At 39.1% G+C, this 144179-nt stretch overlaps 1 protein-coding gene across 2 annotated transcripts; it reads right to left on the bottom strand.

Moving 5' to 3' along the window:
- Positions 1-42802: 42802 nt before the first annotated feature.
- On the bottom strand, positions 42803-109752 carry Plod2 (procollagen-lysine,2-oxoglutarate 5-dioxygenase 2). Of its 2 annotated transcripts, XM_048452506.3 has the most exons (20): positions 109418-109752; positions 79561-79652; positions 79076-79212; positions 72249-72412; positions 69152-69264; positions 67136-67199; positions 65473-65570; positions 62133-62234; positions 59498-59623; positions 57899-58020; positions 55933-56037; positions 53323-53448; positions 51532-51673; positions 50378-50440; positions 49315-49428; positions 47370-47435; positions 45881-45985; positions 44559-44705; positions 44335-44460; positions 42803-44172 (listed from the first exon to the last, which is right to left on the bottom strand). In XM_048452506.3, the coding sequence occupies exons 1-20, from the start codon at positions 109524-109526 to the stop codon at positions 44017-44019; spliced, it is 2277 nt and encodes a 758-aa protein (XP_048308463.1). In that variant the 5' UTR covers positions 109527-109752; the 3' UTR covers positions 42803-44016. The 2 variants fall into 2 exon arrangements, with proteins under 2 accessions (XP_048308463.1, XP_048308464.1); XM_048452507.3 differs by lacking the exon at positions 50378-50440.
- Positions 109753-144179: the final 34427 nt, after the last annotated feature.

Genomic DNA, 144179 nt, shown 5'->3' with positions numbered 1-144179 from the left:
AGTGGATAGCATTAGTCTTGCTCTGAATGCTTCATTCATTTTATTTTTACCAGTGTCCCTCTTCTGTGTAATACAGTGAAGGAGATGAGGAGAGAGAAGAAATGGGCATTGTATCCACTTATTTACATGTAACTAATGCATGTTCCTGGAAACATTCAAAAGTAAGATTTAAGTTCTAATTTTATATCCAGGGTGCTTACTGATGCTTGGACGGTCTGTATATTCCAGATGCCCATGCAATTATGCATACGTGTAAGATATTTTTAAGCAAAGAAAAGACAATAAATTCTAAAATATGTTTTGTTTAGTACCAGCATCTGTAAATCTAGCGATATACTTTCTATCCAAATTTGAAGTTCGGTAATTGAGGTAAATATAATCCTGGCCAAGTCAATTTCAGGAATCACTGAAGTTTTGAGTGTAAGATAGCTTCCCAAATTAACAAGCAAAACACTATCTAAATGACTTTAGTTAAAACAGCACCTTTAGCAGTTACACGTTTTAGCTGAACCAACTGCCAGGGAATGCGGGAGTCACTGAACCAGCACAGGAACGTTAGCAATTAGCACTTTCACAATCTGTGAGCAATTTGGAAGCAAGTTTCCAAATGCAGAAGGAGCACTAAGAAGGCTTAAGAAAATGCTGTTTAGCAAACCCCAGAGTGTATACTCCTCAGGTGTGGTTTATCACTGATGCTCAATGACTCTAGACCACGTAGTCCATAGAAGGTTGACCTTGCCTGTCAAAGTCCTCACATTTTACTTTTGTTAGTGAACATTTGATTTGTTTATATTAAAGAATATTGGTTGAGTAAGAATAAATGTAAAATTATTAACTTAATAGATGTACCACAGTCACAAATTGTTTCCTTCCATCGTGTAAGTTAATTACGGTTGGCCCACTGCACCTTAGTGGGCCAGCATCTATCCAAGTCTCCACAGAAGCATGTGTAGAAAGACGAACACAATCTAGCTTGAAGTTGGGAGGTTCATGTCAGTTCCAAGTTTCCTAAGATAAATGTATTTGGTCTTGGAAAAAAGCAGGAGGAATAGATAGAATGGGACTCATGAGCTCACAGCCAAAAGCCACTGTTAGCGTCCTTGAAGTAGATTTGAAAGGAAGTTTTGTTGCACTAAATTCATAGATGAGGTTTTTTGTGTTTTGTTCTACAGTGTTAGTTTACCAGTTCACATATAGGACATGTTGCAATCCAGATGGCATTAATATAATTAAACATTTAAAAGACTATTTGAACCTGTACAAAAGTTATGGAGCTTTCACTGTGTAAGGCTCTCTCTCACTGTTAGGATGCTGCCCAGTAGAATTTCTCAAGCTGATAGCGAGAGAAAAAAAATCTTACTTTTATTTTGCCAAGTATTCCATGAATTTCAAGGCTGAGGTACTGTGTACAATAGTCATATTTTCCAATCAGTAACAATCTGGGATGGGGGGGTAAGTTTTCATGGAACTATGCCCACTTTAATTGCTCTATTTTTTCCTACAATTTGAAGGATCTTTTCTTCCTTTAAAATAAAAGGGCTGTTCTTTGACTGGAAATGCTAAACTATAAACCAGAAGGCCAGAAAATGTTGTGGTTCAGAAGAAAAAGTGTGGACGAACAGCCTAAATGGACACTGTGTATTTTCTTTGCATGCAAAAATGGAAATGTCATGTTGACCCACAGAGTCTCAAATCCCAGACAAATACAGCCTTGAAACTTCTGGGGTTTTTAGCATCTTGTCCTGGGTTGCCCTCAAAGTGATTAAAGAAATCTCACAAAGTTATAACTGGAGATGTTACATGTAATGTACTTAACTAGGCACCATCCCCAGTACAATTTATAAACGTCACTCCTCAAGCTGTCCAGCGATGTAGCAAATTTAATACTTGAAAACCATCCAAAATTTGCAATAGTTAGTCTTAATTCAAGAAAAATTTCCATGTGTTTTGATCAGGCAGAAGCTGAAGCTGAAGCTCACTAGAAAGGAGAGGCATCAGGGTTTCCTTCCAAAAACTAGAGAAATTTCCAAGCTTTCAATATTTGGAATTCAACAATTAATCAAGATTCAATTGGGTGTCTCAGTTCTCTAAAGCTGTGTGAGCAAATCAAAATTATTGCAAAGGAATAACACAAAGTATTTCCTAGAGTTCAAACTCTGCCCTCCAGATATGACTAACAATGGTATTTGTTAAAATAGTATTAAATCAAGTCATTAACAACACTAATTTATAAGTTCTAAATATTTTCCACGTCTGTAGTTGTTATGTGAAAACAGCATAACCTAAAAACACTGTGTTTACAAAATACAGCGTATTTAGATAGGTCATAATATAATAAATTCTATTTTGATTTCCACTGTCAAAATAAGCCATTATCTCAGGTCACAAAGAAAGTATATGGTTAACTTCATAGTTGCAGGTGATAGCATTTGTTTTTATAAATATTTTAAATAAGTTATCAGATTTAGCATATCATCATGCAAAAAATGAAGACAGATTCTAAATATACCCATAGTGTCTTATTCCTAAAAGGTCTTACTTGTTGGTTTATAAATAACAGATGCAATATTTCTTATAATACTCAATGAACCTCCCAGCTGTAGTGGCACATGCCTTTAAACCCAGAACTCAGAAGGCAAATGTAGGTGGATCTCTCTGAGTTCAAGACAACCCTGTTCTACATAGTGAGTTCTATGTCAGGCAAGGCTACCTGGTGAGACTCTTTGTAGGTTTTAGATAAAACAGTCTAAATTTTTCTGTATAATACTTGTTATCTTACAATCTTGAGGTTCAGAGACTGAGAGAAGTGTAACAAAAGTTAAGTCTCCCTCTTAATCCCTTTCATAAAACATCCTTCTACATTTCTATATCTGTTTTTGACATGGTAATCTCAGAGAATCGTGTTAGGGTCCCTCTGGAAATTATTTTCCCTTAAAAGTGGTTTTGCAATAAAATTTTGTTTATCCTAAAAAATATAAAAAACTCAATGAACTTCATTTGTGGGCCCATGCCAGTGGACATGTCAGAGGAGCAGAAGGTGGTAACTGAATTCCGCACATGTCAGTCCACCAGGAGTAGGAGTAAAATCCCTGATGCATGAATCTCAGATAGTAAGGTCCCCAAGACTACAGACTCCAGAATGCCTTTTGTGTCTGCTGTGCCCTTACATGTTTGCCACTGCCATCTTTCTATGGTATGTGGCATGGTGTGAATGGGTATGGAAAGATCCCCACTGCCATAATGTGGTGTATTTTAAGCTACAATGTCTAATTGATAATAATATTAATTTAAGTAGAGTTTTGATGATTAAAAATAAAGAAAGGAAGTGTCACACAGCTAGAACACATGAGTTTCTACAGAAAAGCCTTATAAACTGGCTGAGGTTAATGATTAAAAAAATTTAGTCCCAAGAGCCAAGCTAACTCAAATTCTAATCCTGATGTTGAAAGGTGCATTCATAGGTCTCGGTGTGCATCAGAGCTGAAACAAACCCTTAGGATAACTTCTGGTTAGACCAGATGTTTTGATCATAACTTTGAAAAGAAAAATACTAGAACACAATTTAAAGTTCACATGGACACAAGTTGAGTTATAGATTCATTAGGTTAGGGTCAAAAATACAAAACTGCCCTCATTGTTACTACCAGAAGTACTTTCCTTGCTGTTCTTGGTTGGTAATCAAAGATAGTGATCAATTCCTTGTACCCATTTTGCCCTCAATCTCCTGATATAAAAAAAATATTGATAAGAGGGTATAAACCCTACAGATTTAAAGTAGAGTTGACTGTTGTTTTTCGTGTATAAAAAAGTTTACGTTTGTGACTCCTTTAAGATTTATTATAAGATTACCTTTTAAGATAAATAATAAAGTGATTGATTCTTTCTTTGTAACTGCAAAACGCAATCTGTAATCAAAGTGACTGGGAAAACTGCCCTGCTTTCTCAGACTCTGCTAATCTGTAACAAGTTTCTTAGATGTAACTGTATGTGGCTTCTTGAGATGACTTTGTTTTACTCATGTAAGGGAGATGAAAAACAAGTTTTTACCTGTATTCATTATAATCATTCACTTGAAAAATAAAGTGTTACCATATTGTAATTCCTATATTGCCTGAAAGAGTTTGTTGGGGTATATAAGCAGTAGAGAGAGAATACAGAATCAGAAGAATAAAGAAGGAAACTATCAAGAGAGCATATGATTGTCTTTTCTTTTAGTGCCCTCAAATAAAATAATCATAGGATTCCGACGCATGGATTCATTTTGAGTCCTGCACTGCTAGAGGTTGCTCCCCGTCCCAGGCAGTGGAAGACCCATCTTACACTGAGTCATTTCATATATTGTGTATCCCTGGAACACATATACATACCTCATTACTATTGTTCTGAAAGTTGCAAGGATCCTATATTCACTAAACAGAGATTAAAAGAAGACTACAGGGCTGGAGAGACAGTTTAGAGGTTAAGAACAATGACTGCTCTTGCAGAGATCCTGAGTTCAATTCCCAGCAACCACATGGTTGCTCACCATCTTTAATGAGATCTGGTGCCCTCTTCTGGTATGTAGCCATATATGCAGGCAGGACACAGTATAAATAATAAATAAATCTTTAGAAAAAGAAAAAAGAAAGAAGACTATAGAATGTGCTGTGGTTGGCACTAAAAAGCATAAGTTTCCTTTTTGTTTTTTTGTTTGTCTTTCCCTCTGAGAACAGTTAGCACCCTCCTACTCCTGGGGGGAAATATTCGAATGGTTGCAGCAAGTTCCAGCAAATAAAGCAAACTGAAACAGCATCCTGTATTCTACTTGACAACAATGGAATAAAACTAGATATCAACAGCAATAGAAACCCCTGAAAGTGCACAAACTCATGGGAAGAAAACAACACACTGTTGAATAATAATCAGGTTAAGGAAGAAATCAAGAGGGAAATTTAAAAACTCCTTGAACTGAACGTGAATAAAAATACAACATATAGAAAACTAAAGCACGCAATGAAAGTTGACCCATGAGTTAAATGTTTAGACTAAGTGCCTACCTCAAAAATACTAAGATCTCAAAATAATTATTTAAGGGTGCACCTGAAGATCTTTGAAAAATAAGAACAAACAAATCCCCAAACAACTGATAAAAAAAGATAAACAAAATCAGGGCTGAAATGAAGAAAACCAAAAAAAATAAAACGAAACAAATAAGCAGCAACAACAAAGGAAACCCACAAAGAATCACTGAAATGAAGAGGTGATTTTTTTGAAATGATTAACCATATTGATCTATGTGTGTAGCAATAAGCCATTAGAAGCCACTTTAATATGATGTCCATTTATCAGAGAAACAGTATTGAGTTCTCCCCTACCTAGATAGAGCCTATTACCTATGTAGCCGTAGGTTCTTGGCCCTACTAACTGCACCAGGTATGGAACCTGTCATATATTCAGACCTTAGATCCAATTAGAAAATGGTTGGTTACTCCTATAGCTTTCATGTCACTATTGCAGTAGTATGTATATTTTATCAGGCCAGTTTTTAGTATAGTTTGCAAGGTTCACATCTGGATGAGACTAGTGATTAATTTTCTTCTTTGGTAACATACATAGCACCTTCCAACACAATGAATTCTAACCAATATGTTTGAAGCTTCCAGGTGAGTACCATCTTGATTTCTCTATGACTCAAGTTTGTGGCTTCCTTCAGCAACTGTCTCTCTCAAGTTCTGGACTGTAGTCCGTTTCACTGCAATAGCCTTTAATGTGGGGTCTGTGGTGCTTATTAGGTAACAAATCCATTCCTAACATTATCTGGCATGGGTATTATTTTCCTGCTACAGGTTATCTTCATTAATTTTTGCTCCTTTTATGTATTTGCATACATGTTTGTAAATGTATATATAATTTATACTACTGTAGCTTTGCACATGACTTTTAAAAATTTTTAATATTAGTTGCCACGACTAAATACCCTTCTACTCTGCCTTCTTATCCACCATGACAATTTAACTGTCTGTTACATTATTCTCTGTTAACCTTTTTTAGCACTGTGTTGTATCAGTCCCTTGTATGTCCTTCACCCTACATCCCTTTACCAATTACCTGACCTCTGTAACTATTCTGAATGAAACACACATATATATCTAAGGACTGAAAAATAATATCCACAAATGATAGAAAATATAAGACATTTGTCTTTCTGGGTCTAGGCAATTTCACTCAGAAAGATTGGTTCTAGCTTCATTTATTCATTTGAAGATTTTATCATTTTGTTTTTAAAAGTTGAATAATATTCCACTGTGTAAATATCCAGGCTTTCATTATCCATTCATCAGTTGATGGACATCTGAGCTCTTCCATTTTCTGACTATTGTAAATAGGAGCATCAGTGAACATTAATAAGCAGGTATCTCTGTAGCAAAATATTGAGTCTGTTTCATATATACGACAGATAGACTCTGTGATTGATTTTGTTCAGTCATATACCCAGAAATATTAGTGTTGGGCATAAATGTCTATTTAGTTTTAGTATGCCATCAACTTTCTGAAGAAGTCTTATCTGTTAATATTTCTTACCAGCAGTGTATAAAATATTCTAAATATTTGTGATGTTCACCAGTAGAAATGTTATTAAACTTTTCAATAGGAACAATTCCATTGGGTGCATGGTGGTACTGTATTGTGGATAAATTTGCATTTCTCTGAAGACTAAATGTGGTGAGAATATTTCTTTTAGGTTTTTCTAGTACTTTGATATTTTCCTGTTACCTGTTTATTCAAACATTTGAATTTTAATCTTAAATTCTGAAAAAAGCTTTCTTCCTTAGCATGTGTGAAACCCTGTGTTCAATCCATAGCACAAAAAAGGTAAAAGTTACTTATACATATGGCGTAAACTACTTTGTAAGATTTGTGTTCTGTAAATAAATGTCATTTTACCTAGCTCCTTCAGCTACTGTCAGTGTTGGTTATTGATAAACAGAATAGCATCACTTTTAAGGAAAAAATTCAATTCATATACCCCCACTTAGTGCTTTTTGGAACAGTGTGGTGGTGTACAAGGTCCTTCTGTCTATGTGTTGCTTTCATTGGTTAATAAAGGAACTGTTTTGGACCTATAGCAGAGCTGTAGGGGAACAGAGCTAGGTGGGTAAAACTAAACCAAATTCTGGGAGGAAGAAGACAGAGTCAGAGAGAGAAGTCATGGAGTCTCCATCAGAGATGGATACTGGAACCTTAGCCAATAAGCCACTGCCATGTGGCAATACACAGATTAATGGAGATGGGTTAAATTAAGATATAAGAGTTGGCCAATAAGAAGCTAGAGCTAGTGAACCAAGTTTCTTCGTGATTATTTCAGTTCTGGTTGGCTAGGATGAACAAAAGGCTCCTTGCAACAAAGTGGGGATTTTTTTGTCTATCTCAAGAACACATTCTCATATGTTTTGTTTTGATGTCATTTCAGCTTTCAGATTTATATAAAAAAATCAGTTGCAAAACAATTGCATGTACATAGTAATTAAGATTTATTTTATCTAATATCAATTGCTATAGAAAAATGTACTAGAGAATCTATTATTTCACTTATACCATGTACTTACAATGTTATTTAATGCAGTCTCTGTGTTAGTATATGTTTGTCTCCAAGAATCTATGCTGCTTCATTGGATAGTTTGTTTACACTTGCCCAGCAGAGCTCTGGCTTCATCATTCTAGCTGAAATGACCTCAGTGCCTACTCATTTTTGCACTATTACTATTGGAAAGTCTTTCTCATTTAATTAATATATTTTGATTATGGCTTCTTCTCCCCTAACTCCTCCCATGTCTGCTCTATTTCCCCTCCTACCCAAACCGACACCCTTCCTTTTCCTCTCTCATGAGAAAACAGGCTTCTAAAATAAACCAACAAACAATTCAAAATAGAACAAAATAAAGTCAGGGGGGAAAGGAACTAAAGAAAAAGCACATGCAAATGTAAAGACACACACTCATATACATAGAAATCCTATAAAAGCACAAAATTGGAAACCATAATTATATAAACAAAAGACCTGGTGTTGTGGGAGGTCCTTCTGCCTATGTGTTGCTTTTATTGGTTAATGAATAAAGAACTGCTTTGAGCCTATGGCAGGGAAGAACAGAACTAGGCAGGGAAAGTTAGGCTGTATGCTGGAAGAAAGGAGGCGGAGTCAGAGAGAAGCCATGGAGCCACTGAAGACAGACTCCTGTTGGAATTTTGCTGGTAAGCCACAGCCACATGGCGATTCACAGATTAATAAAAATTGGTTAAATTTATATGTAAGAGATAACCAACAAGAAGCTAGAGCTAATGGGCCAAGCAGTAATTTAATTAATACAGTTTCTATGTGATCATTTTGTGGCTAGGCAGCCGAGACGAACAAGCGACCTCCTTCAACAACCTGGGAAGTAAAAGCTGCCCAAACAAAGCACCATGGGATGAAATCTCCCAGAATATCACTGAGCTCACTTTCAGTGCCTCCCATTTTTAAAGTGTTCTTGATAAATTTTAGGTCTTTTACATGTCTAGAATCAACTCTGTGCCAGTGAGATGACTCAACCTGGCACTAACCAATTCAGCTAGACTAGTGATGTGGGAGTCCTCTCTGTGTGTTGCTTGTATTGGTTGATGAATAAAGAAACTACTTTGGTCTAATAGAGCAGAACTTAGGTAGATGGAGAAGACAGAACTGAATTCTGGGAGGAAGAAGCAGAGTCAGAGAGACGCCATAGAGTGGACAGAAACAGAGATGCTGCATCTTTCCCAGTAAGCCACTGCCACATAACAATATACAGATTAATAAAAATGGGTTAAATCAAGATGTGAGAGTTAGTCAATAAGATGCTAGAGACAATGGGCCAAGCAATGATTTCATTAATACAATTTCTGTATGATTATTTGGGTGATTAGCTAGTCAGGCGGCCAGGACGAACAAGCAGCCCACTCCCTGCAACAGACTAGTTGGCCAATGAGCTCCAGAGGTGTCCGCCACAGCACTAGCCTGATAGCTGTGCCACTACACACAGTTCTACGTATGGGTGCTTGGGCTTTAAATTCAGGTTCTCATCCCTGAGCAGCAAGCATTTACTGACTGAGCCATCTCTTGGTCCCTGGATTTCTCCAAAAGTCCTATGTAAATTGTGTTTTTCAAGAAAGTATTTAATTGGTTTTCAAACATCTTAGCATAAATGTATTCCTAATTTCCTGTCTTTGAATATAGTTCACATTCGATAAAATTCATAGTTTTAAAATGTACAAGTCAGTAGATTTTAGAACATTTACAGATTGTGCAACTATCATGACTATGAACTCGAGAACAGCTTCACAAATCCCCAGAGGGATCACACACCTGTTAGCAGGCACTCATTCTTCCTCCCAACTTCTGCAACCACATACCTGCCTTCTGTCCCTGAAAACTGGCCTTTTGGAGGATATCTTGCACAAATAGAATTTTACACTGTGTAGCATTTTGTCTCTGGTTTCTTTCACCCAGTGATGTTTATAAGGTTCACTTATGCAATAGCACCCAAGAGCAGCCTGTTCCTTTCTGGGACTCACTAGTGTTCCTATGAAAATGACACAACATCTTTTTTCTTTCATCAGTTGATAGAAATTTGGGTTGTTTCCTCCGTGGGCTGTTATGAATGCTGTTACCACGGTTACATGCAAACTGCTTGTCTGAGCATTTGCTTTTAATCATTTAGGTATATAAATTCAAGAGTGGGAACTTCTGGGTCACAAGCTAATCCGTCTTCAATGTGTTGAGATGTGCCAAAAAGAGCAGATGCACCACTTTACATGCTTAACTGAGGAGTATATGGATGGCCCTGCTTCTCTTCATCCCATAAGTCCTTATTTCCTTTTCTGATTTATTCGTTTGGTTCATTTGTTAGTAGGTTTTTTAAAATGCCATTGCAGAGAGTATAAAGTAGTTTTGATTTGCAGGTTCCCAGTAACTACTGATGCCGAGCATCAAAGTATATTTGTACTCTATTTACTTTGCTTTTTTGTTTGACTAATTGATAGGGTCTCACTATGTGGCACAAGCGCAATGTTTCCCAAGATGCAAAAACTTTCTACTTATATTTTCAATTTCTATGTAATCTTCAGTGGAGTTATCTTTTTCCTATTTTAGATGAGCACTGTGTGTCTACTATTAGAACCTTTGGTAGACTTTTCACTTAATTTCAGTCTCAGAATATGCCTGCAGTAGCATCATTATTCTTTGTTGTATATATTCTCTCTCTCTCTCTCTCCCTCTCTCTCTCTCTTTCTTTCTCTCTCTCTCTCTCTCTCTCTCTCTCTCTCTCTCTCTCTCTCTCTCTCTCTTTCTGCTTTGTTTTTGTTTTTTGAGATAGGGTCTCTCTGTAGCTTTGGAGCCTGTCCCGGAACTAGCTCTTGTAGATCAGGCTGGGCTCTAACTCACAAAGATCTGCCTGCCTCTGCCTCCCAAGTACTGGGATTGAAGGCATATGCCACCACCACCTGGAATTTTTCTCTTTTATTATTATCTCTTCTTTTTAATTAGGGTTATGGTCATAGCTCAGTGGTAGAACACTTGCTTGGCAAAATTCAATGACTTGGGTTTTATTCCAAAAAACATTCCATCATTCAATATAATGTTTAGATAACTGTGTAATATAAAGTTTAGTTGACTTTCTGTCTTTCTTGTATTTGAATGTGTACATTAAAGTTATAATTGGCCTCCAAATGTCATAGGTTGCATTTCCACTATCATTCAGCCAAAACCCAGTTTTAATTTATGTTTTTATTTCTTATTGATCCACTGTTTATTAGGAAGTTTACTGCTTAATTCAAATATTTACAGATTATCCTCTTAATTTTTTATTGTTTATTTCTAGATTGTTTTCATAATGTTTTCACACTATATTTGATTTAATTCCTTAAAGTTTGCTGAGGTTTTAAATAAATGCAAAATATAAAGGCATTTACAAAAGGTCATAGAAACAAATAGTTGTATATTTTCATATTAAAAGTTAAACTTAACGAAATGCCTTTTAATTTTGTTCTTTTCCAGTTTCTTATATACTTAAATAAAGTGACTGCTTAGAAATATAACTACAATGAAAATGATAATGACATCTGTGTGTTGATGTGAATAAAACCATGCTATACTAGGTTCAATAAGTATGGTCTTCAGATAGTTTACAAAGACAAGACCATTTCAAGAAACAAAGCTGAATTTAGCATCAAAGATGATGGAAGTCAGCCAGGAAGGAGCAGAGGTTATGTTTCCAGCTTATGAAAATGTCCTGTATAGAGTGGATTTGTATATGTTTGACAAACCCAATGGAATCATTTATTCAGCTTTTGAGTATTAAGTTCATCCTCAGTTAAGTAGCAGTTGGCTATAATTAACTGCTAAGATTTGGAGAGCGATTTTTTTTTTTTTAGAGTAAGGTCCGTTTGTTGACTGCCTTGCATTTAGATGTTTGCATTCAAGAGTATATGGACATAGCAAGATATACTAGATTGATTGATAAAGAAGAGAACATAAAGTTGGGTGGGTAGGAAGGCAAACTGGGGAGGAGGGGTGAATATGATCAAAATACATTATAAGTTAATAAAAGTGAGAAAAAAATAATAAGTAAAAATAATTTGAAAGAAAATGAGTATTTTATCCTATTAATAATACCACACCTTTAAAAAAAACTGAAAAGCAGGGGCCCAGTCTGCTGCCCCTCCACTATGGTGAGGAAATACGTGTTGGAGAGATGGGAAGGAAAGAGAAGTGGAGCAGTCTCTGCACTATGAAGAGAGGCAGAACTGGAGATGTGATGGGGATGAGGAACAGCCTGATGCGAGAGGCCTGCACCGCCACCTGTAGCCATGGTGATGTCTAAGCCCATGCTGTCTCCAAGAGCCATGTCTGGGTCTGTGGCCCTACCACAGCAAGGGTCTGTATTGATGCCCTGTGAGTCATGTTACCACCAAAGGCCATAGGGATATTTACAGAGATGGTCTGGGCTGCCCCTTTGAGAGGTGTTGATGACCAAGTGCATGTTGAGTTGACTTCACAACTCACCAGCCTCCACTCGGCCACACCAGTGGTGATGTGGAGAACTGGCTCTGGTGGCATGGGTGTGGAGGAGCTGTCACCACCCTTCCCCTTGGCAATATTCTCTCCAGCTTAAAACATTTCTTGCCACAGGATTGTAGTTTGAGGGAGTCATCACCCATACTAGGGTGGGATTTCTGGTGATTTAAGTAATGTTGACTTATCATTGCTCCTTGTAAGTTACCCCTTACTCCTTTCCCATACTCTTGTTAGTAAGCTTCATAAAAGTTCATTGGGTCATCAAATGGGACACTGGAGAAATCATTACTTTGTTCTGTGGTGGACTCTGAGATAAGCCAATGTGGTCTCACTCCAGAAAATACTGTCACACAACTGAGAAGATGGGGCAATAGTTAAAAGTTTTAACTAAGACCAAAGTTCAGCTCCCTATAAATGTTAATTAGGCATGGTGACCTCCTTCCAGGTGGAGAAAGAGTCTTTAGAAAAAGATAGCTAATGCCAATGCAAAAAACACAGCTCCCATCTTTAAAAAACAAAAAAAACAAAAAACAAAAAACAAAACAACAACAACAACAAAAAAAAAACAAGAGACAGTTTACTCTGGAGCCATTTGAAGGACCATAGCCCAGAAACAGAGATTTAGGTTACCCCCAATCCCACATTCCAATGTGAAAGCAGTTTCAGTAAGTTTTTGCAGTTTTACAGAACATAAAAAGTCCTAAATCAAAGAAAATTTAAAATACATTGGTGCTACATCAGAAAGGCACGTACAATGAGCCAGTGGGAGCTTTTCTATAGGCCCGAGATGCTATCTGATGACATGCTTAGTTTATTGGATTGGTAGAAGCCAATTGCCTGCTAAGTCAATAGGTTCTAAAGCATTTTTATCTATTGTCACAAGATGTTAGTTCCATCACAGAAGGGCAAGGGATGGCCCTTCGTACTTTCAGGAGGGCCAGAACTTATCCCAAGATAAGGTAATTAGTCTCTGGACTTACAATATTCCAGTTATTTCTCTGAAAATATGAAAAATGACTGAAATCAGCCAGTCACTGTAGACAGATTTCTTCCAGGGATTTTTTTTTCACAGCTAAACACTGTGAAAAAGCTTCTTTTCAGAAGTTTTCATTGACACATGCAAGACTAGCCATAACAGTGAGCTCTGGATGTGACAGAGAAACTCTGCCTCTGTGAATAGTAGAAGAACATTTGATAGAAGGTGATCCCTAATATTAGCCCCAGACTCCACATGCACACACACACACACACACACACACACACACACACACACACAAGCAAATATTTAAACACACACATACTATATACACATGCACACCACACATATCATAGAAGGACAAAAGAGAAGACCAGTTCTTCAAAAAAAATTTAAGAAGAATAAATACTATATGATATGCATGCTCATTGTTATTGGAATGATGTTGTTTTCTCATGAGCACCCATAACTACAAATCCACACCAAGAGCTGCCAGTTTGTATGGGCAAAATCCAACATCGCAGGTTCATACGGGACCTGCCATTTACACATTTTTATCTTCTGTCTCCAACAGGGTGAAACATGGCTCCAATTATCTTTAAGCTGCCTTTGATTCAGTTCCTGTAGTGTACAATGAGTCTCCCATTGTTACATCTTTCTTCCCTTGTTCCCTTTACTGACTTTGAGCTGCTGCAGCCTTCCAATACTACTATGAAATATTCTTCTGGTCCAGTTCAGGCTCCAAAGCTTTGCACCAGTCAATTCTACAAGCACCCTGCAGGGTTCCCCTTCACATTGCCTCATCTCCCTGCAGTGCCACGAAAATATGTTCATTCAAAAGTCAAAGTGCCAAGTGATCCAAGTCACTGTATTACTCCTAGACCCTCCAAGAACCAAGCCCGAAAAATAGATTCTTTTGTAAATGTTTCATTTAAATAGATGATGGTTTGTGGTAGGAAAACAGGGTAGGAGCCAGCTGAAGAACTAACTGTCTGAGTGCCAGCAATCTCTATTTCAAGAGGAAAACGATGAACAAGGTACATGGAGTCAGGGAGAGAAATTTGGCCAAGCATTCAGGGGTCCACCAACTTCTAGAAGAGCTCCGTGACTCCCAGAAACCTTCCAGCCTCCAAATTCATTCCTGCTATGCTCAATCATTTGAGCAACCTGTGTAAAGTGTGTGATGACTGCGAAACTGCACAGCAGCTGAGGGCCCATGAAGCTCCAGCCCGGCTGCTGGACAAGCATGAGCTGGGTTCTCATCCTTACCCCACATCCAGCTCTTTTTCTCAGGTTACAGTTGTTTACAATTACAGTTCAAAGTAAGCTCAGCATCTTGTTAAAATAACCCTTACACAAAGAAGACGTTAGGTGTACACTGAAGAAGAAGATATTAGCTAAGCAATAGACACAGTGGCATTTTAACCAACACCAAAACAAAGACATATTACAGTGACCAATTCTGAGAAGTTTTCAGTGGTACTTTAACCAAAACCTCAAAACAAAGACGCATTACAATGACCAATTCTGAGAAGGTTTTCCTTGTGAGATTCCTGAGGAAGGGTAGCCATTGCACTGACAGACACTTGTCTAGTGTAAGCAACCAGTTTGGGGCATAGCAAATCAACGGGTCTTTCTGAAATAGTGATATCTGTCTTCAGAGCAATTATTTATATCCCTTACATTTGACCTGTATCATTTTAGAACCTCACATTTTCATTTAAAGAGTGGGTGCCTTTTTTGACCAGTGTTCCAGGCTTTTTCAAATAAACAAAACATATCAGGTATATTGTACTGATTCTGAAAAATGTCAGATAAAAAGAGGAGGTTATGGCAATGGAGAGATAGTACACTTCACACAGTTATTGAGCATGTAAGCACAACCTCAGGTCTCCAAGCTAAAATACACTATTTGTAGTCTATATATTAAATTCAACCTTTGAATGCAATCCCTTCACTTTAATACCAGTGGTTTACACCTCATAAAAGCAGGTTAAATCACCACAATGCTGGGAAGCCCCATGGTCCCTTGATATAAAACAGTATCTTACAAAGAAAGGAACAAAAATGCTAGCTACAGATAAAATAAAGCACAAACTCAGCAAACAGACAAATGAATAAAAATTAAGACAGCCATAATAACTTTCTCATGAAAATCTTGACTTGCAACTATCAACAATCTGGTATATTTAGATTTAAGATGGCGATATACATGGGAGGAAACAAAACTAAGACAAAAGCACCAATGTTTTTACAACGGAGTAAAGCTATGAACATTTCACAGTTTATAGTCACGTAATGGCAGTTCATCACTTTGGTCTCCTCCAAATCAACTAACCTAACAAATCCATAATAACAAACTGAAAACTGTTCTACAAATGTCCATGCTAGAACAGCTCAAAACAATTAAAGTCATGCAAAGACTAAAAGGGCTGAGAAGGCATAACTGAATTGAGTGTTGTGTCGCAGTCAAGGTTTGGGAGAATTCAAAGAATGTTAGAGGATGTGCTATCTATTACGACTTCTCTTATTGTTTTATTAACGTGGCTGGAATGGGGGGCTTATTAAGAAGCCATTGATAAAGAATCTTCATCTGGCGATGGATGGGGATAGAGATAGAGACCCACATTGTAGCACTGGACTGAGCTCCCAAGTTCCAGAAGAAGAGCAGAAGGAGGGAGAACATGAGTAAGGAAGCCAGGACCTCGAAGGGTGCATCCACCCACGGAGACGGTGGGACTGATCTAATGGGAGCTCACCAAGGCCAACTGGAATGGGAATGAGCATGTGATCAAATCCGACTCTCTGATTGTGGCTGACAATGAGGGTAGACTGAGAAGCCAACGATAATGACACCGGATTTGGATTCTACTGCATGTGCTGGCTTTTGGGAGCTTAATCTGTTTGGATGCACACCTTTCTAGACCTGTATGGAGGAAGGAGGGCCTTGGACTTTTCACAGGGCAGGGCACCCTGACTTCTCTTAGGACTGGAGAGCAAAGGGAGGGGGAGTGGGGGGAGTGGGAGGGAAATGGGAGGATGGGAGGAGGTGGAAATTTTTAATAAACAAACAAACAAACAAATAAATAAATAAATAAAGCTTGGGAGTTAAATATTAGGAAATAAACCTGAGAGATCCATGGAACAAGGGAGAAATGATCACCTCACCCTCTTCTTTACCTTCCCAGATCAAAAAAAAGCACACATCTCTTTAAGACCCTTCTCATTTCCTCTGAACATCCCTCTGTCTTTCTCTGAGAGGGCCAGAAAACTCTGTAGTCTTCTCTGCCCAGCCTAATGTGGATTCTGCCCTCCAAACCAAGGTCCGACTCCATTTTCAGTCTCAGAGAAACAACACAAACAAATTTCCTTCAACAGGTATCACTTCTTTAGAACCCCACTACACCTGCAGCAAGATAGGAGGCAGAAACAAGAGACTCCCAGGAAATCTGCAGGTCGTCCAGCCTGGCTTATGCAGCAGTAGCCAAGAAACTATCTCTAAAAAAGGTGGAGGCCTGCCAGACGGTGGTGGTGCAGCCTTTAATCAGGAGGCAGAGGCAGGAGGATCTCTGTGAGTTTGAGGCCAGCCTGGCCTATAAGAGCTAGTTCCAGGATGCCCCAAAGCTGCAAAGAAACACTGTCTTGAAAAACAAAACCAACAACAACAACAACAAAACAAAGGTGGAGGTCATGTATTCCTCTGATTTCCATCCATACACACTGTGGCAAGCACAACACACACACACACCACACACACACACACACACACACACACACACACACACACATACGAGGTAAGGGTGAGGATTAAGAGACAGAGAGCTTTAAAATGATCACTAGAAAAAAACCTCAAGAATAGAGTTCAGTTAATAACAATATAGTAATACTGGTTCATAAGCTGTGTCCTATAAGGATACAGGATATTAGCAAGTAGAGAAACTGTGTACAGTATATATGGGAACTCAATGTAGTATCTTAGAAAACTTTCCATGAGTATAAAGTTATAAATTAATAAAATTAAATATTTTATTTACATGCAAAGCAAAATATTTTACTTACTTTGTAACTTTTTTAACTGCAAGCGAGCTAAGCCAAGAACTGTATCTTGGATGGAAAGCATCCTAGATGCTGAGTTGAGACACCTCAACTAATACAGAAATCAGGTTTCTGGAATAATTATACTAAACCCACAAAAAGGAAATCATTGTAAACTGTTTATATCCTCAGTACTTCTTTTGAGCTGACCTCTTCAGCTTTGAATGGTCCTGGACCTGGTCTAATTGAGATGATAGACTAGCTGATTTCTACCTATGAGTTTCAGTTCACGTTTCTGAGAATAAATCAAAGAGTGTAAGTGATCCCACTTAAAGGATATTAATGCATTTGTATAAACAGTGTGAAGAGCATGGTGGAATTATTTTATATTATGAGGTTAGGGTTTTTGCATAATTTTAATCCCTTGCCATTCTCAACATTCAAATTTCAATCTAATAATGCGACAACAATGCCCACAATCTGTTCTTCCTTTTTGTTTTCTTTATTTGCCACCTTCTTTTTTTCTCAAATAATAGTGCCTTTCTTTTCCTACCTGCTTATGTACTATGGAGAATTCTCAGATATAATTTTCCTAGCAAATTAGCATGCCGGAAGCTGGCTAAAATAGGACACTGTGTGCCAATACACCCTTATTTCCAGAAGCTACACTGGACAGACTGATGATGAACAATATCACCTCCATGGTGTGGATGTTTGCCCAGAAGCGCTGGCAGTAATCTATCAGCATGATTGCTGCATGTAATGCCATACTTGATTTTAAGAAGCTAAAGATGCCATTTCTACTCACCAGGGCATTATACTCTTGAGAGAAGAAGCACCGCTGTAAAAAGTGTTATGGCACACTAGCAGATCAGGGGTTAGATCACACCATGGTGTTCTCTCTTGATATCTTGCTCACCTCCCCTTCCTCATATCCTCCCCCTCCTCATATAGAATGAGAAGTATTCAGATAAGGCTAATGAGGAATCAGCCTAGCTTACTTTCTTTCCCTGTTCTCTGTAACAACAGCAGTATCACCTCCCCTACTCTCTGTTTCACTTCACTTTTATACTAGCAAAATCGATGAAGGTAAATCCCCTGGTACACTGGACTCTGTCTCTCAGAAAGATTTGTGGTGTTAAATTATTTACTCACTGTGAAGCTCTGTTTCCTTACTTAATAAGTTATATTAATAACAAATGTAAGCTATTGTTGTGAAGATTAAATTGAATTAGCAGCAACGTATTATATTACATTGTTTATCCTATATTAAGCAACTAATAAACACAGGCAGGCTGAGTTATTCCATTGCTGCCGGCTTCTTTATATTCAGGAACGTGGGAGAAATGATGCTGTTTCACTACCCAGATTGTGCCTTAGGGCAGTAAAAGCACAGACCTGCACCAATGTGGGAGGGACGTACAGTTCAGAAGAAAGAGATACATCTTCAAGCCAGTGAAGACTGTCACTGTTGGATCTCACCAGAAGTACAGCATTTGTTATTTTTCCACACAAACCCATAATTATATTTAAATTCTGTTAAAATTTTAATTTGACTTTTTGTAGATACAGATCAAAATTGGTGGGGTTAAATGTCAGTCTGTGGCACTTTCTATGATAATAATACTAAAATAAAGTCAACTTCACATCTTAAGATTTGGATGGAATTCAGTTTTCCCTCATACTCATGTCATCGCAGCAAGATGGCTCAGTGAGTGAGCATGCTTGCAAACAGGGAGCCCGATAACTTGAGTTCAGACCTCGGAACTGACATAAGAAAGCTAATGCACGGGCTGCATTTGTAATCCTAGCATTCCTGCAGTGAAATGGGAGGTGGAGACAAGAGGATCATCCTGAAGCTTGTAAGCAAGCTAGCCCACAGTACCTAAAACAGCTCAGATAAGAGACTGTGGTTCAACAAAGAGGAGAAAGAGAACTATTCTCTTGAAAGTTGCTCTCTCATCTCCACATGCAAACACACACACAAATGCTAATAAAACTATGAATGTATAAATTTTTTTTAAAAAAGTTATAACTCCTTTAAGACAACATTTGGTTGATTTTTGACTCTGAACGCTCTAGGACAGTATTTGGCCAATGGCAACTAAAACCTAAGCCCCCAGCAGGAGTGTCCCAGAACATGGGAATCAGAACTACTAGTGTTTTTATCTCCTTAGTTAGACATCTGCTGTAGGTCATATGCAAAAGATAAACAGTATTCTACATCTAAGGAATTCAAGTTCTTCAATTTTCCACAGTAAAGAATCTAATATTCTCCCAAGTGACAGATACGGTCTGACTTTGGGTGATGAAGATTGTTGACATCAGTCAACAGTTTCCAGCATGGCAAACCTATGGATGGAGCATCAAATTGTCCTGCATAGTGTTAAACAAGTGTTTTCCTGTAGTATGTTTAAATCAGTTAACCTGGTTCAATTCATTAAGTTTTAAATTAAGCAATTCTATATGCCCTCTTGCAAAAATCTGGAATGATTTTCCTACAGCTCAACATTGCCCTCCTATGGACTAAAAGCCATAATGTGACATTTCTGATGTTTAAAAACAAATAGGAAAATTATACTCCTGTAGCACAGCCGTTAAACGAAGCAATTAGCTTTTGGAATCCTGAATATCAAACGCACACCTGTCCCTAGCATCCCAGCATGTCACGACTCTTAGGGATCAGTACACTTGAAGACTTCCCTCTTCAGACACCCTCCATTCTGAGTGGGCAATCAGTGTACAAAAACAATCAGCAATTCAGCAAGTAAACAGCTGCTTCTCAGGACAGTCAAGGTGGCTTTAATTACTGGGCCCTTTCCGGAAACTCTGTTAAGCTTAGAAATAAGCTAAACAGTCCACAAACAGAAAATTGTAAGGACTTGTAAGATTTAGTTAAGATTTAGTCAAGAGTTTCAAAAAGAAATAAGCCACACCCTGCTAACAACCCATCTGGACTTCTAAGTGTACAGTTCAGAAATTGATGGTGAGTCCCTGGATGGCAGTGATGGAGCTAAACAGATGAAAAGGTGAAGGGATTGGAAACTGATGTTTTAAAGACCTTCAATATCATTACTGTCCTCTGGAAGGAATATTATTCAACATAAAAAGAAGTTATATATAAAACAAACCTACAGCCAACATCATCAAAAATGGAGATGAACTAGAAACTATCTCATTAAAGTAAGGAAGGGAGCAGGGCTTTCCATTATACCTACTTTTTCCAGTACAGTACTTGAAGCACTAGGTAGACCAACACAGAGATTCTCTGTGGTTTAGAGCACTTGCCCCTTTCCAGAAGACTCCAGGAGGATTCCGAGCACCCACATGGCAGCTAACAATCACCTTTAATTACAGCTCCAATGGATCCAATGTCCTTGTCTGGTATCCTCAGGAACTAGGCAGACAAATAGTTAACAAATGAACATGAAGGTGAAACACCTACAAACAGAAGATAAAATAAATAAATATAAAATAAATTGAGAAAGACACTAAAAGATAAGATATCTGATGCTCATGGGTTGATAGAATTAATGTTATAAAAATGACCATACAATCAAAAGCAAGTTATAGATCCAATACAGTCCCAAATAAAATACCCTGGGTGTTCACATGTAGAAAAATGAAATTAGACCTCTACCTATCACCTGCACAAAAACCAACACCAAATGCACCAAAAACTTCATTGTAAAACTTGAAACACTGAAAGTTGTAGAAGAAAACAGACAGAAAGCATACTTTACAGGAAAAATATCCAAGAAAGGACTTTCTGAATTCAGTTCCATTTGCTCTTGAATTAAGGCCAATAATTGAGAAATAGAACTTCATAAAATTAAAAGTTTCTGTGCAGAAAGGAAATAATCAAGTGAAGAGGAACCCTACAGTGTAGGAGAAAATCTTTGCTAGCTATGTTTCCAATAAAGGAGTAAAATCCAGAATATACAAAGGATTCAACAAAGAATTAAGAAAATGACCTAATAAAAAATGGGTTATGGATTAAAAGAGTGAGTACTTAAAAGAAGAAATAAAAATAGCTAAATATCTTTAAGAGTTTTTAACATCCTTAGCTAGCAGGGAAAGGTAAATTTCATCTTAACTCTAGTCAGAATGGTTAATGGGATTATGAAAATAACTAACAACAAATACTAGTGAGCATGTTGAGAAGGAAGAACCTTCATTCATAGCTGATGGAATTGCAAACTGGTATAGGCAATATGAAGATCAGTGTGGAGAAATTCTCAAAAGGCTAAAAATAAATCTACCATATGACTGAGAAATACCAATCCTTGACATACACTCAAAAGACAAGATATCTATAACAGAGATACTTCCTCAGCCATGTTCGTTGTCACTATTTTTGCAATAGCAAGGAAATGGAAGTAGGTTAGATGTCCTCCAACTGATGGATTAATAAACAAGTTGTATCACATATACCCAATGAAATTCTATTCAGTTATAAAGAAACATGAAATCATGACATTTAAAGGTAAGCAGAAACTGAACCTACTACCATCATTTCTCCAAACCAGTGTAATGTCTCATTTCATTCTAAATACTTATCTTTACACCCATAGATAAGTGTGACTATTGATAACCATCAAGAAGTTTCTTTACGTGATGGTCAGAAACCATAACAGGAATCACAGATGGTCAAAGTACAGAGAACAACTGAGCATATAGTAGCAAACCCCAACCGCTACACAATACCTGTCTCTATGGTCTAGGGAACATCACTGATGATGGGTGGAAGACTTGTAAAATGCAGAGGATCAGGACACAGCTTTGAGGAAGTGTCTCCTAGACATGACAAAGATGCTGTACTCATTAATCTCAACAATATGGCTAACTAAGCAAGACCTCCATAATGACCACACCAGTAGATATCCAGATGTGGATAGGGAAATTTTCGCAAGGCTCCACAATACATTATATATGTATTTGTACACCTCATAAGCATACATCATTGGAACACTTGTAGACAGACTCCCGACATGTCAAAAAAATATTTGAAATTCATTTTCAAGGAAAATGTTGAGATAATTTGCTGGTAACCATGATGTAGTTCTCTTCTCTCTAGCTCTTCTGTAGAAAGTCCCAGTGGCAGTGTTTTTCAACACTTATACACTGAAAATATTCTGTTAGGGATAAGCTTAAATTTTTTTTGACTTTAGATATAATTGCATCATACTTTACACTTCTGTTTAATATGTCTGTGCATGTTGGCCTGGTCAAAATCACTTTTGAATTTGAATAACTTATTGTAGATTCTTACATAATTTCACTATTGTAAGATAAAACGCTTTCTCTTGCCATTTACAATTTTTTCTATTTACATACTGAAAAGTTTCTTCACCCTAATAAGCTTCTCCACCAATACAATAATCCAAATCAAACCATAGAACAAGCACAGGTTTAATGGATACAGACATTCCCAGATGGTTTTCCAGCTCCACAGAGAGGAGACAGGGAAGGAAGACCAGAAAACCAGGTGTCTATTCTCTGGGGTACAGTTTAAATACTCTGTGGGCATAGTCTTGAGTATCTGTGGGGAGAGGTAATTGTTTGACTGGCTTTATCGGTGTCAGAGTCTGAACTGAGGCAGCTCCAGGGGAGGGGGCTTGGACTGGAGCCTTCACAGGAACATTCCAGACTCTTTGGATGCCAGGGACTAGGGTGTGGCTTCTACCCAAACACATACAAACAAGAACACACACACACAGAGGCTGTTTGTGTAATGAGCTCTAATATATGTGGTATATAAAAATGATATCTTTTACATGTTCCCTAAATTTAAAAGAAAGGACTCAGACTTGTTGTCATGGTATCTGTAAATATATCCAGTTGGGAGAGAGTCAATCCACTAAAACTTTATTAAAGCTACATCCTTAGCCATGAGGGCAATGCAAATTCTCTCTTACTGTGGTCAGAATTTTGAAATTTTTCAAATGCTTTTTGGATAATTAAACATTATTTTTTTCCTAATCTGTAAGTACAGCAATTCTCAATATTCCCTTTAAGGTCAAATCAACTTGGCAATCCTGGAAGAAAATCTTACCTGACCGTGTTCCCTGTTCTCTTCATGTATTGCTGCATTGATGTACTAAAATGGAGGGTCTGTGTTTGCAATACACAGGACTTTCCTTTTCCTTTAAGTCATTGTAACCCTCTGGTACATCGTGTTTACAGTGTTTCCTTGTTCTTTTCTGAAAGTTTCCTTAGGATTTCTATCACAGCCTTCTTAAACATTCTATTGCAGTCAGCAGTGGAGCCTGTTGAGCCTGTCTATGTCAATGTGTGTCTGTGTGTGAGTGTGCATGTATGCATTATGAGAGTGTGTATGTGAAAGTGTGTATGTAAGAGTGTATGGGAATGTAATGTGTGTCTATGAATGTGTGGGGTGGGATGGGTGTATATAGTAGAGAGGTATTTGTATGTGGATGTGACATGTGTCTATGAGTGTGTGTGTATGTGAGAATCTTTGTGTATGTGTGTGTGTCTGTTAAATTCAATCCTTCTTTAAAAGACAAAGATAACAGGTTTCCTGTGTAAGCACATTTGTGAAAGTTGCATTGACAAGTAGTTTCAATGTATGTTGCTGTTTTGGTGGCAGAAAATTTTTGTTGTATTTTTGTTACTGAGTTCTCAAGTTGTGTAATAATCTTTCATACCTAGAACTTGTGAGTTTTTACATTTACTTTCATGAATTTTATAGATCTTTTGAAATGATCAACTTTTTATTTCACTTATTTTTGCTATTTCTTCCTTCTGTCACATAGTTAGCTTTTTTTCACTGTTCATTATTTCTTTCCCCTGCAACTTTTGCTGGGTTATTTTATGACAATATTTATCATTGTTTTTAATCTTATTTCACTTATCATAATAAGCATTTTAAAACATAAGTACAAGTTTTGACAGCATTAAATTAGCTGTACATTTAATAGGTCTTGCTGTACTTATTTAAAATATATTTTAATTTTTCTTTATTTCAAGAGCAATTTCATCTCAGGAAATGATAGCAAATATTGAAAGCCTAAATTCCCTGTGCTGTATAGAGGATGATCTGCAGAGTCTTCCCTTCTTTCTTAGCTATTCGTGTATTATGTAGCATCTGCAGCAATTCTGGCTAGCCAGACTGGAAAACGTTACCCCAGCTTTTTTTCTGGTATCAGCATGAATCAGCAGGGGGTCCTGATTCTGAGTTACCTGTCAAGGCTGAGAGAGATGGCGGTACATTATTGCTGAGTAAAGGTTGCTCCAGGCCAAACTGTCTTCTATCACTTCTGAGACAGAAAAACAACTGTCTCTGCCTAGTCCTGGCAAGAGGAACCAATGCCAGCACCTACATAAGTATTAAATATCTAGAGTTGGAGGGTGGCACCCTCACGTTTTCCTGGGTTAGACCAGGGCAGAAACAGTGGTATGGTCATGCCTAATGCCACATTTTTCTTTGTTATACACACATGGTCCTCTTTCTAATGCATAAATCCTGCCTGCTGCTTAGGAGGACATAGGGAATTAGTCATTATCTCAGAAAGGAAAAGGATTGATTTTTCACAGCATCCCCAATCAAAAAGAGAAGTCAGCAAAGAGGAGAAGGGGTGAGGACAGAGTATAACGAGGGTTACTTAAAAACAAATGGAGAGCTAGTGAAGCCCGCGCTTCATAAACGCTTCTGTATTTCTCTTCATTCTTCCTGTCATTTGAAAAGAGGAAAAGGTGAATTAGCAGGACAGGGTCAGCCCACGGAGACCAGAGTCACGATGATGAGAAGATATCTATGGAGACACATTTCAGGACTTCCTACAGGATTGGGGTACTATAGTATGGCTCCTTAGAGCTACAGTTGGCTAAATAACATAATGTAGGGCATTGTGAGCTACATACTTGGTTTGTTCCAAAGATGATCCAGTCTGAAAGAAGGACAAGAATCTAATTTTTAAAAAATGATCGTCATCTGATTTTGAGGGTATTCCGTTTAACAGAGAGGAAGCCAGCATCTAAGATGTGGAAAGAGCATGCGGTGTAGGAAGTCTGCCACCTACAAGGAAACTCTGCAGAAGAGGAAAACTCGTTATGCTAATTTAGTCTGGTCTTGTACTAAGGTTTTCCAGCTTGTGTGCCAGGCTGCTGAAATGGCAATATAAATAAGATGTAATTACTAGTTTGCCCACTGAGAATTACAGTCCTGCTGCGATGAAAGGAGGCTAGCGAGGAAATCATAGGTCTAAAATCCCATAGATTACCAACCAAAGAGCCTGCTGAGGTCAGAGTGGATGCTGAGGGGGCTGTGGGCACTGTGGCAATAGAGTCTGAACCCCGTGTAAAGGGATGGCACCACTGTGGCTTCTATGGTTCTGTTCTTGCCCTGTGACCACCCAAACTCCACATGACAAAGCTTCTCAGTTGTCCCAAGAAACTAGAAACACAGATGATATGAAATTACTCAGGTTTTTCCTTATGATTTATTTTTATACATTTGAATTGAAACCGAGTGACATCACTTCGCCCCTCCCCTTCTCCTTCCAGCCCCTCCCCAGTACTCTCTCTCGAATCCCTACTATGCCCTCCCACTTTTAGGTTGATAGCCTCTTTCTGTTGGATTATTGTTACTACATATATAAACATTGCATATGCAAGTATGTATACGCAAAAAATGCACATATAGAGACAAGATCCTGGGTCCATTTAGGTTGTTTGTGTGCATATGGTTCCAGGGATGACAATTCTCCATGGGACAGCCAATGAGGTGGCACTTCCCTGAGAGAGGTTAAGTGCCTTTGCAGCAGTCATGATTGCCTAGAGTTCTTTGTCTAGGGGTGGAACCCTGCAAAACCTTCTTCCAAGTTCACACATCCATTGATAACAAGACTGCCATTGCAACTGTCTTGTTGATGCAGCCAATCCTTGGAGTGCCTATTTCAGAGCTGACTTCCTTATATCCTGTAGAAAAACTACTTAAGTTATGAAGTGGCCAAACCTTTTTAACTGTAAGGAACGGGGGAAGAAAGGAGAATGAGAGACTTCTGTGCAAGTGCTTCCAGAGTCCTAAACTTCTACATCTATTTCAGATGAGGCCTTTGGCCCACTGACAGGAATAGACTTTGGCCATGGTTACAGATTGGTTAATAGCATGGCTGACGTTTACGATGATGACTGTCTTGTTACCAGGCCAGAACCTGCCAGTTTCTGTAGATTCCAACCTTCCTGGAAATCCACACTGAACTCTGAAAGCTTTGGGAACTTGGCCAGAGCCTGGCTTGTGTGCCTTGTCTTTGCTGCTTAGCCGAGAGCCACCACACTTCCTGCTGCTCCACAGCCAACTTTACTGTGGTCTATCAAATACATTTTCTAGTGATTTGATGGAGAGGGTGACAAGGCCCTTGTGTGCACAGGAAAGCACCAGAAAAACTAGAAAAAGTTAAATGCACAGCAGATCTCTCAAAACAGAGAAGGTATTTGGCTGTTCTCCAGAAATGCTGGGGGAAATGTAGTTTATACCCTCGTAATCCTGTGCAGCCTGTTCAGTCAGGTTTCACCCCTACCTCCCAAAATATTACGTTTGTTTATCTGAGATCTTTCCCTCTAAAAGCACTGAGCATTGCTTTCTATGTCATAAAATTCATCCTTGTGACAGGTGCCATTTGTACTTTACAACAGCCTAATTTATTTCAAGGGCCAGGTCAAATCCCGATTCCCACAGGGATTATATTTACTTATCTTGAGCATTGTTTCTAAGTCAACAAGAGCCCCTTTAATGGAAGAAGCCATATGTACACTGTAAGGAACTTCAAGCTTGGTTATAATCACAGGGCTGAGTTGTTATCTGAAAATTTTTCTCATTGTGTTTACTTAAATATGGCAAAACTATCTGAACTCATGTTAGACTCCAAGAAGTCTTGGCTCAGCACCAGTTACCAAAATTGAGCTGAACCGAGTTTCATTCTTTCCTCACCCAGATCATTTTCCCTGCCAACTGTAAAGCTTGCAGGGACCTCCCACAATTTGGGAGACATTCTGGAAGGGAAAGTTGAATACCTACACACTTTACGGTAATCTGAGGTGTTATATGAGCAGATGCAAGTCTTTGATCTACACTGGCCTAAGGCTGTATAATCTATGCCCACTTTTTCCTCTTAAACATTTCAAAAGCACTGGTGCTGAGCATCAACCCTAACATAAAAATGTGCTAAGTACTTTAGAGTTTTCGGAGTACGCTCAATAAACTCTGGAAATTTAGAGCCCGGTGGAATAGTCACCGAAACGCTGATGTGTGTAAAGACTCTTATGAGGAAGACCACCCCATCTCTCTCCAGTTGAACTGAATACCATAGAAAATGTAAGGGTCGGATTCAGGATGAGCAAGAAGCTGCTCTGGTTCGAGAAAGGCTGATTGTGCTGGTGACAGCTGGAGGATGGGGTTACCCTGACAGACTACAGCGTTCCAAAGAAACTCACCCTTCACCTTGCGTGGAGTCCTCACGATGGTGCTGTGCAAAAGAAGTCTTACAACACTCCCAAGAAGAATAACAAAAGAGAAAGGACAAGATGGCTGCTCTGAAATGTTATAAGGTGCGTGAAGAAGATAAAATTAGTCACCGTTTTGAAGAGCATCTTTCTGTGAATGCAGTACTGGAGTTTTCAGGGTCAATGCTTTGACAGGCATTGTTGCCTCAAGTGTTGTCTGACTGCTTCAGCAAACCAGAAGACAAGTAACTGTGTTAGAGTTTAAAGAAAGATTGCTTGAAAGGAGTAATAGTCTATTAAAAGTCATCAAATATTTAACAGCAAAATAGGAAGTGAGGAGTACTGAATATCGCAGGAAAGTCTATTTAACCATTAGGTATTTCAAAGTGAAAACCCAGTTCCCTGCTTTGCAGATGTTCCAGAAGTGTTGCCGCCCAGCACTGAGTTCATTGTCTCAAGAACACTCAATCAAGAGCAGTCCTCATGATTAATTTGCATTGTAACTAGTATCTACGTGTGTTTTGTGTCAGATGTCTGCCGTTTGGACAGAGAGAGAAAAGGAGATGCCTGCTGACACTGGAGAGCTTTGAGCCTGCAGCCCCGCTCACTCTTGGCAACCACATGATTAGTTTCCAGCAGTCTCCTGCAACTGGTTAGAGTTCAGTAAGCTCGCTAAGGAGCTAAACACAAACGCAAACTTCATTTATATTGTACTAGCCACCAGAATTTATTTAGAGATGGCTCCCATGTTGTGTATTTCAAGCAAATCATTACACTTATCTGCTACTATTGACAACATTTGTTAACAAGTCCCTACTCAGAAACGAAAACAAGCAAACATGGCGGGACAAGATGTATGTGTAGCATTCACTATTTACTGCTAAAACTGAAGAGGGGAGGACAGGTCAAAGTGACAATGAAATGGAGTTTTAATCCCATCTGTCTTAAACTTCCTTCCAAGTTCTCTTTTGCAATAGTCAAATATAATTTCAGCCATTTCACTACCAAAGAGAAATTGCACAAATACCTTTCACAATCCTTCCTTCTGCAGAAAGCTGAGGTTTTGAGAAGAACGGACCTCCCAGGATAACTGATGGGTGTGGGGGCCCTCCTCCCACTCGCTGCCACATCACTGAGAGGGGAGCGTCCTCATTTCAGAACTCCCCTGCTCTGTCATTAGCACAAACCGTTACAGAAGGCTTCATTATGCTCCTTCAGTGGGTGGGGTCTTCATCCAAGTGTGTGCTGGCAAATAACCACCTTTGCATCGTAGATCCCCCACTCCTGTCTCATTACAGGCAAAACCCACTCTTGAAACTGTGGTTCGTCCTCCAACTGCCAGAATTCATCATGCCAAACAAGCTTGCCGCCTTCCCTGCTGCAAATATTCTTTCCTCACAGTAGAAGGAACTACTGATAACCCAGTGTCTCCAACAGAAACCTGGTGGTGTGTGTTGGTGACTGTCTCTCATTCTACTCTCTCCTCTTCTGGGTACATCACATCAAGCGTCCATCAGTTTCCGCAGCCGTCGCGGTTGCCTGCTTTGCCAGGTTTGCTTCAGACCCACATATCATCCTTTATCACTATATCTTCCTTACTGAACCCAGTCCATATTTTCAACTGAAATTAATTGAGATATATATATATATATATATATATATATATATATATATATATATATATGAAGTTATAAAGACATGCAATGTCGGGACTGGGTACAGCTAAAGAGATAAAATGTCTATTGTGTAAGCAGAGAGCCTGAGTTTACAGTCACAGAACCTGTAACATCTGGGCTGGGGGAGAGGGTGGCAACAGGAAGATTCCCCAGAGCTTACTCACCGAACAGTCTTGCTCAGACACTGAGTCTAGATTCACTAAGAGCCCCTGCCTGAAAAAATAATGTGAAAAGGAATAAGCAACAGAGGAAGACACCCAAAATTAAGCTCTGACCTTCAAAGTACACACAGGCTTGTGCACCAATGAATGCACACATTTATACAGCACATATAAAAGAAAAAAAGAAAATATATACATATACAGATCACATTCATTGCTCTCAAAGTAAAAACTTAGGACTTTTTCCCTACTGATACTGTTTGAAATTCTAAATTAAATTTCGAAATTAAAAAAAGTTTTTAAACTATTAAACTTTAAAACTAAGAACTATTAAACTTTTTAAAATGTATATAATGGTTAAATTTATCAATAATCAAAATTTTTGGCTCAAGAGATGGCACAGTAGTGCAGAACATGTACCACCCTTACAGGGGAGCCAGGTTCATTTCCCAGCAACATTAGAACATTCAGAACCACCTAAACTCTAGTTATCTAAACTCCAAGTTATCTGACACTCTCCTCTAACTCGAAGGACACTGTACTCAGATGCATCAACCCCAGAAAAACACATAAACGTACTTACACAAGTTTTTTTAAATTAAGATTTAAATTTTCTGCTCATTAAAAGACACTGTCTGAAAGTTAATTAGGCAAGTTCTGGACTGGGATAGAATATGAGTATATTTACTACATGTATGCTAAATGCCCCCAAGAACTTAACAGTAAGAAGGAAAAAATAGTAAAGTTGACTAAGACTTATGAATGAAAAAGCACTAAAGACTATAGATACATGGGTCTTTAAAGTCAGCGTGGGATACAATCCCATATTCACTAGAACTAAAACAAAAACTACTGATGTAGACCGCCGCCAAGGGTGTGGAACAGCTGACACCTTTGCTAATAACAGGCTTCACCTCTAGGTAAGATCTGCCTTCTCTTTTCCCCTATGAGTAAAGACAGCGATGCCGGTCAGGGACCTGGTTGGGGACCAGCCCATGGTGGCAGGTTCACCTTAAGGTAATAGATTTTATCTGGGTGGTGGTGGTGCACACCTTTAATCTCAGCACTCAGGAAGCAAAAGCAAGTGGATCTCTTGTGAGTCTGAAGCCAGTCTGGTCTACATAGTGAGTTCCTGAACAGATAGCTCTAGGAAGGAAGGAATGAAGGAAGGAGGGAGGGAGGGAGGGAGGGATGAAGGGAGGGAGGAGGGAGGGAGGGAGGGAGGGAGGGAGGGAGGGAGGGAGGGAGGGAGGGAGGGAGGGAGGGAGGGAGGAAAGAAGGGAGGGAGACAATGGACTTTTCCTTCTTAGGATTTCCAAACCCTATTGCAGCACACGGGAAGGAGCAAAGTGTGGCTGGGTCTGCCTGCCTTTGAATGCTCACTCAGAAAGGTTTAACAATGTCTTTTTTCTTCACTTCTATCCTTTTCTTCCAGATGCTGGCCAGAACCTAAGTATGCTTTTAAAGGCTCCATTGCATTCTGGTCCCTTACTCTTTTGCTAAAGCTTCTCGTCCTACCCCAGTGTTGGCTGCAGCCCAGTGGCTGATCTTGCTGGCTCCCTTTTCTCTTCCACTATCCTTTTTTCTTGCCTATGAGATTTACAGCTTTCCTACCCTCGGGATTTCATTTTAAACACTAGTAAAGTATTTTCAAGCTTCCATTGAGTCCACTCTTAAATTCTTTTAATAATAAAAACTAATGGTACTTCTTATCGCATTCCAGTTCATGATTTATATTAATAACTGTCGGTGAATTTTTTGTTAAATCATTATTTTAGTGAAGTTTCACTTGGAGTATTTCAGTTGGGTAAAAATACAAACTCCAGCAAGCCCAAGTGTTATTGGAGCCTAGAAGGCTGGATGGTCTTGATGTGAAGCAAGGGATGAAAAGTTTCTGCTAAGCACTGAAATGTTTTCTTCATGGGCACTTCTCACCCTCTCCTCCTATCCTACTCCTGAGTGGGACCAACGCATAAACATGAAGAAATGACATCCACAACAGAACCCTCTCCCATAGAGATTTCCTTGAGGTTCTGTGACTACTTCCTAAACAAAGCAAAGACCATACCAGCCTCAGATCTCCAGTCTGTTGAGAAACTTCTGAAACAATTAAATTGCAGTACCGCTTTCTTTTGCTGCCCTAGAAACGCAAGAAACAGCGTGCAATTCAACAGCTTGCTTTCTGATGCAGGCACTTTCTGAGCTAGCTGGAATTTCTCTTCCCAGAGAATGACTTTCAAGAAGAATAATCTCAGACTAAAATTGCATGTGATTTTACAAACAAAATGGAATGATTTAATATTTCAAAAAATTTCGAAAATAAAATCCTTGCCTTAATCTTGATAACCTAAAACTTTGTATCTTTCCCACAGTGCATGGGACACAGAGGTCAAGCATCCAGAGTGTTATTTAAAGTCTGTCTTCCAGCAGCACAGGCTCTTCACCTAAGGTGCTGCCCACCCACCCTGGGAAGGCTGGGAATGGAGCTTTCCACCTCCATCTTCACTACACGAGAAATTCCAGCAGACGTTTCTACAGTCTGCTATTTGGAGAGGTTGACGGTAAAACAAATAAAGAACAAGACTGTTATAGAGAAATTAAATTATCGACAGGATTTGTCTTTTATAATGTTAGTTTTCATAGCTTTGGCTCCTGCCGAAAAAATCAACTGTTTAAACTGTTTAAATAAAAGTAAACTGTGGTGTCTGCAGGATGCCTGGGAGTGCCCATTTCATGAAGTTCTCTCGAAAGTACAGTTGATCCCTTAACCATCCCCAATGATGCTGTTCTGTGCTAGATATATCCAGTCTCGACACAAATATGACCTTGCTGTTCTTGTGGGTAAGCTGAATTACTGGCCTTGGTCCTGTATTTAAACTAGGATCGTACATTTGCAAGAAATGTTACTCTGTGTTCTCAGATTTGTGGAGAGAAAACACCAGGACTGTCTGCGTGGCATGACCTGAAGTACTGGAGGCTCCTGGTGTCAGCTGAGCTACCGGTCAGAACAAGATCAGAACATGAGAAATGTATATCTTTAAACACTGACTCCTCACCAATCCATGTTCAAGCCTTTTCTTTGATACTTGTTTCTTTCCACTTACAGGATGTAAACCTGGGAAATTCGGACTAATATCCACATTTTATGAAGCTTTAGGGTCTTTCTAGCAGATTCTTTCCTTCCACCATGTGGTTCCCAATGATCCAGTTCAGGTTTTCAGACTTGGCGGTAACCACCTTTACTTGTGGAACTATCTTACCAGCCCATATTTCCTAAATGTTATAATAAATAGCGAGAGAGAGAGAGAGAGAGAGAGAGAGAGAGAGAGAGAGAGGAAGAGGAAGAAAAGGAGAAGAAGAAGAAGAAGAAGAAGAAGAAGAGGAAGAGGAAGAGGAAGAGGAAGAGGAAGAGGAAGAGGAAGAGGAAGAAGAAGAAGAAGAAGAAGAAGAAGAAGAAGAAGAAGAAGAAGAGAGAAGAGGCGAGAAGGGAAAAGAAAAGAAAAGAAAAATTAAACCACCAAATTAGAAAAAGAAAAGTCCAAGTTGTTTAAGTATTTTGCTAAAGAAAAAAGGAAAGCAGGTAAAAGAAAAAAGAAAAATGCTTTAGATAAGAAATGATTTAAAATTATAAATTAGATACACCCTAAAGAATTGTTCCAAAATAGAAAGTAAAGCAAAAAGTTAAAGCAAATCATAAAAATGCTATAAAAGCTAAAATTTAAATAAAGATGGAATAGCAAGACTAAATTGGCTATAATTAGAAGGCATTGAAATCCTCTAGGTAAAATTCAATACCTTAATACAGATTTAGTGGATGAATTTCTGTTGAGAACATAGTTTTCTAAACACATTGTTCTGCTTTTAGCATTACTGTAAGTGCTGGAGTCAGAGCCTGGGCTCCCACAGGCCTGAAAAGCTAGGCTCAGCTACACATCCTTAACAGGCCAATCAAAGAGACAAGCAATAGTCAAACAAACAAACAAACAAACAGAAAACAGAGAAATAAGATTCTTTCAGATGTGGCCACATTGGAAGAGGAAAAGAGATAAATAACCTCTTTCTCCTACCCAGAGCCAATCTCCACGGTGTGCACTTGAGGTTTGGGTTTCAGTAGGGGATGCCCTGGGCACAACTGAACAGTCCTGACCCGGGGGTGCTTTGGGTTTTCAAGCTTTCATCGCTGTCTCATCTCTATTCTTTCATGCAAGGAGTTGTCAAAACCCTGAAGTATCCTCCAGGAAGCTGGGTTTCTCCTCTGGCTGGCATGAGAACTCAGTTCTTCCTTCTCTCAGCATGCCTGTGATCTCTGAGAGAATCCAAACTGCTGGGGCCTCACTATCTTAATAATCTGATAGCTGAAGAGAGGAGAACCATGTCTCTCATAGTTTCTCTAGAATATCTTAATTTCTGCTAGAACGGTTACATTAGTAACATTTACAGAAAGAAAATTAAAAGCTTAGAGAAAAGGGATTCGAAGTCTAATTCTTTTACCGAATGGACCTTTTAAAGCCCAGTAATTAAAGTTTACTAAATGCTGCTGATACATTTTCCCATTGAAGCCTCCACATGCCAGGGATCCACTGCCTTAGGGTAAGAAAAAATTCTGTTGAAAATAATTATTTCAGGAGTTGACAAAGTGGCTCAGTGGTTAAGAGCACTTGAGTTCAGTCCCCAGCAACTGCTTGTAACTCCAGGTTCATGAGATCCCAGGACCTCTTCTGACCTCACACGTATACTCAAAAATAAAAAACAAATGAAAGAATCTTCCAAAAAACCAAAATTATACCTATTTGTGTCCCTCTTACTAAATTATATAGTAACCATGGAACGTACTTTAATGAACAACTATTTACATTAGTTTATAAAATTTGGCTTGTTGTGCAAAATTTATTCATACCTAAGATTTTCACACTTCTTACATTGGTATTAAAATGAACAAGAGACACTAATGGCTAAACTTGATTAAAGATTTTGGCTTCCTTGGTCAGAGACACTCCCATTAGATCTACATCTAAGATTTGCCCTTGGTAGGAAACATCCTTTTTCTTTATAAAGTTAACTGCTAAGCACTCTGTGAAAATATGGTCAAAAGAATGTATGAGTCATCTCTGCTGAAGGGAGCCATGGTACACTATAAGGAAACTTTAAACCTGATAACTAAAAATTCAGAATTGATTACAGAATCTTTCCACTGAGAGTTCCCAGACATTAATAATTTAAGGAACATGGGCTAAATCCAGCTGCTTTGATCTACTGGAAAACGGAGACTACAGCCAGGGCTCTCTTAGCCTAGAGAGCAAGACCACAGCGATATTTCTAACCAGCTCCTGTGCTGCAAAATATCAGGAGAGAAATTCTTGAGTCCATGCTTTTCACCTGTGCTGACTTCTTTTGAAAACACATCCTCATAGAGCTCAGACGCTCTGGGTGACTCCAACTACGCTGACGACTGCACACCCCAATTGTATTTTATTATAGACAATTGTGGTCAGATAAAATTTTGTTCTCCTAACAATCAATTCCAGTTCCATAAGTTTATAGTTACTTATTTTTTTATTTTTTTGAGCAAAGCATAGAAAGCTATTGAATTCAATTTCACTTTATGGTTTTAAATTATAGTTTTAGGTTATTGCTGTACTTGTGAAAGGTGATTTTTTTTTTCACCTAACATAATTGTCAGTTTGGCTCATGTCACATCTCTAATAAAAAGAAAGACCTGTTCAGAAAATTCAATGCAAGCTAGAATTACATTTTGTAAATCATTTTAACCAGAGTGTCAATTATGACAAATATTAAAATAATTTAAACTTTGTTGGTGTGCATGTGTATGCATAGTCTTTCATATTGTTCCCACATGTACAAACATATTCTCAGTAGAACTGACACGTCAGATTCCAACAGTTCACATAACTTGAACTGCATAGCCTTATAGACCAACAACCATATTCTCTTTTTAGATAACACAAATTAAAGTCAGTAAGGCTTCAGATGATGCTACTATTTTATTATTGGAAATTCAACAAATACTAAATCCAGAGGTTTTTTTTTTTAATAAAGCGAAGTTACATCCCAACACGCAAAATAAATTGAAAACACTTCATTTGAACGTGCACTTAGTACAAAGCTGACATACTGGTACATCAGTGCACAGAACCAGAGCCCCAAGGCCTGGATACTTGGGAAATTTAGCACACTGACACTTTGTAACAGAGACAATACTATGTACATCAATAACCTGAGAAAAGATAAAAATTCAAAATTTGAAGTAGAGTTTTACACTGCATGCACACTGCTTTTGAATCATCAAAAGTTTAATGAAAAAAAAAAAGAAAACCTAAGTTGGTTAAGTCAGTGACTCTCCATTAAGTCTTTCCTCTTTATCTTTTGCTGTGATAAAACACCGTAACTGTGGCAACTTATAGATGGAAAGGCTTATTTGAGGTTTAGGGTTCAAGAAGGTTATTACCAGTTCACCACCAACAGAGTCATGGTGAAGCACAGTAGCAGCAAGACAAGGGGGGGGGCAGGAACAGCTGAGAGATCACATCTAGAACTACAAGCAGCAAACAGAGAAAGGGAGAACTGGGGGTAATGGGAGGCTTTGGACCCTCAAAGATTGCTCCCCAGTGACACATTTCATACAGCATGGCCACACCTCCTAAGCTTCTCCAGACAGAATCAACTACTGGGGATCAATTATTGAAATGCCTGAGAATATGGAGGATCTCGTTCAAACTATCAGCTACAAGGAAATAAACTGCTTGGCAAACTGTAAAGTCTGTTACTTCATTAAAATAATCAACTTTACTGCTCATGCAGATGTGCTGGGTCTTGCATCTCTGAGATTTCCTTGTTTCTAAGAGTGATCTCTGAGATCAGGCTTCTCAGGGTACATCCCTTAAAAGGGTGTCCCAAATGGGTGCTAAGTGCTTGTCTTGGTGAGTAATCCACAGAGTCACATGACCCCACCTGTGAGAAGGCAGGGAATCTGGAAGCACGCGTGTGTTCCGTGAATACCTGTAATCAGAGAAGCCAACCAGCACGCCCATCATCCAGGGCTGCAGCATCTGAGAAGGATCACATAGACACGCACATATTTTGAAATTAGTTCTGTCTTCATTTTAGACCACAAATCGTTTAAAAGTGAACTAAACTTTTACAAACCGATTTGTTGCAGGATGAAACTGAAATGTATTGCAAACACTGTTTGCTAGGACAAATGTCCCAAATTAGAAGAGGACGGTTATTTAACTAGTGACAAGCTACCTATGAGTTAATGCCTGTTTTCCACTCTGCTTCCTAATAAAAATCAAAATATTCGGTAGGCAGGTGGTTCACGGCTTTATTCCCAGCACTCAGAAGTCAAAGGCTGGTGGATCTCTGTGAGTCCACAGATAGCCTGGTGTACAGATCGAGTTTCAGGACAGCCAGAACTACATAGAGAGACCCTATTTCAAAGGAACCAAATTTTAAAAAAAATAAAAATTAATAAATAATATTATTCCTGCTGAAACCTGCCTACCATCCTCCTTACTACTTTACCTTTGAATTCACTGCAAGTTTTTTTTTTACATATGACCAATTCACTTATAGCAATTCTGAAGTTAAAAATAACATCTTTATACCTTTACAAAACCACACTTTCCCATTTGTGCAATTCACCTTTCAGCCAAGAGTCTCTAAATTCTAGCCTTTTTTTGTCTTTAGACATTACTCTAATATTGACTTTTCTAAATAATATTTGTCCCATTTCTCACACCAGTCCAAAAAGACAATGTGTTTGGTCCAACCAGCCAGCCAAGCACACTGAGCAATGCCATCAGTAACCAGGGTAACCATGTGCTTCCAGTAAACACATCAAGGCCACTCTCTTCCCTCTCATCTGAATCCATTCTCTTTACCAGTGGCTGTTTTAGAACTATATTTAACTTCAGAGTCAGAGGAGCAAATGGGCACTTTTTAGACTGTCTATAGACACAGCACTTTTGCAGCACATATAAATACACTATTTTAAGATATGCAACACCAATTCGGTTGATTTAAAATGCCCACTGGAAGACCACCCCATGCTACCAGTGTGCAGGGTATTCATAAACTGAATAAATAATGAGAATAGCAGGGACAGTAAGTTCTTGTTAGTCTTAATGAATCACTCTTTCCAGTGATTGACTGTATGTCCTTCCAGTGAGAGACAGTATGTACTCACTCCATTTAGGGAGACTGTATACCTTTATCTCCTATATAGACAAAAATCCATACATTTTCAAAAACATTTACCTGTAAAGTTCAAAGCTTCTTTCCCCACCCAATTCCCTAGAGACTACTGATCCAAACAAAATAAAATTTCAGAAATAAAAGCACCTTCCCATAAGAGCAAAGCATTTAGTAGGTTCCACACTGGGTGGCCGGAATGCACGAGACACTCCAGAATTGGAAAGCCTGTGGAAGGAAGAGACTTCATTTCTTCCCTTAGGATTCTCATGGCCATGAGAGGGAAATGCACATAATCGGAGATGTTCAGAGGAGGCCCTGGTGGTGGGACACTGGTCTGTTTCTCACGGAAACTGAATGGCTTATGAGTAGCATCATTCTTTCTTGGAGACTGGGCTTTACCTCTTAATGTCTGACTTGGCCTGAAGTGGGTGCTCGGCTTTGCTGGCAGCGCTTTTGAAGAATGCAGCACCTGGAGTCTGGAGAGAGATCCCTGAGAGTCACTCTCCAGAGAACTAAAGTTGTAAGATCTTCTGCAGTTTCACTTGGGAGCTCTGCTGGCCACCACTCCTGGATGGATTCCTGCCCTTCTAGATTGTCCACATTGACTCAATGTGGAGGACAATGACGTCACAAGAGCTAATGTCACTGCCCATCCAAGACTAGCTCTGCATGCTCACTGCCATAAGCATCTAACATTTCTTCCCATGCCTTGTACTTGAGATAGGTCACCAAGAGTAAGCTGGACCCCATTAGTTCAGTCCAACAGCCACGGCACAAGGAAAGGGTGGCTGCAAACGTGTGAATATGCCAAGCAGGCAAACCTCTCAACGACTTAGCCCACCATTTACACCAGCAAGAACATCAATAATGTCAGAAACGCAGACCTGGTAACTTTCAGAGTCTCAATCATGTGATTTCCATTGTCCTAACCAGTCATCTTGTCCTTAATTTTATAATCATTGACCTTTTGATGATCATTCATAATCATTATTTATTTCTTTTTCATATACAGCAATTCAAAAGATGTTCCTGTGTACAGTAGAGTCCTCTGAGCCTGATCCTGCGACAGTAGATTGTTACCTGAGAGCTCCAATGGTTACAGTTGTGTCCCCGAATCTGACATTTTCTATGCACGTTTTATTAGTCCCACAGGCTAGCAGACCCTACTGAACAGAAATAGAAGCCTACAATGTAGTTAAGAATTGAGGACAAAGCATTTCATCACTGGAAGTGTGCTCATTCTTGGAGAGTAAGGTGTTGTAATTCCTCCTTTTAAAGCACCGATATAGATCACAGCAAAAATATTTGAAAAGAACTGTTAAGAACATCATCTCTGTGCTTTTCGTTTGCACTAACTTTGAAGCAACAACTAAAAGAAAATGAAAGTTTTTGCATCCTGCTTAGATTAGATGCGCATGTGTAGATTTTAACCACAAGGTGGAGCTGTGATGCCACAGTTTGGAAACATTTATAGAACATGAAAATAATTTAGTAAATCACGACCTAAGAGGCTAACTTAATTTTACAACTACATACTAGTCCCAATTATTCAATTATTCACCGCTGATGCTCACTAGGAAATACGCTTCCATTTGCTCAGTGCTGCTTGGGCTGTTCCTGAGCTTTGGCCAGAAACAACCAGCATGTGACTTGATCCCCTTTGCTCTTCTGAGAGATGCTAGTCTGTCTTGAAGTTCACTGAACATTATAAGGGACATCTTTAAAACCTTCTCCACGCCTTAATTGTAAGTGATAAAGTAGCATCTACTTCAGACTGAGGCTTCACGATGGCAACCTATCTTTATGGCACGCTATTTGAACTTAAAATTAATGAACTGTTTGATCTTTTTAACCATTACATAGGCGACATTCCTATGTTACAAAGACTATCAACATTCAAAAATAGTTCCTATTTGTCAGTGAAAATAGACCATGTTCAATAATTACTAACTGAACAAATATGAGCATCATCGGTTTGTCAGCAAGAAAACCACTCTCACAGCTGAATGCAGGGTCTCGGGAGGCCAGAGCCCTTCCCCTGGGCTCCAAGCTCAGTCCACAGCTCAGTTTGGATGAGGGGGGCATTTTGGTTTGTTTTGTTGTTTTTTTGAGACAGAGTTTCTCTGTGTAGCCTTGACTATACTGGAACTAGCTCTGTAGAATAGACTGGCCTCGAATGCAGAGATTCGCCTGCCTCTGCCTCCCCATGTGCGTCACCATGTCCAGTTTGCTTGCATTAGGAGAGCACGCTGCCATGTACTTTTCTATTCTCTTCATCACTTTTACATCTGTGTTCAAAGCTCAAGACTTCTATAGAAGTACACATCCACAAAAAGCCTTTATGGATTTTCCGCTAGTTTGTTTCCTCCAATGTCTTTCTCTTACTAGCAGTCGCAAGTTTAAACTCGTTTTCTAAAAGGCCACAGGAAAACAGTGCTGACAAGCCTGCATTCACGGTGTCTTAAATAATTTAATTTTCTAAAACATCACCTAGTGAAAGGAAGTTATTTACACAGACTGACTCTCACTGTGAACAGCAGTTTTTAATTCATCTACCAGAATTTGTCTGCAATTTAAAGAGATCCGTTGTGCAAACAGGTTCCACACTCCAAATGAACATGTCCAAACAGTGACACCTAAGATACACTCACTCTTCGTTCTTGGCAAACCGGCAAATTATCGAGTGTAGAGCCAGAGGAGAAAGCAGGAATGTGGAGCCCATTCCTAGGAGCCCCACTTCATAAATATATGAATGGTTTTCTGTATTTTTACTCCATAAAATTATCAATAAAAGATAAGAGATTTTCAAAGGTAAAGCAGAATGGAATTGAAATACTAGAGTGGAAGTATCTGTTCTGGTGGACAACATTCATACTGATTTTTCCATGCAGTTAGTAAATGAAAAGTTAGAGGTGTAAATTAATGCAAGTTCTGGTTTCAAACAGGAAGGAAGGAAGAAAAGAGGAATAAAGAAGAAAACATAAAAATGGGAACGGTACCTTGAAAACCTGACTCCTTATGAGGATATGAAAGCCGTCTAGTCACACATCCAGAAATGTATTCCCACTTCTAAATGCATTTACATAGCAAGTTTACAGCAGCAAGGCAACAGCAGAAAAGCACAAAATCCATTTATGCTTTCAGGACCTCACACCATCATGTCCTCTCCAGAATATTGTACACACATACAGGGGGGAGAGAGAGAAAGAGAGAGAGAGAGACAGAGAGAGAGAGAGAGAGAGAGAGAGAGAGAGAGAGAGAGAGAGAGAGAGAGAAACAGAGACACAGAGAGATGGATCTGTTTTTAATAGAACTGGCGTACTGGCTGATTTTACGTGTCAATTTGAAACAAGCTGGAGTCATCAGAGAGGAAGGAGCCTCAGTTGAGGAAATGTTACCACAAGATCCAGCTCTAAGACATTTTCTCAATTAATGATCAACTGGGGGACACTATTGTAAGTGGTACCTTTGGGCAGGTGGCCCTGGGTTCTATAAGAAAGCAGACTGATCAAGCCAGAGCAAGCCAGTAAGAACACCCCTCCATGACCCCTCAATCACTTCCTACCTCCAGGGTTCTAACCTGTTTGAGTCCCTGTCCTTTCTTCCTTCATTGATGAACAGCAATGTGGAACTATCAGTCAAACTTTTCCTCCCCAACTTGTTTTTCAGTCGTGGGGTTTTGACTTAGCCATAGAAACCCTAAGACATCTGGTACTATACTCTAATAGAACACTTCCCCCGATGTGCCTCTCTTCTAGAAATATCTGTCACATTTTGCTATTCCTAAAAGAGAATGCATTTATCATGCCTCAGAAGTGGCTCCAGAAACTCTTCCCACTGTGTCTCAATAGTCAGTTTTCTCCATCTACCCAACCCTACGTTTTCCCATCTTTTAGACTGCATGACCTACTTATGGGAGGTTTACTTGTTTTCTCTCACAACGTATGACTCCAAGAAACACGTTTGTATTATTCCATAAAAATGAGATTTAAAAACCAAAATTTGCTAAATTGGTTGTCTTTATTCAATTTCTGGAACCATGGCATGATGTTCATTACACTAGGTGACAGTCTATGTGCTATAACACAGAAGAGACAATGCTTGGCATCTGGCACCTCCCCTGAATAGTGTGACACTGGCTGTCAGGCTAGCTTGCAGAAAGAACTCCACTTGCTTTACAATTTGGTGCAACTGGATGGCAACAATGCCACACCAGCTCTACATATTGTGAACACTATGCCTGAAGTGTAATTGAATTCACAAATTATTACTAAAGATTCCCTCAATCTAGTTGATCCACCTTGGATATTTAGGGCCACCAACAAGTGTTGCAGAATACTTGTTTACACTGCAATCATGTGTCTCTGTCTAAGGCACCTTCTGATAGGCTCAATAAAGAGCCAAATGGCCAATAGCTAAACAGGAGAGAACAGGTGGGACTGATGAGTGGAAGAGAGAAACTGGAAGGAGGAATTTAGGTGTGCGATTTCACTAGCAGACTGAGCAAGTCAGATGTGACCCACTAAGAAGAGGTAACTTAGCTACGCAACAGAATGCCAATTAAAAACATATGAGTTAAGTTATAAGAGCTAGTTGGGGAAAAAGCCTAAGCTGAGGCCAAGCTTTCATAATTAATAAATCCAGGTGGTGGCAGCCTTTAATCCCAGCACTCGGGAGGCAGAGGCAGGCGGATCTCTTGAGTCTGAGGCCAGCCTGGTCTCCACGGCGGGCTCTACAGCTACACGGAGAAACCCTGTCTCGAGAAACAAAGCAGCAACAGCACAAGTCTTCAAGTCATAGCTTCCAGGCTGGCAGTCCAAGAACAGTCTAACAAGAGAGCTCGCTACAAGGAGCGGACAAGAAGAGGACTCAACTTCCTTCCCAAATCAGTTGTCGAGGATGACTACAGCTGACGCACTATGGACTCATTGCCTGGGACGGAGCCCGGATCATCACAGACTCGAAACTACCACCAGACCAGTGTGTATGCTGATTGAACAGTGGCTTTCATTTCCACTCCGAGAAAATGAGTAATACCAACTCCCTCATCACTGTAAGAGTAGAGATGTGCAATTGAATTTGGGTAGTAATTTTGATATAATACTAAACCATCAAGCTTAATGACTACAGCTCTCACATCCAGACATGCTCTCAGACCAGTCTACAATATATTCTCTTCTAAAGAATCATCAATAATACAAAAATCACAATGTTTATTTTAAATTATTTTATTTTTCATCATTTTCTAACACAGAGAGTCAGAAAAATGAATTTTGGCACCAGGAATAAAAACTTTCTTCAAGTCTAACCATTAAATTAAAAAAAAAAAGTAGCTACAATAAGGATATTTAAACCTTTTTCAGAGAAATATTAAAAACTGATATCAAAATTTTTGCTGTGGAGATTTTTAAAATGTGGGGTAGAAGAAAAGCAATAAAGAGACTAAGGAATGATAAAATAGATTATAGGGAAGTAAAGAAAGGCAAACCTCAGGGAAAAAAGAACAAAAAGAGCAGCTAAGGGTAAAAAGTAGGAAACAAGGATAAAAACCATTTTCCTGATATGAAATTCAAGTACTTAAGAAGTTTTTATAAACATTGTGAAATGAACTACTAATCTCAATGAAACTCTTCTTCTTACTCACTACTTTCTAGAATTAGTGGACAAAAAGAACAGAAGGAAACAAAATTCCTACTTGACATAAGGACACTTGCAGTGAAGCACTGTGCAGAGCAGAAAGGCCCCTGAGAGCTTGCCCTGAGTGCTTGCCCTGGAGGAACACCGGGGTCCACTTTCCGAAAGAAAGCAAGATCCACCTCCCACGCTAAGTCTATTTCCAATGGAGATGCTCCCGTTGGCTGCCTGCACTAGGTTTCTTGAGTAAAATCCTTGTGCAATATTTTCTTTGGGTTTTCATCCTAATTACTAAAAAACAAACTTACACAGAGGTCAACATGGCTTAATAATTACATATAAATTCAGTAATCATCAAAATTCCAGGTTTCCAGAACTGCTGATTTTCATATAAAACCATATTCTATACTTCTCCACAACGATAAATAAAATCTCAGGTTTTTCTTAAATAAGAAAACATCACTAGGCTTATTATCACCGAAGCCTTTGTACCTAACCATTTTATTAAAAACTGTCATTATTTTCAGAGACAGTCAAAGCATACAAATAAATACCGACTTTCACTTCTTTTTCCTTTCTTTTCTTCTTCGACTTGTGTTTTAAGGCTCAGAGCAGACATTGAGAAACGTCAAACAATTTTATATAAAAAGTTTTCAAATGTATGGCCCAAAGTGAAGTTGTTCTGTTGACATTATTTAATATTCCTCTCATCTTCCCAAGCACAACTTCAAAGACACGTTGATGCCAATCATCCATCTCAAAGAATGATTCAGTCCGAGTTAAGTAAATAACTTAGGGATCTATAAACGACACTGCAATGTATCTTGTTCCATTTTTAACAGGAAGACCTTCATGCAAATGTGTAAGCCTCCCAGGATGCATGAAGCTCCAGCCTTTTCGTGGGGATTCAATGGAGCAATTATATCTTAGAAATTTGCATCCACCTCCCTAAAAAGTTAAACACAAATATATCAACTTAATATTTTATGTTTTTAGTCGGTAGCAATATTCAAACCATGCCATCCAAATAGCAAGTGAAAATCAAATTTCAGCAGAGTCTTCCCCACAATGCCAGAGTTCCAGGTAATTTTCAATGTTTGCCATAATTACCTGAAAATCCTCTCCTACATTATTGAGAGCAATGTTGATGGTAAATGTTGAGGCATCATGATGCGGACGGAGTGAGCGCTGTCTTTCAGGAGAGTACTTTACCACAAAATTCAGCAGTGCAAATCCCTAGGAAAGCAAGCCAGTAGATTTGCTTAGCAATGCAATGCATGAGTATATTTAGCAGGAAATTGGTAGCGGGTAGTCAGGAGGATCAGGACAACTACCTTTGTGTAATAGCCTGCAAACACCTTCAGCGTAACTGGAGCAATGAACTCGCGAATAAAGTGAAGCCAGACATTCTCGAGATCAATTTGCTTCATGTGAATATCATCAGTTGGGACATTTTCATAACCACCAGATATACGGCTATCCTAGAAACAAACATTAATACAACAAGACAATTTATATTATCTTCCTACTTTTTTCAATCAAGAACCACAACGCACAATAAAGTGAACAGTTGTTTAATTATGGTGTGCCACCTGTTTTAGTGACAAGATCAAGACCATTTAGCCAACAGAGCTCTGCACATGATGTGCATCAGTGGTGAGGCGAGCTTCGGTTAGAAACACTTTCTACTCACTGACTGTAGATGTGAGTTTCAGTATCACTATAAAGTTGATAAAATGGACTCCCTCAGCCCTCACATGCACACACACCCTGGAACTAACATTTTATAATCACCCTCAGGGCAGATTCCACTGATGTGCTCTTTGAATCAAAGGCCCTGCAAACCTTGCTTTAATTTGGTGAAACTCAAGTCTTTCAGCAATTATTGGCCAGCACACCACCATCCCTAGACTCGGAGTTCTTCCTCGTATTTGGAAAGCACCTCTTCCTGGTCAGTTACAAAGCTGTGAGCCAAGCTGGGCAAATGCTTAAGTGTCACAATATTCCCCAAAATTCCACTGTAAGGTTAAGGAACAGGCTGTCTGTCCCTGTGGTTTCTTAAAGAGACACATAGAATCAATGCTGGAATTATTCCCTGCCAAGTTTTATAATGGAATGTAAATACAAAGCAGAATTATAGATTCCACCTTACTATTTTACTTTATTTTTTGGTTTTTCAAGACAGAGTTTCTCTGTAGTTTTGGAGCCTGTCCTGGAACTAGCTCTGGTAGACCAGGTTGTCCTTGAACTCACAGAGCTCCACCAGCCTCTGCATCCCTACACCACCACCGCCCAGCTCCACCTTATTATTTTACAAACAGATGCTAACCCTGTTGACACTGGATGTTTGTCCTAGCCTTTTCACTACAGTGCACCAGGAAAAGGAGCACAGGGGGTAATCAACTCCTTTTCCTAATCAACACCAGTCCCTCATGGCTAAACTGTAATTGCTCTCATGAGTGAGAAAGGAACCCAGGAACAGAGTGATTTAAAACAATTAGCAACCAGTAAAAAATAGACTAAAAAGTTTTCTTGATGGCCAATTCATTGAGTTCACAGTCTCAGAGACATGTAACAAGAAAGGCACAAGTCCTCTGAACTCTCTGGCTATCTGCCCCACCTCCCCATGACTCCTTCCCGTGAAATCACAACTCACGTGATGCTTTCCCCCAGACCACTTGCCATAATGCTCCATTTCTTCAACCAACTCATCACAGGCTCTTTCAGAAAGTACGGGAAACCAAAAGACATCTGGACAGGGCTGGAAGATAGTGCCACTATTAGAAGACAGGGCAACAGCAGAAATGACTGTAATATACAGACATTGTTGAAGATCTTCACTAGAAAATCATTTTATTACAGTTTAATTGGCAGTTTTTTTTTTCCTCTTGGTGCATACAACAATGGTGTCACGGACCCAATGAAACAAATCTGAGTGACAGTTCTGAACACTGAAATAGAGGTCATGTTTAACAGGTCGTTCTAAGTAAAGACTGTTTAAGAAAGAGAATCCAGTGTTTTCCAAAGATAAGCTTCCACTGTCTGTCCGTTGTCTATCAATGGTCCCCCAGCTTCTGTGGCTGGAGGGAGTACCAGTGCTCAGCTGCATGTCTGTGTGTTGTCCAAAGTTGGGAGCATGAGGGGGAGGGATGAAAGGGAGGAAGAGAAGAAGGAAGGGTAAAGGGGAGGTGGGGAGCGAATGAGGGAACTGGAGGGCGGAGATGGGGGAAGGGCAGAGGAGAGCAAGGAAAGAGACACTTTGGTTGAGGGAGCCATTATGGGGCTAGCAAGAAACCTGGCATTAGGGACACTTCCAGGAATCTACAAGGATGACCCCAGCTAAAACCCTAAGCAATACTGGAGAAAGTGCCTGAACCTGCCTTCCCCTATAATCAGATTGATGACTACCTTACTTGTCATCATAGAACCTTCATCCAGTAACTGATGGAAGCAGATGCAGAGATCCACAGCTAAGCACTGGGCCAAGCTCCCAGAGACCAGTCCAACAGACGGAGGAGCAAAATATGTGCAAAAGGGTCAAGACCATGATGGGGTACCCACAGAGACAGCTGACTTGAGCTAATGGGAGTTCAGACTCCAGGCTGACAGTGGGGGAACCTACATAGAACCAAAGTAGGCCCTCTGAACGTAGGTGACAGTTGTGTGGCTGGGGCAGTCTATGGGGCCTGGCAGTGGGACCAGGACTTATCCCTGATGCTTGAGCTGCCTTGTTGGAGCCCATGGTCTATGGAGGGATACCTTGGTCAGCCTAGATAGAGGAAAGAGGGCCTTGTTCCTGCTTCAAACTGATTAGTCAGACTTTGTTGACTTCCCCTGAGAAGTCCTCTCTGGGAGTGGGTGGTGGTAGGATGGAGGGAGCAGAAGGAGGGGAGGGAGTGGGGACTGGGATTGGTATGTAAAATGAGTAAAGATTGATTTTTGGTTGTTGTTGTTGGTGTTTTTTGTTTTTAAGAGTGAGGCTTTAAGGCTAGGCTCCATTAAAAATTTAAAAGCTGTAAGTCTCATGAATTGCTCCCAATCAACGATTCCACATTTAAAATTCCTTGTAATGTAGTATTACTTAAATCAGGTTTTGTTGAAATTACAGGAAAGTCACTCTGTATGTTACATTTATTAGTACAAACCTGCTCAACTATATTTTCAGTGAAAATCTTCGAATAATCACGGTTTATATATTTTTCCTTCCAGTCCTAAGGAAAAATAAACACACATTTAAACAAGTAACTTTTCCATAAATAAGTATATACATTAGAAAAATTATTCAAATAGCGTATAAATAACTTTGAATTAGACAAAATCGTACTTTTCAGAAGCCAGTTTTATATTTCAAACTTTGCCTGTTCTATGTATGGGTACACCATACCATGAAACGAACAAAGCCTTTTATCTATAATGTCTCAGGATATTAAAATTGAGTACTATTATGATGGATAGATTCATATGCAGTATTTAGGAATATATATATTCTTAAACATGTGGTGTTTAAAAGTAAAAAACAGAATGGGAACTGGGTGGTGGCGGCGCACACCTTTAATCCCAGCTCTCAGGAGGCAGAAGCAGGTGGATCTCTGTGAGTTCAAGGCCAACCTGGTCTACAAGAGCTAGTTCCAGGGCAGGCTTCAAAGCTACAGAGAAACCCTGTCTTGAAAAATATACAAACAAACAAAAATAGATCTGGGAAATGTAGGTCAAAGTGTTAAGGGCAAAAAGACTCCTGGCTTGGGCACAGACCTCATACTTCAGTTAGGTTGGGTCATCATTTTGTATTTATTGATGTTAAAGTTTTAGATTGGACACTAACACTAACTCTTCCTTTGAAAATGTCTTTCTAGTCATTGGGTCAATTATGATCTCACTTATTTTTCAAAAGCTCTGAAAATGGGAAATCACTAAGTATTCTGTCCCAGAAGAATGAAAGAAAGAGCAAAGCCACGGAAAGGTAAGCAGAGCCTACTCAGCTCAGCACTTTCTCCATAAGCCCTCAAGAGAGCCAAATTCCTATAGGAACATATGAACTGCAAGATATAAACTAAGAGCTCACCTGGACGCTGATAACTAAGGAATTCTACCTCTCAGAACCCTCACAAATTCAGAACCCAGCCCAAGTGTGGAGATGCTACCCTCTCCAGAAAAAGAAAACCATTTTCATTTCTCCCTCACTAATGTTGAAGATATGCAGGTAAAATGGGACAAAAGTACTTTTAAAATATCAAAATGCCAAATAAAGATTATTTTTTTCTATCTAACAGGATTCTAAATTCAAAGTTCTTTCTGGAATTCTGCTAATTCTGGAAATCAAAATTCTGCTGATTCTGGAAATCAAATTCTAACCAGGTACCCTGAGTCTTTGTAATTTAAAACTCACTGTTGGCATGGGGAAAACATTTAAAAAGGTAAACAAAATGACTATTCAAGACTATTCAAGAAAGCTTTCTCGAGGGAAAAATGTGCCAGCCCTACTGAAGAAAGAGCTCCTCCTAACAGTCCCAAGAGCGAGTACTATCTGAATCAAATTTTTCCAACTTGGCATGTTTCCTTACATGGGAGAAAGATTCATTGGGCTCTGGCTATCTTCAGTATATATTTACAAAATCGTCATAACTCTTTACAAAGTGAAAAAATAATGGGTATTTTTCCAAACTAAATTCTCAATGTATCTTGATATGTGGGAGTGGGAGAGCCGCTGGGGATGAACCTAATGCATTTTTCAAGTTATGGAAGAGTTTCATCCCCAAGTCATATCTTTAATAACTGAGGTCTTTCCCACCCCCTTTTGAAAATATGTATGTGATTCAGGTTTTTTTCTAAAACTATAGTTAAGAAATGGATGATCCTTTTGAAAACAGAGAGTAGAGATTTTAAGAGAAAACAAAGAAACTGATTTTTTTTCTTTTCTTTAAGGTAATATGTCTTAATTTTAAAAAGTTTTGGGTCAAGTTTAGAAATATTGCAGATCATAAAATACAACTATTTGCACTCATTTAAAAGCATTTATGTGTTACTACTATTACTCTATATTATTTAGAGCGACAGGAAGATAAGCAACAAGGGAGTTAAACATGAACATACCACAGGGTTTTCAAATATCTGCCAGAGGTCATTGTTGAGGTGGGAGGTATTGTAATTTGCAGTTGACAATAGCCGTCCAAATTCATGTCTGTTAGAAATGTACATAAACATACCCTATGTACCGAAAACAGCAGTATTAATCTCAAAGTGTAGGACATTTAATCATGGGAAAAATATATAGACTGCATTAAACTTTGTTAATCATTTCATTAATGAAATATTTCAATAAATTAATTCATAAACGTGCATTTTAATTTTTTCATAAAATGTGTATTATTTAAAATAAATCAAAATTGTTAGAAACTCAGAAAACACACAGAACTAACAGCACAAATGGCCAAACAGAAGAAGGAGACTTGGACTGCTTTGTCACTTTCTCAGGGATCCTAGAGACAGATAAAGGAAAAGAAATCCCTGTTGGAAAGCAGAAATATTTTTCAGATATGCACGGCAATGGCGTGCATCTTCTTTTCGGCTTCTTTTCCTTTTAAAGAAACACGCATTTTATAAGAACTCAAGATGCCAGAAGGACTTCTCCAGTGCTTCATATTCCTCTGCTGCATTGTTTCAGACCCAAGACAGTTCTCCAGGCATTTTATGAGAGTTAAGAGGGAAGTCTCCTGTTCTTCCCTAAACATGGCAAATGTGACAGATAGCACTGGGCCAAGGATGTCTCTTTGTACCTGTTTTTGTTGGTAAAAAGGTTAGTGGCAAGCATACACATGGGCAAGGGCCCAAATCTCATCTCTAATGAAGATATACTTTACACCTACTTTCATCTCCTCTCCACAGCACCCCAAAACCCAACAACATTGAGTAAAAGTATTGGAGGTTATTTCTCTCACCTGCTAATTATAAAATGTAAATTACCTCAATGACCAAAGATCTGGCCATTAAGCAACACTCCTCCAAAACCCTACAGCACACATACGGACAGATAAGGAGCCCATGAGTACCGGTATTTTACCAACCAATGCAAAGGTGGTTCTTAAAAATAATTTACTGCCACTCAACACAGCATATTTAACATAGTTACATAAATAAAAATAAATAAAAATGACACCTTTGGGGGCCTGAGCATTTGGAATGTTTCCGGAGTAGGGGAGTCTTTTTCCCTTTGTAAGGTCTAAAATGAAGAGAAGCATGGGTCAGTTGATGTGCACACCTGTTTGTCAGGCATCGTGGTACATAAATACAGCAGCTCTGATAAAAAGCTGACATTGTGACATGTCCTTCCTAGACAACATGCAAAACAAGCAAAGCTTGCAGGGCACACAAAACACTTCCAGCCTTCCCACTGTTTTATTGCAACTTTTTGGTGAAACACATATCCAAGCTCATTCCTTAGCAAAACTTCATTAGATACATAATTAAGACAAAGGGGAAAAATGAGTAACAGAGGCCATTCCGGATGCGCTGTTGAGTGAAACCAGCCAAACATAAGCACAAATACAATCAAAGGTACTGAGTGTGTTCAATGAGGATGCACACAGATACACAGGCAATACACATACTGGAACAACACATGCCTTGTTAAACTAAGAAAAATACTTGCCAATCTTTCTGATATTCCTAAGGCTATGGCTGCTTATTTAAATTGAGAAATAAAATAATATCTGAAACAGAAAATCTTATATATATGTTTTATGAATTAAAACATATTTGTGTGGTTTGAAAAAATATTTTCAATAAGCATTTATGTTTTATTATAAAAGTATATTTCTAAAACACTAATGTATGATCCGCTTTTCACATGGATTAAGTATGCTATCTCCCTAGTTTAGGAAGCCTGCTTTGTAAGAGTGTACCCTCAGTATTACAGGGTACACTTAGAAAAAACCGTAGTCACTGATTTCACGACAAAATTATAAGCTTATTAAATACGTAAAGAACATTTCAAACTAATATTAACTAAATTCAATTTTTTAGTACAGAATTTCAGATGTGAATAATGATAAATTCTTAAGGGAACAGGCTTATTCTTAATTTTGTCTTTATTAAAATCTTCTTGTGCAGTTTATGAGTCAGGCCTATGCTAACATTTAAAGACTATGCTACACATGTTCACAAATTATTCTCCAAAAATTATAGAACCAAAAAAATTGGCTAGTATTTACAAATAAGGACGAAGAAGGGCATCCAAATACAGGGACACACGGGCTGCAAAGCAGGCCATCTTGTCAGAATGGCCAAGCAAGCCACGGCTGTGCACCTTACCATTTCTCTAGCATTTCGGCAAAGAGCCATATCAGGGTCCAATTTATCACGAACAAAATAGTTCCTCTCACTCATCTCTGATCGGAGTGCCTTTCCTTGAATTAAGTACACATTAGCCATGTATGGGACATTCCAAATTCCTCTGAAAGTAAAAGACACAATCCAAAAATACCACACATACAATGTATTTCATGCTTACATTTAAAATAAATGCTTTGTATATGTTCAGGATTTGTATATATAAATTATTCGTCAGTAAAGCATATGATACTTGACAAATATGAATTTTTTGGTATACATATATCTTAATGAGTTTAGGAGAAATTATTATCTCTATCTCTAGATAGACTTTAATTTAAGTTGTATCTAGCTGTGGGGGCTCTCCCACCACCGCTGCTGCAGTTAGGTCACGGTAATCTACTGTACAGAATATTTTCTGTTTAATCAAAAACATCTGATAGCAAAGCAACGACACACTGAACCAGAGGTGTTCTGGCACAGCTGGCATGGTTCCCTGGAGCAGACGCCAGTGCCAAGACTGTATTAGAAAGTTAAATGGGCCATAGAAGAAGTGTTTATACTACAAAACTTCGTAAGCACTACAACTGAGTGTATTCTTTCGACCACAATCAACATAATAAGTATGTATATATACTGAAATTCATTGGCTTATTTTAGATGAAATACAGCTGGAAGTGTAAGGGTTGGCAGTTCTCTGTCTTCTCCTTTCCCGCCCCCATTCTGAGAGGACCCCAGATAGAATGCTATCTGGGAGGTAGCAGCCTAAGGCTTGTGTCTATCACTTTAGAAAAAAGAAAGGGAAAATCTTGACCAAGGAAATGTAGTATAATCATTTTGTATTACTTAGATGAGAAAATACAAAAAAAAAAAAAAGAAAGAAAAATCAAAGGGCTTTTAGCCCCATATAATTGTCAGGCAAATTTGAGCATTAATTACGATGGAATGCATGATGCTTCTTCCTAAGGGTACAAATGCAGGTGCATACACACGTCATCAGCCGTCACTCTCTCCTCAGGCTCACTAATGGACCAAGGTCCCTACCACCCTCTTATCCTGTGGATAGGTAAGGCAGGAAACTACTGTGTACAAAACAACAATGACTTACTACAATAAACGTGAACGCACTGGTCTGTATTTACACCCTTCATTTCCAACCAGTCCATGAATAGTATAACATATATGCCCTATGTAAGTCAATTTAGAGTCAATAAAAGTAGTTTAATAATAAAGAACTGTCTTAAAATAATTTCTTACCTACCATACTAGCAGCTAACAATAATAACTAAAGAAAAAACAAAAAAGGGGAAAAAACTTTATTATAGTTGCATCATTCAGATGTAAAGCTCCTCCTCCACCATCCACCACTTCAAGTATGTGTGCAAGTAATATTTACTTCCTAGATGATAATTGGTATTTTCTAAATTAACAGCCAATCAAATATCAAAGCGCTTTGTTAAGAAAATACTAGGCAAGAATTTTTCTCTTTTTTCAGATGGTAGGCTAGCACACTTTGTCTTAATTATCCAACACATCAGCTCACTTAAAAAGTGAAACATACTGTGGTCTCTAGAAAGAGGTGCCCTTGTATTAGTGAAATATACTGTGGTCTCCAAAAAGAGGTACTTTTATCATATAAATACCTAAGTGAGCTGCTACTTCTTAAATCCACTCTAAGCAGAAGGAAGAGAGATAAAGATTATTATCAGGTAATATCAATAGGAAGAGAATGTTACACTGCTGTATAGGAAAAGATTCTCTCGGGTAACTCACACTCTGTTCCCCTGAACGATGTCCACGTAATCTTCAGAGCGCGCATAGTACCCATCAGGACTCAATGCCCCCCAGAAGTTGGACCATAACTTTCCATGACGTGTCACAAGGGGGGCAATGATCTTTCTAAGAAAGGGAAACCCACAGCATTAATAATCTTCAAACTAGAAGAGTTATACCCTTTGCAAGACACATAACACAGGGAAGTTTATTTAATAAATTACTTGTGTATGTGCATATGTGTGTGTGTGTTAATTACACAAAATTTAAGAAAAAAATCCCAACATCTTTTCTTCAAAGGATACAATGAAATTTTTTAATTATGTTAATTAAAAGGAGCAACAAAAAGGGAAAAATATTGAAAATGCTAACAAAATATTGAGATAACATTTTAACAATACATTAGTTACATGTAGGAGAGTCAAACTAAATTATTTCATTGTATTTAAATTAAATTCAAGTAAAACGGGCAAACTGAACGCTCTCTACAGTATTAAGGGAGTCAGTGAATATTTGTTGAATGAAAAACAACCCACACAGATGGGCTGAGACATGAAGAGGCAATGTTTCTAAAATAAATCCTAATCACTTTACCATCTGTCTCCAGTATTTTATGACTTTTAAACTAGGTTGTAGTTGTAAGCTGGCCTGGTAGCAATGGATACGTCAGTCTTTACTTCAGAAACAAAACAGAGCCTCTTGTCTGGAATGGAAAGTCCCCAGGAACTAGGGTTTAAATTTACTTGCTACCCTGAGGGTGTTGAGAGACAGCACTTTGAGAGGTCCCTAACTTCGGAGAAGGTCACACAAGGGTAGGGACCCTGAAACTCGTCTCCTCCCTTGCTCCCCGCTTCCTGCTCCTGCAACCTCAGCTTGTCCCTCCTCTCATGATGTAGTTGAAAACCTTACAAGGCAGCCAGGCAGCGCGGCAGGAGCCCCTGCATGTGATGCCAAACCACTCCGTCTCCAAGTCTGTGAGTCAAATGAACTTCTACTGTTTATTATTTAGCCACTTGGTGGCTTTTTGTTACAGCCATAGCAAACACAGTAAGACACTGTGACTATATTCTCTTTTAATACCTATTTGGAAAGTGGTACCATTTAGACTAACAGAATACAAATTTGAAATACATCAGACTTCTCTTGGGAAACTATTTGTACTACCAACATTTCCCATATGAGTAAAAAGTCAAATGTTCCTCTACAATTACTTTTATATTGCAGTGGCATCATGCAATTTAAGAAAAGCTCACAATTCTTCCATAGTGATTATGGACTACACAAAGAAGTCTAATTAACATGATCAACACTTGTGAAGATGAGCTGGCATCTTTGTACATATACAAAAGATAAATATATAAGATATTATTTATCGAGACTAGAGATGCTTAGTGATTAAGAGCTCCTTATCCAGAGGACTCAGGTTCAGTTCCCAGTACTCACATGTCAGCTCACAACCTTTTATAACTTTAGTTCTAGGGCAGCCTCTTCTGTAGGCAACACACACACACACACACACACACACACACACACACACACACACAGTACCAAGATATACATGCAGGCCAAGCCCTCATACACATAAAAAATTACTATATATATATATATACACACACATATATATGTATATATTTACACATACACACACACATATATATATATATCATGTGTATATATATATATATGTGTGTATATATATATATATATATATATATATATATATATATATCATGGCCACTGAGATTTTTTTACCTTTTCTATTTACCAAACATTGGTCAGAAGTACATAGATTTATACTGTAGAATAACTATAGCACGATTAAAAAAAATGGCGAAAAATTTGCTTTATGGGTATTCAGGGAAGGATGGTTCAATGTCCATAACTGATATCAAGTTAATTAAAAGACAAAACAAAAGTCCTTCTAATTTATAATCTCAGTGTCTCCTGAAGCAGTATTACAAATTTCCTATATGATACGTAACATAAAGAAGTCATGCTAACATTTTAGCTTCTACACCTTTTCTTTATTAGGAGAAATAGTGTGTTAATGTAGACCAACAGTACATGTGAGCTGTGAGGAGCAGTGAATAGCAACACAATCAGTAGTAGCTGTAGTACAGCAAGTAGGATTAAGACCCTTACATCTAGATCTTCATCATGTCTTTATTCCATTGCATTTGAATCATTGAGAATAGCGGCCCCATGGCATTCACTACATCAGTAAATGCAACTATGGCTGTGAAGAGATCAGTATATCTGAAACGTCTGATTTTAGAACTATAACTCTATGAAATAAATGATGAGTTTTATGAAAACTTATATTTAAAATATCTATGGAGAATAAAAAATTTGAAAATTTGTTAGTATCAGAAACATTGATAATATGATTAAACATAGTTTTAAATAGAAAAAGAGACCAAATACCATGAATAGTCACTGTTTGACTGTATTATTGGACACTTTCATTTCTAAGATTGCTAATGGAATACTTAGTACTGGAACCTTAAAAGGTATAGGATAGTTGAATATAACCTACCTCAATTTATAGTGTGCCCACACATATGTGGGAAATTATCATATTACTAATGAATTCATGTTAAATCTTAGTACCTGTTTTGTTCAATCAAAATTTTTAAAGTTCTTGGGTTTGTCAAAACAACATCTGCATCCACACTAAAGTAGTAATCACACTTTTCATCCTGACGGCAGAAATCCCTGATGTTGAGAAAGAAAATAAAATAAGCATTAGGCAAATTTCCTGCTTGGAAATATTAATGTAAAACAAATGTAAATAGGAATGTTCTAATGTATTTTCAATCAAATCTGCCATGATACTGAAAATGACTAATTCATCAACCCATGTATCCATAGGTAGACATCACTACAATTTTAGATCAAGTGAGATACATATTTAATTCACTAAATATGTTAAGACATAAAAACCTTTAGGAGCCATGGGGTGGTTCAGTATATAATAGCAGTTGCTGTGCAAGCAGAATTTCTTACGGCCCAAATTCATGTAAAAAGACAGAGCACAGTCCAACACACAGGCCAACAACCCCAGCACTCAAACATAGTACTCAGATAGGGGCTCAGACAGAGGTGGGTGGTTGGGACTGGCTGGTCTCCAGTCTGGCTCCAGGGAAGTAAGAGATGTTGTCTGAAAGGAAAAGGGTAGGTACTGATAGATAAGGACATCTTGTGGCCTGCTCTGGCTTCTGCACACATACATAATAGGTGCATACACTTATGCACGCACATATACCACACATACACAACATCTGGTAACAGTGGGAATTTGTGAAACATATAAATACTTTCTGAAAGAAGAAATAACTTACTCCAATTTATTTATATTTTAAATTACCTTTTACATGTAACACCTAGATACACAAAATAAAATACTGCATCACCGATAATTCAGATTTTTAAGGGATTCAAGTTACTTTTGCTGTAGTGTGGTGGTGTGTGTGTGTGCTGATGGAGATTAATCCAGCTTTACACATGCTAAGACAAAAATGGCATTGTCTGAAAGGAATTATGGAGATAAAAGTTAAAGGCTTCTTAAGTATAAATATTTTACATTGATTGCATAGAGTGCTTTTTAAGACAGTTATGTCCTGCTGACTCACATGTTTTTCCAGGAGAGACTGCAGTGTTTTCTATAGGAAATCAAGACCAAGCCACTGACGATACCATGACGATCTGTGATGTCCTATGATCATCATGCATTTAGGATACATTTAGCTATGGCTTCTGCATTTAGGATACTCTTGCCTGCTTCACCTTTCCAGCCTCAGCCGGCCCTACTGGCCACTTTCTGCTCTTAAGTACATTTTTTCAAACTAGCAACCAAGCAGGACAGTTGACGGGAAAATTTACAGCTGTTATTCAACACCATCAGAGAGAGTTGAGTCCTGAACAAGGACTCAAGGGAATAACCAATGAATTAGTTAAGAATATGGGCATTTCTGGCTACTCTAAAGCCCTTCCCAAGAAGAAACCCTAACTGTGTGTTAGACTTGCACAGTACAAGACATGAGAGTCAGCAACAGACAAGAACATCCCCTGTTAAGAAGGCACAGTATCCTTGCCTGTTTATAAGCAGCTTCTCAAAATGCAGGCTAGAGCATCAACTTGGCACTCACTGGAGACACAACTGCTCAGTGGCAGAGTTTTACAAGTACTCTACTGGAGTACTAAAGAACCGAAGGCAGCTCTTCTGAGTACAGAGGCTTAGCAATGCCAAGCAGGAGCTTTACTACACGGTCTTTGGATGATGAATTTAAATATAAGCACTTTGTTCTTACAGTCATAATATTCATTTATCTCTTTTGTTTAAATCTTTAGCTGAAGCGAACTCATTACATGACTAAGTATTCTGATTTGGTTTAAAGGAAAATATAAGTAACTCCCACGGCCACTCCTGTGTAACTACACCCACACAGCACTGTCTCCTGCAGCTGTATCTGTGACAAACAGGTGCCTTCCAACTTTAATAAAACAAATCGGGTAAATTTTTTTCTTAAAATTTATCTACCAGAATAACAATTCAATATAAATTATTCAGACATACATTCCCATGTTTCTGGCTTCCGCTTGACTAAGATTTTCTTCCGGTCCTACTATTTTTATAGTACTGATTTCAAGCTTAGCTTTATCAAAAAACACTTTGATGTCCTTTTCATGATAAACTTCCTGTAACAAATTTTAAATATAAAAAATTAGATGGAAAACAGACAATCTGAATTGTTTATAAAGACAATGCTTCTTACTTAAAGTATTAATTATATAATTCAGTTACTGAATTACAGAAAGCATACTTAACTATCACTTGAAAAGAATCATAAGAACACAAAATAGATTTATATCAATATCCAAAAGGAGAAGCTGTTCAAAATTACTTCAGTGTCTCCTAAAAGGTCAAATCCTGCAATAATACTTAAATTTTAGTCATTGCAGAGAATTCTCACTAAAGGGGGAATATCTTGCTGCTTAAGAATCTTAGATATTTGCTATAAAAATTCAGAAATGAGGCCTATTAAATGTAATAAATATTAATATTATGTATATAAACAGCCTCATTGTGCAAAATAAAATCTAAAAATCATCTCTTAAGCCAAAGAGTACAATTAATGACCACATACAAAATTGTCTTTAGACAAAAAGAGAGTATTTAGCAAATTCACACTGACCAACAGCCAGCTAGCAGTGTAAAACCATCGATTCAGGATAATTCCTAATTCAGCTGAATTGAAATTAGGGGGACTTCCTCTCCAGCACCAGTGTGTGTGGAGTTTTCTATGCATCGCATCTTACTTTTCCTTCTCAAAAGTGCTGTCCCAGCACGATAAGGTATGTTGTCACATAAGGCTGCATGACACAGCCTTAAAAAAAAAAATGATAAAAATTGATGTTAGGAAATTTAAGGCCATTTGAAAATTGGTAAAAGGTCAACAAAAAGCACATAAACACAACTGTGTTAGTGTTTGTGTTAAGTATTGATATTATGTTAATTTTGGACAGCAAATAATGTCTGATATTTACTCTTTGAACTTACTAAGGTGGGTTTCTGAAATTTGAAAACGGTCTCTGAAAAAAATAAATGATTATAAGACATACCAAAAAAACAAAATGATAGGTAAACAAAAACCTATTACCACTAGAGCAGAAAACAAGGAGCTCTGGAGCTGACAACTTAGAAATAATAAAGCAAATATTGACAGAAACGACTTGTTTAAAGTCGTACATGTTTGGGAGGATCTGAATGTCTCAGAAGAAATAACAATTCGAGTTTTGCTGGTGAGGAGCATGCCACTTTGAGCTGGACGGAGGCAGTGCTCTAGAAGCGTGCCAGCTCTGATGCTATGGTATTATTGCTGCAAAGATCAAGGGCCAGTCTAGAGAAGAAAGCCCAAAGTCACCAAAATGCAAATGAACACAGGCTCTTTTATACATCATCATTAATTATGCTGACAAACTGTGTGGACATGGCTAATATTCAGCCATTTTGATCTATAGAAACTCTCAATTTCATGTGGCTCAGCTTAATATTAAATTAAACTTTCAATTCTTAAAGACATAATAGAAGTGTAAAACATTCTAGTTGGTTTTAAGTAGAAGAGGAGTCGCTTCAAAAATTCTCACATTCACCACTCAAGACTGAAATACTTACTTTATTATGAATAAAGAGTTTAAGTGCTTCTTTGGGATAATCCAGTGTTAACAGTAAGTCGAGGAATCGAGGTAGAAAAGGGGTTGGTTGTTCAATAAAAACACCTATTGTTACCTTTGGATGGACCTACGTTTTAGAGCAAACACAAAAGCAAATTATGATCACTTTAATTTCAAATTATATTTAAATTTTAACGGGGGGAAAACAAGCAAAGTAAACAGAACAAATAAAACAACAAGAAACACAAGACTTTCAGGTCAGGATAATCACGAAACCGGCATCAACCACTGAGTCTTCAAACACTGCAAGTCTACCTGTGTGAAGCCAATCAAGTGATTTTCTTGAATCACTCTCATAACATGGATTTATAACGTAAAGAAAGTTATTATCCTGTTCACCATATGAATGACATATTACACAGCCTGTGTAAGTAACCCACTTCCTTCAGGGCTCTTCTCAAAGAAACCAAATGCTGTTTTGAAAAATTCTATAAAAAAATACCAGAGTTCTAGGTCAGGGATGCAGCTTCTTGGAGAACAAGAAGAGGTGAGGAGAGAAAAAAAAGAAAAGAAAAGAACGGGAATGGAGGAGGGGGGAGGATGGAGAGGAAGAGGGAGGAAAGAGAGGAATGACCACATGTTATTAACAGGTTTTGCTGTTTTTACTTACTTTCAGCATATTATATTATAAGAAAAACTACTTTCTTTAGTTAACATATTATCTGAATGTGAATATTTTTATATATTTTCTTAAATCCATTTTAAGCATGTGTTAGGTATAATTTGTTTCTTTTATTTTCTTATGTGAAATATCTGTAATACACATTGGCCATGGAAGTCTTTGGGATGGGTGGGGTTTTATCAAAGGGAATGGAAGCTCCTGGTTTGAAAAGTAACGATCCAGGTGGTAAAACGATATGCAAGTGAACTATTATGCAATGAGACTAAAACCTGAGCTGCATGAAGTCTTCACGGAGCCCAAACGTGCTGAGCAAGTCCACTACCACTGAACTAGAAATTCAAACCCAGAAATAGAGATGTGTGTTAATCCCACACATGTTAAGTGTTGAATGGGCTATTTTATCCTGTCTCTGCACACATATTCCTCCATCATTTGGATATGTGGACGTCTGTTTGCAAGGAAGAGAGCCTGTCCATTGTGCTTTATCAGTTCACTGGCCAAACACCGACTACGAGCTGAGGAAATAAATGCAAAGAACTAGAAATAGTACATCTACCCTCTAAGAGGTTTCAGCTTAATGGAAGAAAAGAGTCAAGAGCAGATCATAATCTCCTCTAAAATGTTTAATTCAAATATACTAATTGCCTTAGAAGTTAACCATCCCACATTTATACACAAGCAGGATGGAATTCAGAGTAGTAATTTACATCCATTGCAAGCTTCTCTTTTAATTTTTTAAATAGCAACAAGAGTTAAATATTTATTAAAGTAATTTAACGATGAAATTTAAACTGTATCTAAAATGTGCACGTGTAGGGCCAGCAAGATGACTCGGGCAGTAAGACGTTGGCCACTTATCCTGTCGATCTAACCCACAGGGCTCACAGAGCAAAAGAAGAGAACCAAATCTTGCAAGTTGTCCCCTGATCTCCACACATGCAGACAAAATGTACTAACATGTATACAAACACATGCACACACATAGTATAAATGGAATAAAAAATGTGATAAAAATTTAACTCTACCCAGTACGAAGCTGTTATGACCCACATTTAAACATATGCTGTGTGCAGGATATTAACTCCCACAAATGCTTTATTTGTATGTCCCTGTTGCATGCTCACTATGTTTTGAGAACTACAGAATTTTATAGTTAGTTAGTTAGTTAGTTATTATAGTTAGGAATAAGTAATTTCCCCTTCCTAGAACATTTTAATAAGTTGTAAGTCAAACGCAAAAGCCAAATTATTTATATGCAAAAAACATTATTTATATGCTGAATAAAAACCTCAACACTAACATTTTATCCTTGAATCAGAAAGTTTAAATTAGAAGGGAAAATCCAAACAGAAGGAATTGATTCTCTTTCCAAAGGACAACACCATTTTCTGCAAAAAGCATCAAGACAAATGTTTAAACATCTCCATGGTGCGGATTCATTCAGAACTGCTCTGGCCCTCTTTCCAGAGAGGAAACATTTAGTTTGTTGCTTCAAAGTCTGGCCAAAAACCTTCCTTTCAAGTGACATAGAGTTCTATTCAGAAGTTACTAAATGTAGACAATTTACTTTTTATCCTCCCTTCAGACTGTGGTGACAAACCAATCACTAGTTTACGGAGTTCCAGTGCCGTGTCGTGGGACCTTGCACGCCACAACTGCTGCGGTCACACGTCTCTGGGGACTTTATTGTCACCAGTGCTGCTCTGACTTCACTGGCAACGCTGTAGCTGCTCAGTCTACTTACGGCAAATGAGGTCAACCTTCAGCTGTTTAGTCTTTCAGAATAATCGAAAGCACAGGCTTCTGGATTTTCTAAGTCACTGTACTTTTACATTAGAAACCCATCACCAAACATACGAGGGAAACTATAGAACACTTTCCTTTTTCCTGTGTCACTGCATCTCATGACAATGTAGATTTCTGATATATGTTCATACATATAAATTCCACTTACATCCACTGCAGACAAGTCAATTGTGTCAAAGTCACAAAGAGCACAGCCACTTTCCTGTGTCCATGAATTAGGAACATAGTTTCCAAAGTAATTCTGGAGAATCTAATAAATCAAAGAAAAAACAGATGAACAGAAGCAATCTGTAGGCACCAAGTTCTCATTATATAATTACATAGCTTCAGAGAATTCTTGTTTGCACCTGGCAAAATTCCCTAATCACACTAACATTTATCACTAACATATATACATTCTTCAGGTGGTAAATCATTAAGTTCTACAAACTGTGTCTAGAAATGACAAAGTTGTTATAAAAGATGAAAGTCATATTATTTGATATAACTTGATGTAGGGAATACTAGAATTTGCCATTGTAACAAAAAAATAGGACAAGTAAACTTTTAGAGGAACAATTAAGACATTTAGACAAACCACCATGGTTCATGTATGCAGTAATGAGATAAATGTGTTTAAATGTCAAGCACAGACATTTAAATTGCCCCATTACCTGCAGTAAATGGGGCAAGGGTAAGGTGACTTCTCACCAAACACATCACAAAGAACAAAGAGTGAGGCAGCTTTATCACCAAAGAACACAAAGCTTTTTCTGGAGATGTAAACACAGCCTGCTTGTTCATTTTCCAGTCGCGCAGACCCAAATAATCACACAGAAACTATACCAACTACAACACGGTTTGTCCAATAGCTTAGGTATATTCCTAGATATTTCTTGCATCTTAAATTAACCAATTTCTATTAATCTATGTATCACCAGAAGACTGTGGCCTACCAGTAAGGTTCCCGTGTCTGTCTCCTTCAGCAGTTACAAGATGTCACCTTGACTCTGCCTACTATGTCTATATATTTATGTTCAGATTTCCTACCTGGCTGTACTCTGCTAAGCCACTGACCAAAAGAGCTTTATTCATCAAATAATAAAAGCAACACATATTCAAAAGGACATCCTACATCATGGAGACGTTTTTGTCAGCCAGGCTTCGGGGTGCTGCTGAGAGGACTAACGCAACAAGGGATTAAAACAGTCATTCCACAAACCAAAGAAAAGCAGCAGTGGAGACTGCTTACCCATCTGACAGGGCACCTCCTCTCTGACTAGCCCCTCTCTTTTAATTATCTACTGGGATTTATCTCATTTTGTAAAAACTGTGACTTTATGTTTGGAAGGGTAGTCAGTAAAGGGAGGAAGTTGGCACAAGAAACAAGCAGACTACTATTCCCTTTGAGCCCTCAAAATATCCTGAACCTTTCTGAAATTGGGACATTGCAGAATCATTCTCTAGATGTATATGTAACAAAGTTACTACATGTTTTACAATCTTGATACCACACAGTGTCTGTTGTAAATTAAAACACCATTGTAAGAACACACTTCAAATCCTCATTATGTTTATATAATCATGTTTTTCATATTTGCTTGTTTGTTTCTGTTGTTGCTTTGAGACAAGGTTTCTCTGTGTAGCTATGGCTGCTCTGGAACTCCCTCTGTAGACCAGGCTGCCCCCAGAACTTGCAGAGATCTACCTGCCTCTGCCTCTCATGAGTGCTAAGATTAAAGGCTGGTGCCACCACTGCCAGCTAATCATGCTTTTCTTGTCATTGCTTTTGTTTTTTTTTAACATGGCAAAAGGAAGACATTCAAAAGAAAAAGTAAACATTTTAAAGGCAGAAGTGAGAGCACATAAATAAGCGCTTACAAGATATTTCCAGCTTCTTAAGATCCTGAAATAGAGCACAGAGGGAGGTAACTTGGCCATTTTGCCAGTGTCCTTCCCTAGGTCTATCGGAATATTTCTACTGCACAGAAATTTCAATCAGAAGGTGATAAAACCACGAAGCTGCATTAGCACAGCAAAGTCTTTGTGCTGCCTAAGTGCTACAGAGGTGGACACACCGAACCTCTGTAAACCTAAATGCTACAGAGGTGGACACACCGAACCTCTGTAAACCTAAGAAATGGGTAAGCATAGAGCTTTGGATGATATGGGACCTCAGAAGTCAGAAACCATATGTCATGACAGTCATTATGACATTTCAAGAGTCAGTATGGCTGGGCATGGATTTGGTGCACACCTTTAATCCCAGCACTCCAGAGGCAGATGCAGGTGGATTTCCTTGAGTTCAAAGTCAGCATGGTCTACAAGGTGAGGTAAATGCTAGCCGATACTACACAGTGACATCCTCTCAAAGAGGGGTAGGGAACAATGGAGCATTTCAAGTGCATAACAAAACAAAAACAAGACACAGAAAGTACTTCTGATTGACAAATAATGAAGGTGAGTAATAAAATAAGACACACATATATACATTATACATTATATATATAATGTGCTCCGTAACAGATGTTACTTTGAAAGGACATGAAAATTACAAAATACATAATCTTCATTAGAATGTCCCTGAAATTTCTGGACACATTAAAAATCCTCACAACATTTAAGGACTAACACATCAGAATTTAATATTTGTGCCATGAATTCTAGATTCCCTGTACGAATATGAAAATGGCCAACAGTCCTAAGGGGTAAAGCACAAAGAAGCAAAACTTTCAGTTTTCAGAAATAAAGTTCGATTTTGTAACTTTCCACCTTCTACCCTTTTTCCAGAGTAGTAAATGTTGGGAAACAGTACTAGTGATGGGAAATGTCCTGGTATTTGTCATCCCCGGCAGAGACTGCCCATCTCCTCCTAATACCCATCCACCAGGGCATCTGTTTCCCTCGTAACAACTGTGGACATTTCTGCTGGCCGCTGGGGAAGGTGTGGAAAGCTGCTCAACGGCGGGGCTGCCTTGGGTTCCTAGGCACCGAGCAAGAACTTTCCTGAGTTCTTTTCAAAGTACATCCAAATATGATGTCATCTGCACTCACAGAGGACCCATTCCCGCCCCTATCTAGCTATTAGTCAAGGTCACAGCAGCTAAGAACTATGATTTTGTGGCATGTATTAAGGTCATTGATTTTATTATAAATCAAATTATATCAAGAAATTATTTCTTTTCACGTGCAGCACATGTGATTGTTCTAGGATCTCTGAACAATTAGGGGAATAAGGCTTGCTCTCTGGGTCCCTGACCTTCACTGTTCCTAAAAAGGTAGACACTAAAGTGAAGTATGCACCTATAGAATAGAAGGTCATTATCTTGCTAAGAGAAAACCCTGTTTATTTTAAGTCAGATGCTACACTGCATAAAAGACAACATAAATAAACTGTCCACATTCAAGTTTTTCAAAGAACCTGTTTTAAAGAGATGATGACCCTCCCATATTGCTCCACAATCCAACTCAGAGAGACAGACAATCAGTTGATGGGCATAGGAACTTACTTTGGTGGGCCCATTTCCATTAATCGCTACTGGCAGTGTTTCATAAAATGTATTCTTCACTCTGCTTTTACCATTTTCAAATTTTAAAACCACTTCATCTGGATTAAAAAGAGAAAAGTTTTTCTTAACTTCAAACATCTGTAGGTCTATGGGTTTCCAAGACACACAATCACATTTTTCAATGCATAGAAGCTATCTTGCCCAATTCATAAGTTTTCCAAATTGAATAACGGTACATTTAGACACAGGCTGATTCCAACCAGATGCCAGAGCACTAAGCCGGGTTGTTGAGTGCTTTGCTGGTCCCTGATGAGTTTGCCAGCAGTGTGGCACCAGCTGGATCCACTATCACAACTTATCTGTAGTGCACCCAGACCGGCCTTGAAGGCTTATTCTAGAAACAGTAAGCAATGAGTGTATAGTGAAGGTGCATTGCCTGGCATAAGACTTCCACAGATGTCTGGCCATCTGATAAATGTGCAGCTCTCAACTGGCCTTCTATCCCAAGAACCTAATCACTCTATGGACAGCACCATGAACTGTATAGAACTATAACATATTCTTAACTTTTTAAATAATATGCATTAATAAATAAAAATATTTTGAATATTAGTACATAAATTAGAACATTAAGAATACTCACAAGTACGTTCATGGGCAATTTCTGTGCAGATGTACCCACATATGCTGGTGTAGACATGTTCTCTGTGTGTGTACTCACAAATATGTAACTGTGTGCACAAGTTCTGTTTGAGTAATCAAAGTGTGCAGTTGTGTGCACACATTGTATGTTTATTCATAATTATCCAGGTTTATTCACATGTTCTTGAGGCAGCACTTAAAAATGTGCATGTATATATACATGATATAAGCACATGCATGTGCAGGTTTGTGCAATGCTCTGCATATATACTCACAAATGTGCATACACACTCTGTAAATGCACTCACAAGTATGCAAACATGCTTGTTTGTGTATTTGCAAGTGTACATGTATGACTCTATGCTCTGTGAGAGTGTATTCACATATAAACTGGTGTGCACACATGTTTTTTGAGTATACTCACAGATGCAGGTGTGTGCACACATTGTGTATATATTCATAAATGTGCAGGTTGTTATGTGCATACACTATGGGAGTGTACTAACACATAGTTAGGTATGTGTGCATACTCTGTTAGAGTGTACTCCCTTATCTATCAGTGTGAACACATGTTCTGAGTATAGTCATGTAAGTTTATGTGTGTACACATATTTTGTACATATACTCACAAGTATATCACTGTGTACATGTTCTTTGTATGTACTCATAAGTTCATTCAGAATGAGCATAGTCTGTAAGAGTGTATTCATAAATGTGCAGGTATGAGCACACAGTATACTCGTGTGCAGGTTTATACACACACTATAAGTGTTCTCACAAATGTGTACACACTCAATGCAGATAGCCATAAGTGTTTGGATGCATACACACACTCTGCAGAAGCATATTAGGAATGGAATTTTCTGAACTATATGAAAATTCAAATTAAGTTCAGTGCTTGATTTTTTTTTTAACAATTTCAAGGCTGGCACCTTGGTCATAGATCCAAATGGTCTACTGCAGAAGAGAACGCTGAATACAGGCATTCACAACTATGAAAAGACAGTGTGTGTATCTATACCTGTAGCTCCATTCAAGGCCTGGAAAATTTTGCATTTGTGATCCAATGTGATGTTAAATGCTTCCTAAAAAAGGAAATAGGTGACATTGACAATTATAACAAAAACAGCCAACAACACAGTCAAACTGATGTATGCATATCTGGGAAAATTTTCAGCTTAAAATACCTGTATTAATGAAAATATTCAGATGTCTAAGACAGACAGCACGGTAGGTACATGCACACACTGACAGGCCTTGCTTCCCTGCTGACAGGGTGCAGAAGTCACAATGCAAGAAACATCACAAATTCACAGAATATGAACAAAATGTAGCTTCACATTATTTAAAATATTTTTTTTCAGATTACAATTTCCTTTTTTTTCTCTGAATTAAAGATTAAATCAATCTTATGAACTCTCTCTATAAAGTTAGTGGCAGACTTGTTTTAACAGTCCCCAGATTTTCCGTATGGCCTATGTATTGGGAAAAGCATGAAATCGCACTTACGTGTTATGTGAAGTTACACAACATGTTGTCACAGAAGGACGTGCACTTCCTGACTCTTCCTGAAAGGCTAGCTAAGGAGACCTCACGAATTTAAATGGCACTTTGTTGTTTTTTCAACCAACCTGCATTTTATCTGTCTGACTGTCATGACCGGGGCTCCGACAGCCATGCGGTCACAGAGACACTGAAAATACACACTCTACACATAGTGTGGAACAGAGAAGAGCTACGTTGCTGGAAAGCAGCACATTGTTGCAGCCAACACTATCTCAAAGGGAAAAAATAAACACATAAATATATTCCTTATTTAGCCCACAACTATGTTTAGCTATTCTATTTGTGATAATTATAATATTTTTATTAGGAAATGAGGCTCTGTCTCTGGCCCCTAGAATCTCAGGTCATAATCTCTGGAATTACATGATTTATTCATTCCATAATTTACACTCTAAAGCACTTTTTTCTGTTCCTCCTTTTTTAGCCAGTGTGTACATGAGTACGTGTGTGTGTGTTTGCCTGAGTGTGAGTCTAAATGTATTTAGAAGCCAGAAGTAGATATTGAGTATCTTTCTACCTAATGTGGAGACAAGGTCTCTCACTGGAATCTAGAGCTCATCAACTCAGCTAATCCAGCTAGCCAGCTGTCTAGGGACCTCCAGCTGTTTCTCAGAACTGAGACTACAGGTGAGCCTGTTTTGGCATGTATGCAGTACTGAGAATCTCAACTTGGCTGTCAAGCTGACAAGGGAAATGTTTTACCCACTTAGCCACCTGCTCAGTCCCTTTGCAAACATTCTTAGTCCTCCAGCCAGCTATAAAACCCAATGAGATCTGTCTACACAGGACCATGTCCCATGCTGTATCTGCAATACCAGTCACCTGGACAATGGTGAGGCACCCTCAAACTCCAATAAGTCTTACAGAGATGTTCATTCCAGTGTGACAGTGGGCTTATCCATATACCACCTCAAAGTATCAAACGAAGTATTGGCAGGCACCATGGTAGACTTTTAAAAGTATTATTGCTAGATCATTGTGTCTTAATGATAGATGTCTGTTCTACACAGACATCATTGTCTGGAACTGGTTTTGGTCTCCAGGCTCAGGAACTTTACTTATTTTTCTCATTCTGATATCAAGAGACCTGGCAGTGAGTATACAGCAGCTGAGGCTGCAGTAGTAGAGGTTAGCCCTGAATTTTCTAGTCGTTTGATCTGTTTCCACATCAAATAACAGGGTCTTAAACCTATTTTTTCCTCTTTAATGAACCTAAGTTGGACAAGATTTTTGACTCAGCCACTGAGAGAGACAAAGACAATCAGAGGCTTCTCATATCCAAAGGAGAGAGACCGAGGTCACGTACTCCCTGCTTATTCCACGGATGTGGAGGGTTTCAACTGTGATACCAACAAAAATAATTTACAATTCAGTTTCCCAAAATCTTTTTGTTTCTGACCCCTCACTGAGGAAAATATAAAAATCAAAGCAAGCAAAGCAGCAAAAAGAGGAGCTGCAAGCTCTCCCTCACCCTCTTCACTGGGTCGATGTAAATTTTTGTGTAGAAGAGCTGATCATCGTCGTTGTCCTGTAGATTCCACTGCTGGACCAGACGGCTGATGTATGGAGCGTAGCCCATGAAGCCTGCAACACATGAACAGCAGACAGCTCAGAATTCAAAGACCCATGCATATGCCATCATAAGTTCATTCCAACAGCTGACAAAGCTGGAAAGTCATGAGGTCCAATGTTTATGTAAATATGCTATAATGGAGAGACAATACTAATTATAATACAAAAAAGCTAATCAAAGATGCTTTTAAATATATGCATTCCTGAAGTTAACTGATAAATAAGAACTTACTTTGCAAGGTTACTAAGGTAAGGCTAACTGGGGACAGAGCAGGGTGAGATGGAATTCCTCTAGACCTTGTGAATGGCCCTTCTTTAACACACTGAAAAGGAACCAGTGCTTCTCAATGAAGGAAATGTCTCCCACTGTGCCAAGATTCCAGTGTAGGCAAAGAATGTGGGTTGTCATCAACTACAAAAATCCTGAAGAAATTTTCTATCCAGGGAATTTTGGGAATGTTTTCCATTACTTGAAACCAGTCTTACTGTGCCTGGTAGATCATTTTTCTGGCTAGATTTTACATGTCATTGTCTAGAAAAAGGAAATCTAAAATTGAAGTCTTCCCCTTGGCCTTCGAGCCTCTCTGATGAATCTGCCAATAGCACATATCTATAAAGACAGAGACAACGGGGTCATTTTCTAGGTCTTCCCGAGTTTCAGCCATGCAATCAGCTGCTCTGCTTCACTGACAGACAACACTCACCACACACAGACCACAGTTTTAAGAAAAGTTTATTTTATTTTGCCTGCTTGTTTATACGTGGGCCATGAGTGTGCAGGTGCTCACAGACGTCAGAAGACAATGTTAAGTCCCCTTGACTTAGAGTTACAAGACTTGTGAGCTCACCAATGTGATGGGGATGCCAGGAACTGGACAAGCAGTAAGCATTCAGCCACAGACCATCTCTCGAGCCTGACAATGTATTTTTAATTACTATGAATAATTTTCAATAATAGAAAAATTGATGTGTCTTTTTCATTGACTTATATTATTGTCTTATAAAAAATGGCTTCCTTACCCTTCTTCTAAGGCCAAATACCTCTAAATAAGTGAAATAAAATTACATTCAGATGCATTCATAATTTATTATTTTTTCGATTAGCATGTCTTAAAACTAAATGGTAGATTTTTACTAAGTCACAACTCATGCTCTTTAAATGTCTCTCACAAGCTGTCTGTAAAGTCACACACTCTGACTGCGCACGCTCTTGTTGCTGTCCTCTCCCTAATAATCCGTGGAGATAGAAGCTTGGGGCTTTATCGTGAGGACTTGCCCTGTGTTAGGTGTGACAGCAGCACTTACCTGCTAATGGCTGCCATCTCCACAGCACTAACAGTCCCTCAGAAATTCCCTCCAGTGGCTATACTGCTTGCTATCCAGAAGAATGTCTACAATAGGATATCATGTGTATGCAATTTCCAGGAAAAAATAATTGAATGAAAAATATCTTAATCCGAGGCTATACATCATCTTTAAGATTTACATTTTAAAACCTCTAATGAGGGCTAAACTGCAAAATGAGTTATTTATTGTGACTGAGGGCTTGATAGCTCAGTGGTCAGGGCAGAGAAACAGCAGGGGAAAGAGTGAGCAGGCAGCTCATAGGAAGGCAGTGAGGTCAGCAGACTAACACAGCCAATCCTAAATATTAACTTGAGTACAACAATGCCCCTCGGAGTTGGCAAACAGTCTGGTAAGATATTCCAGGGTCGAGAGGTCCCAAAGGCACAGACAATATGTGTTGGGATGGCAGAAAGGGGAGCTAAAAGTACAGACTAAAACTTGGGGTCTCAGAGGTCCATGATTCATACAGACTGAGAGGTTCTAAATTATGACTGTGGGGCGGATTGGTAAAATGGCAGAGATGGAAAGGCTGAGCTTGAGTCGCTGCTGAGAAGTGACAAGCTTGTCACCATAGATGACTAAGCTATGTCTGCCGCCCACACATGCTTACCTCAAACAGTACTTATGGAGCTGTCTGAACAAGATCCACTGTGGATCAAAGACTGCTCCAAACACCCACTTCCCAACACGGCTTGCAACTGGACCTAACTTATATCTCTGCCATATAATATACACTATACTGGTAAACTAGCATGTCTTATTTAAGCTTGCTGAACTGCTAAGAGCCCTCTCTTGTATCAGATTCAAGCATGTTTTCATCACGTGTATCCAAAACTATGTCCTGGGCCAGGATGACTCAGCTTGAACCAACACTGGTTACCATTGTTCATCCCATAATGCAACAGGAAAGCAGAAACTCACTGAGGGAGAGATTCTCAGCAACCCTGTACTGCTGCTTCTTCCCCAGTGCATTTCTGCAGGATGCTGTGAGTCTTGATTTGACAACGGTGTCTCTTGTTTGCACTCCCAGCCAGGATACTGCTGCATATTGTAAATGCCTAACTTGATGCTTGGTTTTCTATCTGCAACTTTTTCTTTTAATTTTGGTTTTATACACTAAATCAACTCGCTCATTTGAAATGGTTTTCACAGGTCATTCTTACACAAAACACGTGTCCTCCATCCTAATGTGTTTATATTAACCTCAGTTCAAGAAAAACAAATTCTGTAGCCACAATATGCCCAAAGTCAAATTTTCATTTATCATTAAGGCGTGTGTGTGATCATTGTTAATTAATCTGCGGTGACTCACTAGAGAATTCAACATTTCTATACACTCAGACACTATTTAAAATGTTGGCTACAAAGCCAAAATAAGCAATTCAATACAACATATTTTAAAGCAGATCACATTAACAAGTGGCTGTTTTTAATGATGTGCACTAAACTTAATGTCCTTGACCCCAAACCTCTCAATAAATGGCAATCAGAAGACGTGAATTCTCACGAGCACCATGGAAATCCAGACATCCCCATGGCCTACACACATGGATATGGCATGGGGATGCACACAGCTTTCAGAGCACATCATAGCACAATCACGGCTGTGAGACTGGATGCCTCCCAATCAACAGCAGCATCGCTCATACCTCCCGAGTTCAGGTAACGCTTTCCAATGTGCACTATAGGGTACTTGTCTGCCAGCCGCTTATCTGGCCACAGAATCCCGTCGGCTGCAAAGACAATTTTGTGATTTGTCTTTTGAAACTTTTTCAGGACTTCATCAGGCCCACCAGCAAATATAACATCAAAACTGTTTCCAAAAAAAAAAAACAAAAAAAAACAAATTTTAGAATGTATGGTTCAGAATTTAAATATTCCTAAAAAATGAGAATTTAGAATCCACACAGGATTAACTCATCTGTTTAGAAAACAAGTCAGACAACCTCCTCCCACCTCACATCATATAAACTACATCATATTTTGGTTTTACTCTATAGTGACAAATTAAATGCAAATATGTGATATTTTTCATTAAAATACATAATAATTTATCTCCAAAATAAAAATTGTAAGTCAGTGTGCAAGTATTACGATTCATATAAATTGTAGGCACAGACATAAACACTTATAAAAGTTTCCATCTTAAGAGTCAAATATTTCAGTGACATGTATACCAAGCCACCATTATCTCTGAAAACTGGTTTAGATAAATATCTCACACTGTCATCAGCATATACTATGTAATATGGACTCTTCATCAGACAATTCATCTTTTTAAAGCTCTATAAATTTGAATCAGGTTAAAATTAATAAAATAATTTAAAGTCTAATATTTTACCAGGTTTTTTCCTGGACTTTATTTGTTTCAAGGTAATTCACTGAATCACAACCCAACAGAAAATTAACTGCGAAAACCATTATGAGAAACATAAACTCTCCGAAGAAAGTCCCAGCTTATTACAACGTCAAATTTATCTGTATTTGTTTTTACATCAGTGTACCTGAAAGCCAAATGCCTGCAGGACACTAAGATAATGTTATCCTAGGTAGCCAAAGCGAAGGGACAAGCTCATAAACTTGAGATCTGCAAGTACTCCTTAGTAGCTACGACTGCAGATGCACTATGAGGACCAGTCAGGAAGACACAGCTACTCCATCTATGCTCTGCAGCTCTATTTACTGGATATGCACATGTAAGACTTAGTAATTTATAGTTCAATGTACTTATATTTTTATCCAAATATAACACATTGTTGCTTATCTCTATGACATTTTTTAAAGCCAAAAAATATTTGAGGTAACTTTTAGCAAAAATACTGTAAGTTCTGTTCTCCATTAGGCTCTCAGCAGATACAATACCTGTCCCTTTAATAGTGGCACCGTTTATGTAAGCTGAACTATGGCAATCCCTAGTAGAAAGTACTGCGAAGGAAGACACGCCACATGACTCACTCTGTCCAGCAGTGTGACAGAACTAGGACGCATCACCAGCAGGTCCTGTCCTTTAAAAAGGACACTGTCAGCACTGCTCTGCTCATTCCTCTGCACTGGGTGCTTACTAGGGAAAGCACATGCTTTACAATGTAGACCAGCGGACTCAAAGATGAGGAAAACTGCACAACTAAATTCTGTAATTCTGTTCAACAAAATTGACATCTACTAATTTATTTTGAGACGAGTCTCATTATATATCCCAGAATGCCCCAAACTTGAAATCCTCTTAACTCGACCCCAAGGGCTAAAATTACTCATACAATTCATGACTCTTGACATCTCCCCTTTTTTAACAATAATAGCTAAAAGCAATGTTGACAACAGGTAATTTCTTACTTGTGATTGTTCTAGAAAATTTAAATTTTATCAGTTACTTTTATTTCTACTATGAATTACTGCATGCCAAAATTAAGTTTCTGCTCATGAAAATCCAGATGGGCAGACTGACACAGAAAGATTACAGACATAAGGTACATAGTAGAATAAGTTTTTGTCTTTTCACAATCAATGTTGCTAGCAGTACTAAGAGCATAGTCAAAAGGTCTATCATAGCATGTGGTTGAAGTCTGATCCAAGCTTTGCTGTCAGCTATCAGAGCACCAAGCCAGTTGTTTAACCATGTTTAATTCCTTAGTCATAAATCAGGGTAAGAGACTAGAAATGTTGCTGATTACCAGCTCCTACCACACTGTACACTTGTAAGCAAACATGACAGTTGCTGGTCATTAACTGGAGGAGGAATTGCTTAGAAAAGTCAGAGCAAGAATGAGTGTGCATGCGTGCGTGTGTGTGTGTGTGTGTGTGTGTGTGTGTGTGTGTGTGTGTATGAGCTTAAAATAAACTTTAAAGATATGTGATTGTTTTGTTTTGTTTTTTGAGACAGGGTTTGTATGTGTAGCTTCGAAGCCTGTCCTGGAAGTTAGCTCTTGTAGACCAGACTGGCCTCAAACTCACAGAGATTTGCCTGCTTCTGCCTCCCTGGGGCTGGGATTCATCACTCCTACCTTTAACATACTTGTTTTACTCCAAAGCACTAGTTGTTGTTTTGTGTGTGTGTGTGTGTGTGTGTGTGTGTGTGTGTGTGTGTTAGAGAGAAAAAATAAGATGACGCCAAAATTCAAACTCTGAGTCAGGTATACAGTGAGCCCCAGGAGGCCAACACAGTTTCTGAAAACAGTAAAGAAATGTAGCTTGGTAGGTCAAAGAACCACGATTTCTAATCTAACCTTAGAAAATGTGAAAGCAGCACCATATACTCAATGAGGTTGGAAGTTTAACTCCAGGTTCACCACTGGCCTCCAGTGAGGGAAGTCTGGGTATCATCCCCAGTACTGCCCCCCAAAAGTTACCGTTTGGGAAGCAAATGTTTTTTATCTTTGAAACTCTAGTGAAGAACTAAGATAGAACTGTATTTCAGACTATTAATGAGGTCAATAGCTTACACAAGGAGTATGAGGTTTAATTTGATAAGTTAGCACTTTATAAACATTACTTTTAAAATACAATTCTTTAAAGGTCCATGAAAAAAATTATTTTCATACAGTTAAGAATATTACTTTGACTAAAAATGTAAAATACTTCTTTCTCCGAGAAAGGGTCTTATGTAGCCGAGGCAAGGCAAGAACACACTAGGAAGCCCAGGTTGGCCCTGAACTCAAGGTCCCTCTGCCTTCACCTCCCAAGTACTGGCAGTGCCGGCAGGTGCCACCACACGTAGCTAAAAAGGTAAGGATGGTGAAAAATTCCCCATTTCATTCTAGCAGGTGTCTGTTTAAATTCCTCAGAAAATGTCTTTGTGCCTATTTAAAACTTCTCAAAGAAAGTTTTTCTACTTAAAATTATTTGAACCACAAAAATGTAAAAAAAATATTTTTTTTCAAAAAACGAATGCACAGAGGTCATAAAATAATTCTCACAGGCACTCAGTCCATTTAAATATGAAGAATAAAATAAAACTTTCCACATTTAAGCGTGGTAAATAGCCCCAAGTCCTGCAAAACCCATAATATTGAACCCAGGCATGTCACAGTTCTATCTCCAACAGGTCGTTGAGACTTTTATGAGTGTTTGTGCTTCTGTATTATTTCTGTGGTACCTTCAAGCACAGTTACCCAGACTGGGTGGAATTCCGTCATCCATCCTGAACTTGCCTCTTTTCATGGCAGCTTCCATCAGAATTGTTTTGCCGTGTCCTACTGATTCTGTCTTACCTCTACTATCCAGTTCCTCTCCCTGAGGACAGTGACCCAGATTGATTTACAGACCCCACAGGCTACACATGCACCTTCCCTGAGCTCTGTCATCCCTGTCATACGCACTCCTTGTTCAAGTAGTCTAACACTCTCTTGAAGTCACCAATCCCCAGAGTCAATTGCTATGGCCTAAAATATGAGTCACCAAATATTTACAGTGGCCTGCAGAAGACAGTTTGGACTCTGAAGGCCATATAGACTCTATAAAAATTTTATTTCTGCCAGGCTGATACAAAAGCAGTCACAAATGAGCTAAGCAAGGTCTCTGAGTTACAGAACAATAATTGGTCACAAAAGACCCATTCATGGATCCCTATCTTATAAAATAAAATCCACGTGGATCAGGCACACACAAATAATCTCCACGTACTATCCTATTCGGAACTTAATCTCAGTTCTTGCATGTGGATTAAAGTGTATCTACATAATGAGCATCTACTTAACATGTATTTTCTACCTAGGTCCAAGGCCCATTTCCAACGTCAGCTCCTCCAGATACCAACATGACAGGAAAATATCATTTATTTCCAGTTATCTCTCACTATCCTTTCCTTGTCCTTACCCACCCAAACATCCATTCTATTCTATGAACCTCGTTAAAAAAGCCTCCCTTAAACCAGTCTTCATCTTCTCCTTTATAAGCTGAACTCAGGACTTTATCATCTGTACAGACCCATAGGAGCTTGAAGATAAACAACTAAGTGACTCAACCAATAAATGAATTACATCGTATCTAAACAGGAAGTAAAGGCTACTGGGTAGCCTAGGAGAAAAGCCACAGAAGTCTCCTGTAACTTACACATTCCTCCCTAATCCACCACATGCATAGAATTAAACAGAAATTACAGTCATTGCAACCATTAACTGTAAGTTATCGGCTGAAATAAAAACTAACAAAATGAAACAGATGCAGGCCCACACCTGAAAACTATTGTCTTAGGTCTCCACCCTCAGAGACATCTTGGTATTTCCAGAGACAGACCCCAATACAACACTATGAAACCTTAAGTACCTGCAGCACAAAAGATAAAGACACAGACACAGACACACACACACACACACACACACAGTCACACACACACAGACACACACACACACACAGACACACACACACACACAGACACACACACACACACAGACACACACACACACACAGACACACACACAGACACACACACACACACACAGACACACACACACACACACACACACACACACACACACCAGTCACAGCTATCGTACATAGCAAACATCTGCAATCACACGCTGACAAAGCCTCTGGGGATCATGTTCTTCTGTGAGTCCATGACTACCTCACTAAAGCCAGTGAATATCAAAAAGAACACACAGACAGTGTGAAAACCGAAAACACACCCATTTCCTATTTAACTTCTTTTAGCACATTTGCACCAATGAACTGACCACAGTGAACTAAATTTAAAGAGACAGCTAACAATTTCAGTCTTTCTTGGAAAAAATAAAGAGTTAAGACAGTACAGAAACAAGGATCCACAGTGGTGTGTTTCGATTCCTTCTTACTAATAAAATGAAACCTGACCATCACTAATAACAAGCCCTTCGTGTTTGCACACTTAAGCTGTCACTACTGCCAGGGAGGAGGCATCATCAAATAAACCTTAACTACAGGTATTGCTTTTAAAGCTTTGCTCTCAGGAATATCTAGCCAGTCCGCTGACACATGACTGACCCTGACTGTACCTAGAGACACCGCACCTTCCTTACTCTTGTCTTTTCTACCAAGCTGAGTAGAAAACACAATGGAACTGAACCACACTGACCTGTCCCAGGACACAGATGTCTCATAACGCCCCCCTTCTGTCTGTCAGGAACAAATGACTCCCATACTGCCAACTTTCTAAGACTAAATCTTATGAGTAGGGAAGAAAGGAGGCTGGGAAGGGAAGCATAGGGAAAACCAGGTTCCTCAAATTCAGGGGCTCAGGAACGTAAAAATCAATTACTTTCAATGAGGTTGCTTATTTACAGAGTATCTACTGCAAATCAAAATACAAATTTGCTTCTGGTCAGGTTCAAGCTTGGTGATGTGAGTACAAGAAATATGTGTTCAGCATTTAATCTAGATATTCTATAATGTGTATATATGTATACACACACATATGACAATACTAGATGATATAGAAAACTTCACAGGGCACAAGCCATAACATACCTCCCATATCACAATTCATCTTACGATAAAAGGTACAAACAAGAAAGCAAAGCTCCTGCTTGGAAGACATCAAAATCTAAGCATGGAAGTTTTAAGTGTGGCACTGGAATGTCATTATTTCTACAAAGCTTATGCCATCCTCACATATAGTTTTTCTAGCGAACCACCACCTTTATTTTTATCTGTAAATAATATTTACTGAAAAAGAAAAGACTTAAGATGACTTTCCTATACCTATAGGTAAAGTCAACAGGACTTAAAATGAATGATCAGTACCAACACTGTAACAATAGGAAGACACAAAGAGGTTACGTAAATGGCACAACTTAGTGTTTTTAAGATACATAAGAAGTTCAGGAAAGAGTATAGGTATTTCAAACTAATTAGGACAATATGGCACTATTCAAATGGCATTTGGGGACTGTGGGATGGCTCAATGGCAAAATGCATGCTTAGGATGTGTATTCCTTTGGATTTCAGTTCAAGATCAAAAGTAAATAAATGCAAAGAAATTAATGCCTGAAAGGTTCTTTGTTTTTGACAGTACAGGGTCTCTTATCTATCTTGTATTTTTAATTTTACAAGATACTTCTGTTCACAGTTAAACAGAATCCATTTTGTTGCCTCCCTCAATTGTATACTTAAGTATGCTCTCTATCACACTTTTAACTCAAGATTAAAATGAATTTTACAAAAACGTTAAACTACGCCTTTTTTCTCATTAGTTCTTATTATAACTCACTGCCTTTTATATAAGATTGGCCCAGCTTGTGATTTTTCATGCATAATAAATTTATTTTACATAGAAAAAAGTTCCTGTTAATGAAAAAAATTGAGCATAAAACAATCTTACTTTTAAGTTGAAGCTTAGAAACAGAGGTTGCTTTTTAGAGAATTTTTAACTGAGAAAAAATATACTTATTACAATAATGATTCTTTGTCAGTAAAATAATTCAACATTTAAACTTCAGTTACAAATTTCATCTTTCAAAGTAATACAATACAGATTGAAAACCCCATAGGATAATTCTCTTACCATTCAGTAAACAAGATAACCAGATCCTCCTGACTGGCATACTGTGCCATGGCTTCTTTCATTAATCTCACCTTCTGGCCCCCTCCAATACTATTAATCCCATCGCCACCTCTCCACTCTTGCCCTTGACCAAGAACCTATGAATAAAATAAAAAATTCATCCTGAGGAAAATGCCAATGGTAACAATAGCATAAAAATGTCAAAAGAAAGTTGGATAGTAACCAACTATTTATTTATAAAAAAAGTACAATGCTATTTATATTATAAATTTATATTATATATATTATAAAGAAAATTAATACATAAGCAGGTCATACTTCTTCAGTGCCACCCACGACTAATACACCATACCACACATTTCAAAAGCTGACTCTAGTCCACAGAAGTGGAATCTGAAAGCATTTCTCATTTTCTCCTATTCTTGTTTTCAAACTGAAATGAAGAAACCTTCTAGCAAGTCCCAATATTGAAAGATAAATCATACCTTCACAGTATAATTGAAATACTTGGCTGAATTCATAAATCGGTGGAATCCATCATTTTCTTTTGTTGCTACAGTTATGACTAGTAGTTTATCTGCAAAAAATAAAAAAGGAAGATTCAACAAGAAATTAAATGCTATCACCACTCCATGCTACACTATAGTGATTACAAACTTTATCATTTTATGGGGATGCTTTTGATTAGTTAATTTAGGTAAGACTAAACAAAGAATTACCGAAATAAAGGCATTTCAGGTGAGTTATCCAATAAGGAAGCCATGTAGTAAGAAATTATTTTAATAGCAAATAAAGTTCATTAGTGGCTCAGCGAAAACGGCTTCTGAAGTGAGATTTCAAACATAAGAGAAAAGCTTTCATAAAATGCCTATTTTATCCGTAAGGGTTAAACTTTTGTGGCTATCACTTCATCAGCCAGCTTTACCTGTAAACCATGCCAGATTTGAGGCATATTATGACCTGACCTCCTAACGGGCTCTATCTACTCAGCAGCAGCAATCATTGGCCTAACTGCAAGTTTACTTCTTAGCCTCTAAAATAAACATAACAAATTGAAAGCAGATTTCAGAAAAAGTCTTACTTCTCCTACTCATAAAATCTTGAACTAGAAATCTTAAAAGACATCACATTTGTATCACTTATGTGTTGCTTAGTTTATTAAACAATAATTGGAACAAAAATTAGCAATGCTAACAATGTCATCAGAAAATATGCATCTTTTAGTGGCTTTTTATAGTGGCTTTTCCTTTCATTCAGTCTAGTATCTCTTCTTAATAGAGGCAGACAGACTAAGGATTTATTGACAAATATCTATAAAAGTTATTGTAGACAGATGGACAATATTTATCATGCAAAAGGATGTTGGAAAATTCATAAAAGACTCATCCTTTCCAGCAACTACTGAAGAGTAGGAGCATTTCTGTTTCCAGAATTATGAGCAGTCATGGACTAAAACAGTCAAACTAACATCTCAACATTATAAATATCAAGTTATCTCTCTTAATTTTCCATTGCCTAGAGATACAAGAAAACTGAAAAGGTCCTGCATGACCTCTAAATCATACACAATCTTTAGTCATAGGATTTATGAAACATAGGAATCAGTTAATAAACTAAGGTAATTCTGCATCTCAAGTTCTAAAAATAACTTAATACAGAAAATCAATATAATATAGGTAAAATAAACTCATCATTCAAAACAAAACGAAAAACATTTTCATCAAGACAATGCACTTTTAGATTTCTGTTAAAAAAGAAGTGTATCTTACAAAATTTTTGGCTTAATAAATAAATGTTGCAAATAAAAATAAAGCTATCTAGTAATTAATGGCATGCGGATCTGAGTATGGCAGCCTGAATGAGAAGCCACTATAGGTTCATGTATATTTGAATGCTTAGTCAGCAGGCAGGGGACAGTTGGGGAAAGATTGGGATCTATAGCCTTGATGGAGGAGGTGTTACTGAGGTGGGCTTTGAAGTTTCAAAAGCCCATTCCAAGTCCAACATCTGCCTTTGTCTCTCTGTCTCTCTGCCTCTGTCAGTCTGTCTGCCCCCCACCCCGCCCCATCGCAGCCCCGTCATCACTCCCTTGTGCCTGAATACCAGGCTGCAAAGCTCTCAGCCATTGCTCCAGCTCCATGCCTTTCTGCCTTTCTGCTTCCCACCATGATGATCATGGACTATCTAAAACTGTGAGACTGTGAGTGAGTCCCTAATTAAATGCTTTCTTTTGAAGATTAGCCTTCACCATGATTCTTCACGACAACAGAACAGTAACTAAGATACTGAATAAAGGTATTGTAAATGTATCTTTAAATTATTATTTTTAGAGAACAAAATTTTCCAGGGTTGGAGAGATGGGTAAGTGTGACCTCCTGAGCTGGCTCTCTAGAATCCAAGGAAGCTGGGTGCAGCAGCAGTATAAGGGTCTGTAATGCCAGCATACTCTACAGGGGGGACACAAGGCACAGACAGGAGAATCTGCAGAAGTTCTCGGCCAGCAGGCCATATGCAGTGGCATTCAGTCTTTGTGTTAAAGATCTATTTTATTTGCTTTCTGTGTATGGGCGCTCTGCTGCACGTGTGTATATCTACCACAGGTGTGCCTGCTACCTGCAAAGGACAGAGAAGAATATTTAGGATCCCCTGAAATTGGAGTTACAGACAGTTGAAAGCTGCTGTGTGGGTGCTGGAAATAGAACCCAAATTCTCTGTAAGAGCAGCCAGTGCTCTTAACTACTGAGCCATCATTCTAGTCCAAGACCCAGACTCAAACAAAGTAGAAGGGTAAGGAGCAACACCCCAAGGTTTTCCTCTGACATCCATACTGGAATGCTGTGCTATGACTATGCTTTCACATGAACACAGATATAAACAATATACTCATACATAAAAACACATAAAACAGAGCACCAGATCTTAGGAAGACGAAGAGAATACTTTATAAGGGACTCTTTTTCTATGATTTTAAACCATTTTTTCTACATTAATCAAAAACTGCTACAAGTTCAGAGATTTGACTGAATAGATCGTTACATTTACCATTACTAGCATAAATTAATAACAAGAATTTTATCATCTTAATAGGAATCATAATTCAGTGTGACCATTAGGAAGATAAAAACGTTAGCGAGCCCAATAAAAAATTCACAAGTGACACTGTCTATCATTCATATGACAAATAAAGACCCTTATTGCTCCTGTGCTCTTGCTAATAGCCAATGCACAATGACCACAGCTGCTTGCTGTAAAGGCAGGTGTGTTTACTATCACCCACAGATAGCTGCCTTCTTACCTGCATTTCAGCATCACTATTAAGAGAAACGAACCTAAGTAATTAATATTAGAGAAAGGAAAACAAAGTGCTGGTGTGAACCACTCAAAAACTTTCAACACACAATTCAAGAACTCAACATAAGGGCAGGAGAGATGACTCAGCAGTCAAGAGCACATACGGTTTTCATACTCCCTGCTCTCTTCCAACAATCTCCAGAAACTGCACTTACAAATTTATTAGAACAGAAAACTTATGTTCAAATTCTTTCCAACTAGACGGTATTCCAAAAGTCAAGATGTCCTCAACCATTAACTAGACCACCAGGTTTTCTACAGCACTGAGTAGTCTGTGGATTAAGAAACATTTTAAATTTATTTTCAATTAATGCATAAAATTGCACATATAATGGAGTACAAAAAATTTTTCAAACATGAATATATTGCATGTATAAGCATTTGATTAAGTGGTTTCAGGGACAAATGATTTTATATATCACAAGCATATTTGTACATAATCATTTTCTAGAAACACAGCATTATCTGGCATTCACAGATACGGAGAATGAATTTAAATAGGATAAGTGACTTAGCTAGTGTCACCAAACAAACTATTTGCAGAGCAAGGAGGAGAATGTTGGAGTCAATCTGTACAGTCCGTCTATTCTCACTATTTCAGGTGGTCTCATCTGGCAAAGGCTCAAAGAGCAGAAGCAAACTTTGGAATGTTGTGTGTGCAGAGAAGGAATGGCAAGCCTGGGCTATCCCTCTTGAGAAAGGCCTGCTTGGAGGGCTGGTCCTCGGTGGTGTTTGGAAAGTGGAAGTCCAGGCACTGTCTACAATATTTGCAAGGGGAAAACCATATTCTGAAGCATTGCTCACTGTACCTAAGTTGCCATGTTGTGGTTTTGTTGACCATCTGATTGTTTTGCTGGGTTTTGTAATTGTGGTAAGGAGCTTGAGAATGTCACAGGCTGTGCTACGCAGGTTACCAACATCTCACTCATGCTGGCTGCTAGGAACCCTGTCTCGTTTGACTTCTCCAGGAAGACTTGAGGACCTACATGTGGCTCTCCAGAGATCTCCAAGAGCTGCATTTGCTTAGTAACATCCTGATAAACTCAAAGCCGTGAGGATAACTAGTGCTGAATCCTCAGTCTTCCTGGTGCATCCCCGAGAGCTACGTGGAGGAGGGACTGATACCCTCAAAAATGCCTACTGCTTAGTTATATGACTGTCCATCATTTCAAGACTCCGAATTCAGAGAAGACCGCAAATAGATGCCAGACTCAAAAGTCATGCAGAAGGCAAGCATGCCCTTGTCACCCACTAACACTCATTGCCTAACAGTGTAGTTACTATCTCAGGGACAGAATAACAAAGTCATTTCTTATAAATGAAAGAAAAAAAAAGGTAGTCTAAAGAGAAAGTAAGACTTTCCTAGGATCCTGCAGCTACCAGTTTAATAGTAAATTTGGGATACAAGTTACAAAAAATAAGGTTTTTGGTGGGGCTGGAGACATGACCCAGTGGTTAAGAGCATACCTGCTGAGAAGGCCCTTTTCTGGCCTCGGTGAGCACTTGCACACATGGCATACATCCACAGAAAAGCATACATAGAAAAAAATAAATCTTAAAACATCTTTTCCTAGGTCTCACAGTACCATGTTGTTACTAAGTACTGAGCCACACAAACAATCTAACAAACTAAAGGCATTAGTGTAGGTGGCTAGGGAGTAATTTTTATTTTGTGAAATTGTGAAACTTTTCAGGACAAAAGGCCTCAAGAGCAATTCCTAATGTAAGTTCAAAAGGACAATGGGAGACAAGAGCATGTTTTCATCTGCATCCACTCAGCTGCAAGATGTAAAGATAAAGAGTGTACAGAGAGAAGGGCTAGTAGTTGGAATAGGCGGCGCCTGTCACCCATCTCTTTCTCAACAACCTTCTAAGTATAAGTGTGGGAAATGCACAGACGAACCAGGATAAGCTGACTGCCACAGCAGTGTGCACACTGTGGATGACAGGGTGGACGTCACTAGCCATTTGCAAGAAAGCAAATGATAATCTATCCTAGCAGAAGGCAGGAAGTTCTTTCTGCCAGAGCAACTCTTCTGGGACCAGTAGAGGCAGCTGACAGAAATTTCAAGCAGTGATAGACATCACGGAGGCCATTACAAGGGCTCTTCTCCAAACACTCCAAACCATAACATGTTTCTATAGACCTATTTCAAACTAAACCAAACACATACTAGAATTCAGAGCATAAACAGTACATGTATTGGATATACTGTTTCCCTTACAAACCATTTCTTAAGATAATATATGTAGCCATTTGTTTTATATTTATTATTATAGGTAGCCATATAGTGACTGAAAGACAAAGTAACTTGCACAAACCTGTGGAAGCTTAAAGACATTTTCAAGTATGCAAGTAGGTCATTTATATTGCAATTAAAATCAAAATTAACGTATTTTATAGCAAAAATGATTGCAAGATTAAATCTATAAAACTCTACCCTAACATGAGATGGAATTTTCAATATAAAATATTATTGGCCATGTACTTTATAGCAATGATAACAACCACTAACCACAGAAATTAAGATGAGAAAACCTGGCCATCACACAGTGACAAGTTTAGATAAATTTATGCCCTTGTTGCAACAATATTCACATGCTTAAGAAAAAGATTCATAAAACATAAGTCACATAACTTATTTAATCTGTACAAGATAGACTTCATTTCAAATTACTTTGTAAGAATATCTCACCAACATCTGATACTCTAGGCTCACGCTTCTGCTTCTCTTCAATTACTCAGACTTGAATGCTAAAAGAGCTCAACCTCAATTTGATAAACATTGGAAGAAAAATGAAGGGGATCCACTCCCCCACATCCACAGTAATTCCTTCCCAGAAACATTGAAATAAAAAATTATGCAAGGATTGGATGGTAGCCAAAAACTATATACAGAGATCCAAAAAATTCCTTCTGGAGTTTATAATGTGAAAACAAAACTCAGGCACCAAAGAATGATCATGCTAAAGGGGGCTGTAATTCAAGCAAGTAAAACCTGAGTTAAATTTTTAAAATGAACATAAACAAACACAACACAAAACCTGACGAATTTGAATGTAGGCTCAAAAAATTCATGCCAAAGCAAGCAAAGAAAACAGCCATGTTAACAAGGCAGGTAACATCTGTCAGCTCTACCCCAGGGGTAAAAATCACAAGACACAGATAAGCTACATAGAGGAGTGGAGTGTGTGACGTCTGATCAGAGCAGAAGAGATCTGGAAGTCTTACTATATAATAACAGCAGAGGGACTGAGAAGTTCTGCTTGGGAAAGAGGGGAAAAAGAATAAACCACTGTTTGTGGTAACTCATTTCCTTTAAAGGGGGGAGACAAGTTTTCTCTGTATAATTTTAGAGAGCTGACTGTGATGGGAGAGGAGTAATTAACTGAGGAAGATGTGTCAATACCACAAACAATAAAGGTATTCAAAATAAATGAGCTACATAAGAAAACTAATGTGTGTCCTAAATTTACAATGCAATTTTCCAGAATTTATGACAGCATATTCGATATCTCCAAATATCTCAAAATGTGAACACTAAATGTAATTCTAATGTCAATGAATCAAAGAGCTGCCACCCACCTACCCCCATAAGAGTATATATTATCCAATTCCAAAGCTTCGGAGGCATCAACAGTCTCCAAAATAGAAAGATGAAACAGCTCATCTGCAGGCCAAATGCTTCATCAGAGACTTCCTAAAATCTGGAAGTGGATTATGTAGCTTGTTGAAACACATTTGACCTGTTACTGTTTATTCTGTATGTTATACAGGCACTAAAAATATTCCCTGTGCTCATACAAAAGGGGAGCTATTTAGGGCTAAAACAAAATAAAACAAACAAAAAAACCATAGATAAAGATAACATATATTCCCAGCAGCTCACACACTGTAAGAGCTGCCCTGCAACAGAGGCCGTAGTCAGCTGTGTTGGACCTCAGAGACCATGCTCTAGGAGAATGTTCCAATTAAAGAAGATCCAGAAACATGTGCTGCTGAAATCTGATGTAAACAAAATCCTAAACTTCACTTATCATCTCCAGTAACAATGGAATAGCTGTTTCCCATTCTGCATTTCAGTGAGAACATTATAGAATTATGTTTAAAGGGTTGACCTGTCAGACAGTGAATGTTGTTTCTTGGCTCTGAGACTGTTTATTTAGCATGTTCATGGTCTGGCTTCAATTCCCAACACAATAAGCCTCAGAAACAGAAACAGGTGATGATGTCCACCCTGTCTATCTTTATGTATAAACAAGTCCATTAAAGTAAGAAGCAGTTCCTCTGTCTATGAGGTTTTCAGCAACGAATCCAGGAAGCCAAACTCTTTCTAACTCCTTCTTGTTACTCCAAGTCACATTATTCAGAAGAAACTGACATGTAAGAGATCACTAAAAATATGGACATGATAATTTGGGGCTAAAAAGGTAATTCCCAAATGACCCATAATGTCATTACAGATTGAGCCTCTGTGGAATTACTACAGTCATCACAAATATCATCTGTGTGCTACAGCACCAAACATCACACTCTCACCTTACTGAAAAAAGTTAAGTTTTTGGAGTGTTTCAGAAAGGAAAACAAACATTCTAGTTTCACTGTACCAAGTCAAAGATTTTAAATATATACACACGGACAGGGCTGGAGCAGTGGTTCAGTGATTAAGAACACAGGTTTGATTCCAGCACCCACACGGTGGGGCTAACAACCAGCTGCAACTCCAGATCCAGCAGATCTAGTGTCTGTGGGTACCCAGGCTCACAAGTGGTGCAAACACATATTCAGGCAAAACACTCATGCACAAAAGTTCTTTAAAAAATACTTTAAAAAATTACACACACACGCACACATATGACTGATATTTCCTTCTTTATAATTGATCTTTTCGATTAAATGATGAAATTATTCAGGTGTCAAAGAGATACAAGGATACATGGCATACATGGCCTGTCTCCAAGACAAATACTTAATTGATGCACAGCTCCCAGAAGACACGTTGTAATATATATGTAACTTGTCACTAAGAAGCAATCACCACACTTGAGTTCACTTAACCTTATCCAGAAGAGCACACCACCCTTAGTCTATTTGCTTTTCAATTTTAAGTTCTTCTACAAAGTTTGTCCATCTTTTACTTTTTCCCATTAGTCCCCAGTCCTGTCATGCTCTAATCTTGAAGCTGGAACCTAAGGCACCCACTCATCCATCACAGCAAGCCACGTGAGCCACATTGAGCCTTAGCATGGCTGACCAGTCTCAAAACCTGCCCACAGCAAACCTCACAGGAAGTGAGGCAGCTAATCATCTATTATCCAAAATGTAGCCAAAAGAAGACATTCCAAACCACAGATGTCAACACTGGCAGATTTTCATCCCCTTCCCTGTCCTTTGTCCTGTGGGACATCTCCCTGTTTCTAATACTTTCAGAGAAATGATCATGTTACTCTTTCTTGGGACATTGCAGTTCTGGGTCCCCATTCCCACTTTTGTTTTTCTACTCCAAGGGATCAATGAATCCTGGTAATTCAGTGCTAGTAATAATAATTTACCAACTGGTTCCTTAATGTCAGGTACAGCCAGTCTGTTCCATCAGTTGACAATGTCCTTGTCAACTGGTTTATCAACATGTGTCAGAACTATCCAAGACCTACATAGATGCTGGGTCACAATGCTCTTCAATTAATGTGTACAAGGAACTGCAGAGAACCAAATTTCTGTGCACCAGGAGATACTGATGAAGCTGAATGGGAATCACATTATACAACTACTGACCTAGGTATGCCAGCAAATATCCAAAATGAGATGCAACAAGACAGAGGAGGAGAAGCAACTGAAGAATATTCAGGATTATTCTACAGAAGAAAGAAAAAAACTGTAAGGCAGTTCTTGAAGAAGAAGATTTAGATAATAAGAAATAGAGGCAAGAGAATTCCATCTTCTGCTTTCAAAAAGAAAAGAAATGGTTAAATGTGGTGCTGAGAGAAACAGCATCTGGAAGCCAAAGTGAAAAAGGCCATGCAGAACTCTGAGAAGTACCAGGCCCTGTGTTGGGGGTGGGGAGAGTGCATTTCTGAAAGGTTTGCAAGTGAGGGATACACATTCTGAAGATGCCAGAATTTCACCAGCTGCTTCAATGTGTGCTGCGTTCCACCATGTAGCACACAGGGTCCGAAAAGCATGGTATTCCAAAATGAGTAAAAGAGAAAACAATCAACCTCTTCTGCCAGCGGGCAAACACAAAGCACAGCGCTCCAGTTTTCTGGGCTAAAGGCCATGGGGAGGAAACACAGGGAATCACGGCCGCCACAGTTCCGAGTCATACACATGGCACACAGAGCGGAGGATCTGATGCTGGGGCAGTGAGCCATGCAGGTAACTTGGGGAAGCTTTCTAGTAAGAGGAACAATGGATACAAAGCATGGCATGGTGTCTAGTTTGGGGAAGGACAAGAAAGACATGCATATGGCCAGAAGCCATCAAGAAAGAGAAGATGTGACACATGCAAAGCTCAGACCTGCTCCTGAACTGCACAGGGACTCACAGGCCACTGCAGACTTTAACCTTGACATGGGAAGCTATCAGAATTTTGGGGAAAGGGATAACATAACAGATGCCAAGATCTACATCTGCTAATAGCAATACTACCAATGTCAACTTACTATTCATCAAATCCAACTACTAATGCTCTGTCTAGTTTACATCAAATACACTGCCCTAAATAAATGTATTTAAACTGACTGAATCCCATATTTGGGCCCAGACAATCTGGCTCTGGAGACTATGGAATCAGTGCTATGCAAGAGGGCTTTCTCATCATCTGACTAAAGTTTAACAGGATTGCTTGGCTTCACTGAAAGAAGCAAGAGTAAATTCAGGCACTGTTGGCTAGGAGAGGGTCTATAGGAACACTCGAGACTAGAGATCATGATGGGAACCAACGAGTAGCAGTGAAAGATGTGAAAAGCAACCAATTTCGTGTGTTCTGAACTAACTGGCATTTTACATTGAGTTTGTGAGGAAGGGAAGGAAGAAGGAATTCCAAATTATTTAAGATGACTTGACCAGAACACAAGTGTAATGCATGAGTAAAATGGTAAGCGTTTAAATAAAAAGTTATCTACGGTGACAATGTAGATCCTAAAAGAACCTAAATGTTACTTTCTCCCTCTGGAAGGGAACATTGCCAGAATAGCTTCTCTTGTGCTGATTAATGACTGTTCCAAGGAGAACCATGAACAGAAACTAGCAAGAAACCTAAATGTGCTACTGTGGGTCTTACTACCCTGTGTGAACGGTGGCGACTGAGCTCATCCCAGCACCGAAAACTTTCTGCACTTCACATTAGTTCAAATTTCACCAGACTTGGGCAGTTGGTATTCAGGGACTTACCCTCATTTTAAGCAAATCTGTAGACTAAACAAGTCATTGGTGTACATTCCCATGTAAGTGCACCCTTGCTGAAACAAGTTTTACAAGGTTTGGAATACATACACTGAAACGCACCAGGGAAAGAATAGCCTGTTGGCAAAAAAACACTAATGAGGATCATCACAATGAAAGGCTCATCCAGCTAGGCCTCCTCTCCCCGGTCCCCCAATCCTTGCCCTGTTTTCTGTGCAGTCGTATTCAATTAGTTTCTGGCTACAAAAAAAAAATAGAAATAAGTGGCAGGTCATGTAGCTGTTTAAACACTAGGATTACTCCAGCAGAGCACAGTAAGGCATTAATCAGTCATAAAGATAACACACATTTGAAGCAGATGTTCATAAAATAGCTCTTTGAATGCAACCCAACCTCTGTGTATAAATCCACACAGGACACTGGTGTATAAATCCCAGAGGCACTGGTCAGCGTATCTGAGCATGTTATCATTCATCCGTGTCTGACTTCTACAGCCAAGTTGCAGTGTTAACGATGGGTGTTTCCTTGGAATCACTGACCTCTCCCATTGAGCCCCGAATGCTCTTAATTCCAAGATTTCTCAAAGAAGAAACTCATAATAATTTCATTTAGAGATAAATGGGACAAGCAATCTAGATTAAACTATGCTGTGCATGTGTTTCTTTCGATGGTTACACAACATGGCTTGAAATAAGAACAGAAAGTTTCTCATATTCATAAATACTCTGCATTTCTTATGACAACACATTCTCCCACTCTGTAACAGAACTCGCTGTGCATCATACTAAAATAACTTCTCGAGGACTTCTCATTACCATATGAGAAAAGCCCTACATTATTTTTCACACACCTTTGGCTTTAATTCTTTTTTCTTGTTTTGATTTTGTTTTTAATTTATTTGATGGTGGGAACTGCACTTTGTATAGAGTAGACAAGTGCTCTACCACCGAGCTACATCCTTGGCCCTGGGCCTTTACCTTTTAGTTCCCATTTTACCATCTGAAGGTTCAGGGTACCTGAGGCCACAAGTTATGCAGCATGCCTCTTCACTAGCTATCCATGTGTGGTTTTAAAATGTATTTTACACTGTGATATGAAATGCTCGTGCTGTAAATAGGTTTTAATTACAAGTAATATAAAAATAGGTGGAATTTAGGTATGACCAAGTAATACAGCTAACTCTATTAAAATATTTCTACCATATTTTCACCCATACTAATTACCAACAAGCAATCTTTAGTTGGAGTCTGTTAAAAAAAATTAAGCACAGAGAGCTTCATTAATATTATTATTATTATTATTATTATTATTATTATTATTATTATTATTGAAAGAAAAGCCAGACTGAACTGAGACTTCCAGACTGCAGCAGTGAAAACTATATCAAGCTTCCATGGTATCTAGTGAAATGTTTTGATAACTATTATAATGGCATGAAAAAAATTCCAAACTTCTGGACACACACACACACACACACACACACACGTGCTATCTAGAGATTCCCTTGACAAAATAAAATAGTAATACCTGAAGAAAAGAGAACACTCTGTCCATTTGTAGAGGGTTATTTAACCCTCTACAGCAAGTTCGTCTTCCTTTGGGGGTGTAACTTTGAAGCGTTCAGGAACACCTAAAGAATGTTTTAAACTTAGAATACATCCTAGATGAACTAGCAACTTAGAATCTTAAGGCTACTTTTATTTTCTTTTCCCTCATGGTCAGAGGAAAAACTTGTGCATAGCAAAGAAGTATAAATGTATATCTTTGAAAGCACCTTTAAACATAGTCGCAGGACTGTTGGAAACTCCAAGGGAAAGCAGCTCTCATGCTTAGAGCCAGTGTGGCTCCCAGACTGCAGACTTAACACAGGCTCCTCTCCACTCTGGAGTCCTATAAATTATTGTTACTTGTTTCATTTTCTTTTTTTTTTATAAGTTATCACTGTCCCTTTGCTACAGGTGCCAATTCATCCAGAGATTCAATAGAAAGCCAAGAATTACTAAAATTCAGAAGAACATGAACTAACGATTGGAAAGCTCTGAGTTTAAAGGACTGTCCTTTAGAGATAGGTTTACTCTGAAAGAGTGGTTCCTGACTTGGCATGCTTAGGTATGGTGAATACAACACACAGTAAGCAATTGTCTACAGAAAACTAAGATTTCATGCTAACTGTGAAAAATGAGCAAAGGATAAGAAAGCTGTATTAAACTAGAAGGTTAGGAAATAATCCTCAAGAATTTATACTAATAATGAGACCTGAAGAAAAGAAAGATATTTACCTAACCAGGTGAAGAAATGCATTTGCAGGAAAATGGTGTTAAAGGTAAACCAGCAATAAACTGATCTTCCAGGACAAGACTTCCTTTGCCACTCCTGTTCCTGGAGAGCTGAAGGACTGATAACAACTTCCCTTGTGTCACTGATCAAATGTTGCTGTCAGCAAAGTGGTAGCAAAGTTTTAATAACTAGTGTGACATGTGTGCGTGTGCATGTGTGTAAGCATGTGTGTCTTTTTGAACACATGTGTGGAAGCTAAACGCTAACAGTTCAAGAGCAAGCCTATAGAATCCACCTATCTCTGCTTGCCAGAATTAAAAACAGATGTGCCACACATCTGGTCTTAAGGGGATGCTGGAGATGTGAACTCAGGTTCTTGCCCACTTGGCTATCTCCCCAACCAACAAATTTTTATTTTTCTATTTTTAAATTTAAATTATGTTTTCTCTACTTTCCATGTATGTGTTTTGCCTGCATGCAATGTACATGCACCACATGTCTGTCTGGTGCTTAGGGAGGAAGTCAAATCCCCTGTTACAGATTGCTGTGGTCTGCTATGGGGGCACCAGAAATCACACCAGGGATCCTCTGTAAGAGTCATTTATTCTCCTAACTGCTGGGCTATCTCTCCAGGCCCTCAGAATTATAAATTTAAAATGATCAAGAAAATGTTTATACCTTTGAAAGTACCTTTAAACATACTGTAGCCGAACTACCATTGTTACTATTTAACACACATCATTAATAAAATTCTTTTTAAGGTTTGTTTTTAGTTTTAACTGGAGGTGGGGTAAGTGCATGTGAGTGAATGGGTCCACAGAGCCAGAGCATCTGCTATGCTAGAGTTGGAGTTCCAGTCAGAATGAGTGGTTAGATGTGGGAATTGAACTCACAACTTCTGCAACTGAAGCATATACTCCTAACTGCAGGGCCATCTCTCCAGCCATGAACCGACTCTTTCCACAAGCCTCTGTCACCAACAAACATACTTTCTGAATCACTGAGAATAATGTGATGGCTACTATCAACTGTCAACCTGATAAGATCTAGAATCACCCAAGAGATTAACTGAGGGAGAAAGACCCACCCACATGGACAGCACTATTCCCTGGCCTGGGATCCAGGACTATATAAAAAGGAGGAAGTGAGCTGAGCATTAAGAACTTATCACACTCTGCTTCCTGACTGTAAACACAAGGTGACCAGGTCCCTCAAGCTACTGCCACTGTGGCATCCCCACCAAAGGCACTGTAACTGGAAAAACCTTGTCTCCCTAACCTGCTTTTATCAGAATATTGTATCACAGCCACTGAGAGGAGTGTGTAGAAAAAGTTTTCCCTTCTTCACAAGGTAGAAAATTATGTAATGCAATGAATTCCCTTGTCTACTAGCAGAGCTGCCTAGTGCCAAGTTCATGGTCCAGCTGCATTCATCCATTCTCCACTGATGCCTCTCAACACCATTTTGTTCTCTTCTTCCTCTTTCTTTCAGTCTCTTTTCTAGCTATTTCTCGCCTTTCGTCCCTTACTGACAGCTAGGGCTAACACTTACCGACATCACCTCTAAGCACCCTTCTAAAATTGCTTGAGCTGCATGTTTAGTAGAAAAGACCATCAAGCACTGCAAAGCAAACCCGAGAACTAAAGGGTAGGAGGAAAGGATTCCCAGGAAACATAAATGCCCAGGGCATTCCTTAAACTGAAACATACAAAGCAAAGCCTGCGTTTAAACAAATTTAATTTGTAAAAGATAATAAATAAGTAAATAAAAAATTCAAAATAAAGTTTCTAATTAGTGTACTGCAATAGAGAATGAGGGATGAGGGAGGAGTGTTGGCCAGTAGCATGCTAATCGGGCATCCAATCACACATGTTATCACAGTGGAACAGACTCAGCTGACTCAGCGGAACCTCAGCACTGATCTGAGAGCCTCCCCCGCTTATTTCCATTTCCCTTGCTGGGACTGGACGCGTTTCCAGGGAACCGAACTTCTCCGTTCTAAACCTAGAGCTCTGCAGAATGCTGTGTCCCAAGCTCATGGGGTCAATGACCTGCAGCAGCTGCTCCAGATGCTCCTGGAGTTTTACACTCCAAGTCCTTTTGCAGAATCGCAGAATCCTGTTTCAGCAGTCAGCTTTTCAACCCCAGCACACCACTAAATTAAGCCCTCGGATAACACTGCAGGGACAAAAAGGCGAAACACTTTAGTAAGTGATTACTAAAACAGTCACCAACGGCACTCAGAAAGTTCTAGTCTACATCCACATCAGAAATAAGTTAGAGCGGGCAGAGCGCATTTTTACTCTCTGACGACTGAAGCAAATTTAAACATTTAACATGTCATTTATGTGTGAACTGTAGAGATGTCCTATATCCTATGTTCTTCTCTCATGTTCATGTGCAACCTGCCTATAAGTTCTATCAGCATAACTGTCCCAGGCTCCCCTGGCCACCTCTCCTGTTCTGACACCAGCACCACCTCCCTTGGTCACGAGAGCCTATATTTTAACAGACCACACAGCAATCACTGAAACCTCATCAATCAGTTCTTTACACTGTCACCAGAAAGGTGACCTGACAGGCCACACAAATGTTCTCTTTCATCTCAGAAAAGTTCAGCAGTTTTCCTCTTGTTTTCAGTAAAGTTCAGACTCTTTGCCACTGTGTTCCTTCCCTACCTGTCTGTCGGCCTGAACTCTTTCTTTTTTTTTATTTTAGTCTTATTTATAGTATGAATATGGTGCTCTATCTGCATATACATCGCATGGCAGAAGAGGGCATCAGAGCCCTTTATAGATGGCTGGGAGTCACTATGTGGTTGCTGGGAATTGAGCTCAGGACCTCTGCTGAGTCGTATCTCTCCAGCTCTGGGTACGAACTCTCGGCCCCACCCACCGCAGCCCACTGGTCTGGCTGCTCTGCAGACCATCCTGGGCTCACGAAGATGTTATTAAGCTCTGCTGCTGCAGCCTCCTCTCCAGCAGCAATGCATCCCCCAGCCCACTTAGAACACAAATATGGAACAAAGCCGCGAAGAGACCTAAAATGATATTTTCCAACTCCATCATTCTTACACCAGGTTGATATCTCTCTCGCTCTCTCTCTTTCTCTCTCTCTCTCTCTCTCTTTCTCTCTCCCTCCCTCCCTCCCTCCCTCCCCCCTTGGGATTCCCATTCATTGATATAATTCTTTACTGTGCTTCCTCCACTAAACTAGACTGTATATTCCAGTAAAATGATATGACATCTCACAGGAAAAAAAAATGAAGGAGAAAAAAAAAACCGCTAATTCTGGTAAACAGAAAGTAAAGAAATCACTACAAATTCAAGAAAAAATCAGTAGTTGTGGTATTAGCAGAGCTGCCATGATTCGCTACAAAAGTGAGGGACAGGTGACAATACACACAGCTTCCTGCTATGCACTTCGATACATGCATGACACAGGAAAGAAAAGTTCATACTCTACAACACATCCTTCTTTTACAAATCACATGCAAGTAAGTAAAAATGGAGTCCAAAGTGTATTTTCAATAATATTACTACAATTTAGTTGTACTAGCACATCATATTAAATGATGTATTTGCCCAACAATGGGCAGTGACATAGGCAGTCTGGAGCAACCCCATCACAGACACCAAAATATTACATAAAACCATAACCTGAGAGCAAACAAACCCTGTAAGAAATACTTACAGAACAATGAGCAATGTTTTGAAGCAAGGCATAATACAAAATTGCTTTCAAATGCTTGTCAACATTGATACAAAATACATGAAAGAAGATCAACAGGAAAAATATCACAATATTCTGCTTATTACTTGATAGTTGGATCACACTCATATTTAATTTACTTTCAACTGCACTTTCAGTTACAGAAATCCATTTCACTGTGAGAAAAACCACAGTTTTAAGTAAAGACACAGTATGTATATTGATCAGTCTTCACGATTCTCTTGGTATTCTGATACCTCTTCCTTTAGAACATGCTACAGATGAAAGCCTGCACTCACTGACCTATGTTGTCAAAACAAATCTAGACTCACTAAAGATTTGTCTTCCCTTCAGTAAAAATGAAAGCTGGGCCCAGTGAGATGGCTCAGCAGCTAAGAGTGCTATCAGCTCCTCCAGGACCTAGCACCACACAGGCCACGCCCACTTAACTCCAGCCCCGAACCCCACTCCGCCCCGGACATCCCACTACCCCTTCTTTTCTCTGCTAGCAACTGCACTCAACAGCAGATCCCCACCCCTCAGGTCTACACATAGCTAAAAACAATCAGATCTTAGATTAAAGAAAGCAAATACGTTTTAAATGCATCTTCTAAATACATAAATATCGGTGCATACATACACCCCACACACAAAGCCACAAAGCACATGCATATAGATGCATGCATACACCCACACACACAAAGCCACAAAGCAAATGCATATTAGTGCATGCATACACCCACACACACAAAGCCACAAAGCAAATGCATATTAGTGCATGCATACACCCACACATACAAAGCCACAAAGCTGCAACTGCCATGGCAGCAGGCTAAACGTGCATAATCCTTAAATGTAAGTCTTTAATTCATTTTGAGTGGCTTGAGAGAACATGACACATAAGCACAATGGAATGTTCCTCAGCCAGAAACGAGTTAAAGGGCCAGCAGTGGTGGGGTAGACATTTAATTCCAGCATTTGGCAAGCAGAGGCAGGTGGATTCCTGAGTTAGAGGCCAGCCTGGTCTACACAGTGAGTTCAGGGACAGGAACCAGGAGAAACCCCGAAAGTATTGGGGTGAGGTGGGGGGTTAAAGAATCACAGTGACGAAATGGAGATCATTTAGTTAACTGAAAAGATCCTTCAGAGAAAGACAAAACGCATGACCTCACTCATACAAGGGATCTAAATAAACTGATCTCTTAGACCCTGAGAATAGAATCATGGTTACCAGAAGCTAGGAAAAGGCTACTCAGTGGCTTCTTAGCAACAGGGAGAAAACAGCAAGCAGTTCTGGCTGCTGCTGCTGCTGGCTAGTAAGGCAGCGCATTTCAAAGTCGTTTGCTCCACTACTTTCAGTTTCCTGAGCACTTGGAGGCTAAGTCAAGTCCCTCCCTCATTCTAAACAATGAGGCAGAATTTTTCTGTTATCTCTTGACCCTTCTCAAATTCCTGAGAAAGGCCTGACCCCTCCTCAGAAAAATAACTGGAGTTGCTAAGTATTTGCTAAAATCTAACAAAAGTTATTCTGTAAAAAGGACACAGCGGAAAATTAAATAAACAGCTGAAAACCAGACACTGTATAACTGTAACTAGAGATAAGCTGTACCACACTCTCCCTGCCCCGTGTCCTGTGCCAAAGAAGCTCTGGGGTGTTTCAGTCAGACGACCTGTCTGCCTGTCCCTCTCTCTCGGTCCCCTAAGCTCCAATCCTCTCCCCTCTTCTCCCACCCTTCCGTCTCTCTCTCCCCACCAAGAGAAGAAAAACATATTTCAGTTAAAAATTCCCTGATTCTGAAAAACCTCACACTATTTGACCTTTTTGAAACCCCCTAAGCAGGAGAGATTTGACTCTGCAGCCCAGAGTACAGCAGAGACTGCTGTGAGGGGAGGTCAGGAACAGAGGTAATGGACCAGATCTAGCAGGCCTCCTGGAGAAGGGATTTCTGAGAAACAGCAGCAAAGATGAATTCAGACAGTCACAACTTCAGATTATTTATTTAAAGCCCTTACCTACCTGAGACCTTTAATAATTGTGCACATTCTTCTACTGAAGTTTAGAAAAGCAGGGATGGCAGGGCAAGAATGGCGAAAACAACATATCTGAGTGCCTGGAATAATGAGGGGAGCCTGCAGGACTCAGGAGGGGAGAGGGGAATCAGATTCATGATCCTTAGTTTCAAGGAAATCTGGGCTTAGAAAGGAAAAAAAAAAGGAAGAGGAAAAAATAGTAATAGTATAACAGGAAAATGAGGGAAAAATGAACTTTTGAAACTGAGTAAGTAATCAGAATCACCAAAAAGACAGTGTTCACACTGTTAACTGTATTATTTATTTCCTTTGAGTCCCTAGGAAAATATTGTCTTTACCTCTTAGCTTGTTAAAAACCCACTGAATCCTGCATTTCTCCTATTATCTGAACATAAGAGTAATTCCACTACTTTAGGCTCCAACTTAAAAATGCTAACTAGAATTATATTTCTTAAAATGGCACAAAATAGCACAAGTTGGGCAATTCCTATTTGTAGGCATGCTTCTTTTACAGGTATTATTATATTTAATATTTAAATAATTGCCTAGGTTTCAATATTAATGTTAGAGAACTAGGATAATTCAGAGGTTAAGAAGCTTTTGCAAAAGAAAATGTGCTTTAAAAAAAGCTAATGTGCTAACACGTGACATCTTATGTCTCTGTTTTCTTTCAAAAGCTTTTTCCTTTTAACTAGAGCCCGACACTTTCTACATCCTCTATCATTCACAGTTACTATGCGAACCGTTTGTAAAGCCTTTGGCTTTCAAGTATATCATGTATCCCAGTATCAGAGGCAACATCATAGGTACTTTTAATTCACAGTTTGGAATCTATCAGTGCTTTGTGGTTATTCTCAGAAAGCAAGCACTCTTCCGTACTCCTTCTATGTTTCACTATTTCAAAATAAAGTAATACTGTCCTTAAATTCATTGTAATGTTCAAGAGAATGAAAGTGGAATTAATACAGCTATTAAGGCCAATCACAGCAGAGCAGACTCAGAAGTACCAAGAGACATGTGAATCAGCATCCTGTTCACCGCAGAAGATCCATGTACAATTGATAATTTCCGCACTTCTTTATCTCTAGAAGCAGCCAGCTGATTTCCTCAAATAAATGTATGTGCACATGCACATAGTGCATGCGTGTGTGTGTGTCTAACATGGTCTAGCAAGAACAGCTGGAACAGTCCATCCAATATGGTCACTATAAATGCCACGGCATCACTTAGCATAACCTAGACAAAACTCTACAGTGAAACTGTCCAAAACATACTTCTACTTTAGGTAGAATTAAGGGTTTAGGTTACGTAATAAAAATACCTTCAATGCCAGTGCCTTTCAACAGCTTCTGATAACATTTTTCTTAATTGGCTACACCCTTTCAGATCATATATTTTGTAATTTTCTTCCACACTTCAAAGAGATTTCTCTGTCTCTCCTCCATCAACTCCTTGCCTGAGTTATTTTTCAAAAGGTGTTTCTAAACTCAAAAGTACTCCTCAATTAATTCACATGTGGGTGCTTACGACTACTGAGGAAAAACGCACGCCTTACATGTATGAGGAGCTTGTTTACTTTCATTTTCAGTCTTAGGAACTGAACACAGGTCCTTGAACAGGCTAGTCAAACACTCTTAACACTGAGCTGCTCACACAGGCCTTATTATGCATTATTATCAGTGATGGGTTTTTTGTTTGTTTGTTTGTTTTAGTTAGTGCGTGTTTTAAAACATTCATACTTCAGCTGGGAGCATCTAATCCCACCAACATCATCATAAGCCACACAAGCACCTCAGTCAGGTAACTGAGTCATTAACTGATTTATATGGTGGGCTTGGCTACTTAAGACCTGACACCCAGTAGCGGAAAACGATTGCACTTAAGAGTATAAAAATTACTAAGTATGCAATACTTAGAAAGATAATAGTTAATTAATGGCTGGGAAGATGGCTCAGTAGATAAAGGGCTTGCCCCCAAACTTGAGGACCAGAATTTGAATACTCAGTATCCATATTAAAAACTGAGTGGATATGGCACACTAATAATCTCAGTACATGGAAGAAGATGGGGAAATCCTAGGGGCAAGCAGGCTGGCTAAATACTGACGCACCGAGTTCAGGGAGAGCTCAATAAGTAAAAGTGCAGAGCGATCTAGGATGATATTCAGCCTCAATCTCTGTCCTTCACACACATGCACATACACGCTCATGTGTACCCACATTCACATGAACTCACACATGTGTAAATGTACATGCACACCTATGCATAAAAGTTTATCATTTAATAAACCAGATATTTCTTTAATACATAATATATTAGACAAATAATAGTTAATGTTTATCTGCTCACTTAACAAGTCATAGTTAATTCCCCAATACGTAAGACAAATGCTTTTTTGCAATTGGAGAGTATCATAACAAAAGTAATTTTGCTTTTTCAATTCACACTCTTTTCTTCTAGCTGTCCTGTTTCAACTTCTTCTGTTAATTTACCTAAAGTCATTTTGGAGAGCTGGAAGTTTAGCTCAGTGGTAGAGCGCTTGCCTAGCAAGAACAAGACCCTAAGTTTGGTCCCTAACTGTGGGAGGTGGGTGTGGGCCTTTTGGAAACAGTCCCAAAAGAAGACGACAAAAAAAATAAATAAATAAAATAAAAATAAAATAAAAAAAAAATAAAAAAAAACCTCCTAGGATTATCAGAAAGATTGTGCCACTCACTAGATAACATTCTGTTCTGGAGGTACAAACACAGCTGGGATACCAGTCCAGAACATATCAGGGAAAGCACGCTCACGTGTCACTCCATTCTAAAGGCTTAAGGGTGATCTCTGTAGCTAACAGCACATACAAGCATGCACGCACACGCGTGGGTGCAGGCACATAGGTGAGCACACGCACACACATTCCTGCACTTTTCTCCTATAACGTGATTTCTTTTGAACTTATGATTCTGTCTCACTAAACGTCATATTTTAAAACTACAGGACAAATTAACTATTTCTGTAACAAACTGGAGAGGGCCAATTTTAAATAGCATACACTTTTTAGGCTTACTTTTAACATTCCACGGTTACCAGTGTCTGCCCTTGTCAATTTATACATTTTAAATAGGAAGGGAGCAACAGAATATACAGTTCTTTTAAAACTGCTTTACAATATTTAAATGACTGGCTTCTCTGACTCCTCTGAGAAGACAGAAAATAGCTTCATATAAACACTAGACTGTTTTCCTCTTGGGGAACGTTTGTGATACTTTAAATGTGAATTTAATTCTAGTAACTGTTGCCATTATTATCTTACCTCTAAAGCAAAAACTCATTAAGAAAAAAGCCACATCGAGTTTCAGTCAAATCCCCTGTGAGCTACAGTAACTAAGAGCAAACACAGACTTCAAAAGACAAGACCACTGTGCATCTCTGTCTGCTTTCCCCTAATAAAGTAACAGTAAGTTTCCCAAGACCTTTTTTCTGATTCTGGCAGTACTTGGTTTCTGCCACTCATCCTACATTTAGAATGCAAGAAGTATCACGTATCAGTGAGGGAAGGATCATACAATGCAAATTAAGTTTGCTGGGGGCCGGGGGCTTGGCTGCAGAACGAAAGGACCTTAGATCCCTGCCTCCTGGCGCCAGCTATCTACACTCTTTCCCGAGATTTATCCTAATGGGTTTTTGATTTCTTCAGCTTTACATATGAATTATTTCCCAATCATGATTTCTACCATTTCAATGTACAAAAGAACTGTACCTATGGTGGGTTTGCTTGTGGCACTTTTTTTTCCCTCCACACAAAGCAACAAAACATCATTTAATAAATATCTGAGCCTTGAAATACTGTTGTATCTAGAGTATTGAACAATGGGACCTGTGGTACTGTTAGTTACCAACAGAAAGTATCATTAGGGGGAAAATAGTTCAGTTAACTAAATTAGTGTTTAGTAAACTTGGGAATCACAAAAGCCATTGCAGATCAAAACCAAGAATTCCAGCAGAACAGAAGCGTTAGTTAACCAGCTCCACTGGAAGGGTTTTGTAAAAAGGACACAGTTGGGTGCGTAAGGAAGGGGTTCGACCTGGGAAGAGTTGGTGAAGATGAATATGATCAAAATATGTACAGACTCAAAACTCTCAAAGAACAAATGAAGAAAACAAGGAACTACATATGTAAAACAAGTAAGTAAATGAATAAAAACAGTCTTCCTCCTGCTGAAGAAAATGGACTGCTAACTGGGTAGGGTTATGTTAGTAACATGTTGCCAAGAGGTCCCAAATATGACATTCACTAGCTCTTATCTACCTTGAACGTCATGGACTCCTTCCTTGGAAAATAGCTGTCTGTGAAACACTGTGCTGGGGAAAACTAAGAGATAAAGGATTAGCCAAACAAAGTTAGGCAAGGGTTATTGGAACCCAGGCTTTGCCAGGAGCATGAGGCTCTGAGGACGCCGAGGTCAGAAAACACTGAGAACTCTGTCTGCTGCGGATGTCTGTTCATTGCTTTGCTTTGGTGATGTTCCAGACTCGGGTTTGGTTTTGTTTTGCCCTTGGTTACCTAGTAAAGTCACTGTTTGAAAAATTCCAACCTTGTCTAAACTAAACTAAGCAGAAAAAGAGAACTGTTCTCTAGAAGGAGCCGACAGGAATTAGTAGGCCTGGATGAGCAGGCCATTCTGGTCACAGCCACAGTGCCCTGGCAGCCAGGAAATACCAGCATGGCTGGAATGGGAGCTGGTACCTCTGAAGACAAGAGACCTCAGAGCTGGCCTGGGCAGGACTGGAAAAACCCAAACAAACAACCAGCCAGCCCTGGGCATAAGGGCTTGCAAGACTTCCTGGGACAGTGGGTTAGCCAGGTCATTTGGGTTTTCAAAGATGTGATTTAAATAACTGTTTGCAGAATTTTTTCAAGACAAAATAGCTGCTGGTGTTTACCATACTTACAGAAGAAGAGTTTTTAAATGCTTGAGGAACTGTTAGAGGCTCAATCTAGAACACCGAAAATAGGAGGCATGCATGGTGACACAGGACTGTAACCCCAGCATTAAGGAGAAAGAGGCAAGAGACCAGCAGTTTAGACCATCCTGGGCTATATAAGTGAGATGCTACTATGAAAAAGGAAAAGTACCTAACAACTAGCTCCCCTCTGGTGATAAGTATTAAGAACTTAGCACCCTAAAACCATATACAAACTACAGTTCCAAGCTAACTAAACTAAAGTCAGGGGCAGAGATGAGCCCTTGGCTCTAGAGGGAAGAAGGATGGCTTCTGGGTATGTTTCCTACCAACCAACAATGCTCCAGCATCAGAAACTGAGTGCGTCAATCCATGCACTTCTTTCACGTATTGCTAAGCCTGCAGGAGAGTCAACCATGCTGCATACTGCTAGGTTACAGGAAGGAAAGGTACCCAACAGAGCAACAAGTAGGACCAATTTTCCGGCAAAGTTTATTGAAGAACAGGACCAGACGACACTGGGGTGAAAGGGAAGTTTTAATCAGCCCAGAGAGAAAGGAGCAGTTAGATATTTTAAGGTCCCTGGTGAGACTATAGGGAGAGGGGAGGTGTTGTATGTAAGAAAATAGGCCCAAGGTCGGATGACATCACCAGTTAGACTCAGGGAAATCCTTTCTTGTACTTCTGGCTGAGGGAAGTGTTGCTAAGGTTCTAAGGGCATTCCTGGATAGGGGTCATCTGTGCAACCATGGCGATAGTTTTGTCTCCCAGAGCACCTCTGCAATCCAAGCTGTCTGGAAATGCTGGGTGGTAAAGAGAGGGGCTATGAAAAAGAGACCAGTGGCAGTGAAGACTCCATCTGTGGGGATCTAAGAAGCAGCACTTGATGTGCAACCCTAAAGCAAGTAAGTCAAAAGTAAGTTAACAATAAATGGATGGCTTATGCATCCAGAAATAAGCTAGATAATACTAAAATCAATAAATAATCAATACAACAAATGAGATATAATTTTAACTCTGGCCTACTTAAGAAATTCACCCTAGTTTGACAGAAATTCCTCCTGACAAGTCCACATTTAGCCCCACATATTACTGTATGCTAACTAAAATCAACACGGGGGGCTATTTATAGTGATAATCATGTGCATAAAGAATGAAATGCGGTGGTTGGTTGACTTGCATCTCTGGTAAAGAGACTTAAGTACAGCTGTCTATCAGGAACAAAATTCTACAGGCAGATGGGAAGGCTACTCCAAGGCAAGAGCTCTCCCCATCCTGGCAATGAGGGATTGTCCCTGTCACTCATGAACTTGCACAGATGCTGGTATTGTTTTGTGGGAAGTGGTGATCAAAAAGAGCAGCGAAAGGAAAGATTTCAGTGTTGACTGAGCTTGACAAGATGAGTAAGGACTGCCCAAGGCCTCCTTATAGAGATGGCTCACTGGCTGGGCAAACAGACCAGGCATTAAGTTAAAGTCTGGGTAGCAAGTACAGAAATTCTATGGAGAACTAACAAACTGAGTCACCATAGGCCACTCTGTCCATAATATCATCTCCTTTAAGAACTTGAAGAAAATTCATGTTTGACTCATGACTTGCTCCAGCTCGAACTGATTTTTAAAATGAAGATACTCATAATGCTAAAGAAAGGACATCTACACTTCCGCATGAAAATAACATATCTCCAATCTAAGTGAGGCTATCCTGAAGGAAAAATATTAAAACTTAGATGAAGTTATTATATTTTAAATTATAAATTGCATTTTCACATAAATGGTAACTTATCTGGAGTTACATTTTGAAATCATGAAGTATAAAACATATCCTTGTGAGCCAGTGAGTAGGGTAATAATTTAACAGAGCTCCACTGAACGTCAGCAATGGCTTAACAAAGCAAGCTTTCAGGGCACTTCAGGACGGCCACACTGCCCCTATTCCACTACTCTGAGTAACCCAACAGCTTTGGAAAACACTCCTGTATAATGTGTTCACAGGGGAAAAAAGTAAAATACAAGCACAAAGTAGTTGAAGTCACCTGAAAAGACACCACATTCTCCGTTCAGTCTGACTTACTGTCACAGTTACAAGAGACTAAAAATTCTCAATGACAAATGTACTAATTATTTCATTCAAAGAACAAAGCCAAAGTTCATCACCAAGATCCTTGAACAAATTCTAGAATATAAATAAATCTAAAGAAAAATGCATCCCCTTCCCATCTGGCCAAAGTAAAGATATTTTGCTTTGACTACATAAACGGTATCTACACCAAAGTATATATTGAGTTAGATTCAAGTGTTATATTTCAAAAACTGTACAAATCACTGGCAAGACCTAAAATGAAAACCAGGCCTCTGGCATGCCCAGAGCCAGCTGCTACTGTCTCAAAAGTGGCTCTTTCCAAGAGAGGAGCCATCTACATGTGTTAGAGCTTCAATGAGAATGTCATCTCCTAAGGCAGGGACCAGCACAGGCAAGCGAACATTTTAGACAGAGTAGTCAATTCCATCTGTGTAGAGCTACTCAACTCTGCCTGGGAGCACGAATGCCACCGCAGACAGTGTGCCAGCACATGAATGCGGCTGCAGCCAGTACAGCGTAAAGTTCATAAAGTTCTCACACGCCACGATGTATTACTTTCCTTCTGATCTTTTCCATCCACCCCAACATGGGAAGTCTCTTTGCTGGAAGGCACTACGAAAACAAATAGTCAGGCGTCATCTACGGATTCGGCCTATGGTGTGCAGTCTGTCCCTGGCTGAGGGGCAAACTGGTGGTCAGTCGCGCACGTATAGCACTATGCACATAACCTAAGAACAGCATGCTTTCCCTGTTAGACGCCCTTCTCTCTAAGTCACTGTCCCGGCTGCTACTTCTTCCCCATACTTAGCAGAGCAGTAATGAGGGCAGGAAGGGCATGGAGAAACAGAACCGCCTGGAGAAAGGGTGCAAGCACTCTTGGAGCTCCCCAGGGGCCTTGTGGGAGGTGTGGACCATCTCAAATCTCAGCTCTGGCCCTGTAATGGACTGCGGCACACGGGCACCTGAAGGAAAACTGAATGCACCATCGTTTATGAAGAGGAATTGGGAGAAAACATGAGCTGTAGAGAAGACCCACGAACAATGACTTGGAAACAAGGTCCTGGATGGACACGGTTGCAGTGCTCAGTCTTGGCAGCAAGGGTACCGGAGGGAGGAAAAAAAAACGCTGGGCCAAGTTAGTTGAAGTCCGGGAAAAGAACAGCTAGTAACCTCAATGGCTGCCTGCTACTTCTCATAATTCCTAAAGGAGACCTTAAACTAAACAAAATAAATGATGAATCTCTTTGTGGTGAAAGGGTTAGGCCTGCATTCTAAAGACTGTAAAAATGAGAAAAAATATATTTCAAATAATCTATAAGTCATTAAATCATAAACACAATCAAATATATTAAAAAGTTATAAAAGACAAGCAAAAACAAGACAGCAAGGGGAGGAATGTCCTCAGTGCAGACTGTCTAGGGGAAGTGCAGGAAAGACAGATGGAGAGACTGGGAGAAATACAGGGAATACAGACAGACAGACTAAGTGCAGAGGAGTTTCCCTTCTTCCCGCCCCACAGCCTCCCCAGGGACTCCTCTCCCCATCTCCACCCTGTAAATTGCTGGTTTCCATCAGCAGATAGGGACAAATCTTTTCTGTCTTCCTCGAATGCACCACAGCAAATTAAAGAGCTTGTAATGAACGTCGCTGAAAAATATCAGCCTTAACAGAAATGTCTGAAAGCATTTCCTTCCAGTTTGCTCTGGTCTTTGCCCAATTTAGTTCATAAAATAGTCGAGGTGCCTCTAATAGCACACGCCAGTCTGGATCCGTCTAGTATGCAAGAGGTAAAGACTTGGCAGGAACACCTCTCCTCCTCTCATCTACAAGGCATAGAGCACAGAACCAAGCATCCACATATGAACTTGACTGGAGAGCTCCACCAGGGAAAGCTCCAAGAAAGATAATTCGGACAAATGCGTCAAGGACAAATGAGTACAGATGATGGTTTTCACTGAAATCTTGTCCACATTCTCTCTGGGTCTGGAATGCAGAGGTGGCCAAAAGACACGCAGGGCCACACTCAGCAGACCTTTCAGTTGCTGTAACAAGTAGGACATTCCCAACTATTGAACACAAATCCCAAAGCCAGGAAGCATATTCCAAAAGCACATTCACTATAATAGTGGAAAATTGATAGAAAAATTTGCTTTTCAAAAAAAAAAAAAAAAAAAAAAAAAAAAAGAAAAACCACTGCCAGGCAATGGGTGACCTGTAGTCCTGGCTGCTCTAGAAGCTGATATGAGAGGATCACGGGAACCCAGGAACCCCCTCAAAAGTAAATGGAAGGGCAGAGGAGGAGCCACTATCCTTCCCATAACATTAGTTGTGTTGCTTCTAGGACAGCGATCTATCTTGCATTGGGATTCTCAAGTCTTTCGGAAAACCGACCTCTGGGTTTTTTGAAGAGTTCTTTTGTTCTCACATTCATTGCTGGGTGCTATGATGTCGAGTGGGTACAGGTCAAGGACACAGCTAAACTTATAATGCATAAGATAGCCACCAAGAACAAAAGGGTATGGCTCAAATTTTCCATAGAGCCAAGAAATGGTGAGTGAATGCATTCCTTCCGTGTGGGAGGGTGAGCACACACTCATGGGTTTGCCTTGTATGAAGACAATCTCAGGAGTCCCTCCTCAGGTACCAGCCATGTTGTCTGAAACAGGGTCTCACATTAGCAGGCATCTTAGTCAAGCAGGCTACACTAGCTGGCCAGACAGTTCCAGGGATCTGCCTAGGTCTGTCTCAGATCTCATCGTCCATGGGATTAGAAGCATAGGTCACCATGCCCAGCTTTAAAGTGGACCCTGGGGAATCCAAACTCAGACCTCACACTTTCAGGCCAAGTACCTTACCAACCGAGCCATCTCCCCTACTCTGAACACATTTTTACTGACTAGCTCCAACACACTGACAAATAACGGGGATCAGAAGTGATCGGCACTCTGTTGAAGGCCTACTAAGCTAGAAAATTTAGAGCTTAAAGATTATTTCCAGATTTATGTAATGGTTTTCAGGGATAAACTAACCACCGCTGATCAATCTGACCAAATTACCGAACAATGTATCTCCTCCATTTCTTAGCTTATCACAAAGCACGAAAGAGCACCTACGTACGTATGTCACCAGACTGGCTACTGTTCTGCTTGGCTCCATTGGTACACACCAACATTTCTAACCTTTCATAATCGAGCTCTGTGCCTACCTACCAAAGAAACCAAGTCTCAGATGCCAACCCTGGATTTTATATGGAAAACATTCATATCTGAAATTCCCTTCCTCTGATGTTACACTCCATTAAGAACTTTAACATCTGATTCCGTGATATTTAAAATTTTGCAATGGGAAGGAATTGAGTTTTCTCTGCAAATTTAAAGGTAGCAGCGTGGCATGGATATCCTCTGTAAAAAGTGAGAGGTAGCAGCGTGGCATGGATATCCTCTGTAAAAAGTGAGAGGTAGCAGCATGGCATGGATATCCTCTGTAAAAAGTGAGTGGTGGCATCGGAGTGGCATAAAACACATCCACAAAAAAGTCCTGACGCCAAACTCTGAAATTAGCAAGTCTTCAAGGTTATTTTTATTTATCAATAAAAGCTTATTTGGGTGTCTTAACAAAGAAATTTTTCAAGGTAAGGTTTTACATTGTATGTCTCTATTTGCATTAGTTTGTGTAGTTTTTCGAGTGTTATGCAAAAAGAAAAACCTTCAATGCGTGATTAAATTTAGTTCGAATTTAGAATAATCATACAGGTTCAGATTTCCCTGTGACTGACAGAATAAAGAAATCCATTTCTGTAGCCAACAAAGCAAGTATTGTTCACAGACGCAGGGGCTGTTAAGAGCTTAAGTTTCATGAATTGCCGAAGAGGAAGACAAAACGATGGGCTACACAGCCCAGCTGGACTTGTGCCAAATGTCACCCTCTGAATTGGTATCCCGAGGTGGAAATGTTTGCTCGTGGGTTTAGGTTCCAGGAGAAAAGGATCTAACTAGTTATTCAAGAAGGCAGACTTATCGCATCCGCCCACTAACGCTACATCAGGTCATTTAAACCCAAGGCTCCGTTCCAGGGAGTTGAGCCCAGGGCCCAGAGGTGGAAACCGCCAAAGAACTCCCCTGCGCGATAAAGCGCAGCAAATTCTGCTTAGACAAATAGGCGGCGGGGCTCTCCTCTGGCTGAACCCAAAAAGTTTTGTTCACACGAACTTGCCTCCAACTACCAGTTATAGTTCAGCTTCCGAAACCGGCCAGGGCCAGGGCTCAGGGAAGCCTGACTCCGCGTCCCCAAGTGGACCAGAAGGAGTGGGTGGGCGCGCAGTGGGTCCCCAGCACGGTTTTGGGACAGAGGCAGGATGGCGGGTCCCCAGCACGGTTTAGGGACAGAGGCAGGATGGCGGGTGCTTCCCGGGGCGCTGGGGAGACTGTCACCGTCCATCAGAAAGCACGGAGCCCCCTGTCTTAGGTCCCAAAGCGGCAAGAGAAGGTGCCGGGTGCCCACGAGACCCGCCCGCGGAAGCGGCGTGCGGAGCTCACCTGCAGGGATGCGCGAGGGCGTCTCCTCCGCCACGCCCAGGCCCGCTGCCCACGAGAGCAGGGCAAGCACCCGCAGCAGGCGCCCCGGCCTCGCTCCGCGGCCCCCCATTCTCCCCTGCGCCCGGGAACCCGGGAGGCCTGCGGTGGCGACTTCTCGCGAGACGCGGAGACCCCGGAGCGCGCTGGGCCAGACCCGGGCCCGGGGCGGCGGAAGGCGGCGGCGGTGGTGAGCGGACGGCGCGGACTGAACGGACACCGGAGCGGGTGGAGGGCACCGAAGGGACTAACACGGAGAAGGACGAGCAAGCGGAACGGACAGCCGGACCGGCGGTGCCGGCGGAGCCGGCTTAAGAGCGGCCCCGGCGGGCGGGCGGGGCCGGGGGCGGGGCGCTGCTCCAGGACCCCGCGTCCCCGGCCGTCGAGGCTGAGCCCCCACCCTCCCAGTCGCCTACGCCTACGTGCACCGCCTCACGCCCGGGCTCCCCGGAGCTGCGGGCAGAGTGCTTCGCTCCCACTCCCCTCATTCTGGAAGCTTCCACGGCACGCCCTGGCCAGACCTCCTCTGCTGAACCGGGCGCTCGCGCGATGGTGAGAGATGGCTGAGGGGCTTCAGTCTGCTTGACTTATCACTCCCAGCAACAGTGATGAGGAATCCATCCCCGGACACTGTGGCTCCCTAGCTTAGCTATCACTATGTCAGAGAAGGCCATGCTTTGATTTTATTCTGTAAACAGAAACTAAGCATTGTCAGATCAACAGTTCTCCAGGCTGCTGATGCCAGGAGAGCCGTAGACTCTTTCCAGTAATGAGGCTTGTAAATTCAGCCTATTCCAAGCCAGCTTTTGTAACCTGAGGCAGCGTCTTACAAGATCTTTCTGCCCAACACATGGAAAATTACTTCTGAGGGTGTAAGGGAGCCATTCCTGGGCTCCTGGGAGCCACCTCCAGTACTTTGGGTTTTGATAAGTGTGGCTATAGAGTCATTTTTTCCTGTGTTCTCACACTTTAGCCCAAAATTTAAACTGAATTGTGTGTCAGTGAAAGTTTTGATAACTTTGTCTCACACACACACCATAGTATGCTAACTTAAAGAAAAAAGAATCAAAATTGGCCACATTCAAGAATCTTCTACTTAAATGTCCCTGAAATAAGAGGAGTAAGGAAATACTCATTCTAACTCAGAACTTTTAAAATTAAAATTACTCAAATTCATGATCACAGTTTTTGTAAAATTGGCATTAAAAACAAGAGGAATAGTAGCTGGTGTATTAAAAACAGGTAGGAAAGTTTTTAAATATTTGGAGTCTGACATTTAGAGGGAAAAATATCCTGTGACTAGACCCAAGACAGTTATTATTACAGTGTTTTGAAGATGTTGGTGTGTCTGTCTCACTCCCCATGCCCTCTTTTTGTAATAAAGGAAAGTTGCGGAAAGGTCAGATGTGTGCAGAAGTAAAGAGACGGAAAGTGTGACTGGAGAAGACTGAAATAAGGAAGGATGAAGTGAGGCTTGGCTCCTCTGAAGAAGGAATCCCTGAGGGGTGGATTTCCTTACAATGTGGGTGGCAGGTACAGCATCATGAATCCAGGCCGGACAAGCAGATCCAGCCTTCAGAAGAATGGCCAGTCTTTTGGATAACTATGTTTCCAGAATTCCAGACTTACCACTGCCAAGGTCCTTTAACTTGACTTCCTGCTTCCCGAACCTCTGAAATCCTCAATTTGCCTGGCTAGTACAGGAATGTCCATGTATGTTTAACTGTAGAGTCCACCATTAATTATTGGTTACTATGACATTCTCCTGCTCTGTTGAGTCTCAACGTCAGACGTGTCTCTGAGATTTTCAAAATAGCCAGATGCTTCAATCACAGCCTGAAAGTGTTCCATTATGAAACCAAATCCTTCCTCTCATCTCAGGTTGCCAGCCCTGCCTTCTGCTGGTAATGTCTACTTGAATGTCCCCATGACAAACACTTAGCATCTCAAATCCAGATTTAGCTCATCAAATCCAGATCTCACATCCAGTTTCTTCATCTTGGCTACTGATGCTCTAAGTCACATGGGTTAAGAAAAAAATGAAAACAACAACTCTGCTCTCGATACCACCTACCCGGAGAGGTCTTACCTTTTTCCTTCTCATTTTCTCTGTCTCCTTCCATTCTTTCTTTCTTGCTAAAGAAACACACCCTTAATGCTACACCTCAAGTTCTATTCTCATTGGCCAACTTCCTGTGGCCGCTTCCTGTCCCAAACTGGGCACTCTATTTTATGGTTAGACTCATCATACTCATGATTTTTTCATCTTTAAACTCAAAAGAGTTCACAGAAGATCTGGAAACAATACTAACCCATGAACCTAGAATTCAGATAATTCTACTAAGACATTAAGCCACCTCATTCTATATCCTGTACTTGTTTGATTTGGCTTGCTGTCTTCCAAAGCAGGACAGATGTTTTATTTTTACACTGCCAAGTTTGTGTAGCAATCATTGACATCATTTTGGTTCCTGTATAGGCCAACCTTGACCCAAGAATGCAGGACGAGTATTTTTGTGTGGTGTTCAGAAGAAACTGAGTAGGTGAGGTTGAAAATTTTGAGAAAAGACACTCAGGAGTTGATCCATTTTGTAGTCTAACCCAGTGGGTGGGACCCTTCATTCAGTAGACCTGATGTAAAATTTACCCCCGTAAATAGCCTAGTCAAGATACAAGATATCTGGGCTATCTTCACATTCAGCACCATCATTCATTGACCGGAGGGCCATGAAACACGTCTTGCTTTCCACACATTCCCAGCCTACTATGCCCAGAGATACAGCAACCCACCAATGATTATGTAACTCTGGACTATCAGAAGTCAGAATGGCATGCTTAAAATGGTAAGACCAAAGTAAAAAACAAGAGTAAGCCTATGCTCCTTGGTTCATGTTACCTTTCTGTATATTAAGTGTATGAATGTAATAAGTGATATAGAGAAATCAGGAAAAGTAAAAACATGAAAGAAGAAATTTGCTGTAAATTTAAGTAAATGGTTCTGGGACAGCATTACAAAGAACATAATTGGGTTATGTAGTGTGGTCAAGGCGATCCTGGCACAATAAACAGAAACGCAGAGACCCTGAAGTTAGGGGAGAACAAGAGAGTAAACTGGCTTCCGTATTGTGAGAATAGTGAGATGAAGCCTAAGAACTGATGAAGAGGAAGAGGCAAACACCGGAGCATATGGAGAACCTGCCTGACTTCCTCCTTTGACCTAGGTGAACAAAAAGCCCTGTGAATGTTGTAAGCAGAGCAGAGGTGTGCCTTGAGAAGGGTTAAAAAAAAATAAGATTCCAGATGTTAGATGAAAACCAAGGGATAGGTCATGGCGAAAAGCAACACTAGAGACCGATTTAAGGTCTGAAGGCCAGCAAAGAGACCATAGTGGCTTTAACTACATTGGCACGAGTAAATCCAAGTTAATTTCTCAGCAAGTTTTATTGTACAGTCAACAAATTTTATGCTCTGGATGTGGGTGTGAGAGAAAAAATGTCAAGGAATATTTACTCAGTGAATATTTGTTGAGTGAATGAGAAGTAATGCTCTAGGAACATACTTCATACCTGGGGTGGACAGAGAGGGGAATGTTATAAGAAACAAACTGGAAGGAAAAGAACCAGACAACCGAGAGATGAAATGAAAGAAAGAGGGCGGAAAAGGAGGAAACCGATAAAGTCAGACAAACAAAACGGATCCACAAAAGAGAAGTTTAGAGGAAGGAGAGTGGTTTGAGTGGTCGGGATACAAGTTTAAGATCTAAACCCCAGAAGGGAGCAGGAACCAGATGGTGGAGAATGAGAGAAAATAGCAGAGCATTCCTTTGTAACTTCATCTAAACCAGGCCTTTCTGAGCACGTCAGAGTGCAGCCTTCCCCACTTAGGGATGATTAAGTTACCACAGAGCTGAAACTGCCCTTCATGTATGGAAGGTTTGTAACATGCTCCAGGGGCCCCAGCCAGTTTCCAGGTTTTCAAGCTATAAACTAAGCAAAGATGATTTCCCAGGTTTTATATATATATATATATATATGTATGTATGTATATAGTCATACACACACACACAACACTAAAGATCTAATGCCTTTTCGGTCAGTAAGAGAAAATGAGGTGAGCTGCTTAGCATATCAAATCCTCAGCTAGCAAAGCTAATTACTTAAAAGAGCGAGCATGGGTTGATTTTTATTGTGATCTTTTTTAGAAATTTACTTTCATTTCTTATGTTTCATTAGATATCAATAAGCATATAGTTTTCTATAAGAAATCATTTCCAACTAACACTTTCAAATTAAATATCATTGTTTAAATCTTAATTACATGCTTTAGTCACCTTATGTGGGATGTTCCCTAGGTAGATATGAGTTGTAAAGTCCATGTACATTGGAAAATGATGTCAGACAGAAAACTAACGGAGCCAAGTTAAAAAGAATAAACGTAGGCCAGGACCAAAAGCAGAGCCAAATCGTGCACGGCATTCTGAGAAGATGATTCTAGCAGATGTTTTCTGACTAGTCAAAATGATTGGGACAGAGCTGTCTGTACTGTGAGTCATCCCACAAGCCCAGCAGCAGACATTTGTGGTGGCTGCATTTCCCATCCAAGCATGTCTCACTGAAGTCCAGTCATATCGACATGTCTGTTGACACAGACAACTAAAACTCCACTAACTGTGACTAGCCATGGGATAATGTCATGTTTTCTTGTTCAACGGTAGTTTCTAGTGATTTCTTTCTGGTTCTCTTGCTTTCAGTTTTCATGTTTCCTTAATTAAGTATGACCCAGGGGTACGTTGCCCTGAAGCTAAGAAATTTCAAGTGTCATAAATATGCTGTAAAAAGGAGGAGTGGCTGGGAATTGTAGCTTAGTCTTGTTTGGGAAGACCGCCACGTCACAATCATGAATCATTAAGAAAAATATCTTAGCCACTGCCATAGAACTCTTAGATAAGGGGGCCTGAAAATTTTATTTTTAGCAGGGGGTTGCATGTGTGCTTCAACAAGTATGTGGTGGGGGGGCTCAAAGAACAATTTTGTAAGAGTAAATTATCTCTTTACACTGAGTTTCAGGGATGGTTTCTGGTTAAAAGGCTTCAGGTCACTGAGCCAATTCAGTGACCCAGGTCCTGAGTTTCATTTATCCAGTAATGTATTAGGATTCTTTTCTTTACACCAAATAAGTACACAGGTCTATATAAAGAAGGCCTTGACTAAAAGACCAGTATGTGAACACACTACTTTATAAATATAGACAAACATGCTTGGGTCCTTCAACAGGGTCAGGATATACTGAACAAAAATTAACTCATAGGGTATGGCAAGTAGGCCCATTTTTCTGACAGCCAATTGGGCTGGCTAGCTTGATATCAACTTAACACAAGCTACAGGCATGTGTGAAGAGGGATTCTCAATTGAGGAAAATGTCTTCATAAGATTGGCATGAGGATAAGTCTGTAATCAATTTTCGTAATTAGAGATTGATGTGGATGATGTAAACCCTTTCTTCTACAAGTTGTTTCCGGTCATGGCATTTCATCGCATCAACAGAAATTCTAAGACTCTAGCCAAATTTACACACTTGTTCCTTCTTTTCAATCTTAACAGCTAATGATTGTTCTCAGACCACACTTTCCATATGACACCATAAATATAACATCTTTGTGTCAGATGCAGAATAGCTAAAAGGATTAAAGAGACTGAAGCAGAGTATAAAGAGTTTCAAAGAATCTTGAGAGTCAGAGGCTGGGAAACTGAGATGCAAGAAAGTCTCTGCAGGAGGAATATGGAGAACCCAGACTGGAGATATGGAAATGCTGCTGCCATGGAGACAGAATGTAAGGTCAGAGTTGAGCTGCAGGAGTGAGGTGTGGGATTGTGCTCGCTATAGAGGGAAGAGCAGGACCGGATGCAGATGAAGGAATGGGTGCACAGTTGGGTGACAGGTCCAAACAGACAGACAAAGGGTGGTGAATGAATGGCAGTGTAAGTAAGCTATATCCACAGAGCATTATTGAAGTCCCTGAGACAGTTGGGAGCTCTCTGCCTATTTATCCTTTGATGGACACACTCGTGGTCAAATGGTAGGACTGTGGGACTCTCACCATGGCAGTGTCTGGGTCCTCCACTTCACGGGGTCCAAGTGAGGGAGCCTAACCTTTTCCCCAGCCTGAAGTTTAGTATGTTCTTGGGCTCAGTTTCCTGATATGATTTTAACCTTCCCTTGTGCTCCACTAGTTCCAGTTTTCTAGAAATTTATCAGGTAACTCTGCTTTTCTGCATAAGTTAAGTATGCTCTATACTTGTTGTATAGTGCCAGGCGAATGAGAGTGTTAACAAGTCCACCAAATGCAATTATCCTCCCTCTGCACATGGAACAAAACACTTCTTACAAAATAGTGTCTACCCGTCCCTGGCTACCTATCCCCAGCAATAATGGAGAGGGTACCTGAACCGACCAGCTACTATAGTAAGATTGGTGACTATCCTAATTGTCATCAGAAAGCCTTTATCGATTAACTAATGGAAGCCGATGCAGAGATCTACAGCCAGCTAACAGGCAGAGAGCTCTGGGAGTCCTGAAGAAAAAGAGGAGGAATTGTATGAGCCAGGGAGATCAAGGTCCTCCTATGAAGGGGAAACCCATAGAGACAGCTGACCTGAGCTCATGGACCTCATGAACTCTGAACAGTTAGGGAGCTTTCACGGGACCAGCCTAGGCCCTCTGCATGTGTGTGACAGCTGTGTAGCTCGGTTTATTTTGTAAGGCTCCTAGCACTGTCCCTGGCACTTAGCTGGGTTTTGGGAATCTCTTCACCATGTTGGATTATTTTACCCAGCCTTTATGCAGGAGGAGAAGCTGGGTCCTGTCTCAACTTGATGTGCCTTTGTTCAAGCCCATAGGAAGCCTACCCTTCTGAATGAAGACAGAGGAAGAGTAGGTGGGGAGAGGGGTAGATGAGGTATGGCGGGGAGAGGAGGGAGGAGAAACTAGTCAGTATGCAAAATAAGTGAAAAATGTCAATTAAATATAATTAACTAATTAAAAAGAATGGAGTCTATGAAGGAAAGACACAGTCTATTTATACAGTGTAAAATCACTTACAGCAGGGTACAGCTTGGTCTCCACGAGAAAAATGGAAACAATCCCTGACAGATCATAAACAGGTTCCTCTCTCCTCTCTCCTCCTCACCTTTCAACTCAGATGTCAAACTGTGGCTGGAAAATAGGGACTAGAATGAGACATTTAGATGAATTCAACTATGGATTGATATTTAAAAGAAAAAGTCACACCTGTATTAAAGATTCCTCTATGCTGATTGACAGATAAAAACCTCTATGCAGCTGGGTGGTGGTGCTGGCACACGCTGTTAATGCTGTTAATCCCAGTACTTGGGAGGCAGAGACAGACAGATCTCTGAGATTGAGGCTAGCCTGGTCTTGCAAAGTAAGTTCCAGAACAGTCAAGGATGTCTCTAAAAACCAAATTAAAAAAAAAAAAGAAAAGAAAGAAACAAAAAACCCTCTGCGATGTCTCAGCAGTAAGGTGCTTGCCTCACAAGACTGAGGACTTGAGTTTGACTCCCAGAACCCACATAAAGCAGAAAGATGAAAAGAGCAAATAGAACGTCTGTGGTTGTGGAGAGCTGGAATGTGCCAGGTCAAGAGCCAAGTTCTTTGGTTCCGTTTAGCTCTAATTATGGTCATCCATTGCCCACCACTGTGTTTCCCTTAATATCCATCCTTATGACTCCTAAAGAAAATCTATTGGCAGTATGTAAGAGACCACTAGCTTCCCTCAATCCAGAAGCTAAGAATGTCATCAGATAGCACCCAAGGCCTATAGCAGAGGTTTTCCCACTTTTCTATAACTGTTGCCACAGATTTATTTTTATGATAATATGACTTTGATTTGTTACAATCAAAACTTCATGGAACTGCTACCATGTTGGAAGATGGTGTTTTGTGAAGTATGAACCTGTGTTCTCAGGCTATAGCTCTTCATACTTGGCTCCAGAGTAATCTTGTCCTATTGAGATAAGAGCTGTGCTTTTTACATTGAGGTTTCTCAAGCTGAGGTTACCATTACATACAGTCCCAAATAATGGGATTTTATCACTTCCTTGAGCCTCAAACCCCAGTAGCCCTCTAGGAAGCACAAACCATTGTTTTACATACCTACTGCTACTGAGGGATTCCTTTCATTCCCTGTCACTGCTGGTGGTGTACTAACCTTTATACTTGCAAACCTGATTCCAGCAGATCTGAACTTATATATATTGATTACATTGTTTGGTACAACAAGAGCAGTTTGAGTTACACAATGCCATTATGATGCCTTATGGTGAGTGCTTTAAGAATGTCACCCTGAAATGAAGTATAATCTAATGTGGGAAAAAAAAAAGAGATTCATCAGTAAAGAAAATAGTTGTCAATGATGATACCATAAGATACTGTGAACAGGATATGAAATAACAGAAGTTATAAAGCTTTGGTCTTAGACAAATGACCATTATTCAGATATATGCCATGCAAACACGACCCACACTTAGTCTGGAATATGAGTACTGTGGCATACACTACAGGAGACGCCTTTGCCATGGAACTGAAAAGGAGCAAGTGCTTGAAAGGGTGTACCAACTGAGAAAACGCTGTAGCGTGACCATTACATGCTGAGTCTGCGCACACCACCTCAGAAAGCCCGTGCCGTCTCCTCTGGAATGGTTTCCATTACATTACAGGCTTCTAAAGCTGTACTTCACATCAGATGTAATTTTCCGTATTCCAGGCACAGATGGCAAAGTTCAGAGCCATTTGATACTTTGTGAACCTCACTGTAATGAGCATGCAGCTTTCTTGCTCACGGCACGTGAAATGCTCACCAGCTCCTTGCAGACACCTGTTTTATAAGGTCCTCTGTCTTTATCATCACACCCCTCTAGCACTAAAAAGCTGCCATTTGGAAGCTGCCCTCTAATTTATCTTCCACTTAATCACAGTGTTTTCCTAAATAACTGTATTGCTACCTTGTTAAAGCATGTGGGCACTTCTGGCTTTCTCTTGTAGCCATTAATATGATGGCTAAAAATCACAATTTAGAGATAATTAACATGAATTTCACCCCAAAGTAAAAACCACTAAGTTCAAAAGATAATCAACATCTACCCAAAAATGCAGGTATAAGCTCTAAAAGTCATGTGATCACTTAGAGTGTGTTTTTAAATAAGGTTCAGTTTTTCCATGAAAGCTTTAAACCCATAAAATGGAACACACTATGAAATCAATTATTTTAATGGCTCATTTGAATTGTTCAGCTTTTAGGCACTGACTATTTATTACCTAACTCAAAACAAATAACATTTATAACAGCCATGAAGCCAAAATTCCAAAAAAAAAATTCTAAAAGTAGGAAAATTTCTTTTTTTCTTTATTCCATTCAAGGCTGTTACATAGTCATCATTGGAAGGTCATAGGAGTCAACAAGGCAGGAAAGGCAAGAAGTATTGTTGTTGTCAGAATGGAACCGTCTTTACCAGAGGCATGGCTCTAGCTCACAAAGGCCAAGTTGCTATCGCATTCTAGACACTACCAGATTCCAAGATGAGTCATACTTCCCTTCAAATACCTACACAATGCTGGGATTTTCAGATCTATACTATGCCTCAATAAAAAGTAGAAAAAATGGTATTTGAGTATTGGATTGAGTATAGATTTTAAATATATTTCAAGATCCTAGATTAGAAAATAATTTGAATAACTTTATCTAGCTAACTTGTTTATAGTTTAAGATGTGCTTGATATTTAAATAATAAAACGTGAGGTTTATGATCTTTTTTATGTTGTTTCATTTAAAGAAATTATTAAATTTTTATTTGCTCTTTGTGTGTGTGTGTGTGTGTGTGTGTGTGTGTGTGTGTGTGTGTGTGTGTGTGTCTATGCCACACCACATGCGAAAAGCTTGGAGAACAACTTATAGAAGTCAGTTCTCCTATTCTACCATGTGGGCCCTGGGGGTTGGACTCTGGGCATCAGACTCAGCAGCAGGCATCTTCATTTGTTGAGTCTTCTTGCCAACCATTGGACCAAAATATTGTCTACGTTAGTTTATAGCATTCATAATTTTGAACCTTCTATTACTTTAAAAAATAATGACCAAATATTTATGCCAAGCGTAAACAATAGGAGACGATTTTTTTCTGTCTCTTCTTTCCTTCCTTCTTTCTTTCTTTCATTCCTTCATTTCTTCCTTTTGTCTTTCTTATTTTTAGTTTTTAACTGTTGACCAAAAGGACTTGTCACCTAATGTAAATATTCTCTAAGTTCTTTGTCATAAAGTTATTTTACTTTTTTGTTTAATATTTTTAATTACTTTTTCTTTAAGTTATCACACTGAGTAGTGGGTTTCCTGGTGGCATTTTTGCATGGACTTTGTTTTGGTTGATCCTCCATTCCCATTTCTCAACCCCTACCATCTTATTCCACCTCCTGCTGGCCCCTTCCCTCCATTAGACTACCTTTGGCTTTTACATCACATATATTGTCTTTATTTGCTTCTGCTTTTTTTCTCTCCCAGCCTTCCCTTAGCACTTTTTTCCCTTTCTATAATCTCCTTTCCACTTTTATAACACACATATGCACATACATGTGCGCATGCAATAAAAATTATAAGATAGACTCTACATATGAATGAAAATATTCAGTATTTACCTTTCTGAGTTTGGGCCACTTTGCTTAATCCAATGCTTTCAAGTTTCTTCTGTTTTTCTGATAATTTTATTTTTCTTTCCAGTTGAATGAAATTACATTGTGCATATGTAGCAGTTTTCCTCACCCATTCATCAGTTGATCAACATCTAGGCTGGTTCCATTTTTTTTTTGTATGAAAAGTACTGGTAAAACTTAGATATTAAAAAAATTCGTATGTCTCACTCTGAGAAATAATCATTTTAAATGAATCAAGATCCTAATGTAAGACTTGAAATGTCGAAACTGTTACCAAACACTGGAGTCACATTCTGTATTTCTAGAAGCCTGGTTCACCCACCTGACTTTGAGAAGCCAATCAGAACAGCTAAATTAATTGTAAAAAGCATAAGAAAGAAGATGTACACAATGTGAAGACATTGGGGAAAAGGAAAAAAGAGACTCAGTGATTCTATTCCGGTTTATCTTTGGGATCCTGAGATGAGATCAAAAAGAGTACTTGCATGTCAGCAGCAGTCCCGGTCAAGATGTGATCCTGTTCTCCACTGACCCATCTTTATCCCCATCTCTCCATAATCAGGGCAGTCTAGTAAGTTTCTAGACATGTGTGAAATCTCTTTAAAGAGGCAGGACCATTCTCTGGTACCAGACATCAGCCTTTCCCTTCTCAGTTTGAGATTCCTATGGAGAATTACAGTCTCTTGTGGCCTATTGCTTTAATAGTCCTGTCATCAGAGTGAGGGGCCTAGTTTCACTTTAGAATATACTTATTCTGAATCCTGTGTCCAGTTCAACCTGGAGAGACAGCCTGAACCTAGCGTGCCTATGACAGTTAGCCTTCATGGCTTACCCAGGATTCCACATCCTCTATGGTGAGCCTTCTACACCCTAGCTTGCCTGCACCTTTCTTATTCCCATACCTAGCCTAGGTTTAAAATCCAATTGTACCCCACTCTTTAAAGTATATATCATCCCATGTCTACAAGTCTCATAAAAATGGTATCCAATGAGAAACATCTGTTGCACAACACAATCATGATCTTCATAAAAGACTTCAGTAATATTAAATAAAGAAGACAAAAGCATTTCATAAACTGATACCCAAGAAAATACAAACATAAAGATAAAATGACTGATGAAGACAATCCAGGAATTGATTGCAAACTGATTTCAATAAAGAAATAAAATTATTGAAAAGAGCTCAAGTTGAATTAAGATGAAATTGAAAAGCTCAATAACTAAATCAAAAAGTTCAGTGGAATGTCTTACAGGTAGAGTGGTTAAAGATAAAATATCAAGACTAAAAGATAAACTAGGTGAACTAGACAAACAAAAGTCATAAGAAAGAAGCATGCAGAAACTTTGAGACATGGTGAAAAGACCAAATTCTTTACTTATGAGTAAATAAGAAGAAGCCCAAGATCTTTAGACCAGATCTTTAACAAGACCATAAAAGAAATCTTCTTCAAATTAAGGAAAGACACACACATGCAGATACATGTATGCATGCATACAGAATACTAAACAGACAGATCCAGAAAAAAATACTATCTATATTGGTTTTAGCTAAAAACAGACTATTCCACACAAACAACAAACACGTACATTCTACTCAACAACTCATGGGAGCCTCTCTAAAATGGTTAACATACTGGGGTGCAAAATAAATCTTAAAAAGTTCAGAGAGATTGGAAATAACTATCTCTAATAATTACACACCCTCTTATATTGAGTAACACATTACTAAATGATAAGTAGGCCAAAGAAGAAACCAAGAAAAAGAACTTTTGAAATCCTTATACTAAGAGAAAGTGAAAATGCAACATATAAAAATCTCAGAAACACATTAAAACTGTCCTAATTAGTGAATTTGGAGCTCTAAGTGTGTACATACTTTTTAAAAATTAAAAATATGCACAAACAAAAACCCCTGACTTAAAGATGCAAGTCAAGAATTTTGTAAAAAACAAACAAAAACCCAAGAGCTTGGGAAGAAACAATAAAATCAGAGCAGAAATCATCGAGATCAAAACAAAACAAAGTAAAAAAAGTAATAACAAAAAAATCAAATTCTAAAAATTGTTTGTTTGTTTGTTTTTCAGGACATTAAAAAGGTTGACAGACCCATAGTGCAATTAACCAAAAGAAAAAAAAAAGATAACCAAACCAACACAATCATAGATGAATAGGGAAACATTACAACAGACACCAATGAAATTCAGAATATTATACGGGCCTGTTTAAAAACCCTATATTTTATTAAGATAGTAAAATCTAAAAGAAATAGACAATTTTCTAGATTTATCCAGATTACTATCATAGACAAACAATAGTCAATAATTTAATCAAACTGTTAATAAATAAGGAGATCAAACAGTAATAAAAAGTTTGAAGGAAAAAAAGCCCAGGTCCAGATGAATTCACAGTAGAATTTTACCAGATTTTAAAGATTTACAATTGTAATTCTTTTTTTTTTTTTTTTTTTGATTTTTCGAGACAGGGTTTCTCTGTAGTTTTTGGTGCCTGTCCTGGAACTAGCTCTTGTAGACCAGGCTGGCCTCGAACTCACAGGGATTCGCCTGCCTCTGCCTCCTGAGTGCTGGGATTAAAGGTGTGTGCCACCACCGCCCGGCTTACAATTGTAATTCTTAAATTATTTAGAAAGAAAGAAAAGAAGAAAGGAAGGGAGGAAGGAAGGAAGGAAGGAAGGAAGGAAGGAAGGAAGGAAGGAAGGAAGGAAAGAAGAAAGGAAGGAAGAGGAAGACAAAAGGGAAGAAAGAAAGAGAAAAAGAAAGGGAACAGAAGGAAGGGCCCCAAAATCCTATAAAGCCAGTATTGCTCTAATACCATAACCCAGGTAAAAACAAAGCAACAACAAAACAAATTCCCTGATGAACATTGATGTAAAAATTCCTGTTTAAAGTATTTGCAGCCCAAATATAGACATATGTAAACAAGGTCATCTACCACAACAAATTGGCTTTGTCTTGGAGAAACAGGAATGACTTAACAATTGAAAAATCAAGAAATTAACAAATTGTATAATGAACTGTTTGAAGATTTCTGTTGCTGGGCAGAGACACCATGACCATTTGAAAAAATGTTCAACACCCTTATTTTGCAGGAGCAATAAAGACCCATTTAGGAAAAATTCCTTTGGTTCAGAGAATAGAATCTCTGGCCTGGGTAGAGACCAAACATTCCAAGAGTACACGTCAATCATCCAGCCAAGACACCACCCTGCATGAAGGGCATTCATCTTTAATTATACTAAAGAAATGGGTGGATTGATTGTAGACAATGTACTTTTCCTTCCCATAACTTCTCACAGAGCCACAAGGGCATCTGCTTCTGAATTAGTCAGAAGAGCATAACTTGTCGTTTTCTTCTCTCTTTTTTCTAAGCATGATTGTTTTCATTTTCTCTAAAGCTCACCTGCATGTCACCGTGTGGCTGCAGGTCTTCTTTGTGTGTCTGGCATCCATGTCTACTTAACTCAACTGCATGGTTTCATTGTTCTCTGCTCCATCTTCCTGCCCGAGGCAGCTGTTAGGATTTACAGCTTGCCTACTCTGGGGTTTTTCTTTTAAATCTAATAAAATTACCCTCCAGACTCCTTTTCAATCTATTATTAAATTATTTTATTCATGAGACCAACCACCCCAGGAAGAGACCCCAGTTTCCAAGATAACATGTAACAATTCTATTGAGATTTCTTTCAAATTCCCAGTCACATTTAGCCATCAAGAAAATGGAGATGCAAACTCACCCAAAATGGCTGTCATCAAATGCTGATCAGTGGGTGAGAAAAGGAAACCATGTTCAATGAAGTGTAAATATTACAAGTGTCATATATGAAGGACTTATAATAGTTAAAAGTAGAATCACTGTTTGTATGACCTAGCTATTCTATTCCTGGTCATGTATCTATGTGGGAATGTGCAGTCAGAGTCCAGATCAGACTGCTTCTCAGGCTATAACACCTACAACAGCCCTCCTCTCACAAGACACTGACAGCCACTCTACTGAGAACATTCTCTTTAATCTGTAGCTAGAGAAGTTCCAGCTGCCTTGATTTCTCACTCAGGTATCAAAAGGGGTATTGTCGGCCATCTGTTCTGCTCCCCACACTCTTCCTGGCCTCTTGTCTGAGCATCAGATGCTGGCCGCAGGTCTGTGCTATGTAATCAGCCCCATCCTCACAAATCTATAAGAAAAGACCCTCTTATGCTACAACAGCCCACATGCCCTTCTTCAGAACTCATTGCCATGATGTCTGTCTATGACACTGGGGCCTGAATACTCCTCAGGGTCTCTGTCATACTTTGTCTGTCTATGACATTAATAAAATTTGGGAGACTTTTCATCCCAAAGAACTCCATTTCCTATTATAGAGTTATTTACACATCCATGTTTATTCCTTCTATCTACACAATTCAGCAAAAATAATAAGATTCTGTTGCTACTTCAGGTTTGCAATGGCTAATATTATGCCAGTTCGACACAGGGGACTTCAGTTGAGGAGCTGTCCCATCAGATTGAACTATGGACATTTCTGTGAAGCACTTTCTTAATTACTAAGTGATAGAGTAGAGCTCAGCCCAGTATGAGCAGTGCCCTCTGTAGGCAGGTGTGTCTGGGCTGTGTGAGAAAGAGCACATCAAGCCAGTAAGCAATGTATCCGCATGGTCTCTGCTACAGTGTCTGGATCCAGTTTCCTTCTTGAGTTACTGTCCTGGCTTCCCTCAGTGATGAACTTTAATCTGTCATATATAAACATCTCTTTCTCTCTAAGTTGACTTTGGTCTGTATTGTTGTTTTTGACTTATTTATGTGTATGAGTGTTTGCCTGTATGTGTGTATGTGCACCACTGTGCACATTGCCATGCCAGAAGAGGGTGTCAGATCACCCGGGATTGTAGTTACAGATGATTGTAAGCCACCATCTGAGTTCTGAGAACCAAACTTGGATCCTCTGTAAGAGCAGCAAGTGCTTTCAAGAGCCTGGCTATCTCTGCAGCCCTTTGGTCATTCACATCAGTAATAGAGGGTTAACTAGAGCTGTAACCAGCCTGGCAAACATGAAGACATTCTAAAGAGACACTTGAGTCTCTTAATCTATCAGACTGTTGATACAATGAACTCCAAAGAAATGTGACTTTTCCCTCAGAAATCTCATTCTGGGAGGAGGGGGGAAAAAGGCACAAACCAAGGTTAAAGCTTGTCTTCCTGAGAGGGATTTAGTTCTAACAACCTATCAGGCCACATCTCAGAATGAAACAGAAGACCTGTCAAAGATGAGTCAGTGGTGGGCAGGTCCAAACTTTGATGGCCATGTCCACATCTTGGTAGGACTGTTAAGATATCCATGCCCTTGACCCACTACTTAAACTTTCATCTCCCTTCAGGACCTTGAAGATGTACTTGGGGAATTTACTAAATCATTTTTCTTGCTCTTGATGAGGCCACACTGAATAAATCTCTTTGTTCTGTTTTCTACTTTTAAATTGCATTCTGATGGGCTTTTTAATGAGAGGTGGCTGGACTTAACTTAAAAGATAGGTTGTGACCTTCAATCTCAATAACCAAAAAAGACCCTTAACTTAGGCCAACCAGAAATCCAAACCTAACTCAGCCACTTAATATCTGTGATCTATAGTTTATTTTCTCAAGCTTTTTGATTGGGTTAATATTAAATGAAATGTGTCATTGAGCATACAAGGGTATCCAGTGGTATAAAAATATTTTCCCAAGCCTACTGAGTTAGGTCTCTATCTCTGTTTTTATACCCTCAACAGAAAAATAAGAAAAACTGTCCTTATTGCTGTCTTTGTCCAGAATTGGGTTCCACGGTCGTTCCTTAAGCATTCACACCAAGCTAAAGGAATTTCCACTCAGGTTAGCTCATCTTTCTCTGGATCACATGGGAGAACATTTGTTTTGGAAATTTAAGCAAAGTATAGATTACATTAGAAAAAGTGCATAAAAGATTACATACCCACTATATCAGCTACTGCGAGAGGAGATTGAAGGTACAGTAAATGTCCACCACCCCAATTTGCTCCAAGTGTTTAATTATTTTAATTAGATAAACACCTATGACTTGCAAGGTTATAGTTGTACAAATGTTCACTGTTCTGCTATATGGTTAAAGGCTCTTTTTAATACACTTCCTGCTTTTTTGTTTGCTTAGAGTTTGTTGAACTATCAATAGCTTTTTAAACCTAATGCTTCATTTTCTACATGCTATCATAACATTTTTAGTCTTTAAGATAAACTGCAAAACGTCCACCAAGATGGTCAAGTCATATTGATTTGGTTTCCTTTCTTCTTAGACATAATGCTTGCTCTAAACCCTGGACCTCACTGGACAGATAGAGCTGTTTCTTCCCATTCAATTCCTCATCCCTCAAGCCCACACGGCCCCTTATTCCAGATCCCTGGTTTACATCTCTGGTATTTGGGGAGTGTTCATTCTCTAGTTACTTCCCAAAAATGGATGAAAGTGTTTTGAAACTCAACACACTAAAATGTTCAGTCCTGCCCTTTCTCATGCTCTGATTGATATGGATTGATATGTTCTTGAACACAGAACTCTAGATTGGTTGCTCCATCCTCCAGAATCTTGGATGGCTTGTCCAGTCAGCAGTGACTTGGATTAGGCCTGTGTTTAAAACACATTGTCTTATCTCTCCTTTGTTCTCCTCTTTAAAGTATTGTGTGATTCCTACACTCTGAAGTTCCCTAGTGGTGGCAGAGCAGGGCTCCACAGGTAAGTGTTTGCCACACACTGCTCGCTTTTCACGGGCTTATTTTTTTAAAGTTATTCCTCTCTGCTTTCTCTTCTCTGTCCTACACTTGCTCCTCTGATTTTCTTATCTTCTCCTACTGCTTTGGAGAATTTCCTTGCCTTCATGTTCTTGTTTCTTAGAAAATCCTATAAATTTATCTACCACTCTCAACATTTCGGTGTCATAATTTGAGCTTCAAAAATCTATTTTTTCTGAATGCTTATTGTTAAATAAAATTGCTTTATTTATTCAAATATACTGCTTGTGTGTCACATATGAATAATTTTTGTGCTTGTTATAATCCACTTCATGCCTGCACTTTTTATCTTCTAGCTCCTTTGCTTTAGACACTAAAATTATATGAAGGTTTACTTCAAATGCCCAAATCTCCTTAATACCCACAAAGAAGATATTCAACAGACCAGAGAGAGCTGAGTGTGCGGAAGTTAGGTCCAGTGTGGATAGACAGGCTAACGGATGAGAAGCCAACCGTTCTGTTGGGGACAGCTCCAACTGCCAATGTCCACTTTTTCTTCTGACGTATCTTATCTCCAGACAAAGTACCTCCTTTCTAAAAACAGGAGTGGCATAGCTTTTGAACCCTTAAAAGCATTAGAGTGCAGCTTTTAAGCCTGACTGTAATATTGTGGCTCCAAAAGAGGATGAGAAAGAAAAGCTGTGTGCTTTTTCAGTACGGGGTGGCATTGATTTGTTGCCCTTTGTTAGGCTGATCTTATTTGAGTTCTTGTACTTCACAGTCTGTAGGGAGTAAATCTCCGTTTAACTCGTATACATTCAAAGCTGGCCCACTGTTCTCTGTCCCACATCTTCTATACAGAGAACAAAGCAACCTTTTCACTTGTGTGAAAATTGCATAGCCTGATCCCTTAAATTCAATAACCTAAATCATGAGCTCTTTTCTTTTTTTCAAGAATTGCTTTGCTTCGCAGTGGAATTTTATCTTACAGTTAACCAAGTGTTAGCTTTTGGAAACCTGCGAATAAACTCTGAGTGACCAACATACTAAGCACATATTCTTTTAAAACTTCGTTAATTCCCCACTGAAGAATTAATTTGATATTACCAAAATTTTAGAAGAAAAAGGAATGCAGTAAACATTAAATCAATTAAAGAGTTTTCCAGATCTTTGCACCTAAGAAAGTTCTCCTTTCCTCTGCCTGGTCTGGCATACCTCTGCACCCAATTCTCCTTTATAAATTATCCCATCTTCTTGAGAGCAATCACTTAATTAATATTATCACACGTGTGATTATCACCAGACGCTCACAAGGTCTACTTATCTGAAGAGTAAGGAAACAAGCAAATATTTAAGCAATTCCCAAACTTTATTTAATTTGCTAACATGATGGTGGAGTGGCAATGTTTCTGAGTGTACTAAGGTCCTCATACAAGGGTTATATTTTCTTTTCAGTCAGGGACATGCCTGACTCTTGTTTGAATTCCCCTAAATCCCTGGCATAGAGCCTTGAAAGTGCAGGCATGTAATAACCACCTGATGAATGGATGAATGCATTTACTTTTTTCTCTCCTTTTGGCTACATATAATGACTCAATTCATCGGTTCCCTCTTCTGAGCAGGCTTTCAGTATTTAAGACCTATCTGTTTTTCATTCCATGTGACAGCTAATAAAGCAAGATTTATCTCTTGTAATGTTGAACCCTAATCCACGTTCTTAATGTTATTATTGTAGCGTCTCATTATTTTCATGTGTTCTTCTCTTTTAATCTTTGTATGTGGATCTCTATGTCACCACTTATTTTTAGTTACAGTCCTAGGAACCTAAGTTAAGCTGATAATAAAGACTTTCAGAGAGAACTTCTATATGTTGTGCATTTTTGTACCCCTGGAGTTCAGCTGGGCCATTTTTTTGTTTCCTAAAACTTTGAAAGTCTCTAGTATAAGCAAAATGATGTCATTTTTCAGTTTTACAACATAGCGTGAATTTTTATCCAAAATAAAAAATAAAGAGTAAAGTTTGAAATAAAAAGATGTGAATAGAACCAAAATATTTTCTATTAGAGCACCTTCTTAATCTAATAATGAAGTCAGTTGGAAAAGGGGGAAGGAATTGATGTTCATAAAACTGCCCTCCAGCAACTATAAAATTATGGTGAGTTTATAAAAGTGTGTGCTTCCTGGCTTTATGAGAAGCCGTGGCAGTACTGTGAAAGCTGGTCAGTTCCCCACGAGCATGCGAGCAGCAGATGCTTCAAGAGTTTCCTCTTGTAAGCCACTTATTGTACACCAGCTGACGTTTTCCCAGGCTGCTGAGTTGTGAGAATTTTTAAAGGACAAGTTGTGGGTTTTGAGGGATTAATAAAAATGGACTCGAGTTATCTGCAACACATTCAAACTTGGCTTGTTTTGTCCGTGTCCAGGCAAGTAGACCTGATCACAGAAGGAAACTGTGCTGGTAGTTATTCTCGTGAAACCAGAAACATTTGTAATGAGTCTACAACACTGAAGGAAATTTGGCAGAAACATTTTTGGAGAAGGAACTTTTACATTAATCGTCTGTCTTGTACTTTGAAGCCAGTGTGCCTTACACGGATATCTCTCTAAGCCTGGAGAGCAAGTTTTGCTGTGCTGCCAGCAAAGGATAGACCAAGGACAACATCTGGCAGCTGTGGTTCTACAGAACACATCTTAGAGTGAGTCATAGGAATGGAATCCTTTCCATATTTAAAATAATTTTCATTCATTATACAAGGCTACAGATAACAACGTAGAACAGAACACACGTTGAGAAAAAGCATCTTAGATTTGATAGCAGAAGGTTCTGGGAGTCAAGAAGAAATAAACTTACTGGAAGGCAGAGTTTAAGTTAAAAGATAACCTTGTTAAGTGCTTTTAAATAAGATTTAAACTTATGATTTATGCACCAAAATTTAAATGCTTTTGGGTATTAGATTGTTTAAATCTTTCTTCAAAGAATTTTCCCTTAAAAGGTAACAAGGAGCTTCTAGGTTTTTCTTAAAGAAATAATTTATTTATATTTATTTGTATACATATGAATTTTTATCTGCACCACACGCATGCCTAGTGCCCATAGAATAAATGAGGACATCAGATGCTCTTGAACTGGAGTTAAGGATGGTTCTGAGTCACCATGTAGGTGCTAGAACCTGAACTCCGATCAGCTGCAAGAACAGTAAGTGCTGTTAACCACTGAGCCGTGTCTTCAGCTCAGCCTCTAGGTTTTAAAAGCCCTCACTTGTAGTTTGTTGTTTTTTGCTCTTACTCTTTTTTATTGATTTTTATTGAGCTCTACATTTTTCTCTGCTCCCCTCCCTGTCTCTCCCCTCCCCTTCAACCCTCCTTCAAGGTCCCCATGCTCCCAATTTACTCAGGAGATCTTGTCTTTTTCTACTTCTCATGTAGATTAGATCTATGTAATGCTCTCTTAGTATACTCACTGTTGTCTAAGTTCTCTGGAATTGTGGTTTGTAGGCTGGTTTTCTTTACTTTGTGTTTAGAAACCACCTATGAGTGAGTACATGTGATAATCGTCTTTCTGCGTCTGGGTTACCTCACTCAAAATCATGTTTTTTAGCTCCATCCATTTTCCTGCTAAATTCAAGCTCTCGTTATTTCCTTTTTCTGTGTAGTACTCCATTGTGTAAATGTATCAAGTATTCCTTATCCATTCTTCAGTCGAGTGGTATTTAGGTTGTTTTCAGGTTCTGGCTATGACAAACAAAGCTGCTATGAACATAGTTGAGCACATGTCCTTGTGGTACGATTGAGCATCCTTTGAATATATACCCAAAAGTGGTATTACTGGTTCTTGAGGAAGGTTGTTTCCTGATTTTCTGAGAAATCACCACAGTGACATCCAAAGGAGCTGTACAAGCTTGCACTCCCACCAGCAATGCAGAAGTGTTCCCTTACTCTTTTGCAGGGACCACCACCCAGCTACCAAGTAAATACACACACCACCATGGAGTCTTATTCTTAATGATAAATGTCTTGTCTTAGCTTGTCTTGCTTCTTGCCAGCTTTTCTTGACTTAAATTATCCTATCTATTTTTTGGCTCTGGGTTGTTTTCCTTTTCTTGCTTCTGTATATCTTACTTTCACTCTTATTCTGTGGCTGGCTGTGTGGCTGGGTGACTGGTTCCTAGTGTCCTCTTCCCTTGTTCTTGTTCCTTGATCTCCTCCCAGATTTCTCCTTCTATTTATTTTCTCGGCTTATCAGCCCCACCTATTCTTTCTCCTGCCTCACTATTGATCATTCATCTCTTATTAGGCTACTGGGTGTTTAAATAAACTAAGTAGCACAGCTTCACAAAATTAAACAAATACAGCATAAAAAATACAACACATTTTTGCTTCATGAAATAAATGTTCCACAGCATAAACTGTAGAAGGAAGTTTTGGTCCCACAGCTGAGTCCCAAAGAAAGACACAGAGGCTTATATTAATTATAACTCTTTAGCCTATTACCTCAGGTTTATTATTAACTCTTACAACTTAAAATTAAATCATAATTCTTATGTATATTTAGCCATGAGGCTTGGTACCTTTTCTCAGTAAGGCATTCTCATCTTGCTTCCTCTGTGTCTGGCCAATGACTGTGTCTCTGCCTTTTCTCTTCCCAGAATTCTTAGTCAGGTCATTCAGCCTGTACATCCTACCTAGCTATTGGTCAAACTGTGTTTTATTAAATTATGAGTGACAAATCTTTACAGTGTACAAGAACATTATTCCACAGCATTTTCCCTGTTTTTCTTTTCAAACTAAAAACCCTGAGTCTAATCTCCTTTGTTAAGTTTTTTTCATGATCATTATCCACAACAACTTGTAACCAACACATTAAACAAAGACAAACATCCGTAATCCATTTTTTTTTGGGGGGGGGTTGGATGTGGGCATAGTTCTAGGCTACATCCTGATGATTGATGGTACTGATAATCTCTATTGGGACCCAAATAAAATTCAGGATATTCTCTTTATAATGACCCTCTTTCTGTTTTATCAATGGGACATTTATTCAACATTAATGGCTTTTGTTTAGTCTCTGATTCTTACCAGTCACTATATGAACAATGAAGATACATTGTTTTATTGAAGTATAAACATTGCAGGTAACGTCTTTATTTTCTCAGAGCTTGGGGTTTTTTTATTTTTAAAAAAAATTATTTTTAGCTATGTCTGTGTGTCTGTGTGCATGTGTGCCTGTGTGTATATACGTGCACTAGAAATCCTGGAACTGGAGTTATAGGTAATTATGATCTGCCTGATGTGGGTGTTTAGAACGAAACCTCATCTTCTGCAAAAACAGCAAGTGAACCATCTCTTTAGCTAGCTACTTCCGAACTTGTTACAAACAAGCAAATAAATTATATTTCTGATGATTGAATTCTAAGAATAAGAAGTAAGTGAGTTTGGAGGACAGGAAGGTTTTTAAAAAATATTATTTTAATTTGGGAGTTTCAAAACATTAACCTTATGCTTGCACAGTGTGTGAGGGTCAGGTTAGGGTAGTTAGCATTTCCACCTCCACAGAAACTTTAAAGTTTTTATTAACAACTAATAATCATAATGATTTATGAAGTACAGTGTGATATTTTAATTTATGTATTCAATATGCACTAAGCAAATTGGTGTGGCCAATATCCCTACCTCCTTATCATTGCTCAGTGTTCGGAGACATTGAATTCTTCCTTCTCCTCATAAAAACCCTGGATTACTCTGGACAGTTCCCAAGCTGGCCTGTAGAATACTATAACTTCTCATTTCATGTCTTCTCAGACCACTTAAACAACCTCTCATTGTTTCTCCCTCCAGTAATCGCTGTTCCACATCTGGGTCTGGTGCAGGAGAATTGTCTGTATTCTGTCAATCATGTTTTAAGTAAACGCTGATTGGCCAGGTAGGAGGTGTAGGCGGGGAAACCAGACAGGAAGTGGAAATGATGCAAGGAGAGCAGGAGAATTCTGGGGAGGAGGAAGTTGATTCCTCCTACTCCTGCCCAGACCACCGAAGCAGCAGGATATGAGCTGCCCCACTGAAAAAGGTACTGAGCCACATGGCTAACATAGGTCAGAAAAATGGGTTAATCAAGATGTGAGAGTTAGCCAGTAAGAAGCCTGACCTAACGGGCCAATCAGCATTATAACTTACGGAGTCCTCTGTGTGGGTGATTTTCTCTGGGACTAAACAATTGTGGGGACCAGGTGGGAGGACAGAAAAACCCCCAACAAACAGGCCCCCTCATGTTACATGGGTCACCACTCTTACCAAATCCTTCCGTTCATTTTCACTTCTGAGCATATGTGGGTGTTTAGAATGTTTCTTTGAAAGAAGCATTCAAAGAAACATTTACATGTCCCAGTTTAATTGCTACATAACTTGACATGACTAAGATATGATATCAAAGCAACTACTTATCAACGGATAGATGGAGGAAACAAATATGCTAACATTTGTGCAAACTGATCTTGTAAAGGGTAAAAGGGACAACTGGAGCAGGAAACCAACTAATCACTGAGCACCCTGACTCTGAACCGAGTCAGAGAAAGAAAGACACCCTGTATTTGAGACCTGGGCCAGGGAGAGAAGCATCTTTATCCCTGAACCCAGGACTAAAGACATGTGCCCTGGCTCTGAAACTAGTGTCAAAGAAACACCCTTTTCCCTAGAATCAGAGTCAGTGAAAGAAATACGCCCTGGTCCTAAGATTAGAGTCAAAGAGCTAAAAAGGACCAATGAAAGAAACACAGTTTGGCCATGAAACCAGAGCCATCTTTGCCCCACCAGCTAAACTGACCAATCCCTGAGCAGGGAAAAACTAATCAATCCCCTCTTCTCCCTGAGAAAACTCCGCCCCTAAGAAGCGCTATATAAACCTCTCCACCCCTTGAGTTAAAAGCTGTCATTAATCCCTCCCTGCAGTCACTTTCCTGGATTTCTCCTTCCAAATAAATTTCTTTCTCAAAAGAGTCTTGAGTTACAACCTTCATTTGCCAGCACAGAGTAAAAGAACCTGGCTGGGACGTCCTTTAGGGGATTGAGCTGAAAAACCTTACTGAGACACTCGCTAGGGGGCCTCAGCAAGGTGGAGCAGAACAGAAGAACCTTGCTAGGACGCTCCTGAAGGGGGGCTGAGCAAGGCCAGCCAGAGGAAAAAGTAATAACTTTTCTCGAGATTGCTACATTTCTATAGGGGACTTCCTTTAAGAAGAGTGTTAACAGAGGAAAGATCTTGGGCCTGAGAAGAAGCAGATAGCTCTGCTAGAACAGAGCAGAACTCAGCTGTAGCCGCTCTCCAGGAGAAGAGCAGAATCCTTATATCCTGCGAAGAGACCATCCCCCCAGCTTCAGGTAGCCTGGCTTCCCAATAGTCAGGATATTCCAACACCACTGTGGTACCACATTCCGCTACAGATGTAACTGTGGATATTGTGCTAAGTGAAATTAGACACAAAAGGTCATATGCTACATTTTTTTCTTCATGGATGGAAGTATTTTCAAAAAGAAAGGCAAGATGTGCCTCTCTGCGGTGATGACCTCTGAAGAAAAGATAGTTGTCTTGAGATAAGTAAGCATAATACAGGCTTGTATTACAAGTAAATGGAAAGCCAGATGTTCTCAGATGAACTTCAATTTGCTAAATCCCTAAAAGTGGGCTTGCTGTAAGTGCATGAAGGGAGTGAGAGATTCTAATTGATCAGAGATTTTGTACCAAACTGAGTTTTGTGATTGGAGGAGTAGTGATTCACTTCTAAGAGATGGTTTCCAAACAGCACGACAAAGAAGAGAATTTAAGGCATTCCTGTTGTTTTTCATTGGCACAGAGGTTGTGCTTTAATCGACTGCTCCTTTAGGAAGTAATCACAGCTCTGTGGTTGCTGACCTGCTGCTCTGGCACTGGCCTGGCTGCCCAGGTACCAGCCTGGGGGGAATTCCATTCCCACAAGCCACAGGCACCGACTCTGTCGCTGCCACCAAATACATCTTTTAACTAACTTTCCATCATTCTATCTATCAATAAGACTCGGGAGTCAGAGACTGGTGTGAAAACCATCTAGCTCAGAGAGCTTGAGTAGCAATTAGCTAACATTTTTGCTGGTATCTCGGTATCTTGAAAGAGACCTTCCTGCTCCTCGAAAAACCAAAAATCAAAAAACAAAAACAAAAACACAAAGCCTCTTGTGTGTCTCTCTATCATCTTTCACACTTTAACTATGTTTACTTTCTGTCAGTTTCTTCCTAATTCAGTCTAGAACTTTACATTACATTACTATTTATTTATTTATTTATTTATTTATTCATTTATTCATTCATTCATTCATTCATTTATTTATTTATTTATTTTCGAGGCAGTGTTTCTTAGCTTTGGAGTCTGTCCTGGAACTAACTGCTGTAGACCAGACTGGCCTTGAACTCAGAGAGATCCGTCTGCCTCTGCCTGACCAGTGCTGGCATTAAAAGCATGCATCACCCCCCTCCGGCTTGCATTACATTTTTAAAAGAGTTGCATAGGTATAATACCTTAACAAGAATAGAAAAACATATGCAGTATGTTAAAACAAAATAAACTTAAATTTGTTTCAATATATAAAAATTCCTTAAATGAGAGTAGAAACATACATATAATACCTTCTAACAAAAATAACTTTAAAATTTATCAATATACAAAATTCCTTAAATAAGAGTTGAAATATATATATTATAGTATGTTCTAACAAAATTAATCTTAAATTTCTAGCAATATACAAAAATTCATAACAGCATAAATTATTTGAGACTGATAGTAGTTTTTTAGTTTAAAAGTAGATTCAATAATCTACTTTTTATCCTATCATCTCTATACCCCCTTTTGTTTTCATTTAAGAAAGAGATATTTGAATCTAACCTCCTTTGCTTAGTTTTTTTCCCAGACTGCAACCAATAGCAACCTGCAACCGCCTCCTTGTCCCACGTTCCGTCTCGCCAGCAAGAATCACGCGGGACACAGGATCCTTCTACAGAAAAGCTTTAATGCCCCTTGGGAGAGCGAGCATCAGCCAACATGGCGGAGACCCAGATATGAAGGAACCCATCCCTTATATAGGAAAACAGTCCTTGCTTCGGACGTGTCACTCTTGGATAGGTCAACTGTCCATTATCCCAGATGACGCCTCAGGAGTAGGTGGGGACTCAGTGGAAAGTTACTGTGCACCTGTGCGCTCACCTGGCGGTGAAACCGGATGTCAGCGCCATCTTGTAATGGAGAATGTGGCTGCGGCCCTCTACACCTCCTTCCCAAACAATAACAGACATCATAACCTACCAAAGGACCAAAAAATACCCATCCATCTCTTGGGAATGTGGTTGCCATGTTCTTAAAATTTACTTCCTGTTGTCTGGTGGTGACAGCATCTTTAGAGGACCCCTAAGAAAGTTGGGATAATGGTGAAGTATAGGAGAACTAGTGGTGTGATTTGTTGTCCAATCTCTATGTAATGGGAAATTTCAAGGCATATCTGAAGTCCTGCCTAGAGTTGTCTGTGAGGCTGGACCCTCTCAGCTGGCAATTTTGAAGTTGTCCTGAGTAGTTCATAGTATGAAACTGATCTTTGGGTGGTGTTTGTCAACTTAATGGCATTACCACACTTCAGGTGGATTTGTCATTGTAGGGCCACGTCATCTTTTTGGAGACCTCAAATGTTGCTGTGAGGAATGGCCATGGTTCACTGCAGAGAATTTAAGTATTTTAAATGCTGTATACAGATGAAATCTGAAAGGTTAGAGAGCCACAATCTATTAAGTGCATTTGGGGTATACAAACTTAATTCCTAATTTCCTGCTTCAGACTCAAATACAAAATCATATACAGAAAGCTAAATGAAGTTTATTTTTAGAATTACTTAGCACCCTGTATGACTTAATATCCTGGCATAAAGATATATAGATACATGTATACAGATGTATTCACATATGCAATAATTTTGTAGATTATGAGATAGTACTTATATCTTAAGAACAGCTTATTTATTTATTTTTTTAGATTTATTTATTATGCATACAACATTCCTTCCATGAATGCTTGCATGCCAGAAGAGGGCACCAGATCTCATTATAGATGGCTGTGAGCCTCCATGTGGTTGCTGGGAATTGAACTCAGGACCTCTGGAAGAGCAGTCAATGCGCTTAACCTCTGAGCCATCTCTCCAGCCTCCTCTTAAGAACAGCTTTAAAGGGTCAAAATAAAACTAAAGAAGTAAGAGATTTGTGGGCAATAGAATGGTCGCTTATTTTAGTTTCCTTCTGTTCCATTCCATGTGGCCCTTCTGACATAAGACAGAGATTTTGAGTTTTTTTTTTTTTAACAAGCGTGCTTGTGTTTAGAGAATGAGAGAGCCATGTTCAAACTCCAAAGCGAGCTTTAATTTTTACTTGAATTGAGAGCAAAAGAAGACCATTTGCCTTTTATGTTTTCAGAGAGCAGCAGAAACAAGCATTTGGGAAGATTTATGAAATTCCATCTTGCTGGCGGCGTGCTATACCATTAGGCCAGTTTACTCTTTTTCTTGGAACATTTTTTCTGGATGCTTCATTCTTCTTCTTCTGATGTTTCATTTGTCCAGTGCTCTCCAGATTCCTTAGTTGAATGTTTTTATTCTCCTGGAAAGACAAAAAAACAAAAAACAAAACAAAAACCACAAAAACAAAAACAAAAAAACTGCCCCAAATCTAACTTTGACGAGTTTCTTTTTTTCAAGTCATATCTTTGTTAAGGCAAAATGTATTTTAGCAGTAGAAAAAGTATGGTTTTTAATTAGGAAATTTTGAAACTAAAAGTATCTTGGTTAATACACACACACACACACACACACACATATATATATATACAAAATATTTTTTTTATTTGAGAAGAAAACTCAAAAGCTGATGTACAAAATGGTGTGGGCCATATGGCAATCTATAGTTTAACATTCTAATATGAAATTAAGAAATCCATTTTTCCTTTCATACAAGTAAGACAATTGTGCTTCTGGTAAATTATCATTCAAAATATACTATTATTATTATTATTATGTATTTTTTAATCTTGAAAAAATGAAAGGCATTTGTTAGTATTATAACTTAATTTGGATTGAAAGACCACACTGTTTGATGAACTATCACCCCTCTTTAATCAAGCATTCACTCCTGTTCAATTCTAATCTTTATCAATTTTGATGGTATCCATAGCTTTTCAGCTCCTGTGAAAACGAAAATAAAACTTCATAAGAATGCTTATAGAAGGTAAAACAAGCAAAGTACAATCAGCTCTGGATCCAAACGGTCCACATGTGCGTCCTGTCATTTCTTTTCGACTGGACCCAGTCCTCCCGCAGCTTCAGCTGACAATTTTCTCGGACCTTGAAGTCATCATCATCTTGCAAGTCGTGAAATAAATTATGTAATCCGTGGGCGCTCAGACCAGTTGGGGGCCACAGCCAATTAATATCTCCCAGCAATTCTTGTAAAACCGTTAAGCGTTTGCAATTGAGCTCTCCTGATTTGTCCTTTTGCAATTGAATTTTCTGGAAACTTGTCTTCTATCCCAGCTATAGGTAGAATCTCCGCTTTATATTTTTTCAGGAGCAATTCATAATCTCCCACAAGGCAACATTCTCTTTTCTTCATAAAACATTTTTTAAAGATATGTGCATCTGAATCAGCTACTAAGATATCATTTATATAATGGTAAATTATAGATTGAGAAAACATTTAGGATTTCTAATGGCTGATTTAAAAACATTAACATAAGGGGTGGTTGTTTAACATTCCTTGTGACAAGACCCCCGCTGGTACCTTCTAACAAGTTGAGAATTATAAATGCACACTATGGAGGCAAACTTTTCTCTATCCTGTTCTTGTAAATGTGTAATAAAAAAAAGTACTGTTTTAAATCAGTCACTATAATAAACCATACTTTAAACAATAGAGAAGAAGGCAGAAGAATTCCAGGCTGTAAGGAGCCTTATTTATGGTTCTTAAATCTGTCGACATTCTCTATTTTTCTTTCTAATGACAAATAGAGCAGATTTCCAAGGACTGGTCAAGCATCTAACTGGTTGAGCATTTAACTTCTGTATCAACAGTTCTAGCACGGATCTAATTTTTATGATGTCCAAGGTCATTGTTCCATCCAGACAGGCTTGTCAGTTGTGGGAACCCACAGCAGTGGATCCATTCCACCTTAATAAAGTTCAGAAAGCTTAGACCTACTCCTGCCCCTTCAAGGTGATATGACAGGAGATTTGATCTAAGATGTGGCTACTAACAGGATATTTTTACCTAGGCTGTGGTTACTGGATATTGTGGGTATTAAGAAGGTAACTACTTTGTTTGTTCTTTGCATTTTGGTAAAGAAGTCCTTTGCCTTCCCCCTCATTTATGGGTTAGGCTATATAAAGGCTATGAGAAATAAGCACAAAGCTTTTTTCAGTATTTACTGAGTGGCCTCCTGACTCTGTTGTCTCTTGTCTATTTCTTTCCCATTTAATCATTTTAAAAGTAGGGCTGTTCACACCTTTGAAATATCAGCAGTTTCTATGCCCTGCTTAAGTACAACCTGAATGATCTTTGACAATTCTTGATAACAACTTTTAATATTTTTCTCAGACGCAGTCTTTATTTTATGGCTTGTTTCTGAGACTAAAGGAATGTTAATCTCTGTTTTCCATTGCTGCAGTAAATCATGGTCCCATAAATTCCGCTGCTATGTAAGCCACATATGTTTTAATTTTTCTGTTATTCTGGTCCCATATACTCAACCCATTTTGCAATTTGTTCATGCAAGATATAGTTCCAATCACTAGAAGCTAAATATCTATTGAAGAGGTCAATCTGGATGCCAAGTTATTTGATGAAACTATTATTACATCTGTGCCTGTGTCTACTAAATCTTCAATTACAATGTTATTTATTTTTATTTTTAGCTTTGGTCTCTAATCATTTATAGAAGTTTGCCAAAATACTTGTTTTATGTTCTCTCCTGAATTTTTTGTTTTGTCTACTGAAGCTATTCTGTTATCTGGAGCAATATGGTTTTAAAAAACAGGCATTAATTCTTTTAATTGTTCTGTGGATGAGTTTATTCAATGCTAACAGAAAATTATTAAAACAAATTTGATATTGGAGCCTGTGAGAGGCCCCCTAAGGTGCTTCTAATGGCAAAGGGTTATCTTGCCTGTCCCATGTGAATCTGCATTCATCAGTTCAACACTGGCCTTTGCCACACCTTTTGCAAACTCCAGAAAGCTGGAGTCTTCTATTTCGGTTATATCTAGAAAACACAAAACAAACCATTGTTTCCAGGAATGCCTTGCCTACAATCGTTCTTCAGATGACCTTGCTTGCCACAATTAAAATAGCTGATATTTTAATTTTTCTTAAATATTTTAGAAATCACTTTTTCCATTAAAGCAGCATCATAAATGTGATGTCCAATGTCAGGTGTATTTCTAATCCATTCATCTACAGGGTGCTGATCTTATCTTTAAAGGCCTAATTATCCTCTTACATCCTAAATTAACATTTTCAAAAGCCAAAGATTCAATTAATATTTTTTCTGATTACTAGATCTGATACCATCCTATTGACAGCTGAAGTCAATCTATGAAAAGAGATAGTGAAGGCTACTTGGGTACCTTGTATAATTTTATTAAAGTACTCATACCTCTTTCCTGATTCTTTAACCTTGTCCCAAGCACCCAAAGCTGCTAAACAACACCGGGTCAAGCTGTGATCATCAAATCCAAACTCTCTTTGGAAATCAGATTATGGAGCTTAACTCTCTCACTCTCTATGATTACCTTCTGCCAGCTAGTTGCTACCTTGACCTCTGCCCCATGGTTGATTTTAATTACCCCAAACGAAACTTGTATGCATTGAATATCCCACAACACATTCCTCTAAGCAGTCCTCCTCACCAAGTAATAAGTGATTCCCCACTGGGAGTAAATATTTAATTTAGAATAGATAGACACATGCCATTAATCATATTTGTAAAAATTCTAAAATGAGCATCTGAATTATACCTAGACAGATAATATGGCTACTCATATTTCTTTTTGAATGGTTGGATGTGTTGTGGCTTGTTTAGTTCATGAATACTGTAAAACAGTTCTTAAGCTTGGAATGATTTAATGTCACTTAAGAGGACCCTAAAGTAATGTGAGTTCCCTGAGCTCTGAAAACAGAAATGGAAACTGAAGCTTACTGAGAGTTTTGAAGGAGCTAACCAAGACTATAGAGACCGACGTTTTTCAATTTTCCCTTACTTTGTCTGGAAGGATATTCCCGTAAGTTTGTCTGTGACTCAGCAGTAGGTTCCAATGACTTCATGCTTCCACTTAGAGGGGAACATGACTATTTTCTCAGTCCATGATCCCCAGTTAGGATGGCTGCAGTCTCAGAGGAGATAATCTTGTGGCTTGGCTTTCATCTTTTCTTTTTCTTTCCCTTCACAAAATCAGTACTTGCAGTTAGCCTGCTTAGCAGATTTTTTTTTAAATCTCTTTGGATATTTCTGGGTCAGTTTGCTTTGAGACTGTACAAAAGCCTGTCTAACCTGCCTTACACAGAGCAAAGAAAAACCTTTTTCTCATTTTTACATCACTGCTACATCAAGATTCAAAAAATCCAATTATCTGAAAATTTTCACAATAACATTGTCATCAAAGCAATTAGGTAATTGTGGAGTTAATTCTCTACACATGGCCATGGAGAGCACAGAACTTCCTTCCTAGGATGTAGGTATTTTAGCAAGGATGGCTGCAGGTTTCAGGCCACAAAGTCTAGTGAACAATTGCAGTGACTCCTTGTGACTCTAGAAAACACTCAGAACTTGAGAGGGAGATGCATAATACTCACAGTTGAATGTCATTCATTTGCAGTACAAGCATTTGTTATTATTTTTCATTATGTGTCTGTTGTGTGATTGATGGAAAGTTCTGGGAATCAGAGTTTCTACATTTTCAGGGATTATAGTCTTTCCTTCAGAAGAAGATTGCATAGTTTATATTGGAAAATGACATTGAAATCATCAGTCAGGAGATATGTTTCTCTGAATTCCTAGTTGAGCAGACACATCTGTACCCTGAAGTTTCTTTCCACATAGATAGTAAGTCGCAAGAAAAGATCTGAGTTTTACACACACACAGACACACACACCAGCCCACCTGTACTGTCTTAATTTAGAACCATTTGCATGATTCAGATTTTAAAAAAGAAGGAAAGAAAGAAAAACAAGATTAGCAAAGCTAAAGCAAGTTCAATTGGTTAATACAGTTAGAAGGGAAATGAGTTGGGTTTGGGAGTCATCTTCTTACTTATTGTTTTGAGTGAATGAAGCTTGTTCAATATTCAGGACTTGTAGAGAAGGGTGGAGATAGACATTTCCAGTCAACATTACCTAAGAGATTGTTTTCTGCTCTCTCCCCACAAAGTTACCCCCTTTCTCCTTCTTTTGAGACAGAATTGCTCTTCAGTAACTTTTAGAGTAATGTTGTGTTTGTAGGGTTGCAAAATTTCACAGGTAAAATCCTAGGGAAATACTACAGGATGTTCTCCAATTAGATTGGATTTTCATCAAGTGTATTCAGTAAAGCAGACTATTTTATTGCGAGTGTAAGTAAGTTTCAAGTATTTTCTGGAACATGTCTGTATTTAAAAAAATGGTGTTTGGGGCCTGGAGCGATGGCAGACATTAAAAGTATGTACTACCCCTTTAAAGCTCCCATTTGGGTGGCTCAGAACTGTCTTTAACTCCAACTCTAAGATCCTGTGTTTCCAGACTCCTAGGACACCTACTTCCCTATACAACTACCCCTCACATGATTGAAAATAATACTTAAAAATATCGACTTCTGAAATTGACATTTATGTGTGTACTTGTTTAGAGACAGGGTCTCATTATGTAGCCCAGGGTGGCCTTGAGCTTTCTGTCTTAACTTCCACAGGGCTGAGATTACAAGGTTTGGGCTTCCACACTTGGTTTGAAATTTGCATTGAAATAGACTTCTTGTATTCCATGTAGCAATTTCATTAAAATTCATGAAAGCAAGAAAGTGTATTTTATTGTTTTATATGCAAATTGGGTGAAAATTTCCTGGAGGCAGACATTCTTAAATTTGAAGTCAGGATAGAGTTCTGGGGAACTGTGGTTCCCTGCTGTTGCTATGGAATCTGGTTAGGATGTAGGATTTCCCACAACTTCCAGGTGACTTCCAAGTGTAATCACAAAAAACTGGACACCAGTGCTCTTGATCTAACCAACACAAAACCCACAAGAGTCTTTAGAACACTGTCTGCCATCTATCTTTGGACAACTAAATCAATAGCTAAGGACAGATACTTATTCATATTCCAAGGAAGCTTCTAGTACACTGGAGCATGACTACTTCTGGCTCCAAGGAATCCCACATTCTCTATTCTCTTCTGGCCATTAGAGGTAGCTGCACGCGCGCGCGCGCGCACACACACACACACACACACACACACACATATCATATGCATATTTCTTTTTTTTTAAGAAAATCATTTGTATTCAGGGGTAAATATGTTATTTTGTGCTTAAATGTAAAAGTCCTTCAGAACAAAGAAAACATATTCTTTATTTTTTACATGCAGCTTTGCCACTGGATTTTCTGACAGCTATGGGGTAGCATTACTTCTTTTTAAAAGTCTTGGGTAGAAGTTTGTATTTCTGTTATCTTGTTCTATCATTCAATTTCTGTTCTTAAGATCTGCGCACAGTATAAGAAACTCTCTGTGTCAACCATGGCATTGACACTGGAGTCCACAGGGGGAAAAAAGACAGAGAAAGTCATTGACAAAAAACATGAGAGCCAGTTACCATTGCACAGAATGGACAGTCACCAGGCCTCCATCTAGCTGTGCAGAAACACTTTGTGTCCCAGGCTTCATAGCAAATCAGAAATGCAGTGTTGGCTAGAAAACAGCAACAGGCTTGAATGGATGAACACAACCTCCATCTTGGTCACTCACAATCTACAGCATTCTTGTGCAGAGAGAAGGTGTTAGAGAAGACACCCGAGTACTTTTCAGCTCATGTCCTTGCTGTGAATGGAGTTGACTTTCTCAAGGAATCAATGTGAAAGGCAAGAGTGGGCAGGGGCAGATCTGCCCCTTTTTCTGTGTCTTTGGGCAGGCAGCCTGTCTAAGAGAGTGGCATATTCTTAGCACACCCATGGGACACATTTTATAGAAAAGA

This window comes from Myodes glareolus, chromosome 4, assembly GCF_982192425.1.
Source record: "Myodes glareolus chromosome 4, mMyoGla1.1, whole genome shotgun sequence".
In the NCBI taxonomy this organism is placed as follows: domain Eukaryota; kingdom Metazoa; phylum Chordata; class Mammalia; order Rodentia; family Cricetidae; genus Myodes; species Myodes glareolus.
This window is presented reverse-complemented; position numbering and strand designations above follow the sequence as displayed.

Bases quoted from the DNA above. Each gene is read 5' to 3' on its own strand.
- Plod2 (XM_048452506.3), bottom strand. From the start codon at position 109,526: ATGGGGGGCCGCGGAGCGAGGCCGGGGCGCCTGCTGCGGGTGCTTGCC. The intron at 49,429-50,377 runs GTGTCATTTTTA...TTCGGTACATAG, and splicing joins AAATGCTCAGGCCCCCAAAG to GGTATGTTTATGTACATTTC. The intron at 44,461-44,558 runs GTAGTTGTCCTG...TTGCTTTCCTAG, and splicing joins TTGCAGGCTATTACACAAAG to GGATTTGCACTGCTGAATTT.